A 144,179-nucleotide genomic window follows, 5' to 3' on the forward strand; every position below is an offset into this window, starting at 1 on the left:
GAACCTTTCACCCTAAAGCAGCAGAATATACATTCTTTTCAAGCGCTCATGGTACATTTTCTAGGATAGACCACATTTTAGGGTACAAAAGTGATCTTAACAAATTTAAGAATATTGAAATCATATCAAGCACTTTCTCTGAACACAATGGCATGAAACTAGAAATGAACCACAACAGAAAAGCTCAAAAATTCTCAAACACATGAAAACTAAATAGCAGGTTGTTAAATAATGAATGGATTAAGAATGAGATCAAAGAAGAAATAAAAAAATTCCTAGAAATGAATGACAATGAGCATACGACAACTTAAAATTTATGAGACACAGAAAAAGCAGTACTGAGAGGGAAGTACATGGCACTATAGGCACACTTTAAGAAGCTAGAAAAAGCTCAAATAAACAACTTAATCCTACTTCTAAAAGAACTAGAATAAGAACAGCAATTAAAGCCCAAATGTAGTAGAAGGAAAGAAATAATAAAGATCAGAGCAGAAATAAATGACATAGAGGCTAAAGAAACAATACAGAGGATCAATAAAATTAGGAGCTGGTTGCTTGAAAAGGTAAACAGATAGATGAACCTTTAACTAGACTCACCAAGAAAAAAAGAGAGAGGACTCAAATAAATAAAATTAGAAATGAGAGTGGAGAAATAATAACTGACACAACAGAAATACAAAATATTGTAAGAAAGTACTATGAAAAATTTTTTCTCTTTCTCTATCTCTCTTCTTTCCTTTTTCTCTAAAAGTACATAAATAAAAAATTTGGAAAAGATTCTCTCTGTCTTTAAACTTTTGCATTTATTTTTATTACTGAAAGGAGGGGAGGCAGAAAGACTCCTACATATGCTCTCACTGGGATCCACCTGTTAAGCCTCCTACAGAACAATGCTCTGCCCATCTGGGGCATTTCTCCATTGCTCAGCAACTGAGCTATACTGAGCACCTAAGATAGAGGCCATTGAGCCATCCACAGTGCCTGGGGGCCAACTCACTTCAATCAGGCCATGGCTGCAGGCAAAAAAGAGAAAGAAAAAGAGAAAAGTGAGAGGGGTAGGGATGGAGAAGTAGATGAACTCTTCTCTGTGCCCTGACTGGGAATCAAACCTGGAACATCCACATGCTGGATTGATGTTCTACCACTGAATCAATCAATCAGGGCTGCCATACTTTTTGTATTTTAATTATGATATATTTTGGTGCATATCATTTTGGGTTCACCTTGTTAGGATTCTCTGTGTTTTCTGGTTTGTATGTTTATGATGTTTTTCTTCTGGTTAGGAAAGCTTTCAGTTATTATTTCCTCAAATGTATTTTTAATTCCTTGCTCTCTTCTCTTTCTGGTATCTGTATAATTTTAATGTTGATATATTTGATGCTGTCCTAGAGTTCCCCTCAGCTATCATTATTTTTTAATTTTTTTTCTGTTCCAATTGGGTGTTTTCTGCTACCTTGTTTTCCAAAATGCTGATTTGATTCATTTCCACACAAATATGCAGTAGATATGTATTGTGAGCACAAAATACAGTTTTAGAAGCAATTCTTGAAATTTGTTGCAAGTGCAGAAGGGGTTTTCATATTTCAAAATCTATTTAAAATTTTTGATCTGAAACAGTATGATATAGATCTATTTTTCTCAGCATATCTCCTCTAAATCCAACTAAATGATCCTGCAAATTATAAACAGAAAATGATGAAAAAAATTCTTAAACTTGGAAAGAAGGAGGGAAGCTATCTAGAAATGTCAAGACCTGAAGAAAAGCAACGTGATTTCCTGGGTTTCTTTTTATCTGCTATAGACCTTAATCTAACAAGTCAGAGAAGGTTGCAACTCAGATCCACCAACAAACACAGACGAAAAAATAAAAAACTTTTCTAAACTTTTCTCTCTCGCAAAGAACTAGAGAAGAGAAAACTCAACAGAATCTAGATGGGTAGGCCCAACTTCTTCTTTGCAACTGGGACATTATCAGGCAAGCCAATCCATATATAAATCAGTGTGAACAGAGCCCTTCATTGTGCTCCCTTGCACCAACCGCATAAATAGACTTAAGTTCAGCATCCACTAAGTGACAGAAGATGGGTCAGCAACACAAGGCAACCCAGAGTGATTAACAACAGTGATTGAAAAGTCTTCCAAAGTTTCAAAAAGAGACAACAAAAGTAGACCCACACTGATTGGTTAAACCTAAACAAGATAACTACCTGTTATAACAGAAGATTTAAACAAACTGAAAGTATTCTAATATAATAAAGAAAATGTCCATGAAATAATAAAAAATTAGTCATCATACCAATAACCAGAAGAACTTTAAGTTCAAATAAAAAAGATAATTAACAGATACAAATACAGAGATAAATTAAAAGTTGGAATTGTTGGACAACGATCTTAAACCAGCCATCAAAAAATTCTTCAATAATATTATGAAACAAATGAAAAAATAAAAAAATCAGCAAATACATAAAGTTATAAAAAAACAAAATGAAAATTAGAGAACTAAAAAACAATATAAAAAATTTAAAACTACTAGAATTTTACCAAATATTCAAAGAATAACTAACTTCTACCTTTCTCAAGCTATTTCAAAAAATTCAAGAGGAAGAAAAATTTCCAAACTCCTTTTATGAGGTGAACATAATCCTCATTCCAAAACTAGGCAAAGATACTACAAAGAAAGATAACTATAGACGACTATTCCTAATGAACTTAGATGCTAAAATTCTCAACAAAATATTAGCAAATTGGATCCAGTCATACATGAAAAAAGTCATACATCATGATCAAGCGGGATTTATTCTGAGGAGGCAAGTCTGGTACAGTATTTGCAAATCAATTAATGTGATTCATTACATAAACAAAAGAAAGGAGAAAAACCACATGATAATATCAGTACATGCAGAAAAAGCATTGGATAAAATCCAGCACCCATTTATGATCAAAACTTTCAGCAAAGTAGGATACAGGGAACATATCTCAACATAATAAAGGCCATCTATGACAAACCCACAGCCAACATCATACTCAATGGAAAAATATTAAAAGCAATCCCCTTAAGAACAGGAGCAAGGCAGGGATGCTCCCTTTCACCACTCTTATTCAATATAGTTCTGGAAGTCTTAGCTACAGCAATCAGACAAGAAGAAAAAATAACAGGCATCCAAATTGGAAAAGAATAAGTAAAAACTATCATTATTTGTTGACGACATGATACTGTACATAGAAAACACTAACCTCTCAGTCAAAAAACTACTGGACCTGATAAATGAATTCAGCAAGGTGGCAGAGTATAAAATCAATATTCAGAAATCAGTGGCATTTATATAAATCAACAATAAAATGTCTGAAAGAGAAATTAAGGAAACAATCTCCTTCACTATTGTAACAAAAAAAAAAGTCCCTAGGAGTAAATTTAACCAAGGAGGGTAAAGACATGTACTCAGAAAATTATAGTACATTAAAAGAAAAATAAAAAAAATACAAACAATTAGAAGCATATACTGTGTTCATGAATAGGAAGAAAAACATTATTAAAATGTCTATACTACCCAAAGCAATCTATAAATTCAATGCAATTCCTATTAAAATACCAATGTCATACTTCAAAGATATAGAACAAATTTTTCAAAAATTCATATGGAACCAAAAAGAACCCAAATAACCTCAGCAATCTTAAAAAAGAAAAATAAAGTGGGGGCATCACACTTCCTGATATCAAGTTATACTACAAGGTCACTGTACTCAAAACAACTTGGTACTGGCATAAGAACAGACATACAGATCAATAGAACAGAACCAAGAACCCAGAAATAAACCCACACCTCTATGGACAATTGATATTTGACAAAAGAGGTAAGAGCATACAATGGAGTAAAGATACTCTCTTTAACAAATGGTGCTAGGAAAGTTGTACAAATACATGCAAAAAAATAAAACTAGACCACCAACTTACACCATTCACAAAAATAAGCTCAAAATGGATAAAAGACTTGAATGTAAGTCGTAAAACCATGATCATCTTGGAAGAAAACATAGGCAGTAAGCTTTCTGACATCTCTCGCAGAAATATATTTGCTGATTTATCTCCACAGGGAAGTGAAATAAAGGACAGAATGAACAAATGGGACTGTATCAAACTAAAAATCTTTTGTACAGCAAAAGACACCATGAACAAAATAAAAAGACATCCCACACAATGGGAGAACATATTCTTTAATACATCTGATAAGGAGTTAATGACCAAAATCTATAAAGAACTTGTAAAACTCAACACCAAGAAAGTAAACAATCCAATAAAAAAATTGGGCAAAAGTACTGAATAGACACTTCTCCAAAAAGGACATACAGATAGCCAATAGACAAATGAAAAAATGTTCAACATCACTAATCATTAGAGGAATACAAATTAAAACCCAAATGAGATTCCACCTAACACCTGTCAGAATGGTGCTCATTAACAAAACATAGAGTAAGTGCTAGCAAGGGTGGGGAGAAAAGGGAAGCCTTCTGCACTGCTGGTGAGAATGCAGACTTGTGCAGCCACTGTGGAGAACTGAATGGATTTTCTTCAAAAAATTAAAAATGGAACTACTTTTTGACCCAGCTATCCCACTGTTAGTAATATATCCTAAGAATACTAAATCACTGATTCAAAAAAAGATAAGCACCCCCATGTTTACTGCAGCATTGTTTACAATAGCCAAAATCTGGAAACAACCCAAGTGTCTGTCAATGGATGAGTAAATTAAAAAGCTGTGGTACATTTACACCATAGAATACTACATGGCTGTGAAAACAAAGGAAATCTTACCTTTTTTGACAGCATGGATGTACCTGGAGATTATAATGCTAAGTGAAATAAGCCAGGCAGAGAAAGAAAAATATCATATGATCTCATATGTATGTGGAATCTAATGAACAAAGTGAACTGAGGAACAGAATAGAGGCAGAGGTGGAGTCACAAGGACCAGAGGGATAGCAGTCAAAGGGAAGGGGGATGAGAGTATGGGATCAGAGAAGGTAAAGAGATTAGTGAAACTATATATCAATATATATAACACAGAGATATAGATAACAGGACAGCAAATTCTAGAGGGAAGGGGGGAGGGAGTATGGGGGAGAGGGTAAAGTGCGATAAAAAGGGATACAGGGATGAAGGTGAGGGAGTTATATTCAGTGGGACACTTGAATCCATATAAACAATAATTTAAAAATTGATAAAAAATTTTAAAAATGAGAGAAGTATCTGAACAGACACTTCTCCTATGAAGACATACAAACAACAAACATCTGTTAGCTATTAGAAAAATGTGAATCAAAACTACAATAAAATATCACCTCACACCTGTTAGATTGACTGTTATCAACAAAACAGGCAATAACAAGTACTGGAGAGACTGTGGAGATAAAAGAACCCTCATTCACTGCTGGTGGGAATGTAAACTGGTACAGCCATTATGGAAGAAAGTATGGAAAGTATGGTAGTTCCTCAAAAAATTAAGAATAGAACTACCATATGACCCAGCAAGTCCTCTACTGGGTATCTACCCAAAAAAACCTCAAAAACATTGGTACACAAACACACATGCACCTTCATGTTTATTACAGCAATATTCACAGTGGCCAAGACATTGAAACAACCAAAATTGCCCTAGATAGAGGACTGCATAAAGAAGATGTGGTTCATATATACAATGGAATACTACTCAGCCATAAGAAATGATGACATAGTGCCATTTACAACGTCATGGATGGACCTTGAGAACGTTATACTCAGTGAAATAAGTAAATTGGAAAAAAGTTAAAAACTGTATGATTTCACACATAGGTGAGATATAAAACTGACACTCATGAACATAGATAAAAGTGAAGTGGTTACCAGGAGGAGGAAATTAGGGGATAAAGAGGGACAAATATACAGTGACAGAAAATGATTTGACTTTCAGTGAAGAGCACACGTCACAATCAACAGTTCAAATGCTATAGAAATGTTTACCTGAAACTTATGTACTCATTGATAAATGTCATCTCATTAAATTTAATTTCTAAATAAAAAATGTTTGTAATATAACATTGACAGAAGAAATAAAAACAAATTGTTTTTTGTCTGTGACCTTAGCTCTGTGATGGCGAACCTATGACACGCATGTCAACACTGACATGCGTAGCCATTTTTGATGACACACAGCCGCATGCAGCCGCATACCAGAGAAGTATGGGGCTGCATGCCAAGAAGGACGTTTTATCTTTGGCTCCTGCATGGCCAGGTGCAGTAGCCAAGGATAAAACATTAGCTGTAGGGTAGACACTCTGTGTTGAAGGTCTATAGGCCAAAACAACAGAACTCCGGCACAGAGCATCTAGTTCTGGGACTTCCGGTTAGGCCGTTAGGGGATTTTTGACCTCACTTCCTGCCAGTGGAGCAGGGAGCAGGGAACAGTGGAATGCCACAGGGACACATCTCTGGGGGCCCTGTGATCGCCATTACCAGCAACCACATAATCACAGCAACCATCATCCAATCTACTATTCTGGGGTGTCATGGATTTCCAATTGACCATCATTACTGAGATAAGTGAGGGGGAGGCTGGGAGAGGCAAGGGCCTGTGCTGTGGGTGCTGTTTCCTGCCATTAGAAATAGCAGCAGCCATCTTAATTTACATAAGATACAACTTGCAAAATTTCAAGACAGCATCTGGGCTCAGGTGTTTGCCGACTTGAGATGAAAGCTTGAGAATCTGGAAAGGTGCCACTTGGAGAATCAAGAGGAGTGCCACTACAAACGGGAAATTTGGAGTGCCTGGAACCAATTACCAGACACTTTTAGCACCCTGCAAAATATAGCAATGGCTTTACTCACAATTTTTCCCTCTACATATTTTTGTGAGACCTTATTCTCAGCGCTAAATAATATCAAAACCAACAAAAGAAACAGATTGACAGATGAAGTTAGTAGTGCTTGCTTGGGCTTTAAGTGTACAAAATACCAACCTTCAATTGAAGATTTAGCCAATAAAATTCAGCAACAAAAAGTCACTAATAGGCAGGTTAGTTAAAGAATTCCCCCTCCCCCTCACTTATCTTAGTTTACAGCACACCACACAAGTTAAATAATATCAAGACCAACAAAAGAAACTGACTGACAGATTAACAAAGAAGTCACCAAGCAGGTAAGTTAAATAATTAGTTTTTGGTTTATTAAATACAGTTATATATTACAATTATACATTTTTGTTATTTAAACTATAAATATTGTGAAATTATGGGGTTTTTTTTCTCAAAGTAACACACCACCCAAGTTATGCTCAGTTTTTTGGTGAATTTTGACACACCAAGTTCAAAAGATTGCCCATCACTGCCTTAGCTGTATAAACCAATAGACACGGGATGAGAAAAATCACCAAAAGGTTCAGAGTAATTATGTGTATGGGTGATGAAATTGTCCGTGATATTTATTCTCTTATATATACTTTTGTATACTTTCTTTTATTAAAATAAATGTCTGCTAGTTTATAATGAGAATAAATGAGTATTTATAATATATAAAGTATTTTCTGCTTAAAAAATTTTTTGGAAAATACTGAAAAGTATTAGAGTAAAATAAAATATCCAAGATGAGCAATATTACCTTTGTGAACAATTAGTTTTGATTTCTTTTAAGCCAATATCTTTTTAAAACTTAAATTTTAACTAAATTTTTATAATATAAGCAAATAATAAAGCAATATAAATATATTTTTTAAAAAAACCTTATAGGTTATATGAAAGATTTTAAGATACTAATCAACATCATAGAATTTGGAGAATGGGCTATAGCAGGGGTCCCCAAACTACGGCCCGCGGGCTGCATGCGGCCCCCTGAGGCCATTTATCCGGCCCCCGCCGCACTTCTGGAAGGGGCACCTCTTTCATTGGTGGTCAGTGAGAGGAGCATAGTTCCCATTGAAATACTGGTCAGTTTGTTGATTTAAATTTACTTGTTCTTTACTTTAAATATTGTATTTGTTCCTGTTTTGTTTTTTTACTTTAAAATAAGATATGTGCAGTGTGCATAGGGATTTGTTCATAGTTTTTTTTATAGTCCGGCCCTCCAACGGTCTGAGGGACAGTGAACTGGCCCCCTGTGTAAAAAGTTTGGGGACCCCTGGGCTAGAGTGTAAAAAAAAGGCCTTGGCAGAAGGTTCAAATTATTATACCAAATATTTAAAAATTAAAACAAGTATACACAAGCTTTTCCAGGAAATAGAAGAAAAGAGAACACATCCCAACTAATTTCTAAAGCTGTTATTCTGATATGAAGACATTACAAAAAAAAAAACCATTGACCTATATCAATCATAAAAATGTGGATGCAAAAATTCTTAATCAGATGTTAGCACATAAAATTCAGATATCTATCTATATGTAAATATAGATATATAGAAATACACACAATGTCTTACTCAACTTTATTTCAGTAATGCAAAGCTGGTGCAACATTCAAAAACCAATCAATGTAATCTACCATATAAACAGTCTAAGGAAGAAGTATTACAAGGTCATATCAATTGATGCAGGAAAAAAAGCACTTGACAAAATTCTACACTTATAGTTAAAGTTAGAGTTAGGATTTATGTTTACTATTAAGATTAATTTTAGGAACAATGATAGTGTTTAGGGTTAGGATTAGAGTTAAATTTAGGGTCAGGATCAGAAAGTTTCAAATGTCAATTGCAGAAGGATATATTTTTCATGACCAATTAATATAACATTTGTAAAATAACAATTATAGAGATGGAGAATTGTGGTTACTAAGGATTAAGAATATAAATAAAGGAATAGATATGGCTACAATCAGGCAGCATGAGAGCTTTATAGTGATGATACAAGATGATAACTTAATTGTGGAGGTGGATACATAAAGTTACACATGTGATTATATTGCATAGAGTTAAACACATATCTACATATACAAGTCCATATATAAATACTGAAAGCTGAATAGCTTCATGGGTGTTACCAATATCAACATCCTGATATTGATGTTGTACTATAGTTATGAAAGATGACAATTTTAGGAAAGGTTAAATAAAAGGTGCATGGGACCTCTCTGCATATTTCCAAACAACTTCCTGTATATTTATTTCTAAATTAAAAAGTTATTTTTAAAAAGTACATATAGGGCCCTGGCCGGTTGGCTCAGTGGTAGAGCATCGGCCTGGCGTGCAGGGGTCCCGGGTTCGATTCCCGGCCAGGGCACACAGGAGAAGCGCCCATCTGCTTCTCCACCCCTCCCCCTCTCCTTCCTCTCTGTCTCTCTCTTTCCCTCCTGCAGCCGAGGCTCCATTGGAGCAAAGATGGCCCGAGCGCTGGGGTTGGTTCCTTGGCCTCTGCCCCAGGCGCTAGAGTGGCTCTGGTAGCAACAGAGCGATGCCCCAGAGGGGCAGAGCATCGCCCCCTGGTGGGCAGAGCGTCGCCCCCTGGTGGGCATACCAGGTGGATCCCGGTCGGGCGCATGCGGGAGTCTGTCTGACTGTCTCTCCCCGTTTCCAGCTTCGGAAAAATACAAAAAAAAAAAAAAAAAGTACATATAAAGTTAATAAGATTTATCCTTTATACACTCAGGTATGCATAGAAAAAGTAATTTTAATTTTATTGTTATCTTAACTAATATATTATTCCAAAGTTTAATACTGCCAGATATCAAAAGAAAAAGTAATAAATTTCTAAATAAAAATGTCTTTTATTTTCTTAAGAGTTATACAAGATGTTGATGATGTCAGAGTAATGGTGTTAGAGATACCCTTGATCTCTCCCCTTGAAATTTCAACATGTTGAACAGCTATAACTCAGCTGAGGAGCTACAACTGAGTTCACAGGCTTGCCTGAAAAGATCCATGCATCCAATTGATGATAGGTGCAAAGGGTAAAAACAGGTTAAAAAAGCACTTCTGGTGGGACTTCAGAGAGGGGAGAGGCCCAAACTGTCTTGGCTTTTGTTTTTCAGGGCCCTCTAAAAGGAAGAAATCCATAGTGTCTAGGTCTTAATCAGTGGAAGGAAGAAAGAGATTGGGGGATATCTGAACCAAAGCAGTGGCAGAGCACTGGAGTCACTGCCAGTGTTCTCATGGTCTTCCAGAAGACCACACTGGGGACAGAGACACAGAAATACAAAGTGCGGCATCCCAGCCTCCTAAATCAACACTCTGCCTTCCCTCATGTGGTATTGATAGTGGCAGAGACATACTCCACAGCTAGTTCTACAGGGCCACTCTTTCCCCTGAATAACAGAGGTGCTCTATGTCCAGTACCCTGGTCTGTTGAGATTCAGAGAAGAGCTCCCTGAAGCCTGTAATTGCCATTGCAAAATCTGTAAAGCCCTCACAGTATGCCCCCACTCCATCATGTGACAACAACATCTCAGCAGAGCTCAGTCTGGGAATTTTACAGAGCTATTGCTTGTAGTTCAGCACCATCTACTGGAAAAATAGAAAAACATTTTTTTTTATTCTAATGGGGTGACATTGATAAATCAGGGTACATATGTTCAGAGAAAACATCTCTAGGTTATTTTGACATTTGATTATGTTGCATACCCATCACCCAAAGTCAAATTGTTTACCTTCACCTTCTATCTGGCTTTTTTTGTGCCCCTTTCTTTCCCCCACAACCTCTCTCTCCTCCCCCCCTGTAACCACCACACTCTTGTTCATGTCCCTGAGTCTCATTTGTATGTCCCATCTATGTATGGAATCATATAGTTCTTAGTCTTTTCTGATTTACTTATTTCACTCAGTATAATGTTATCAAGGTCCATCCCTGTTGTTGTAAATGATCTGATGTCATCATTTCTTATGGCTGAGTAGTATTCCATAGTATATAAGTACCAAAGCTTTTGAATCCACTCATCCACTGACAAACACTTAGGCTGTTACCAGATCTTTTCTATTGTGAACAATGCTGCCACAAACATGGGGGTGCATTTCTCCTTTTGAAACAGTGCTATGGTGTTCTTGGGGTATATTCCTAAAAGTGGGATAGCTGGGTCAAAAGGCAGTCCAATTTTTAATTTCTTGAGGAATCTCCATACTGTTTTCCACAGTGGCTGCACCAGTCTGCATTCCCACCAGCATACAGGAGGGTTTCCTTTTCTCCACTTCCTCGCCAGCACTTATTCTGTGTTGTTTTGTTGATGAGCACCATTCTGACTGGTGTGAGGTGATATCTCATTGTGGTTTGAATTTGCATTTCTCTAATGATTAGTGAAGTTGAGCATTTTTCATATGCCTATTGGCCATCTGTATGTGTTCTTTGGAGAAATGTCTATTCATTTCTTTTGCCAACATTTTAATTGGATTGTTTGTCTTCCTGGTATTGAGTTTTACAAATTCTTTATAAATTTTGGTTATTAACCCCTTATCAGGTGTATTTTCAAATATGTTCTCCCATTGTGTAGTTTGTCTTTTTATTCTGTTCTTATTGTCTTTAGCTGTGCAAAAGCTTTTCAATTTGATATATTCCAATTTGTTTATTCTGTCTTTTATTTCACTTGCCCGTGATGATAAATCAGCAAATATATTGCTGCAAGAAATGTTGGAGAGCTTACTGCCTATGTTTTCTTCTAAGATGCTTATGGTTTCACAGCTTACATTTAAGTTTTATCCATTTTGAGTTTATTTTTATGAATGGTGTAAGTTGGTGGTCTAGTTTCATTTTTCTGCAGGTAGCTGTCCAATTTTGCCAACACTATTTGTTGAAGAGGCTGTCTTTACTTCATTGTATGCTCTTACCTTTGTCAAATATCAGTTGTACATAAAGGTGTGGGTTTATTTCTCGGTTCTCTGTTCTGTTTCATTGATCTATATGCCTGTTCTTATGCCAGTACCAGGCTCTTTTGAGTACAATGGCCTTGTAGTATAACTTGACATCAGAAAGTGTGATAACTCCCACTTTATTCTTCCTTTTCAAGATTGCTGAGGCTATTCGTGTTCTTTTTTGGTTCCATATAAATTTTTGAAATATGTGTTCTATATTTTTGAAGTATGTCATTGGTATTTTAATTGGAATTGTATTGAATTTATAAATTACTTTGCCTAACTAGGCAGTGGCACAGTGGATAGAGCACCAAACAGGAATGCAGAGGACCCAAGTTTGAGACCCCCAAGGTCGCCAGCTTCAGCACAGGCTAATCTGGTTTGGACAAAGCTCACCAGCTTGGACCTAAGGTCGCTGGCAAGGGGTTACTCAGTCTTCTGAAGGCCCACAGTCAAAGGCACATATGAGAAAGCAAATAATGAACAAATAAGGTGTCACAACAAAAAATTGATAATTGATGCTTCTCATCTCTCTCCATTCCTGTCTGTCTGTCCTACCTATATCTCTCTCTGATTCCCTCTCTGTCTCTGAAAAAAAAAATTATAACTTGCTTTGAGTAATATAGACATTTTAATGATGTTTACTTTTCCTAACCATGAGAATGGTATATGCTTCCACTTGCTTGTATCTTCCTTGATTTCTTTTATCAATGTTTTATAATATTCTGAGTACAAGTTTTTATTTTCCTTGGTTAAATTTACTACTGGGTACTTTATTTTTTTGGTTGCAATAGTGAAGGGCATAGTTTTATTAATTTTTTTTTTGACAGTTTATTGTTGATGTATAAAAATGCCTCTGATTTCTGAGTATTCATCTTATATTCTGCCACTTTGCTGTATTCATTTATCAGGTCCAGTAGTTTTTTGACTGAAACTTTAGGGTCTTTATATACAATATTATATCATCTGCAAGTAATGATAGTTTTACTTCTTTTCCAATTTGGATGCCATTTATTTCTTCTTCTTGTCTGATTGCTGCAGCTAGGACTTCCAGAACTATGCTGAATAAGAGTGTTGAAAGGAAGCACCCCTGCCTTGTTCCTGATCTTAAGAAAATTGCTTTTAATTTTTCTCATTGAGTATGATGTTGGCTGTGGGTTTGTCATAGATGGCCTTTATTATGTTGAGGTATGTACCCTGTATTCCCACTTTGCTGAGAGTTTTGATCATAAATGTGTGCTGGATTTTATCAAATGCTATTCTGCATCTATTAAAATTATCATGTGTTTTTTCTCCTTCCTTTTGTTTATGTGATGAGTCACACTGATTGATTTACAAATATTGTACCAGCCTTGCCTCCCCAGAATAAATCACACTTGATCATGATGTATGATTTTTTTTTCATATATTGCTGATTCTAGTTTGCTAATATTTTGTTGAGGATTTTAGCATCTAAATTCATCAGAGATATAGGCCTATAATTTTCTTTCTTTGTGTTGTCTTTGTCTAGTTTTGGAATCAGAATTATACTCGCCTCATAAAAGGAGCTTGGAAGTCTTCCTTCCTCTTGAGTCTTTTGAAATAGCTTGAGAAGGATAGAAGTTAGTTCTTCTTTGAATATTTTGTAGAATTTATTTGTGAAGCCATCAGGCCCAAGACTTTTCTTTGTTGAAAGTTTTTTGATAACTATTTTGATCTCATTTGTTGTCATTGGTCCGTTTAGGTTTTCTGATTCTTCCAGATTGATTTTTGAAAGATTATATGTTCCAAGGAATTTTTTTGTTTCACCTAGGTGGTCTAGTTTTTAGGCATACAGTTCTTCATAGTATTTTCTTACAATATTTTGTATTTCTGTTGGGTCAGTTGTTATTTCTCCACTCTCATTTCTAATTTTATTTATTTGAATCCTCTCTCTTTTTTTCGTGGTGAGTCTGGTTAAAGGTTCACCAATCTTGTTTACCTTCTCAAAGAACCAGCTCCTGGTTTTATTGATCCTCTGTATTGTTTTTTTAGCCTCTATGTCATTTATTTCTGCTCTGATCTTTATTATTTCCTTCCTTCTACTACCTCTGGGCTTTACTTGCTGTTCTTTTTCTAGTTCTTTTAGATGCAGGGTCAAGCTGTTTATTTGAGCTTTTTCTAGCTTCTTAAGATATGCCTGTAATGCTATGAACTTCCCTCTCAGTACTGCTTTTGCGTGTCCCATAAATTTTGAGTTGATATATGCTCATCTTTCATTTCTAGAATTTTTTTTATTTTTTCTTTAATATCATTTTTAACCCACTCATTATTTAATAACATGCTATTTAGTTTTCAGGTGTTTGAGTATTTTTTAGTTTTTCTGTTGTGGTTGATTTCTAGTTTCATGCCATTGTGATCAGAGAAAATGCTTGATATGATTTCAATCTTAAATTTGTTGAGACTGCTTTTGTGCCCTAACATGTGGTCTATCCTAGAGAATGTATCATGAGCACTTGAAAAGAATGTATATTCTGCTGTTTTAGGGTAAAGGTTCTGAAGATATCTATTAAATCAAGTTGATCTAGTGTGTCTTTTAAGTTTGCTGAAGTTTTTTTATTTCTTTTTTGAGGATCTATCTAGTAATGTTAGTGGAGTATTGAAATTCTCTACTATTATAGTATTGCTGTTGATCTCACCTTTTATGTCCAACAAAGTCTGCTTTATATATTTAGGTGCTTCTATAATAGGTGTGTAGATATTTAAAATGGTTATATTTTCCTGTTCGATTGCTCCCTTTATCATTATGTAAAGACCTTCTTTATCTCTTACTCTAGACTTTGTTTTAAAGTCCATTTTGTCTGATATAAGTATTGCTACCCCAGCTTTTTTTCATTTCCATTTGCATGAAATATTTTTTTTCATTCTTTTACCTTCAGTCTATGTGCATCTTTTGTTTTAAAGTGTGTCTCTAGTAGACAGCATATGTATGGGTCCTGTTTTCTTATCCATGCAGCTACCCTATGTCTTTTGATCAGATTATTTAATCCTCTTACATTTAAGGTTATTATTAATATGTAGTTGTTTATTGCCATTTTATTCTTTAAAGCTGTATTCCTATTTTGCTATATATATTTTTTTCCCTTTACACTGTTTACAACAGGCCCCTTAGCATTTCTTGCAGCATTGGTTTGGTTGTAGTGAATTCCTTGAGTTGTTTTTGTTTTGGGGGGGGGTTGTTTTTTTTGTCTGGGAAGCTTTTTATGTCTCCTTCAGTTTTAAATGATAGCCTTGCTGGATAGAGTAGTCTTGGTTGTAGGCTCTTATTCTGCATCACTTTGAATATTTCTTACCATTTTCTTCTGGCCTCAATGTTTCTGTTTAGAAGTCAGAAGTCATCGTTATGGGGGCTCCTTTGTAGGTCATAGCATTTTTTTCTCTAGCAGCTTTAAATATTTTCTCTTTATTACTTAGCTTTGGTATTTTAATTATGATGTGTCTTGGTGTAGATTTCTTTGGGTTTCTCTTTAATGGAGTTCTCTGTGCTTCTTGAACTTGTGGGACTTTTTCTTGCCTAAATTTAGGGAAGTTTTCAGCTAAGGTTTGATTGAACAAAGTCTCTATATCTTGTTCTTTCTGTTCTTCTTCAGAAACCCCTATGATGTAGATGTTATTTTTCTTCATGTTGTCACAGAGCTCTCTTAGAATTTTCTCAGACTTTTCGAGTCTCTTTTCTTTTTTCTGTTTTGCTTCTGTGCCTTTGTTTATCTTGTACTCTAACTTGCTGATTTGATCCTCAGCTTCATCCATCCAGCTTTTAATTCCTTCCATTATAGTCTTCATTTCTGATATTGTATTTGTCATTTCTATTTCTTTTTTATTATTTCAATGTTTTTTTTTTTTATATTCACTATCTCTTTATTTAGGTGATCATAATGACTGTCTATTGTTGTTCTAAGATCTTTGAACATCCTAACAATCATTGTTTTAAACTCTGAATCTGGTAATTTGGTTATATCTGACTCATTCAGGTCCTTTTCTGGGGATTTCTCTTGATTCATTTGGGTTGCATTCCTCTGCCTTTCCATTTTGTCTGTATATAAGAAGGGTTTGGCCACTAGAGTGCAATTGGTGTGGCCTTTGTGTTCCCTAGTTGTGGTCTGTCTGCAGGCTCACTACCCTCTCTGTCTCTGCATTGGGCATTCAGGTATAGGCATTGCCAGCGCCGGATCTCTGTGGCTGTCACTGCGGTTTCTGCCTCTCCTCCACAGGAGGGGCTATGTTCACGTGCCTGGGTCTACAAGCCTCAACCAGCCTTGGCCTTCACCTCGACCCCACAATTGGGGTTGCACACCATGCCTGGGTTGCAAGCCTGGGTAGCGAGGGTAGGGGTGAGCATCTTTGCTCAATTGCGGGTCTCCCCCTGTTCCTGAGCTTTCGCCCCACCCCCTGTGGGAGGAGCTGGCTTCTGCATCAGGCTGTGAGCCTTAGCTCTGCAGGCTGGGCAGGGCTGTGCACCCATGCTTAGCTGCGGATCTCCACCTTTTCCTGGGCTTTTGTTCCGCCCCTATGAGTGGAGCCAGCTTGCACTTCAGCAGCAAGCCTTGGCTTCATGGGTCATGTGAGGCTGAGCACCCAGTAGCCCTTGCTCAATGGCGGATGTCCGCCCATTCCTGGGCTTTTGTCTTTCCCCCACAGGCAGGGTTGCAGGTGGGCCACAACTGGGCCTGACTGCTTTCATGTGTCCCCTTTACCCCTGCTGGGCTACACTTAGCACACAATGGGCCTTACTAGTGGCCAGCCCCGCTTCCGCCCCACTGATGGAACCACGCTTCTGCATCCCTCTGCTGCCCACACTTCAGCAAGCCCTCAGCAGTGTGAGTGGGGCACTGCATCTCAGACCCTAATACTCAATACTGTAGTCCTGAAAGCTCCCTCCTTCTAAGCGACTCTGCTTTGAGTGCCATGGGAGAGCTTGTTTGGCTTGTGTCCTGCTTCCCTTTGCTGACATTGCTGATACCAGGGGAAATATTCACTTCAGATTTGGAGATTAACACTGCCCAGGGGTTAGGGTGGCTGTCCCTCAAAGTGTTTCTCCCTGTGCCTCCTAAATTACACTGTCTTCCTGCTACTTTTGTCCTCTTCTCTCTTCCCATCCCCCAGAGCCCTGGGTGGGTGGTTGTGAAAGAGGTTTTCTGTGTGGTCCCTTTAAGAACAATTCTGGGTCCGAAAAATCTGTCTCTTTCTCACAAACATTATCCTGACATGTTTTGCCACTAAATACTGTCCTTTCCTTTTTTTATTAATTTTAATGGGGTGACAATCAATCAGGGTACATAGATTCAGAGAAAACATCTCCAGGTTTATTTTGACATTTGATTATGTTGCATAACCATCACCCAAAGTCATATAGTCTTCCATCAACTTCTATCTGGTTTTCTTTGTGCCCCTCCTCTCCCCACACCCTACCCCTTTCCCTCCCCACCCCCTGGTAACCACTACATTCTTGTCCATATCCCTGAGTCCAATTTTTATGTCCCACCTATGTATAGAATCATATAGTTCTTAGTTTTTTTTTCTGATTTACTTATTTCACTCAGTATAATGTTATCAAGGTCCATCCATGTTGCTGTAAATGACTCGATGTCATCATTTCTATGGCTGAGTAGTATACCATATTACATATGTACTACATCTTCTTTATCCAGTCATCTATTGAATGGCTTTTTGGTTGTTTCCATGTCTTGGCCACTGTGAACAATGATGCAATGAACATGGGGCTACATGTATCTTTACGTATCAATCTTTCTGAGTTTTGGGGGTATATACCCAGTAGAGGGATTGCTGGGTCATAAGGTAGTTCTATTTTCAATTTTTTGAGGAACCACCATACTTTCTTCCATAATGGTTGTACTACTTAACATTCCCACCAACAGTGAATGAGGGTTCCTTTTTCTCCACAGCCTCTCCAACATTTGTTATTACCTGTCTTGTTGTAAATGATACGATGTCATCATTTCTTATGGCTGAGTAGTATTCCATAGTATATCTGTACCACATATTCCTTATCCAATCATCTATTAAAGGGATTTTTTGTTGTTTCCATGCCTTTGCCACTGTAAACAATGCTGCAATGAACATGGGGTGGCATATGTCTTTACATACCAATGTTTTTGAGTTATGGGAGTGTATTTCCAGTAGAGGGATTGCTGGGTCATATGGTAGATTTATTTTTAATTTTTTGAGGAACCACCATACTTTCTTCAATAGTAGTTGTAATACTTTACATTCCCACCAACAGAGGATGAGGGTTCCTTTTTCTCCACAGTCCCTCAAAACTTGTTATTACCTGTCTTGTTGATAATAGCTAATCTAACAGGTGTGAGGTGGCATCTCACTGTAGTTTTGATTTGCATTTCTCTAATAGCTAATAAAGATAAGCATCTTTATATATATGTTGGCTATTTGTATTTCTTCCGGGGAGAAGTGTCTGTATATGTCCTCTTCCCATTTTTTTATTGGATTGTTTTTTGTTATTGACTTTTATAAGTTCTTTGTATATTTTGGATATTAGGCCCTTATCTGTGCTGTTGTTTGAAAATATCTCCCATTTAGTTGGCTGTCTCTTTGTTTTGTTGTCAGTTTCTTTTGCTGTGGAAAAACTTTTTAGTCTGATGTAGTCCCATTCATTTATCTTTGCCTTCACTTTCCTTGCCTTGGAGTCAAATTCATAAAGTGCTCTTTGTAATCAAGGTCCATAAGTTTAGTACCTATGTTTTCTTTTATGTAGTTTATTGTTTCAGGTCTTATATTTAGATCTTTGATCCATTTTGAATTAATTTTAGTACAAGGGGACAAACTGTAGTCGAATTTTATTTTTTGCTTGTGGTTTTCCAGTTTTCCCAGCACCATTTGTTAAAGAGGCTTTCTTTTCTCCATTGTGTGTTGTTGGCCCTTTTATAAAAAATTATTTGAACGTATACATGTGGTTTTATTTCTGGGCTTACTATTCTGTTCCATTGGTCTGAGTGTCTATTTTTCTGCCAATACCATGCTTTTTTTATTATCGTGGCTCTATAATATAATTTGAAGTCAGGTATTGTAATGCCCCCAGCTTTGTTCTTTTTTCTTAGGATTGCTCTGGCTATTTGGGGTTTTTTATAGTTCCATATAAACCTGATGATTTTTTGTTCCATTTCTTTAAAAAATGTCATTGGAATTTTGATGGGAATTGCATTAAATTTGTATATCGCTTTGGGTAATATACTCGTTTTGACTATATTTATTCTTCCTATCCAAGAACAAGGAATATTTTTCCATTTCATTATATCTTTTTTGATTTCCCTTAACAATGCTTTGTAGTTTTCATTATGTAGGTCCTTTACATACTTTGTTATGTTTATTCCTAGGTATTTTATTTATTTTGTTGCAACTCTGAAGGGGATTGTTTTTTTTAGCTCATTTTTTGATATTTCATTGTTGGCATATGGAAAGGCAATGAACTTTTGTATATTAATTTTGTATCCTGCGACCTTACTGTATTGGTTTATTGTTTTAGTAGCCTTTTTGTGGAGTCTATGGGTTTTTTGATGTACAGGATTATGTCATCTGCAAAAAGTGAAACCTTTACTTCTTCTTTCCCAATATGCCTTTTATTTCTTTCTTTTGTCTGATTGCTCTGACTAGAACTTCCAGCACTACGTTAAATAACAGTGGAGAGAATGGACAACCTTGTCTTGTTCCTGATTTTAGGGGAAAGTTTTCAGTTTTATGCTATTTAATATGATGTTAGCTGATAGTTTATCATAGATGGCTTTTATTATGTTGATATTTTTCTTCTATACCCATTTTGTTAAGTGTTTTAAACATAAAATGATGTATTTTATGGATTGCCTTTTCTGCATCTATTGATAAGATCATATAGTTTTTGTTCTTTATTTTGTTGATATGGTGTATTATGTTAATTGTTTTACCTATGTTGAACCATCCCTGTGATTCTGGGATGAATCCCAATTGATTATGATGAATTATTTTTTTAATGTGTTGTTGTATTCGATTTGCTAATATTTTGTTTAGTATTTTAGCATCCATATTCATTAGAGATATTGGTCTGTAGTTTTTGTTTTTCGTGTTGTCCTTGCGAGGTTTTGGTATAAGGGTTATGTTGGCCTCATAAAATGTGTTTGGCAATATTGCTTCTTCTTCAATATTTTGGAAGACTTTGATTAGACTAGAAACCAAGTCTTCTTTGAATGTTTGATAGAATTCACTAGTATAGCCGTCTGGCCCTGGACTTTTATTTTCTGAAGTGTTTTAATAGTTGTTTCTATTTCCTCCCTGCTTATGGGTCTATTTAGTCTTTCTGCTTCTTGATGACTCAGTCTAGGAAGATTGTATTGTTCTAGAAATTTATTCATTTCTTTTATATTGTTAAATTTGGTGGCATATAGTTTTTCATAGTATTCTATAATAATTCTTTGTATATCTATGATATCTGTGTTGATTTCTCCTTTTTCATATTGGATTTTGTTTATATGATTCCTTTTTCTTTTTTCCTTGGTGAGTCTTGCCAAGGGTTTGTCAATTTTGTTGATCTTTACAAAAAAACAGCTTCTTGTTTTATTAATTTTTTTCTATAGTTTTTCTGTTCTCTATTTTGTTTATTTATGCTCTGATTTTTATATTCTTTCTTCTGTTGGTTTTGGGTTGTCTTTATTCTTCTTTTTCTAGTTCCTTAAGATGTGATGTTAAGTAGTTTACTTGGGCTCTCTCTTGTTTGTTCATATAGGCCTGACGTAATATGAACTTCCCTCTTATTACTGCTTTTGCTGTATCCCAGAGATTTTGATATGTTGTATTGTTATTTTCTTTTGCCTGTATGTATCTTTTGATCTCCACTTATTTCTTCTTTGAGCTACTCATTTTTTATTTTTTTTTATTTTTTTTATTTTATTTTTAATTTTTTATTTTATTTTTATTTATTTATTTATTTATTTTTTGTATTTTTCTGAAGCTGGAAATGGGGAGAGACAGTCAGACAGACTCCTGCATGCGCCCGACCGGGATCCACCCGGCACGCCCACCAGGGGCGACGCTCTGCCCACCAGGGGGCGATGCTCTGCCCCTCCGGGGCGTCGCTCTGCCATGACCAGAGCCACTCCAGCACCTGGGGCAGAGGCCAAGGAGCCATCCCCAGTGCCCGGGCCATATTTGCTCCAATGGAGCCTCGGCTGCGGGAGGAGAAGAGAGAGAGAGAGAGGAAGGAGGGGGGGTGGAGAAGCAAATGGGCGCTTCTCCCATGTGCCCTGGCCGGGGATCGAACCCAGACCCCCGCACGCCAGGCCGATGCTCTACCGCTGAGCCAACCGGCCAGGGCCAAGCTACTCATTTTTTAAAAGTATGTTGTTTAGTTTCCACATTTTTGTGGGCTAGTTTACCTCTTTTTTGCAGTTGAATTCTAGTTTCAAGGCTTTATGATCAGAAAATATGCTTGGTATAATTTCAATCTTTCTGAATTTGTTGATGTCACTTTTGTAGCCCAACATATGGTCAAGTCTTGAGAATGTTCCAGGTACACTAAAAAAAAAATGTATACTTTGGCACTTTGGGATGAAATGTCCTGTAAATATCTATCATATCTAATTGTTCTAGTGTTTCATTTAAGGCCAATATTTCTTTATTGATTCTCTGTTTGGATGAACAATTTAGAGCTGTCAGTGGTGTATTGAGGTCTCCAAGTATGATTGTATTTTTGTTGGTTTTTGTTTTTAGGTCAGACAGTAGCTGTTTTATATATTTTGGTGCTCCTTGGTTTGGTGCATATATATTAAGAAGTGTTATGTCTTCTTGATTCAATGTCCCCTTAATCATTATGAAATGACTATTTTTGTCTCTGATTACTTTTGCTGTCTTGTAGTCAGCATTGTTAGATATGAGTATTGCTACACCTGCTTTTTTTTTGGATATTATTTGCTTGGAGTATTGTTTTCCAACCTTTCACTTTGAATTTGTTTTTATCCTTGTAGCTTAGATGTTTTTCTTGTAGGCAGCATCCAGTTGGAATTTTTTTTAATCCGTTTTGCTACTCTGTCTTTTTATTGGTGAGTTCAATCCATTTACATTTAGTGTAATTATTGACTTTTGAAGGTTTCCTATTGCCATTTTATATATTACTTTCTGATAGTTTTGTATCTTGTTTGCCAGGGTTCAGCCCCGGGGAGAATCCAGGGGTCCCACAGGAAGAGACGGCGTCGGCGCGAATCGAGTGAGAGAGCCAAATTCTTTTCTTTCTCTTTATTCTCCAGTTAGCATTTACTGCCAGGCATCTCTCTCAAATGCTGGTCTAGCTTTCTTTTTATGCACACACACTAAGTTACAATCACATGATATTCAGAATACATTGATTAATTATTGTTTTTGTATCACTATGCTTACATTTGTTAGGTAACTATAAATCAGGTGGTAAGTCATTCAAAGTACAGTTATACAATAACTTGAACAGCAATAACAATGTTGGTACAAACTTCTAAAAGGTCAGTACTGAATAACAACTCTACCTTACCTATGATGCTATTGTCTAGTCAAATTTTATTTATTACTATATTCATACACTAGTTAAGTTCTAACTCTATTTTTCTCAGAGTGTTCCACCACCTGCAGGTCAGGTATGCAAGAAGAAAGGAAAGTTTCTTTACTCTACTACATGAAAAGGCTTAGGGAGGTAAAGTGATGAATTAAGTGAAGGCTGAAAAGTACTCTGTGTATAGTTACTGTTTCCTACCTATTCATAAGTCACAACCTATTGTTTCTAACATGATTAATAAGAAGAAGTTCTCCTACCAACTTAACCCTTTACGAGGGATATCATAGCCAGCCTCTTATATCTATGAGCCCAGTTCAAGGGGCTTACAGGCTTTTCTGTGGAACTCACACCCTCTGTCTCATTTCCAAAGACATTACTACGAATCTACAGGGAAAGTACGGTACTATTATCCCTGTGCCATAAATGACAGCACACACCCAGAAAAAGGGGGATATAAGGCCAGATTAATTCAAAAAGGTCAAAGGGGGAAATATCATTGTGCCTTTCCTTTGTGGTGACTTTGTCAACCCGCAGCTATTAGTCTTCACTGCGATGACTTTATTAACCAGCAGCCATTGGTCTTCTTCTGCTGTGACTTTGTCAACCAGCAGTTGTGGATCTTCTTCTGCTGTGACCTTGTTCGCCAGCACTAGTGGACTGGCTCCCGACACTTGTTTGGTTCTTCTCTTTTATTTTTCTATCATTTGTTTTTGTTTGGTTATAACCCAGTCTTCTTTTCTCTGTTACTTCTTGTTTAAGTCATGTATTTCTGTGTTGGTTTTTTAAAGGGTGGTTACCATTAAGTAATGGAAAGCATACATATTATGTTCATTGTAGTTTATTATCTCATGAGTGCTTCTGCACTTCATCCTCCTTTGCTACTGTTAATCTTTGTCCTCTCCCCTTTTTTGTTTCTTTGTCACAGATTAATCTTGTTTTTATTGAGATCTTGATGGAGCTTTTACTTGTAGTTTTGTTTTGTTTTGTTCTTTGTGTTTAAAAAAAAAACTTTACTATGTCCTGAAGTGGGGATTTTCTGGTGATAAATTTCCTCATCTTTTCTATATCTGTGAATTTTTTATTTCTCCTTTGTATTTGAAGGATAGTTTTGATGGGTATAGTATTCTTGGCTGGAAGTTTCTCTCTTTCAGAACCTTAAATATTGGGGTATACTCTCTTCTAGCTTGTAGAGTTTCTGCTGAGAAATCTGTTGATAATCTAATGGACCTTCCTTTATATGTTGTATTCTTCTTTTCCCTGGCTGCCTTGAGAATTTTTTTTTTGTCATTAGTTTGTGCTAATTTCATTATGATGTGCCTTGGAGTAGGTTTTTTAGGGTTAATATAATTCAGTATTCTGTTTCCTTTTTGAATTTGAGACTTTAGTTCTTTCCACAGGCTTGGGAAATTCTTGCCTATTGTTTGTTGGAATATGTTCTCCATTCCATTTATTCTCTCTTCTTCTCCTTTTGATAAACCCATTATTCTTATGTTGGTATTTCTGATGGAGTCAAACAATTCCTGTAGGACTTTCTCATTTTTTTAAATTCATGAGCCTCTCTTTTCTTCCCTCTGTAGTACTTCTAGTTACCTGTCTTCTGTGCCACTAATTCTCTCTTCTATCTGGCCTGTTCTATTGGCTAAGCTTGTTATCTAATTTTTTAGTTCATGAATTGAGTTTTTTCTCTCTGTTTGATTTGTTTTCATAGTTTCAATTTCCTTGGTGAAGTATTCTTTCTGTTCATTGAATTGTTTTTTGAGCTCCCTAAATTGTCTTTCTGTGCTTTCTTGTATATCCCTGAGTATTTTTAGGACTTTAATTTTAAATTCTCTGTCATTTAACTCCAAGGTTTCTAAGCTATTAAAATTTTTTTTCTATAGATTTTTCCTCATCTATCTGAATCACATCACTGTCTTTTGTATCCATGATATTTGATTTCTTTTTTTTATTGACATTTGAGAGTGGTATTGTTAATAACAATAATAAGAGTTGATTTAAAAAAATTTTTTGAGAAAATGCAGTGAAAAATGGAAAATTTTATTGTGCTAAGTGGAACAAAAATACATAGAACAGAGGGCCTGGGTTAGGAGCAAGTGAAAAAGAGGCAATAAACAAGGCAAGAACCTAAAAAATGCCACAAGAAAAAAATTTGGATCAAGAATAAAATAATGTGTTTGTAAATGATGGTCAAATAAGAGAAATAGTGTAAGAGAGAAGAAAAAAGGAGAAAAATAAAAAAATACAGTGAAAAATGAAAATTATACTGTATTAAGTGCACAAACACTATAGAATGGAGAGCCGGAGTTTGGGGAAATGTTAAAGAGATAAAGAGCGAAGTGAAAGCACGCAAAATGCCACAAAGAAAAAATTAAATCCAGAACAAAATAATTTGTTTGTGGGTGAGATTTAAATGAGATTGAAAAAAGTGAAAGAGAAAAAAAGAAACAAAAAGAGAGAGAAAAAAAAACTTAACTCATCTAACTTATGAGTTAAGTGTTTTGGAATGTAACATTCATAGAAAAAAAAAAGAATAAAAAATGTAACATCTATGGGTAAAAACGTTCAAAATAAAAAGAAAAGAATAAAATGGAAAGAGGATAAAATGACCAAGGTGGAAGTGTTGGTCAAATAAGTTTTTAAATATGATATATATGTTTGCTTGCTTATAGTTTGTATTGGGTGTGGGAAACAGGCTGTAAGCAGACTGGGTTGTTATAGCCTAAGGCTTAGTTTTAAGACTAAGCTTTTCCTCACACCCTTGACTGATTGCATGACGTGGGTTGGTGCACTCTCATGAGGAATCCCATTATGCCTCAGATAAATGCCTTTGTATCAGAGACTTCCTTATTTGAATAGTGGATAAAAGGTTTTGATTTCTATACTATAAAGTGGGGCAGACTGGGAGCTTGCTCTCTCTGGGTTCCTGAGATTAGCATTAGAGAAGAGTGATTATGTTCTAGGAGGAGCCCATGCTAGAGGAGAGCAAAGAAAGACCACATTGAGGAGGCCAGAAGCAGCAGCCAAGATGGTGAAGTGTTGAAGGAGAAGCCAGTTTGTGCAGAGAGAAGATGATGGAGAACAGAGGTGAATAAGGCTAGTGAGCTAGATACCTTTGATTCTAGGAAAACTTGAATAAGGCAGTAGCTTTGTGAGCACTGAATGAGTGGGTTTTGGAGCCCAGTGTGTGTTTTTACTTGCCTACCAGGTGCAAGCTAGCATTAAAGGTAAAGGCCCACCAGTTTTTGTCTCCATTGTTTCATTACCATCTGTCCGAATCCAATGCAAACCTGCATGGGCCAGGAAGCTGTGATGGTGGCCCTGGCTACTGGCTTTACAGAAAGAAAAAAAAAAAATTAAAAAATACAAGAAAAAATGGAAAAAGTTATAAAGACTATGGATTTTTCCTGGTTTTGAGAAGTTATCTTCTTCCTTTTTCTTTCTTCTCTCTCTTTTTGGCCAGTGGTGCTGTACCCCAGGTTCTGTTCCTGTGACACTCTTAGGCAGGAATTTCATATTGTGTTGCTATGATGATGACATAAACTAGGCCTCAGTCCCATTGGTAGGTGGGGCTTGTTAGCGTTTGCAGGCTCGGACAATGGGAGAGTCCGTTTTTCCAGAGCCTCTCCCCAAATCTCTTCTTCCTGAACCATCAGCCTGAACCACAGCCTGAACACAGCTGTGAAGTTGCCCCAGCCACTGCCTGGAGAGCAAGAGGCTCTGAGAGCTGCCAAATCCCCCTCTCTGTCCCCACTCAACACAGGGTTCTGGGTAAGGCTTTGCCAGCCAGAGCCACCAGTGTAATCAGGCAGGGCTGGGAGCTGATTGCCTTTCAGATGTCTTTCTATGAGCCTCTGGGCATGTCTAGTATGCCTCAGCACTCCACAAGTCTGCTCTCCAGGGGCTGTCTGCAAGATGCCTGTGTGCCCCTCCCCCCACAACTTCTGCAGTTTTTTTCCCCAGGAGTGTGCTTTGTTAGCTTGTATGGCTGGTGGAGGCACCACGCCCAGGCAGGTCCGGGTTTAGTGAAGCTGGCTTTCATGCACTTCCCATGCACTATTGTTTGGGAAGCTGGGATTATTCAGAAACTCTGGTCACAGCCCACATAGAGGGTCACTACTGACAGACTCCAACCCAGCTCCTCTTTTGGGCAGATAAAATATATTATGCTCACTTTGTTAAAGATGGCATTGCCCACGTGAAAGCCCATTGCCCAGGTGATTGCTTCAGATGGACATGATTATGTTAATATGTGTTGGGGGAGGGCTTTCACGCCAAAAGGTTTTAAAAGGGAGAGAGATCACATTGTTCCTGAGAAGAGTGATTATGTTCTAGGAGGAGCCCATGCTATAGGAGAGCAGAGTATGGCCACATGGAGGAGAGGAGAAGCAGCCAAGTTGGTGGAGTGCTGAAGGAGAAGCCAGTTTGTATAGAGTTTGTGCAGAGAGAAAGAGATGGGGAACAGAGGTGAATAAGGCTAGTGAGCTAGAAACATATTATCTAGGAAACTTGGATAAGTCAGTAGCTTTGTGAGCACTGAATGAGTGGGTTTTGGAGCCCAGTGTGTGTTTTTACTTGCCTGCTAGGTGCAAGCTAGGATTAAAGCTAATGGCCCACCAGTTCTTGGCTCCATTGTTTCATTACCGACCGTCCAAATCTAATGCAAGCCTGCATGGGCCAGGCTGCTGTGATAGTGGCCATGGCTACTGGCTTTACACCCTCCATCCAGGAACGTGGGCACCCATGCCCAAAGTGCCAGGTGGGTCCATTTGCACACTGCTCAGACTCACCAACCAGAATACTGGGAGTAAACAAGGCAACTGCTCACCCAACTCTGCCAGAGTCTGCCACTGGCATTAGCTCCACGTGGGCTGAGCTGCAGGCACACTATCTCTTCTGCTTGAATGTCTCTGCGCTAGCCCAGCTTTTTTCATACCCCCAGCCCTCACTTTCTCTCAGTTCCAAGTGAAAGCAACCCTTGCTCAGGTCAATGAGGAAAGCGGAATACTCCATTCTTCATCTTATTTCCTTCAGAGTGGATTATATATTCAGCCACCTTTTTGCTCAATCATACATTTGTTTGATGTATGTGTATTTCAGATGTTCCTGAGATTGTTTTTCTGTCTCTAGTTGTTGAATTTGTTGGAGTTTCAGGGAGAGGTATCAGGAGCACTCCTCAAGGCACTATTTCTCTGATGTCACTTGAAGGGTTTTATTAAATGGAGGAAATGTACTAATATGCCAGCTACATATGACTAACACAGGGCATATCTGACCCAAATCATGCAGCCTCAGGTATATCTCAGAGGCTGGTTATATACCCTTTGACTACACATAGGTTGGAGGGAGCATGACATTATGGTACAATCATTAATAAGCTTATAACATTTGTCTAGGGGATCCATTAAAAACATTAAAACTTTCAAGGTAATACAATCAAAGATATTTACAAATCTTTTAGTGTCTATCTCCCCTCCTTTGCCTAGAGGTACATGATAATTTCAAAATTCTGGGAAGGGAGGGAGAGCCAAAATCAGTGTAGGGTAGTATGTAAATTTTATCTCTTATTGAAAGGGAAAGGAAGTTCTTCAGATAACCTCAATCCTTTCAGAGAACTAAAGCTGAATGACCCAGTTGTCCTTGTAAGTCAGGAGACTTTCATATCCTTCTCCCTCCATTTTCCAAAGAAAGGACAGGACAGAAAGCCTGACTTTTCCTTTTAAAATAATGTTGTCAATACTAAGTTTTACAGTTCTTTGACACCTTACCACAATACAACCCTGTTGGTTCAAATAAGTTTGTAAATATGAAATATAGGCTTGCTCGCTTATAGTTTGCATTGGGTGTGGGGGACAGGCTATAAGCAGGCAGGGTTGTTATACCCAAAGGCTTAGTTTTAAAACTAAGCCTTTCCCACTCTAAGTGACTTTGTATCAGAGACTTTCTTGTTTGTATACTGAATTGAAGGTTTTGATTTCTACACTATAAAATGGGGCAGACCAGGAGCTTGCTTTCTCTTGGTTCCTGACCTTGCCCTCCATGGGAAAAGCAGGTTTTCTGCTTTTTGCTCGGCTTCTTTTGTGGCTTGCCTGTCTTGATGAGACACCAATAAACATAATGGCCCACTATAAAGCCAGCAGCCATGGCTACCATGACAGCAGCCTGGCCCATGCAGGTTCGCATTGGATTCGGACAGTCGGTAAAGAAACAACGGAGCCAAAAACTGATGGGCCTTCATCTTTAATCCTAGCTTGCACCCGGCGGGCAAGTAAAAACACACACTGGGCTCCAAAACCCACTCACATTCAGTGCTCACAAAGCTACTGACTTATCCGAGTTTCCTAGAATCAAAGGTTTCTAGCTCACCAGACTTATTCACCTCTGTTCCCCTTCTCCTTCCTTCTCCAGCATCAAACTGCACAAACTCTGCACAAACTGGCTTCTCACTCAATACTCTGCCATCTTGGCTGCTTCTCCTGGCCACATGGCCTCTTTCTGCTCTGTGCTCTGCTCCCTCTGCTCTCTCATGCTAATCATCCCAGGAACCAAGCTAGCAAGCTCCCGTTCTGCCCCTATTTTATAGTGTAGAAGTCCAAACCTTTAATCCAATATACATAATAGGGAAGTCTCTAATACAAAGTCACTTATCTGAGTCAAGATGAGATTGTACCACTCCACATCAAAAAGGGTGGGAAAGGCTTAATCCCAAAACCAAGCCCCAGGCTACAAGGATTCTGCCTGCCCCCAACACACATTAATATCACCTGGGCAATGGCCTCCACATGGGCAGCTCCATCTTTAACAAAGTGAGCATAATACATTTTATCCGCCCAACACCCACCATCCTCTGTCTCCACCGTTTCTTTACCGTCTTCTGAGTTCAATGAGAACCTACATGTGAATAGCCACAATGGTGGCTCCTGGCCATACAAACTCCCATACACTTCTAAAGAATGTTGCATTCTTTAGAAGTAGAGATTCTCAATCCTGGAAAGGCAAGTCAGGAGACCAATCTAAGGATATCAGACTAAATTTAGTATACACCACAATGGTCAACCATACTGGCAGCATTAAAAATGTAAACCAAAAATCTGCAATGCTCAAATTCCAGGAATCAAAATTAGATTCTTAGCCCTGGCAGGTTGGCTCAGTGGTAGAGTGCCAGCCCAGTGTGTGGATGTGGGTCAAATAAGTTTGCAAATATGATGTATATGTTTGCTCGCTTATAGTTTGTATTGGGTGTGGGGTACAGGCTGTAAGCAGGCAGGGTCCTTATAGCATAAGGCTTAGTTTTAAGACTAAGCCTTTCCCATCCTTTTAATCCTAAAATCTTCTCAACACTAAGCTTTTCCCCACACGCTTGGCTGTTATTTGATGTGCGGTGGTACACTCTTATGAGGAATCCCATTTATGCCTCAGATAAGTGACTTTGTATCAGAGACTTCCTTATTTGTATATTGGTTTAAAGGTTTTGATTTCTACACTATAAAATGGGGCATACCAGGAGCTCGCTTGCTTGGTTCCTGAAATCAGCATTGCAAGGGAGGCAGCCAAGATGGCAGAGTGCTGAAGAAGTCAGTTTGTGCAGAGTTTGAGCAGAGAGAGGGAGATGGAAAACAGAGGTGAATAAGGCTGGTGAGGTATACCTGAAGCTGCACGATTTGGGTCAGATATGCCCTGTGTTTCCTTTGATTCTAGGAAACTCAGACAAGTCAGTGGCTTTGGGAGCCCTGAATGGAAAGAGAAGTGTTTTCCCACTGTGTATTTTTTGCCCACCAGATGCAAACTAGGATTAAGGCTAATGGCCCACCAGTTCTTGGCTCTGTTGTTTCATTACCATCTATTGGTCAAATAATTTTTTAAATATGATATATATGTTTGCTTGCTTATAGTTTGTATTGGGTGTGGAGGGACAGGCTGTAAGCAGGCAGGATTCTTATAGCCTAAGGCTTGGTTTTAGGAATAAGTCTTTCCCCACCTTTTGATGTGGGGTGGTGCAATCCCATCATGCCTCAGATAAGTGACTTTATATTAGAGACTTTCCTATTTTGTATATTGGATTAAAGGTTTTGATTTCTGCAGTATAAAGTGGGGCAGACCAGGAGCTTGCTCTCTCGGTTCCTGAGATTAGCATTAGTGGAGAGAGCAGAGAGAGACCACATGGAGGAGGCCAAGAGAAGTAGCCAAGATGGTGGAGTGTTGAAGGAGAAGCCAGTTTGTGCAGTTTGTGCAAAGAGAAGAAGATGGGGAACAAAGGTGAATAAGGCTAGTGAACTCGAAACCTTTGATTCTAGGAAATTTGGATAAGTCAGTAGCTTGTGAGCACTGAATGAGTGGGTTTTGGAGCCCAGTGTGTGTTTTTACTTACCCGCCAGGTGCAAGCTAGGATTAAAGGTAATGGCCCACCAGTTCTTGGCTCCATTGTTTTATTACCGTCTGTCTGAATCTAATGTGAACCTGCATGGACCAGGCTGCTGTGATGGTGGCCATGGTTACTGGCTTTACAGTGGATATCCCAGTTTGATTCCTGGTCAGGGCACACAAGAGAAGCACACATCTTTTCCACCCTTACCCCTCTCACTTCTCTCTCTCTTTCTCTCTCTTCATCTCCTGTAGCCATGGCTCAATTGGAGTAAGTCGACCCTGGGCACTGAGGATGACTTCATGGCCTCAGTCCCAGACACTAAGAAAAGCTCAGTTGCTGAGCAATGGAGCATACCCCAGATGGGCAGGGCATCAACCCCTAGTGGGCTTGTCAGGTAGATTCTGGTCCAAATGTATGCGGGAGTCTATCTCTCTGCCTCCTCTCCTCCCACTGGAAAAAAAAAAAGATTCTTATATACATGGCTATATGCCTCCCTATAATACCCATGAAAAAAGGTTTTTTTTCTCTCATCTAACCTGTCCCTTCTGTCACTAATCTCTTGTTTATGTTTGGGCTTGTGATCAGCAGCTGCTTTAATTACCAACTCAGTATCTCAGTGAAGAGATGTTTCCGCAAAGCACATTTTTCCTGAGCTTGACAACTATGGATTCACTTATTGTACCAGATAAGAGCAATCAGGTTCAGTTCATGTATAGGTGTGAACAAGTTTATATGGGGCTTATGTGTGTTGTCTACCCTCACATATACTTGATTAGGAAAACTTGTTGAAGATGAGCAATTACAACAGAGGGTTAGAGGAAGACCATTCCCATCCTCACACCCATTCTTACCATATGTAAATTTTCCTTATTTAATTTTTTATATGATTAATTTTAGAGAAAGAGGAAAGGAGAGAGAGAGAGAAATGCCAATTTGTTTTTTCACTTATTTGTGCATTCATTGGTTAATTCTTGTATGTGTTCTGACTGAGGATTGAATCCACAATCTTGGCGTATGGGAACAACACTTGAACCAATTGAGCTACCCAGACAGGGCTAGATTTTATCTTTTAACTATTCTAAACAAAATCTCTGCTTGCCTGGATCTGACAGCCAGATCCAAAAGAAGTAGAGAATGTTTTTTGTTGTATGAAATAAAAAAAAGTAAACTCAGTACATTTGATGCACAACACACAGTTAACTACTGAAATCTAAAGTTTCACAGATCACAGGTTTTTTTGAGAAAGTGAGGCTCCTTGGTTCTTGGGAAGAGAAAGACTCTGAGTGCTTTCACATCCCATTTCCAGTCAGCACTGACACTGGAAAACATGGCTAAGTGAAGTATTTGGCAAACAGATACCTCACACTTTGTTCCTTTCCCAGGCACAAACTCTTCCCACGCCTGAATTTCTGAAGCTTGTTCCCTTTCCCTTTGCAGAGGCAGAGCTTGCTGTCTAAAGCTGGCACTGCTGGGTTTCTGGCTGCCTGGGCTCTGGCTGGGTTAGCAAGGGAGGTGTAGTTTGATGGGTTGCATTTCTGGGGAATATTTGGAGAGGGGAAGAGGGAGGAAGAAAAAAAGCTCAAACTGATTCTATTATGGCAGAGGGTATGTTCAATAACAGAAACAGGATCTTTATTCAGAGGTATTAGCTGATCCTGAAATCTGTTCTTTTAAGCTATGAAGCAAACAATACTGAACACATTAGAAGGTAGATGCCAGAGACTATTTTTACACTTTAGAGAATTGATTTAAGAATTTTGGAGAGGACAGTATGTACTACACCTACATGGCTGAGAGAATTAAGGTGTATCTTCCTACTTTTTTTCCTCTTTCAATTCTTGTGTGTCCTACTTTGATAGTTCTCACTCTTATTGTTTAAGGTGGTCACTCTCCTGTCCACACAATAGCAATCTTTGTAGGATCACTGATGTTTTAAATTACACCTCATATTCAAGTTGTCTTGTAAGGTAGTTGAATATAGCAGCATTAGTCAGAATCCTAAACATTATACATTTGTTCTCATGGGTCAAAAAAACTGTGAAGTTTTCTAATCTTCAGAATTTAACTTTTCCTACCTTACCTCATCCCCAATCATATTTCAAAATCTACTTTTTTATCATACATGACTTCTCAGTAACATATGAGTAACCCTTCTTCCCTACCTGAAGCATTCTCTCCCCTGGTGTTCTGCAATGCCACACTCTCCAGGCCAACCTTCTCAATTCCTGTTCATCTCTTTTTCTGGCTATTCCTTTACCTGAAACATGGAGCATGTCTGTTCTTGATTCAAAGCCCATGGCCCTTCTTGCCATGGACTATCTTCTACTGTCAATTACAATCATTATTCTGAGTCTAATCACCATACTGTACACCTAAAACTAATATAATATTGTATTTCAACTGTAATTAAAAAGTAATTTTTAAAAAAATAAGCTCCCAGTTTAAATCTTCAAGTCAAGACATCTTCTCTGAATCCAGATGTGTATACACAAATTACCACTGGCTAGCCCCTCCTGGGATTCAGAGGCACACTCAAGACCAAACTTATGATCCTCCTTCCACAGCCTACTCCTTGCTGGTATCCCATGCTGCATTCCAAAATCTAGCAATTGTTTTTGGCATTTTTTTCTCCCTCATCACCCAATCCACACCCAATTACTTAAAAGTTCACCTACTTCTCTCCATTTCCACTGCCACCACCCTTTTTCATGCCAACACCTTCATCTATCATCTAGCCTGTTTTGTTAGCTTCCTATACAATCCTCCACATGTATTCTTGCCCCACATGTGTATGTACACACACACAGAATGATAGTTTCAAAATTCATACCTAGCATGTGTTTCCCATGCTACTACTACTAATAATAACAAAATTAAATAAAAATAAAACTTTCATTGGCTTTCCATTGCTCTTATAATGAATACCAAAACCATTAAAAGGATCTGTGTATGGCCCTTACCTATCTCTACATCATTACATTAATTTGTTCTCCCCTTCTATCTTGGAATCTATCCTGGAGCAGGCCTAATCTGATAGGCAGAATTTAATAAATAGGAGATAATAAAAGTCAGGCAGGTAAAGCATCATGGTTAATAGAACTGAAGCACTGTTCTATATAGCTTACCATTAGCAATTCAACAGAATTTCTTTTTGAAGTCCTCTTTACCATTGACTCTACTTACCTTATACAGTAGAATTACATGTATCTCCTTTCAATATGATAGATAACACAAAATATGAGAAAGAGATATATGAGGAATAAAGTCCCTGAAACTCTTGTACAATTTCTATTGAAAACTTACCCACTACTTGGTCAATACCCCTTATATAAAGGCACACATAATATATTTTTCTTAAAGTTGAGAGAAAAACACTTAAATTAAGATTCAAACTGGTCTACTTCTATTTATAATGAAAATTATATAATTCAGTGTTTTAGGTAATTATTATCTTTACCCAGGTTATCAGTAGTTTCAAATTTGAATGAGGCTAAGAGCACTAGGTATCTATAGATTATAATTACTGTATATCTTCCTTTCTACCTTTTTAGCTTTATTCTTTAGTCTCATTTTAATGGTCTTATATGTGACTTTTGGCCTAAGCAATTTTATTTTCTTATTTTAAAATAAGCACTATGTAATAGTTAAATTATTCTGTACATTTGAAAATTACTAAACAATAGAAAGTAGCTAGCTTCAGAGAAGAACTAGAGAACAGAAGAAAAAATTATAGCCAGCACTTGCTTCATCCTTTTGTGACCCTTTACACCAAGAGAGGTTCACAGGGCCTAAGGAGCAAGGCAATGCCACAAATACTTGAGCTGCCGGCCTTCAAGAAAAGGCAAGGAGCTTTGCAAAAACTCTGACCCTGAAAAAGGCTCTATGCCAGCTGACGTACTGGCAAAAAGAAAAAGATGGCACAAGGTCCCCCATGACGTCCATGTACAGGTGATGAAGTCATTGAAAGGGCATCAAAAAATTTTATAGACTCTCTTGTATTTTCAAACTGAATTTTAAACAAGAAACATTAAAAACTAGAAAGCCAACTGAGGTCACCCTAAAACAGACCCCTTTCTAGACCTTAAAAAACTGTATAAATCACTCTGAAAATACATAACATGCTTATTTTTTAAAAGTATAATGACTTTATAAAATTCATGAACATTTCAGAACCAAAAACAAACAAGCAAAAAAAACCCTAGTTTCTCAAAGTGTGATTATGCCAATCATAGATTGTTTCCTCTTTTTAAAAATTTTTATTGAATTTATTGGGGTGACATTGATTGATAACATAAATTTCAGGTGTACAATTTTATAACACATCATTTATATATTGCACTGTGTACTCACCACCCAAAATCAAATCTCTTTCTTTACTGTATTTAACTTATTATCAGAAAAGTACCATACTCTTGACTTTATTTATGAGGGGTTTGCTTCTTTTATTTATTTATTTTTTTGTCTATTTCTTTGTTGATTTCTGCTTTATATTGTATATATGAGTGAAATTATATACTTCTTTTCTTTCTGATTTATTTTGCTTAGCACAATATTCTCAAGGTCGACCAATGTCACAAAAGGCAGTGTTTCATCATTTCTTGTGGCTGAATAGTATTCCATTGTATATATGTACACATTTTCTCTATCCAGTTATCCAGTGAAAGAAACTTGGGTTCTTTCCATGTTTTAGTAACTGTGAATAATGATACAATGAACATATATCTTCACAAATAAATGTTTTCAAACTTGCAGGTAGATACTCAGAAGAATAGCTGTTGTTTTATATGGTAATTCTATTCTTAATTTTCTGAGAAAACTCCCTACTGCAAGAGTTGGGAAACTTTTTGGCTGAGAGAGCCATGAATGCCATATATTTTAAAATGTAATTCTGTGAGAGCCACACAACAACCTGTGTACGTTACGCATTATCCAATAAAAATTTGGTGTTGTCCCAGAAGACATCTGTGATTGGCTCCAGCCACCTGCAACCAAGAACATGAGTGGTAGGAAATGAATGGATTATAATACATGAGAATGTTTTATATTTTTAACATTATTATATTTTTTATTATAGATTTGTCTGTGAGCCAGATGCAGCCATCAAAAGAGCCACATCTGGCTCACGAGTCATAGGTTCCTGACCCCTGCCCTACTGCCTTCCATGGTGGCTGTACCAGTTTACATTCCCACCAGCAGTGAATGAGGATTCTATTTTCTCCAGAACCTCTCAAACACTTGTTATTACTTATCATAATAACAGCCATTCTAACCCGTGTGAGGTGGTATCTCATTGTAGTTTTCATTTGCATTTTCCTAATAGCTAGTGCAGTTCAATATATTTTCATGTATCTGTTGGTCATTTATATGTCTTCTTGGGAAAAGGGTCTATTCAGATCCTCTGCCCTTTTTTAATCAGATATTTTTTGTTATTTTGTTGTAATTTAATTGAATGAGTTCTTTCTTAAAGGAGCTTTGGGCTGTTAGCTCCTTATTATGGGTATTATTTGCAAATATCTTCACCCATTTGGTTGGTTTTATGTGTGTGTGTGTGCACACGTGCACACGCACACACATGCACACACATGCACACGTGCAGATTTTAGTATCATATAGTTGTTTATTTATTTATGATTTTACTTCCCTTGCCTTTGTAATCAAATTCATATAATCCTCTCTTAAATCAAGGTCCATTAGTTCACAACTATATTTTTTCTATGTATTTTATTGTTTCAGTTCTTAATTTTAAGTATTTAATCCATTTTGAGTTAATTATTGCTATGGTATCAAATAGCTATCTAATCTTATTCTTTTGTATGTAGCTTTCCAATTATACCAAAACCACTTATTGAAGGGTTTTTATTTTTTCCCATTGTTATGTTTTGGGCTCCTGTGTGGAAAATAATTTGTCCATATATATGTGGGTTTATTTCTAAGCTCTCAATTCTTTTTCATTAGTCCGTGTGTGTGTCTTTTTTTCTGCCAATACTATGCTGTTTTGATTATTGTGGCTTCACAGTATGATTTGAAGTCAAGGAGTGTGAACCTTTGGCTTTGTTCTTTCTTCTCAACATTGCTTTCACTACTGGGAATCTTTTGAGGATCTTTATAGGTTTGAGGATTTTTTGTGCTATTTCTTTAAATAATGTTAATGGGATTTTGATGAGGATTGCATTTATCTGTATATTGCATTGGTTAATATAGCCATTTTAACTGTTGATTCTTTCAGTTGTTAACAATATCTTTTCATTTCTTTGTCTTCAATTTCTTTCAGCGAAGTCTTGTAGTTTTCAGCATACAGGCACTTCATATTCTTTATTAAGTTTATTCTTAATAATAATATATTAAATTATTCTTAAACATAATATATTCTTTTTTTTCCAATTGCAAATGAAAACATTTTTTATTTCCACTTACTTTCCTGAAGTTTTATTAGCAGTATATAAGAAAACAATAAATTTTTGACATTGATTTTCTATCCTGAAACAGCACTATCTTTTTTCTAATTTTTTTTTTTGGTACTTTCAGATTTTCTAAATTAAGAATCATGTCATCAGCAAAAAGTGACAATTTTACTACTTCTTTCTCAATATTGATGCCTTTTACTTCTTTTTCTTAAGTTATTGCTCTGGCTAGAACTTCCAGTACTACATTGTATAACAGTAGTGTGAGTAGACATCCTTGTCTTGTTCCTGATCTTAGAGAAAAGGCTTTCAATTTTTTACATTGAATACATATTAACTGAGAGTTTGTTATAAATGGCCCTTATTATGTTGAGGTACTTTCCTTCTATACCTTTGTTATTGAGTGTTTTTATCATAAGTGAATGTTTTATCTTTTCAGATTATTTTTCTTCATGTATTGATTTGATCATATAATTTTTATCCTTATTTTGTTAATGTGGTGTATTACATTGACTTATTTGCATATGTTGAGCCACCTTTGTGCCCTGCAATGAACTTCACTTGATCATAATATATTATTTTTAATGTATTGTATTTGCTTTGTTAGTATTTTATTTAGATATTTTTTAGATATAATTTGTATTCATCAAAGATATTGGTCTGTAATTTCCTTTATTTTTAATTTCTAGAAGCGTTTTTTATTTTATTTTTTAATTTATTTTTAATTGAATTTATTGGAATTATATTGATTCACAAAACCATGCAGGTTTTAAGTGTACAAGTCAACAAAACCTCATCTGCACACTGCATTATATGCTCATCTGCAATTTTCTATTTTTGTGTTGACCATGCCAGGTTTTGGTATCACAGTAATGTCGGACTCATAAAATGGATGTCTCTTTTTCAATTTTTTGGAACAATTTGAGAAGATATATATTAAATCTGTGAATGTTTTGTAGAATTCACTAGTGTAGCCATCTGGTCCTGAACATTTACTTTTTGATAATTTTTTCAATTTACTTACTTTTAACATTCTATATAGATTTTCCAGATCTTCATGATTTAGTCTAGGAAAGTTAATATAATTTGAAGAACTTGTCCATTTCTTCTAGATTATTGAATTTGGTGGCATATAGTCTATCATAATATTCTTGTATAGCTCTTTGTGTTTCCTGTAATTTTCTTCTATCACTTCTGATTTTGTTTATTGGAGTCTTTTCTCTTCTTTTTCTGAGTGAGGCCAGCATGAGTTTTGTCAGTTTTACTAATCTTTTCAAAGAACTAGATCTTTCTTGCATTGATTTTTCTATTGCTTTTTGTTTCTTTTTCTTTTTTACATTTTTAAGGGGATTTTTTTATTGTATTAACATAGATTCAAGCATCACACTTAATATGACACCTTCACCACCCAACCACGTGCCCCCCATTATGCCCCCTTTGTCCCTCTACCCTTAATACCCTCCCCCCTTCCCTCTGGGATTTGCTTTCCTGTGATCTGTATCTATGTGTTATGTATATATATAATTTCACTAATCCCTTCACCTTCTCTATCCTGTACCTTCATTCCCCTTCCCTCTGACAGCTGTCCCTCTTCTATCTCCCCGTGACTCTGCCTCTGCCTCTATTCTGTTCCTCAATTCATCTTGTTCATTAGATTCCACATATATGTGAGATTATACAATATTTTTCTTTCTCTGCCTGGTTTATTTCATTTAGCATAATAATCTCCAGGTCCATCCATGCCATCACAAAAGGTAAGAGTTCCTCCTTGTTTATGACCATGTGATATTCCATTGTGTAAATGTACCACAGCTTTTTTAATCTAGAGACACTTAAGCTGTTCCCAGATCTTGGCTATTGTAAACAATTCTGCAATAAACATAGGGGTGCAAATCTTCTGCTGAATCAGTGTTTTGGGATTCTTAGGATATATTCCTAAAAGTGGAATATCTAGGTCAAAAGGCAGTGCCATTTTTAATATTTTGAGGAAATGCCATACTGTTTTCCACACTGACTGCACAAGTCTTCACTCCCAACAGCAATGCAGGAAGGTTCCTTTCTCTGCACACCATCACCAGCACTTGTGTGTTGATTTGTTAATGAGCACCATTCTGACAGGTGTAAGGTGGTATCTAATTGTGGTTTTAATTTGCATTTCTCGGATGATTAATGACATTGAACATTTTTTCATATGCCTATTATTCATCTGAATATCCTCTTTGGAGAAGTGTCTATTCAGTTTCTTTGCCCATTTTTAATTGGATTGTTTACCTTCCTGATGTTGACTTTTAGAAGTTTTTTGCGTGTGTAACAGAGATAGAAAGAGACAAAGAAAGGGTCAGATAGGGACAGACAGACAGAAAGGGAGAGAGATGAGAGGCATCAATTCTTTGTTGCGGCACCTTAGTTGTTCATTGATTGCTTTCTCAGGGTTACAGCAGAGTGACCCCTTGCTCAAGCCAGAGACCTTAGGTTCAAGCTGGTGAGCTGGGTTCAAGCTGGTGAGCTGTGCTCAAACCAGATGAGCCTACACTTAAGCCAGTGACCTCAGGGTTTTGAATTTGGGTCCTCTGCATCCCAGTCTGATGCTCTATCCACTGCGCCACTGGCTGGTCAGGCTAGAAGTTTTTTATAAATTTTGGTTATTAACCCCTTATCAGCGTATTGGCTAATATGATCTCCCATTGTTGAGTGTTGTCTTTTAATTTTGTTAATGGTGTCTTTTGCTGTGCAAAAGCTTTTTATTTTGATATAGTCTCATTTGTTTATTTTGTCCTTAATTGTACTTGCCCATGGAGATATATTGGCAAAATAGTGCTATGAGAGATATCAAAGAGTTTACTGCCTATGTTTTCTGTCAAGATGTTTATGGTTTTGTGACTTACATTTAAGTCTTTCTCCATTTTGAGTTTATTTTTGTGACTGATGTAAGTCAGTGGTCTAGTTTTATTTTTTTGTATGTACCCATCCAGTTTTTCCAACACCATTTATTAAAGAAACTGTCTTTACTCTATTGTATACTCTGACCGCCTTTGTCAAATATCAATTAATCATAAAGGCATGGGTCTATTTCTGGGTTCTCAGTTCTGTTTTATTGATCTGTATGCCTGTTCTTATGCCAGTCCCAAGCTGTTTTGATTGCAATGGCCTTGTAGTATGACTTGATATCAGGAAGTGTGATACCTTGCACTTTATTCTCCATTATGAAGATTGCTGAATCTATTCTAATTATTTTTTACTATATATGAATTTTTGTAGTAATTTTTCTATATCTTTGATGTATGCCATTGGTATTTTAATAGGAATTGCATTGAATCTATAAATTACTTTGAATAGTATAGACATTTTAATGATGTTTGTTCTTCCTATCCATGAACACAGTATATGCTCCCACTTGTTTGAGTCTTCTTTGATTTTTTTTTCAATGTATTATAATTTTCCAAGTACAAGTATTTTACTTGTTTGGTTAAATTTATTCCTAGGTACTTTAATTTTTGTTTCAATAGTGCAGGACATCCTTTCCTCATTTTCTCTTTCTGACAGTTTATTGTTGGTGTATAAAAATATCACAAATTTTTGAATATTAATTTTATATTCTGCCACCTAGCTAAATTTATTTATAAAGTCTAGTAGTTTTTTAACTGCAACATTAGAATTTTCTATGTACAGTATCATGTCATCAACCAATAATGATAGTTTTACTTTTTTTTCCAATTTGGATGCCTTTTATTTCTTCCTCCTGTCTAATTACTGTGGTTAGAACTTTCAAAACTATGTTGAATAAGAGTGGTTAAAGGGGGTACCCCTGCCTTGTTTCTGATCTTAAGGGGATTGCTTTTAATTTTTGCCCCATTAGTATGATGTTGGCTGTCAATTTGTCATAGATGGTCTTTATCATATTGAGGTGTGTTCTCTGTATTCCCACTTTGCTGAGAGATATGATCATAAATGGATGCTGGATTTTATCAAATGCTTTTTCTGCATCTATAGATATCATCATGTGATTTTTATCTTTTATTTTGTTTATGTGATGAATCACATTTTTTTTTTGTATTTTTCCAAAGTGAGTAGCGGGGGTGAGGCAGACAGACAGATTCCTGCATGTGCCCTAATGGGATCCACCCAGCATGTCAACAAGAGGGTGATACTCAGCTTCTCTTGGGCATTGCTGCACTGCAATTGGTGTCCTTCTAGCACCTGAGGTAGAGGCCATGGAACCATCCTCAGTGTCTGGGCCAACTTTGCTCCAATGGAGCCTTGGCTGCGGGAGGTGAACAAAAAGACAGAAAGAAAGGAGAGGGGGAAGGGTGGAGAAGCAAATGGGCAATTCCCCGGTGTGCCCTGGCGGAGAATCAAACCCGAGACTTCCACAAGCCAGGCCGATGCTCTGAGCCAATCAGTCAGGGCCTGAATCAGATTTATTAATTTTCAAATATTGTTGCCTCCATAAAATAAATCTTACTTGATCATGATGTATAATATTTTTGATGCATTGCTGGATCTGGTTTGCTAATATTTTGTTGAAAATTTTAGCCTCCATGTTCACCAGGGATATTGGCCTATAGTTTTCTTTCTATGTAGTGTCTTTATGTGGTTTCAGAATGAGGGCAATGCTTGTGTCGTAAATGCTTGGAATACTTCCATCCTCTTAAATTTTTTGAAATAGGCTGAGAAGAGTAGATGTTAGTTCTTCTTTAAATATTTGGTAAAATTCATCTGTAAAGCCTTCTGGTCCAGGATTTTTGTTTGCTGGGAGTTTTTTGATAACTATTTCAATTTCATTTGTTGTAATCAGTCTGTTTAGGTATTCTGATTGTTCCAGATTAAGTTTTGAAAGATTGTACGTTTCTAGGAATTGATCCATTTTGCCTAGGTTATCCAATTTTTTGGCATACAGATTTTCATAGTATTTTTTTACAATCTTTTTTACTCCTTCTGTGAAAGTTGTTACTTCTTCACTTTCACTTCTAATTTTATTTAATTGGGTCCTCTCTCTTTTCTTCTTGAAGAATCCAGTTAAAGATTCATCACATTCATTTAACTTTTCAAAAAACCAGCTCTTGGTTTCACTGATCTTTTCTATTGTTTTTTTAGCCTCTTGGTCATTATTTCCACTCCAATTTTTATTATTTTTATTTTTCTACTTCCTCTGGGCTTTATTTGTTGTTATTTTTCTAGTTCCTCTAAGTGCAAGGTAAGATTGTTTATTTGAACTTTTTCTTGCTTGTTAACGTATGCCTATAATGCTATGAACTTCCCTCTGGACTGCTTTTGCTGTGTCTCATTCATTTTCATTTGTGTCAAGAAAATTTTTGATTTTTTACTTGATCTCATTGTTAAGTCATTCATTATTTAATAACATACTATTTAGCCATCAAGTGTTTGAATGTTTTACAGTTTTTCTATTGTAGGTGATATCTACTCTTATGGTAAGAGAAGATGCTTGATATGATATTAATCTTCTTAAATCTATTGAGACTTCTTTTGTGTTTTAACATGTGGTCTATCCTAGAAAATGTGCAATGAAAACTTGGAAAGAATGTATATTCTGCTGTTTTGTGGTGAAAGGTCTGAAGATATTAATTAAATCCAGTGGATCTAGTGTATCATTTAAGGCCACTGTTTCTTTGTTAATTTTTTGTCTGAAGGATCTATACATTGATGTTAGTGGGATATTAAAATCCCATAATATTATGATATTGCTATTGATCTCACACTTTGTATCCATCAAAATCTGCTTTATATATTTTAGTGTGCCTATATTAGCCACATGAGTACATACAATGGTTATATTCTACTGTTGCATTGATCCCTTTATCATTATGTAGTGACCTTCTTTATCCCTTACTGTAAGCTTTTGTTTTAAGGGCTATTTTATCAGATACAAGTTTTGCTGCCCCAGAGTTCTGTTTTTCTTTCATTTCTATTTGCATGAAATAGTTTTTTCCATCCTTTTACTTTCAGCCTATGTGTATCTTCTATTCTGAGGTGGGTCTTTTGTAGACAAAATATGTACATATCCTGTTTTCTTGTACATGCAGTTATCTTATGTCCTTATGTCTTTTTTATTAATTTATTGTGTTTACATAGATTCTAGTGTCCCCCCCGAATATCTCCTCCCCTCCCCTGTGTTCTCCAGTACATCCCCCCTGTCCCTCTCCCTGTAACACCCTTCCCACTTCCCTCTATGATTTGCTTTTCTGCTCTCATCTCATCCTATTACCCTATTATACCCTTTCCCTCTGACTGCTTTCCTTCTGGATCCTTTGATCCCGCCTCTGTCTTTATTCCACTCCTCAGTTTATATTGTTCATCATATTCTTCAAATGAATGAGGTCATATGATATTTTTCTTTCTCTGCCTGGCTTATTTCACTTAACATAATAGTTTCCAGGTCCATCCATGTTGTTGCAAAAATTAACATATACTTCTTTTTCATGGCCCCATAGTATTCCATTGTGTATATGTACCAGCGCTTTTTAATACATTTGTCCCCAGTAAGACACTTGGGCTTTTTCCAGATCTTGACTATTGTAAACAATGCTGTCATTCTCATGAGGATGCATTTCTCATTTTGAATCATGAATGTGGTGTTCTTGGGATATATTCCTAAAAGTGGTTGGCTGAGTCAAAAGGCAGTTCTATTTTTAACTTTTTGAAGAATCTTCATACTTTTTTCCACAGTGGCTGCACCAGTCTGCATTCCCACCAGCAATGCAGGAGGGTTCCCTTTCCTCCACATCCTCAAAAACACTTATTATGAGTTGTTTTATTGATGAATGCCATTCTGGCTGGTGTGAGATGATATCTCATTGTGGTTTGAATTTGCATTTCTCTAATGATTAGTGATGTGGAGCATTTTTTCATATGCCTGTTGGCCATCTGTATGTCCTTTTTGGGGAAGTGTCTGTTCATTACTTTTGCCCATATTTTGATTGAATTGTTTATTTTCCTGCTATTGAGTTTTACAAGTTCTTTATAAATTTTGGTTATTAATCCCTTATCAGACATATTATTGAATATGTTCTCTCATTGTGTGGTTTGCCTTTTTATTTTGTTCACATTGTCTTTAGCTGTGCAAAAGCTTTTCTGTTTGATATAGTCCTATTTGTTTATCCTATCCTTTATTTCCCTTGTGCATAAAGATAAATCAGCAAATATATTGCTGCAAGTGATGTCGGAGAGCTTATTGCCTATGTTTCCTCTAGGATTGTTATGGTTTCATGACTTACATTTAAGTCTTTTATGCATTTTGAGTTTATTTTTGTGAATGGTGTAAGTTCATGGTTTAGTTTCATTTTTTTGCAGGTAGCTGTCCAATTTTCCCAACACCATTTGTTAAAGAGACTGTCTTTACTCCATTGTATTTCCTTACCTCCCTTGTCAAATATCAATTGTTCATAGAGCTGTAGGTTTATTTCTGGGTTCTCTGTTCTGTTCCATTGATCAAGATGCCTGCGTCTATGCCAGTACCAAGCTGTTTTGAGTACAAAGCCTTGTAGTGTAACTTGATATCAGGAAGTGTGATACCACCCACTTTATTCTTCTTTTTCAAGATTAGTAAGGCTATTCATGTTCTTTTTTGGTTCCATATGAATTTCTGGAATATTTGCTCTATATCTTTGGGGCAAGGTGCTTTTTTGTCTTCAGTAGGGGGAGGAGTATCTCAGATCTCCATGGAGACCTGAGTTACTACTGCCCCTCCTCCCACTTTCTGTTTTCAGCCGTGTCTTTTTGTACTGATTAAAGCTAGAGAGCTTTCTGGATGTGGGTCACCCAGAAACACTTTAGGCTTGTGCTGTGTGGAAGGATCAACCCCTCCCCCAGCTATGGCTATGTCTGCACTGGATGAGTCAGCTTCTCAGGTCATCCCATGCATTCCTCTGCCAGTCGCCATCTGTCTCTCTTCCCCCCCCCCTTTCCTTTTGGAAGACAAACCAGTCCTCTCAGCCCACCTCATTCCCAGGTCCCCAGGCAAGTGGCTGTGAGAAATATTTTCTTCTCTGCTCCTTCTAATGAGAGCCCTTTTGGGCTCTCAGCCTCACCCCCTCCTTTGGTCCTGGAAGCAGGGGAGCCCCAACCATGCCTCCGCATTCCCTACCAGGCTCAGTGTTGGTCAAATAAGTTTGTAAATATAATATATATGTTTGCTCGCTTATAGTTTGCATTGGGTGTGAGGGACAGGCTGTAAGCAGGCAGGGTTGTTATAGCCAAAAGCTTAGTTTTAAGACTAAGCTTTTCAGCCCTGGCCAGTTGGCTCAGTGGTTGAGCGTCGGCCTGGCATGCAGAAGTCCCGGGTTCGATTCCCGGCCAGGGCACACAGGAGAAGCACCCATTTGCTTCTCCACTCTTCCCCCTCTCCTTCCTCTCTGTCTCTCTCTTCCCCTCTCGCAGCTGAGGCTCCATTGGAGCAAAGATGGCCCGGGCGCTGGGGATGGCTCCTTGGCCTCTGCCCCAGGCACTAGAGTGGCTCTGGTCGCAACAGAGCGATGCCCCGGAGGGGCAGAGCATCACCTCCTGATGGGCAGAGCATCGCCCCCTGGTGGGCGTGCCAGGTGGATCCCAGTCAGGCGCATGCGGGAGTCTGTCTGACTGTCTCTCCCCGTTTCCAGTTTCAGAGAAATAAATACAAAAAAAAAAAAAAAAAAGACTAAACTTTTCCCCACTCCCTTCACTGTTGCATGATAAGGAGTGGTGCACTCCTATGAGGAATCCTATCATGGCTCAGATAAGTGACTTTGTATCAGAGACTTTCTTGTTTGTATATTGGATTAAAGGTTTTGATTTCTACACTATAAGATGGGGCAGACTGGGAGCTTGCTCTCTCTTAGTTCCTGAGATTAGCATTAGAGAGGAGAGCAGAGAAAGGCCATGTGGAGGAGAGAAGAAGTAGCCAAGGTGGTGGAGTGCTAAAGGAGAAGCCAGTTTGTGCAGAGTTTGTGCAGAGAGAACAGATGGGGAACAGAGGTGAATAAGGCTGGTTAGCTAGAAACTTTTGATTCTAGGAAACTTGAATAAGTCAGTGGCTATGGGAGCCCTGAATGGAAAAGGAAGTGTTTTCCCACTGTGTGTATTTCTTGCCCACCAGGTGCAAGCTAGGATTAAAGCTAATGACCCACCAGTTCTTGGCTTTATTGTTTCATTACAGTCTGTTCGAATCAAATGCAAACCTGCATGCACCAGGTGGCTGTGATGGTGGCCATGGCTACTGGTATTACACTCAGTGTGGCTTCTTCTTTGCTTCTTGGTTTTTGAGACCTGTTCTTTTAGTCCAAAATTGGTTTTTCACACTAATTTTTTCTAAATTATTTTGTAATCCAGTTTAGTGGTGTGAGCTGGGAGTCTGTCTGTCTGCCTACTTCGCTGCCATCATTGTATCCTACCCTATGTCTTTTGATTGGAGCATTTAATCCATTCACATTTAAGATTATTACTGAAATATGCTTATGTATTGCCAATTTTTTCTTTAAATCTACAATTCTTTTTTCTCAATTTTTTTTTTCTTTGTTCTTTTTTACTCAGGCCCCTTAACATTTCTTGCAGTACTGGTTTGGTTTTAATGAATTCCTTGAGTTTGGGGGTTTTTCTTTTGTTTTGTTTTGTTTTTGGCTGGGAAGCTTTTTATTTCTCCTTTAATTTTAAATGATAACCTTGCCGGATAAAGTAGTCTTGGTTGTAGGTTGTAGATTCTTGTTTTGCATCATATTCTTTCAATCCCTTCTGGTCTCAAGTGTTTCTGTTGAGAAGTTGGATATCATCCTTATGTGAGCTCCTCTGTAAGTAACTGCTTTTCTCTTGCAGCTTTTAGTATTCTTTCTTTGTCTCTTAACTTTAGCATTTTAATTATGATGTGTCTTGGTGTAGGCCTCCTTGGGTTCCTCTTTAATGGGACTCTCTGTGCTTCTTGAACTTGTGTGACTTTTTCCTTCATCAGTTTAGAGAAATTTTCAGGCATGATTTCTTCAAACAGGTTCTCTATCCCTTCTTTGTTCTCTTCTACTTCAGGAACCTTGATGCAAATATTGTTTTTCTTTATGTTGTCACAGAGGTCTCTCAGAGTTTCCTCAGTCTTTTTGTGCTACTTTTTGTTTTGGTGCTCTGCTTCTGTGCTTATGTTTATCTTATCTTTTAAATCACTGATTCGATCCTCTTCTTCATCCAGCCTGTTGTTGATTTCTTCTAGTGCAGTCTTCATTCTAATAATGTATTTGTCATGAATGTCTGGTTCTTTATTATGATTTCTATGTCTTTTTGATACTTTCTTTCTCCTTATTTAGGTGCTCATTATGTCCAGCCATTGTTTCTCTAAGATCCTTGAGCATCCTAAAAATTATTACTTTAAACTCTGCATCTGGTAGTTTGGTTACTTCCATTTTGTTTAATTTTTTTCTAGGAATTTCTCTTGTTAATTTGCTTGGGTCACATTTCTTTTTCTGTGTATTAGGTAGTGCCGTCTGATTTTGAACTTTTTGTGGTGTCTTTATGAGGAAGATGGGCTTGGTGGTACTGATCTCAAGCCACTTATTTTTCTTGTTCTAGAAATGTTTCCTGAGGGTACTGTTTTCCCTCTTGTTGTATGTGAGTAGTGAATGCAGTTGGTTCTTTCATAGGTACAGTTATTCCTTCAGGCTGGCTGGCTCTAAGATTCAACTTTGATTATGTGTATTACATACTGTGCAATGTCTGTCCTGTTGGGAATATTTATTCTTCACAGTGTCTGATGCCCACTAGATTCCTCCTTTGGGCATGCTGCTTCTGAGTTTTATAAAATCTTGAGTTTATTCAGAACAACAATCTTAAATTCTCTGTCATTTAAATTATGTATTTCTATGTCTTTAAGTTTATTTTCTGGAGATTGTTTATTTTCTTTCTGAGCTACCTTGTTACCTTGGTTATTCATGATATTTTATGAATTCTTTCTCTGTCTAAGCATTTATGGGAATAAAATCAGTCCTGCCCTGGCCGGTTTGCTCAGTGGTAGAGCGTCAACCTGGTGTGCAGGAGTCCCGGGTTTGATTCCCAGCCAGGGCACACTGCTTCTCCACCCCTCCCCCTCTCCTCTCTGTCTCTCTCTTCCCCTCCTGCAACCAAGGCTCCATTGGAGCAAAGCTGGCCTGGGCACTGAGGATGGCTCTATGGCCTCTGCCTCAGCCACTAGAATGGCTCTGGTTGCAACAGAGCAATGCCCCAGATGGGCAGAGCATCACCCCTTGGTGGGCATGCTGAACAGGTGCATGTGGGAGTCTGTCTGACTGCCTCCCCGTTTCCAACTTCAGAAAAATACAAAAAAAAAATCAGTTCTTTTTTTTTTAAGAATGTTTTTAGTGACACCTTTCTTTAGCAGGTTGATATGAACATATTTTTTTTCTTGTTTTTCAGTAGGTGACACTGAATTAAAACTTTTCATTTTTTCTTACTTGCACTGTTAAGGGTTTTGGGGATCTCTTTGGGGTCTACCTATAAAAAATATCCTGCATTCCTGGGGAAGTAAGTATCCCCTTGGTGATGTGATCACCTTGGTCTCAAGGGACCACCCTCTGGGGGAATATGGTGAGTGATGAGGTTCTGGACTGCAAGAGCACAGTTGTCTCTTGTGTCTAGATGTTGTATTATCTGAGGTGTCACTTGGTGCCTCCACTGGGCTCCACTGTAATGGGTGAGGGTAAGGTGGGCTGGGCTGGGAGAGTCAAAATTATGCATTTGTGGCTTTGTTTTCCTCACAGTAATGGTAGCTGCCACATCTTTGTATCTCTGCTCAGTCATTAGGATTAGCTGCAGTGTGTACCTGCTGCTCAGGAAGAAATGTTTCTGTTTCTCCTTAGAGCTGTGGGTAATCTGTTCTGTAACCTGACACTTTGACTACAACAGTTTCTGATGAAAGCTACTGGGTTCAACTGCAGTATGTGATGACTACTCAGGTAGAAATGTTGATTCTACCCCTCTTCTCTTTAAGGCTTCAGAGTTGTGTCTTGTCATCTGACTTTAGGTCACTAGTTCAAAACCCTGGCTTGCCTAGTCAAGGCACATATGGGAGTTGATCCTTCCTGCTCCTTCTCCCTTTCTCTCTTGCTCTCTTTCCCCTCTCTAAAAAAAATGAATAAATAAAAAGTAACCTGACTTCCCTGCCCACACTAAGCTCTTGTTGCATCTGTGGAACTCCTCTTTATCCTTCCTCCTTTCATCCTTTTCTGTTCACTCTTCAAAGCCCACCTTCAAATGTTACAATACAAAGATCTCTCAGGCATGAATGTTTGTTGAGCAGTAATCCATCATTGAATTATAGCTGTTCAATTTGTTCTAACTTAAAGGAGAGAGACCTGAAGGACCTCTCACACCACTCACTGTTTATGTCACTCTCCAGTCATAAATTTTTTATGGAGTTCATCAGATTGAGATTCATAAAGTATGAGTTCCACTTCTGAATGTTTCACTTCTTAAAGCCAAAACTAATACATCCATTCCTCCCTTTACTTCTTTCTACTCCTGGATTCAAAATTGATCTTGAATTTTTTTAATTAAAGAAAGAATCACTTTAAAATGTTGCTAACAGGCCTGACCAGGCAGTGGCGCAGTGGATAGAGCATTGGACTGGGATGCAGAGGACCCAGGTTCGAGACCCCAAGGTCACCAGCTTGAGTGCGCAGGCTCATCTGGTTTGAGCAAAAGCCCACCAGCTTGAACCCAGGGTTGCTGGCTCCAGCAGGGGGTTACCCGGCCTGCTGAAGGCCTATGGTCAAGGCACATATGAGAGGGCAATCAATGAACAACTAAGGTGTTGCAACGCACAATGAAAAACTAATGATTGATGCTTCTCATCTCTCTCCGTTCCTGTCTGTCTGTCCCAGTCTATCCCTCTCTCTGACTCACTCTCTGTCTCTGTAAAAAATAAATAAATAAATAAATAAATAAATAAATAAATAAATAAATAAATTTAAAGTGTTGCTAACAGGATGTGGTTTACAAAAACAAACAAATAAAACATCATTAATAAAATCAATAACTTCTTAAGTAGCCCTTACATAAACTAGTCACTCTTCTAACTGCCTCATGACAACCTTATAAACTGAACTCTACCATCTTATGAATTAGGAAACTGAAACACAGAGAGGTCAATGTGCTCAAGGCCACACAGATTAAGAAGAAAACTGAAGTCTTATATCCTGTCTGGTCAATGCAGTTTATTTCTGACAGCTTTGAAGCACATTTATTGATTGTCTTTTATCCTCATTTTTCTATGCTCCTGCCCTTTATTATTACTGATTTTAGGAGAGGATTTAATATTGGCCATTTATATTTCAGTGTAATTTTTAATTAATATTTTAACTAAATCCATAATATATATATTGTTCTTCTAGTTATAAAAACAGAGAATTATAACATTTTGAAACTGAAATAGATCTAAACAATCATATGGTACAATAGCTTCCTTCTTAAAGAAGTGTGGTTTGAAGCATAGAGAGACTATGATGACTTGCTCAAAATTTCAGAACTAAACAAGTTTCTAAAATCCTTCTAATCCTTAAAATTTATGCTTGTTAAAGCAAAGATTCTTTTCATAATTTTAAGATTGACAATAAATTTTTCATTAACTCTCAAAATTCCTGACAAATTTCTCATAAATTGCCAAAAGAAGTATGAGAACTTGAAACTCTACTCTGTTTGAAGAATTCTTTCTCTGGTAAAGGAATTTCAAGCCACACTGACCAAGTAAGAAAAATTCTTAAACTTTGAAGCCCCTTTACTCAGAGCAGCAGAATCACCCATTTTTCTGTCAAACTTTATGTCCACTGGACCTGGAGCTCAGCTCTTTCTCTTCCAGATGGTCTCAAAAACATTTTCATAACTGTCCACTGGAATAAAGAAACCTAAGCATACCCTTCTGGTAGTTCCTCCAGAACAGCACACCCAGTCTAGTCACAGGGCAAGATCTCTCTTGACATGTACCAGGTAAGGTATGTCTCTATGTCATTGGGTAGGGACACAAAAGGTTGTTCTGGCCATACGACAGGTCCTACAGCCTCATCTTTCTTCTATGCAACTGGATTTCTTATATCCACATTGATTTTGGCTGTGGATAGGACAGTCTTCTGGTAGAAGAGGCCATACAAATATACATACATAACATCATAATCAATAGCTATTCAAAAACAAATGCTGATAAAGCAAGTTTGTAATTCCATTGAGAGCCTATGGAATGAACCCTCCACCCCCATCCACCTCTGTATTGTCAGAAGGCTTAGACCCTAATCTCAGATATTACACCTGAAATCAGCCTCCTGAGCCTCAGTTTAACAGTGGTTCTCAAACTTTTTGAAGTCAGGGCACATTTAAAATCCTACAAATAATTGTAAGTACACCATATACAAATTTTTGAGAAATATGTTATAATAAGTCAAATATTTAAGAAAAAAATAAAGTTCAAGCATGCTTTTATGGTAATTAAACAAAATAAATATGACAAAATTAAATTTATTCTGACATTAAAAAACATTTTTATGTTACATTTTTTGAGTATGGTTTTTAGAATTTATAGAAAAGAGGGGTTAAAAAATAAAAAAAACTACAAAAGTTATCTTCTTATATATATAGATACATTCTTAGTAAGATTTAATAAATTCAGCAGGTCTGGGCAATAATGTGTTAAGTCTTTTCATTCTTGTGTTTATGAGAAACATAAGCCTGATGTGCCTTAGCAATTTCTTCAATGTTTGGGCATATATTTGAAAAACAAATTCTCATTTCCTCATCGATACATTGAAGAATTCCTTTCTTTTTACTCTTAATTGTGTTGAGGGTAAAAAATCCTAATTCACATAAATAGGATGTTGAAAATTGTAATAAAATGTTCAAAGCTTTTTTTAGATATTGCCACATATTCTTCTTTTACAGAAATTCAAAAGGCTTCAAGAGACAATTTCTTATGTTTAATCATCAATCCAAAACCCCCACCATATATATCATCTAACTTTACACCAAACAAAGAATAGAAGAAACTTGCCTCTAGTCTTTGCAGGGAAGATGGGGGGTAGTTTAAACAATCCAGCACCACAGCTTAACAGCATTTTGCAACTTAATCAGGCAAGTGAGGTAGGGGGTCGGGCAAACTATCAGCTTGCAGCCAATTCCCCACACCTCTGTCCCCCCAAAATATAAACTCCAAATACCCTGTTGGTTTTTTGGTCCCCAACAGGCACATTTTTCTCTGGAATAACATAGGGTGCACCTGGAAATCTTCTAGGGTGCACCAGTGCACCCTGGTGCACACTTTGAGAACCACTGGTTTAAGGGATGAGTTGCTACACCTCCGCCTACCATTTCCCCATTTACTGAAAGAGTCAAGGAAACCTCACAAATAAATTATTTTTTGAAGATCCAGGCATTTTTGTCCAGTGTAAGTTTCATTTTGAAAACACCTATGTGCTTGTCAGAACTATGCATGTGTAAGGGGACAGCACCCCTCAAAACCAATGTGATACTCTAGCGTGAAAGTTCAACTTCCATATAATAAATTAAACATTCCATACATTAATTAATGGTAACTTAATTACCATAACTTGTTTTTATTCTCTATTAGATAGAAGTCTAATTGTAAGGTCTTTATATGAATGAGAAAAGAAGCATAATTTTGAAACAAAGTCAGAATTCTGAGAGATTGGAAAGTTGACACTCCCGGTAATATTCAGCATTGTTGTATTCCCATCTATTGCCCTCTCACTTCCAGGAGCTGGGCCCCAAAACAAGCCAGGAACAATGACCTGCACACCTGCTATCCACCTACACATCCTCTAAGTGGCTCCAGGTCAGTGTCTGCTCTCAGACAACCTCTGTCACACAGCCTCTCCCCTGCTCCAGCCCATGCAGTCTACATTCCAAATCTCAACACTTAACCTGGACTGTACTGGTACTATCTAATCCTAGGTCTCTTAGGGCAGGATCAGTGCCACATCCCTGCCCTCTGAGGCTGACATGAGCATCAATTTCCCTTAGCTTTATCTAGCACGTGGTTAAGAAATGAAACAATTTTCTAGGTCTGAGGATCTGTCCTTTACATTTCAAATACATAGTTAACTTGGACTGTAGAATTAAGAGTTTGAGTTATGGGAACTCCAATAACAGCAGGTCTTCAAAGTAACTAGATTAAAAATACTTATGTAAGCTCAGAAAGGTTTAGAAAAATCAGACCTATTGGTGATTTTTTTAAATAAAGGAATTCATCAGTTCTATAGTTCTATTCTAAATAAATTCTTTCCACAGATCACTAAATATCATATATAGGCACATATATATATATACACATATACATATATACCTATATAAACACATACATATGTGCATACATACATACATATGCATTTTGCTTGGAATTAATTTGTTTGGAATGACATAGATATCAAATATTTACTTAGGCTGTGACATCAGAGAAATGGCGCCATGAGGAGCACTCCCTATACCTCTCCCCAAAATTTCAACAAGTTCTACAACTAGTGACAGAAAAACCTATCCTTGGAGTGTCTGAAAGTCCTACACACTGAACACAAAGGTATGATCGAGTGAAAAATTGACTAAATATATAATCCTCCCTGTGGGAAATAAGATGGAGAACAGAACACTCCACCTTCCTCACTAACCTTAGCAAAGCTGCTTTCACTTGGAACTGAGAGACGGGGGGGGGGGCTGGGATTGTGGAGGGAACTGGGCTGGGGTACAGACGTCCAAGCTGAGGAAAGAGTGTGCCTGTGGCCACTCAGCCCATGCGAGCTAACACCTGCGCCAGACCCTGGCAAAGGCTGGTGAGCAGCGGCCGCCATTACCCCCAATATCCTGGTCGGCGAGCATGGATAGTGTGTGAGAGGTTCCTTCTAGAGTCCCGGGAGTGGGTTCCCTTGTTCCCAGGCAGAGGTGCAGGATCAGAGGCCTCTGCATGGGCTGTGACCAGAGTCTCGGTGTGGTCCCTGCTCCCCCAACAGCACGCAGAAAGTGTGAGAAAGTGAACTTCCCTATGCCCCAGACTTCTCCGGGCGGGTGGGGCGCCTCACACAGCCATTCAGGCTAACATCCCAGGGAAGAAAAAATATGGAAGTGCTAGGGGGAGGGGTACGCAGGCAGCTTGTAGTCTGTCTCTGGAGCAGATCTGCGGATCCAATGGCTGAAATTAGCTTAACCCACAGTCTGCTCACCTCCCAACTGACTTATGCAGCTCTAATTGACAAGGTCTCTCTCAGTTCAGCGATCTAAGACAAGAGACATGATATTTTTTAGTGCCTTTTGCTGTGCACGTAGGGGCAGGGGCAACTTCCTGTCAGCCGATACAGGGTGAAAAACACATTCCTACAGAACAAACCTCAGAGAACACAGCAGAAGTTAGACATAATAGGCTGTAGGCTTTTTAACAAGGAAGAAGCCTGAAGGAAACAATCCCACTGAATGTTAAGGCAAATTTAATTAGATATGCCTGAGGAACTGAACAGAAGTCAACATGCCCCCCTACCTGCTTAAGCTGGTGGTTCTGATTGGCAGAGCTTTCATACTCAGGACTGTACGTTAAGAAAAGGGACTTGGCAGCTTTTAAGACCTTCTGTTCTGCAGGCAGTGACAAGGGCATCTTCTTCCCAGTCAAAACAGGTTGCAAAGTGCAAAAAGCCTGGGGAGAGTGGTACCACAGAGTGCTGAGGCATACTGGACACACCGGGAGGCTCATAGAAAGGCACCTTGTGAGCAATTGGCTCCTAGCCCTGCCTGATTATGCTGGCAGCTCTGACTGACAGAGCCTTACACAGATCCCTGCGTGAAGTGGGAATAGAGTGAGGATTTGCCAGCTCTTTGAGACACTTAATCTCCAGGCAGCAGCAGCAGCAGCATCAACCTCATAGCTGGATCACCAGGCTGCTAGTTCAGGAAGGAGAGACTTGGAGAGAGGCTCCAGGAAAACGGACTCTCCCATTGTTGGAGTCTGCAAATGTTAACAAGCCCCAACTACCAATGAGACTAAAGCCTAGTATATGACATCGCCCTAGAGACTCATCAACTGCAAATCTCTACCTAAATGTGCCACAGGGGCAGAGCCTAAGCTATAGAGCCACCACCAGGAAGAGGGAGAGGAAAGAAAAAGGAATAAGATAACCTCTCAAAATCAAGAAAAATCCACAGACTTTATAATTTTTTTTACTTTTTTTGTTTCTTTCATCTTCTTATCTTTTTTTTCTTCCACCTTGGTCCTTTCATTCTCTGTTTGTCTTATTCTTTTCTCTTCATCTTGAACTACATTACCCATAAGTGTTACATTTCCCTTTTTTTTTTTCTTCTTTCTTTCTCTCTGTGAAGGTTACACTCCAAAACCCTTAACTCTCTCTTCTTTTTTTATTTTTCCTTTTTCTTCTTTTCTTTTTTCCCTTTTCCTTTTTTCTCCCTCTCTATTAGTTTCTTCTTTTTCCTTTACTTTTCCTTTCATTCAATCCTCATTCACTAACAAATTATTTTATTTGGGACTCAAATTTTTTCTTGGTACCATTTTGTGTCCTTTTTACTTCACATTTTTTAACTCATTAGCATTCCCCTCAACCACAACTCTCCATTCTATCTAGTTTTTGTTCCACTTAATACAATAGTATTTTTTCTTTTTCTTGTTTCCTTCTTATGCCTTTCATTATTTCTCTCAGTTGACCATCATTTAAAAGCAAATCATTTTATTCTTGATCCAAATTTTTTCCTTTTTTGCATTTTGTGGGTCCCTACCTCCTTTTTTGCCCCTTTGTAACTTCTCCCCAACTCAGGTCCTCTGTTATAGGTAGTTTTTGTTCCATTTAGTACAATATAATCCATAGTTTTTCACAGTATTTTCTCAAAGAGGAAGAGAAGAAAAGGAAAAAAATATTTTTTTTACTTTTTATTTTTTTATTATTTTTGTACTTTTTCTTTATTAATTCTCATTATTGTTATTAACAAAACCACCCTCAAATGCCATTAAGAAAAATGAAATCAAATATCATGGATGCAAAAGACAGAGATGTAGCACAGACAGATGAGAAAAAATCTATAGAAAAAAATTTCAATAGCTTACAAACCTTGGAGTTAAATGACAGAGAATTTAAAACAGAAATCCTAAAAATACTCAGAGATATACAAGAAAACACAGAAAGGCAATGGAGGGAGCTCAAAAAAAAAATGCAACAAACACAAAGAATATATTAACAAGGAAATTGAAACTATGAAAACAAATCAAACAGAGATGAAAACCTCAATTCATGAACTGAAAAATGAGGCAACAAGCTTAGCTAATAGAACAGGCCAGATAGAAAATAGGATTAGTGACATAAAAGACAAGCAACTTGAGGCAAACAGAGAGAAGAAGAGAGAGACTTCAAAAATTAAAAAAAAAAATGAGAAAGCCCTACAGGAAAGCCCTTTTGACTCCACCAAAAAGACTAACATAAGAATAATAGGTATATCAGAGGGAGAAAAGAGAGAAAATGAAATAAAGAACATATTCAAACAAACAAGAACTTCCCAAGCCTGTGGAAAGAACTAAAGCCTCAAATTCAAGAAGAAAATAGAACACCGAGTTTTCTTAACCCCAACAAACCTACTCCAAGGCACATCATAATGAAATTGGCACAAACCAACAACAACAAAAATTCTCAAGGCATCCAGGGAAAAGAAGAATACAACATATAAAGGAAGGCCTATTAGATTATCATCGGATTTCTCAGCAGAAACTCCTCAAGCTAGAAGAGAGTGGACCCAAATATTTAAAGTTCTGAAAGAGAGGAACTTCCAGCCAAAAACACTATACCCATCAAAGCTATTCTTCAAATATGAAGGAGAAATAAAAACATTCACAGATACAGAAAAGATGAGGGAATTAATCATCAGAAAACCCCTACTTCAGGAAATACTAAAGGGAGTTTTTCAACCAGACACAAAGAACTAAACAAAACAAAACCACAAATATAAGGTCTAACAAGCACACAATAAAACCAAATTTAAACTGTGGCAACAAAAACAAAATTAAAGGGGAGAGGATGGAGATTAATAGTAGCAAAAAATGATGCAGTACAGACCATACCTAAGATAGTGTACTACAATAAACATGGTAGATATCCTTTTCATCACTTAATAGCAACCACCCCTGAAAAAAGCACCACAGAAGCACATGACTTAAAAAAGGAAGTAACAGTGGGAAAAAGTATGGATTACAACCAAACAAGAACAAATGATAGAAAAACAAAAGAGAAGAATCAAACAAGATGCAAAACTAACAGAAAGCAACTTATAAAATGGCAATAGGGAACACTCAAGTGTCAATAATTACACTAAATGTAAATGGATTAAACTCACCAATAAAAAGACAGAGTAGAAGAATGGATTAAAAAAGAAAATCCAACTGTAAACTGCCTACAAGAAACACATCTAAGCAACAAGGATAAAAGCAAATTCAAATTGAAAGGCTAGAAAACAACACTGCAAGCAAATAACATTTTAAAAAAAAGCAGGTGTAGCAATACTCATATCTAATAATGCTAACTATAAGACAGCAAAAGTAATCAGACAAAAATGGTCATTTCATAATAATTAATGGGACACTGAATCAAGAAGACATAACAATTCTTAATATATATGCACCAAACCAAGGAGCACCAAAATATATAAGACAGCTACTTATTAACCTAAAAACAAAAATGACAAAAATACAATTATACTTGAAGACCTCAATACACTGCTGATGGCTCTAAATCATTCATCCAAACAGAAACTCAATAAAGAAATTTTGGCCTTAAACGAAACACTAGAGCAATTGGATATGATAGACACCTATAGGACATTTCATCCCAAAGCGACAGAGTATATATTTTTCTCTAGTGTACATGGAACATTCTCAAGTATTGACCATATGTTGGGCCACAAAAATAACACCAACAAATTGAGAAAAATTGAACCTGTACCAAGCATATTTTCTGATCATAAAGCCTTGAAACTAGAATTCAACTGCAAAAAAGAGGAAAAAAACCCCACAAAAATGTGAAAACTCAACAACATACTTTTAAAATATGAGTGGGTCAAAGAAGAAATAAGCGCAGAGATCAAAAGATATATACACACAAATGAAAATGACAATACGACATATCAGAATCTATGGGATGCAGCAAAAGCAGTAATAAGAAGGAAGTTCATATCACTTCAGCCCTATATGAACAAACAAGAGAGAGCCCGAGTAAACCACTTAACTTCACACCTTAAGGAACTAGAAAAAAAAACAAAGACAACCCAAAACCAGCTGAAGAAAGGAAATAATAAAAATCAGAACAGAAATAAATAAAATAGAGCACAGAAAGACTATAGAAAAAATTAATAAAACAAGAAGCTGGTTGGTTCTTTGAAAAGATCAATAAAATTGACAAACCTTTGGCAAGATTCACCAAGGAAAAAAAAGAAAGGACTCATAAGCAAAATCCAAAATGAAAGAGGAGAAATAACCATAGATATCATAGATATAAAAAGAATTATTGCAGAATATTATGAAAAACTATATGCCACCAAATTCAACAATGTAGAGGAAATGGATAAATTCCTTGAACAATACAACCTTCCTAGACTGAGCCGTGAAGAAGCAGAAAGCCTAAACAGACCAATTAGCAGAGAGGAAATAGAAAAAACTATTAAAAACCTCCCCAAAAATAAAAGTTCTGGCCCAGATGGCTATACTAGTGAATTATATCAAACATTCAAAGAAGACTTGGTTCCTATTCTACTCAAAGTCGTCCAAAAAATTGAAGAAGAAGCTATTTGTCAAACACATTTTATAAGGCCAACATAACCCTCATACTAAAACCTGGCAAGGACAGTACAAAACAAGAAAACTACAGACCAATATCTCTAATGAATACAAATACTAAATTACTAAAAATACTAGCAAATTGAATACAACAACATATTAAAAAACTAATACATCATGATTAAGTGGGATTCATTCCAGAATCTCAAGGATGGTTCAACCATATGTAAAACAGTTAACATAATACACCATATCAACAAAACAAAGAACAAAAAACACATGATCTTATCAATAGATGCAGAAAATGCATTCGATAAAATACAACACAACTCTATGTTTAAAACACTCAACAAAATTGGTATAAAAGGAAAATATCTCAACATGATAAAGATCATATATGATAAACCATCACCTAACATCATATTAAATAGCATAAAACTGAGGACTTTCCCCTTAAATCAGGAAAAAGACAGTGTTGTCCACTCTCTGCACTCTTATTTAACATGGTGTTAGAAGTTCTAGCCCGAGCAATCAGACAAGAGAAAGAAATAAAAGGCATTTATATTGGGAAAGAAGAAGTAAAGGTTTCACTTTTTGCAGATGATATGATCCTGTACATTGAAAACCCCAAAGACTCCACAAAAAGGCTACTAAAACAATAAACCAATACAGTAAGGTTGCAGGATACAAAATTAATATACAAAAGTTAATTGCCTTCCCATATGCCAACAATGAAACATCAGAAAACGAGCTCAAAAAAACAATCCCCTTCATAGTTGCAACAAAATAAATAAAATACCTAGGAATAAACATAACAAAGTATGTAAAGGACCTATATAACAAAAACTACAAAGCATTGTTAAGAGAAATCAAAAAAGATATAATGACATGGAAAAATATTCCTTGTTCTTAGATAGGAAGAATAAATATAGTCAAAGTGACTATATTACCCAAAGTGATATACCCAAATGCAATTCCCATCAAAATTCCAATATCATTTTTTAAAGAAATGGAACAAAAAATTATCAGATTTATATGGAACTATAAAAAACCCAAATAGCCAAAACAATCCTAAGGAAAAAAACGAAGCTGGGGCATTACAATTCCTGACTTCAAATTATATTATAGAGCCACGACAATCAAAACAGCATGGTATTGGCAGAAAAATAGACACTCAGACCAATGGAACAGAATAGAAAGCCCAGAAATAAAACCACATATATATGGTCAAATAATCTTTGATAAAGGGGCCAACAACACACAATGGAGAAAAGAAAGCCTCTTCAACAAATGGTGCTGGGAAAACTGGAAAGCCACATGCAAAAGAATGACACTCGAGCCTGACCAGGCGGTGGTGCAGTGGATAAAGCATCGGACTGGGATACTGAGGACCCAGGTTCGAGACCCCGAGGTCGCCAGCTTGAGCACGGGCTCATCTGGTTTGAGCAAGAGCCCACGAGCTTGAACCCAAGGTCACTGGCTCCAGCAAGGGGTTGCTCGGTCTGCTGGAGGTCCACGGTCAAGGCACATATGAGAAAGCAATCAATGAACAACTAAGGTGTCACAACGCGCAATGCAAAACTAATGATTGATGCTTCTCATCTCTCTCCGTTCCTGTCTGTCTGTCCCTGTCTATCCCTCTCTCTGACTCACTCTCTGTCTCTGTAAGAAAAAAAAAAAAAAAGAATGAAACTCGACTACAGTTTGTCCTCTTGTACTAAAATTAACTCAAAATGGATCAAAGATCTAAACATAAGACCTGAAACAATAAATTACATAGAAGAAGACATAGGTACTAAACCTCATGGACCTTGGTTACAAAAAAACTTTATGAATTTGACTTCAAAGGCAAGGAAAGTGAAGGCAAAGATAAATGAATGGGACTACATCAGACTAAGAAGTTTTGGGGGGTTTTTTTTGTTTGTTTGTTTGTTTTTTGTATTTTTCTAAAGCTGGAAACAGAAAGGCAGTCAGACAGACTCTCGCATGCGCCCTACCGGGATCCACCCAGCACACCCACCAGGGGGCGATGCTCTGCCCATCTGGGGCGTCACCCTGTTGCAACCAGAGCCATTCTAGTGCCTGAGGCAGAGGCCACAGAGCCATCCTCAGCACCTGGGCCTACTTTGCTCCAATGTAGCCTTGGCTGTGTGAGGGGAAGAGAGAGACAGAGAGGAAGGAGAGGGGAATGGGTGGAGAACAGATGGGCGCCCTGGTCGGGAGTCGAACCTGGGACTCCTGCATGCCAGGCCAACACTCTACCACTGAGCCAACCAGCCAGGGCCAGACTAAGAAGTTTTTGCTCAGCAAGAGAAACTGACAACAAAATAAACAGCCAACTAAATAGGAAATGATATTTTCAAACAACAGCTCAGATAAGGGCCTAATATCTAAAATATACAAAGAACTCATAAAAACTCAACAACAAAAAACAAACAATCCAATAAAAAAATGGAGGGATAACATGACCAGACACTTCTCCCAGGAAGAAATACAAATGGCCAACAGATATATAAAAAAATGCTCATTTTCATTAGTTATCAGAGAAATGCAAATCAAAACTGCAATGAGATACCACCTCATACCTGTTAGATTAGCTATTATCAACAAAATAAGTAATAGTAAGTGTTGGAAAAGCTGTGGAGAAAAAGGAACCCTCATCCACTGTTGGTGGGAATGTAAAGTAATACAACCATTATGAAAAAAAGTATGGTGGTTCCTCAAAAAACTGAAAATGGAGCTACCATATGACCCAGCAATCCCTCTACTGGGTATATACCCCCAAAACTCAGAGACATCGATATGTAAAAACACATGTAGCCCTATGTTTATTGCAGCATTGTTCTCAGTGGCCAAGACATGGAAACAACCAAATAGCCCTTCAATAGATGACTGGATAAAGAAGATGTGGCACATATACACTATGGAATACTACTCAGCCATAAGAAATGATGACATCGGATCATTTACAACAAAATGGATGGATCTTGATAACATTATACGGAGTGAAATAAGTAAATCAGAAAAAAACAAGAACTGCATTATTCCATACGTAGGTGGGACATAAAAACGAGACTAAGAGACATTGATAAGAGTGTGATGGTTGGGGGGGGGGGAGAAAAAGGGGGGAGGAGCACAAAGAAAACTAGATGGAAGGTTGAGGGAGGACAATCTGTTTTGGGTGATGGGTATGCAACATAATTGATTGACAAGATAACTTGGACATGTTTTCTTTGAACATATGTACCCTGATTTATTGATGTCACCCTAGTAAAATTAATTTTAAAAAAATAATTAATTAAAAAAATTAAAAAATTTTTAAAATTCTGAAAATGGAGCTACCATATGACCCAGCATTCCCTCTACTGGGTATATACCCCCAAAACTCAGAGACATCAATATGTAAAAACACATGTAGCCCTATGTTTATTGCAGCATTGTTCTCAGTGGCCAAGACATGGAAACAACCAAATAGCCCTTCAATAGATGACTGGATAAAGAAGATGTGGTACACATACACTATGGAGTACTACTCAGCCATAAGAAATGATGACATTGGATCATTTACAACAAAATGGATGGATCTTGATAACATTATACGGAGTGAAATAAGTAAATCAGAAAAAACTAAGAACTGCATGATTCCATACATGGGTGGGACATAAGAACAAGACTAAGAGACATGGATAAGGGTGTGGTGGTTACTGAGGGTGGGTGGGGGGAGGAAAGGGAAAGAGAGGGGGAAGGGGAGGGGGAGGGGCACAAAGAAAACCAGATAGAAGGTGGTGGAGGACAATCTGACTTTGGGTGATGGGTATGCAACATAACTGAATGACAAGATAACCTGGAGATGTTTTCTTTGAACATATGTACCCTGATTTATTGATGTCACCCCATTAAAATTAATAAAAATTTATAAAAAAATATTTACCTAAAAACACTTATTTACTATCATTTTCCATGTGAAAATACAGAAGTCTTTGACATGGAAAAGGCCCTTACTAGACCATATTTCACCTTGATTATGTTCTTTATAAGGTACATTATATGGTACTTTGTCATAGCAGTATGAACAGACTAAGACATATAAAGGGCCCTAGCCAAGTACACCTTCTCATGAAACAGACAAGAGTAAGATGAAGAAAGCAGCTCAGCCAATGCTGTCCAGTGCATGCAGAATAAAATGTGTACACAAACCTTACCTAATCTTGTGCCTGGCTTCTCTTTCTCTTTTTGGGAACAATCTGTTCCTGCCCTAGCAGAGTTCTAATTTCACTATCACATAAAGGAGGACACATGCCTATTGTAGGTGGTAGACTCACTCACCTCAGAGTCAGAGTAACTCTTCTTCTAGGCAGATTTTGGAGCCACCTATTTTCTTTTATTTTATTTATTTTATTTTTTTTTATTTTTTTGCGTTTTTCCAAAGCTGGAAACAGGGAGGCAGTCAGACAGACTCCCGCATGCACGTGACCGGGATCCACCCCGCATGCCCACCAGGGGGCGATGCTCTGCCCCTCTGGGGCATCGCTCTGTTGCATCCAGAGCCATTCTAGTGCCTGAGGCAGAGGCCACAGAGCCATCCTCAGCGCCCGGGCCATCTTTGCTCCAATGGAGCCTCGGCTGCGGGAAGGGAAGAGAGAGACAGAGAGGAAGGAGAGGGGGAGGGGTGGAGAAGCAGATGGGCACTTCTCCTGTGTGTCCTGGCCGGGAATCGAACCCAGGACTCCTGCATGCCTGGCCAACGCTCTACCACTGAGCCAACCGGCCAGGGCTAGGAGCCATCTATTTTCCATGGAACCCATGCTGCCTTGGGTTTTACCCTCTCATTCAACTCTTTCTTCATTTCTTCCCTCTGAGTCCTCCCAGACCTGAGTCCAGCAGTCTGTTCTGACCTCTAAGTCTGCTTCTCCCTCAGAGAAACTATGACCAGTTCCTGCTCTTTACGGACACAGGCTGCCTGAGCAGTACTGCCAACCTGCCTCACTTTGTACTGTTTCCTTACTCCAGTGCTACTCTGATTGTTTCTTTCTGTCTGCATTTACTATTGCTCTTACAATTTTTCTGGAATACTGTTTTATTTCATCTCGTAAATTCTGTTTCAGTGCCTTATGTTTTCTCTTTCTAACCCACAAATTTACTTGAGATAAAGTAACAATTCTTAAAAACACTGCCCTTCACACTATTCAGCTTCCCACTATCACCAATGCCTCTTTATTACAAGTATCATCAATTACTCTTCTTAAGAAGTACTAACTACATTTGTACACACTACCAGAAAATATCTATGTTAAAAACAATACTATCTCTTTCAGGGAGGACCTTTTAAATTTTTTAATTATTATTTAGTGAGAGGAGAGGAGGCAGAGACAGACTCCCACATGTGTCCTGACGAGGATCCACCCAGCAAGCCCACGAGGGGGCGATGCTCTGCCTATCTGGGGCATCGCTCCATTGCTCAGCAACTAAGCTCTTCTTAGCACCTGAAGCAAAGGCCCTGGAGTCATCCTCAGCACACTGGGCCAACTCACTCCAGTTTAGCCATGGTTGCAGGAAGGGGACAGGGAGGAGGGAGAGGGAGAGAAAGATAGGAAGAAAAAGAGAGGAAAAGAGAGAGAGAGAAGCAAGAGGAGGGTTGGAGAAGCAAATGGGCGCTTCTCCTGTGTGCCCTGACTGGGAATTGAACCTGAGACATCCATACACCAGGCCAATGCTCTACCACTGAACCAACCAGACAGGGCTATCTTTTAAATATTTAATGCCTGGAGTAATCACTTTATACTGTTTTCACCTACCTGTCCTCCCATTTGGAATCACCCCTTCAATCTGCAGTCTCTTTGGGGAGGAGTACTTTCAGGTATAATTTTTGTAATTAACTTTGCTTTTATTCAAAATTGATTCTGCATCTATACTAAGAATTCTGGATGATTCTGAATTCAAAACTTCCATTTATGTAAAAAAGTATTGAATATGATCAAGTGTTAAATATGGAAAAGAAATATTTATTCAAGGTATAAATGGATGTATGAATGGATAGATGTTTGTATATATGGATGGATGAATAAATAAATCCAATTTTAACATTTATGGAGATGCCAGTGTCTCTACACTTCCAAGAAGAGAAGTAAGAAATGAGGGGCATAGGGCTTTTCCTGACTTGGCAGGAGCTGCCTTCTCCCATGAGGTCATCAGTCATTTTTGAGGGTCTGTGCTGTAGAGCTTTGCATAACACAGCCACATTCCAAAGGGACTCAATGAACTTAAACTTATTGGAATTAAAGTAATCATCATAATAAATAATAACATTACATACACTAGCCACATGTCAAGGGCTCAATAGCCACATGTGATTAGTGACACTAAAATGTTTAATCATCACAGAAATGCTATTAGTGCTGCTGATACAGAGGTCATGATCTGTGAGGCAAGAAAATGTGAGGAAGCCTTTTAAGATCCCCAGAACTCCTTCCATGAGCAGTGACATGCTCACATCAGTACTCTGGCCTCATTCCCCCCCCCTTTTTTTAAGATTTTATTTATTCACTTTGGAGAGGGGTGAGAGAAAGAGAGAGAGAAGAGGGAGAAGAACAGGAATTATCAACTCCCATATGCACCTTGACCAGCTAAGTTCAGGGTTTCGAACCGGTGACCTCAGTGTTCTAAGTTGACTCTTTATCCATTGCACCACCACAGATCAGGCACTGGCCTCATTCCTAAGTGACGAGTACTGATCAAGTGAAACACTCTGTCATTTATATATATATAATGAGAAATATAAATTTGGTCTTTGTCCCTGGTTCCTAAAATCCTTGGAATTTTCTAAGTGATAGGAGCATAATTTGTTGTTCATAACAAGTACTTTTAGATCATATCTAAGTTTATGTTAATGAGGTGACTCATGTGAGTCCGTAGATAGCTTCAAGATGGTCTGGTCACCAGAAACCTGAGACATAATTAATGGATTGGAACTTTGAACTCCTCTGTTATTACAACCTCTACAGAGGGAAGAGGAGCTGACAATTGAGTTCATCACCAATAACCAATGCCTCTATAATTAAACCTCCAGAAAAATCCCTAAATGATAGAATCCAGAGACCTCAAAGTTGGTGAATACATGGAAATGCTGGGAAGATGCAGCTCAAGAGAGCATGGAGGCTCCATGGCTGCCTCACCCATACAGTTTCCCTAGCATCTCTTCCAATGGCTGTTCTCTAGTTGTATTCTTTACAATAAACTAGAAATAGTAAGTTAAATGCTCTTCTGAGTTCTGTGAGTAACTCTATGAATTATTGAACTTGTGAGAGGGAGTGGGTACCCCCAAGGTTTTAGCCAACCAGAAAGAACTGTGTTCAGCTTGGGCACTATGTTGGAAGCTTGTGTCTGACATGGGGGCAGTCTTGTGGAACTGAGCCCTTAACCTGTGAGATCTGTGCAACTCCAGCAGTCAGTGTCAGAATCAAATGGCTGGACACCCAGTGGGTATTAGAGAGTCAGACAATTGATTGGTATGAAGTAAAAGCCTTCTCAGTTTGAAATGGAGAAAACAGTCTTCAGTTTTCTCTTTCAACAAAAAGACTAGAAGGTGGTGTTTTGGTCACTCACATTGTGTCTGTAAGAACTCTGCCCTTAGTTGTGAGGAGAGGTGTTTCTATTTATTCACTTTGCAATCCTTTAGCATAAGATTTTATATAATAAGTTCAAGGTGTTATTGCAAGGTGTTAACAGTTCCAAATTAACTTTTTCATTTACTGTGTCAACCTCTGAATTAATCAGTCTTTTTTGTTTGTTTGTTTTTTCTAAAGTAAGATGAGACAGACTCTTGCATGTGCTCCAACCAAGATCCACCTGGAAAACCCCACCTGGGACTGATGCTCAAATTAACTGAGCTATCCTCAGTGCCTGGGCTGACACTTGAACAAATCATGCCACTGGCTGTGAGAGGGGAAGAGAGAGAGAAGTGGCAGAGGAAAGGGAAAAGAAGCAGATGGTCACTTCTCATGTGTGCCCTAACTGGGAATTGAACCTGGGACGTCTAAATGCCGGGCCGATGCTCTATGAATTAGCCATACTTAACTCACTAAATGGTGGAGTAGCTGAACTAATGAATTTTTGTTTAGAATATTTATATGTCTGATCTGAGAATTATAAAAGATATTTTCTAAGTTGATCCAGGGGAAATTTTTAAATGTTTTTTACAAAAACATAAATCATTGAACCTTATTTCCCACTTTCCTTTAAATATAGGTAGAATAAAATCCAGAAATAATAATGGCAGTAATACTAAATATTTCTCCAGTTTCTTTTTTTAAAAAACCTTGAGAAAGTACACACACATTAGCTTGCTTATCCTCACAGCATCTTTTAGCCTGTTTATCTGAAAACTCAGTGTAGATATTGAGAAAGAATTGTGAGCTGATGGCCTTGTGCACTTTAATCTCTGTGAAGGAGGCGAGAACTTCAAATCTGTGCAGTATCACAGCATCTCCAGAATCTCTCAGCATTTCCACAGAGCAATTAAAACTCTTGGTTTTAAATCATGCAATCACTTCTTTTCATAGCCCATTTCCTTATTGGAAACCTTAAAACACTTTCTGAGCCTTCTAGATTCACTGTTTCACGGAGATAGATATATATCAAGATAGATAGATAATGATGATAGATAATAGATAGATAGATGATAGATAGAGATAGATATAGATAGATAGATAGATAGATAGATAGATAGATAGATAATAGATGATAGATAGATGATAGATAGATGATAGATAGATAGATAGATAGATAGATAGATAGATAGATAGATAGATGATAGATATTGTAGATACTGATTTATTATAAGAAATTAGCTCATGTAATTATAAAGTCTGGCAAGTACAAAATCTGCATCACCAATAGCTGATGTACCAGTTCAAGTCTGAAGGCCAAAAACTGATGTAGAACCAAGAAGATCAAATGCCCCAATTTGAAAGTCATCATGCAGAAGAATTATCACTTTCGTGGGGGAAGTGAGCTTTTTGTTTTATTTGGGTCATCTCCTGATTGGAAAAGGTCTACTCTCATTAGTGAAGGCAATCTGCTTTACAAAGTCAAAAGATTAAAAATGTTCATCTTATCCAAAAACACCCTCACAGAAACTCCCACAATAATATTTGATCAAATGTCTAGGCATTGCCCTGGCTGGCTAGCTCAGCAGTAGAGCATAGGCCCATCATGTGGAAGTCCCAGGTTCGATTCCCAGTCAGGGCATATAGGTAAAGCACCCATCTGCTTCTCCACCCTTCCCCTATCCTTTCTCTCTATCTCTCTTCCCTTCCTATAGCCAAGTTTCTATTGGGGCAAACTTGGCCCGGGCTCTGAGGACAGCTCCATGGCCTCCACCTCAGGTGCTAGGATAGCACCAGCCGCAATATAGCAACGCCCCAGATGGGCAGAACATCGCCCCCTTGTGGACAAACCAAGTGTATCCCGGTCAGGTGCATGTGGGAGTCTGTCTGTCTCCCTGCTTCTAACTTCGGAAAAGTACAAAAAAAAATGTCTAGGCATCCATGTCCCAGTAATGTTGACACATAAAATAAACATCACATTTTGTGTGCATGTCAAGCAGAGCAAAGAAAAGGGCATGGCACAGGTCACAAACATCCATCTCTCCTTTGGTGGAATCCAGTTTTCTTAACCCTTCCATGAACCATGAGAGGAAACAACATCTATGACAGAGCCCAAACCAGTGAGACCCATGAGTAAATTTCCTTACAGGGCTTAAATCTCCATTCAGAGGAGCTGAGAATCTCTGCATGAGAATGCTGGGGCTACTGTGAACACCATCTAGCAACCAGTCTTCTGCTGAATAAAGACTGAGCCATCACCATTCCAATAGCTGATCCCCACCTGCAAAGCACTCTCCCCTTGTGACTCACTCAGTCATCTCCTCAGGAAGGGGTACATGCCCATCTGTCCCACTGAAAATAATTCTTGACCCTCTATCCTGTCTCCATTCAGAAATCATAAAAGGCCAACCCTCAGGATCATTTCTGTTTATCTTTTGATTTTACAGAAGAAATGGAGGCCTAGAGAGTGTACGCAACTTGATCAGATCACTCAGAGCTAATGAGACCTGATCTAAAACACTGTCCCCCACTCCCACTCAAAGGCTCTGTCCAAAAAACACCTCCGTGAGCTCTTTGTGAGGTTTCCAGGCCTTTTCCAGTCTTTATTCTTCTGTGATAGGGTTATAGCTACATTCAGTACACAGATCAAAGATTCTTTGCCTCTTGTACATTCCCACTGCAGCACTGACTAGCTGAATGCAGTAGCCGGTACTACGTTGCATCATCCCATGAGGCATACCAGCATTTTGAGCAGGACAAGTGTGCCTCTTAGGCCTACCCCTTAAAGACAGTAATATTCCCTGGGCTTCAGGAAAATCAAGAGTGTTCCCTACCTGACCAGGCGGTGCTCAGTGGATAGATCGTTGGACTGGGAAGTGGAGGATCCAGGTTTGAGACCCCGAGGTCGCCAGCTTGAGCACGGATTCATTGGGTTTGAGCAAAGCTCACCAGCTTGGTCCCAAGGTCACTGGCTTGAGCAAGGGGTTACTCCGTCTGCTATAGCCCAAGGTCAAAGCACATATGAGAAAGCAATCAGTGAACAACTAAAGTGCCGCAACGAAAAAAACTTGTGTTTCTCATCTACCTTCCTGTATGTCTGTCCCTATCTGTCCATCTCGCTGACTCTGTCTCTGTCAAAAAAAAAAAAAAAAGCGTGTTCCCTACACATTTGCAAACATTCCTCATGGGAGTAAGACAGCAGCCATGACTCTCTGCAAAGGCAGCGCATGTGCTCAGAGTAGCAGATCCCCACAAAATTTATAGAAAACCTGAGTGCATCACAGCTTTTCCCTTCCAAAAGAGTGAGTCAAGGCCAGACAGGAATTGTGTCAGGACTTCATGGCTCCACCAAGAACGCCTGGCCTGCCACAGCTCTTACTGCAGATTTGTACCTCTAAGCTCCCTTTTCCCAGCTGGAACCACTCACACTGATGGAAGTGGGCTGTCAATACCAGACCACGTAGTAGGTGAAAGTTCTGGAAACTTTACAGAAAAATCTGTTTTTGTAAAATTTCTAGGGTGTTTTTGTTAGCTCTAAAAGGAGCTATGTGCTTGGAATTGCTTTAGTTCTCCACATTCTAAAGGGTAGCAGGACTTTTCCTGGATGCTAAAGCGTACCCACCATGTATAACCTGGGTGAAGGCTAAATTCTTACTAAAATCTAATCTGAGTTGTTCCTAATAACAAAGAGGATATATTGATAAAACCAAATGTGTTCAAGTCAAAATTATAGATAATTCCAAACCTTTATTGAACTTTGAGGTGAACTGTATTGTACTTTTCAAAATGTTGGGGAATACCATGTTTAGTTCATTGATGTCCTCAGATGGTACAGATTTATATGCAAAGAGAGTGTTGCAGTAATATAAAGTTATAATAATTAAATATATATAAATATAGAAAAATATGGAAGATATATAAAAATAATTAAGATATAATATTAAAAGCAATTAAGGAAATTAAATAAAGTTATGCCATCTGGATAGGAATTAATATAGTGTGTACAGATATGATAAAAAGACTCTGCCTTTCGTGCAGGGCCCAGTTAGTGTGTGTGTGAAGTTATATATAGATAAAAAGTGACTTGATGTCATAACTTTGTAAGTTAATGTAAACAAGAAGCTTCCCTAGGAACACCTTAAAAGTGGCTTGTTGTGACATTTCAGTAGATTAACATAAAAGGGCTCCCTGAGAGGAACTCCCAAAAAGGTGTTTTGAGGTGATAATCCTTTAGATTGACACCTGTTAGAAGATGTTTGCCAGAAAATGTACTAAAGCTAAGGGCCTCCCTGCTGCAGTAGTTGCCCAGACTACAGTGTTAACGTGAATTCTCTACATGCCCCTCTGACCAAAAAGAGCTGAGAGGAGCACACCGACAGGGTCTACTTAAGTTATACCCAGGCACGCCAAAAGGATTTGTGAGTAATAAACTGCCTGTGTGATTCTTGCAACTAACTTGTGTGTTAGTCATGTCTTTCCTCCGGTGGCAGTTAGTTGGTCTTGGCACTAATAAGTAGAATCCTCATAGCTGCCTCAAGAGTAGTCTGAAGAGGCTGCCACCCACCCAGTCCTGGTGATAAGCAGGAGTATCCCACTGCACGGGGAAATCAAACCAGAGATACCCGATTGACGTAGAGCTTGGGCTCTACTGGGACAGAGGTAGTTTGAAATGTGCCAGGAGAAGAAGTTTCAAATGGACATGTTTTTATTCAAAACAGTTTATAGAAATATCCCCCAGTGGGCCATCAAGGAGCTAGAATGGTCACTGGAGGAAGAGAGCTGCAGATCCTGGAACTGGAGGCCGACTGGGTTTGAAAGTTGCAGATGCAGGCTGAGCACCGATGGCACCTGGAACTGGAATGAACTCTGGAGAAGGAGGCCACATGGGTTTGTGAGTTGCAATTTTCCCTGGAAGTTGAATGTTGGCAGCAGCAGTTGTTGGAGGAACAACTGTGGGTTCAGCTTCAGGCTGAGAGCCAGCAGCTGGAGGAGCCTAAGATGGAGCTGCGCCAGCAGAGTGGCTCTGAGTCGGCAGGAGCAGGCATTTCCAGCTCCTGTTCTGAGGATGAGGAAGCTCGGGCTGAAGCTGCTGTCCACAGACTCCAGAAGGTAAAAGCCTAGCAGCAAAGAGTACATACTAAGCCTCTGGTACATTTTCTATGATTGTGGGATATAAGGGTAGGTGGCATCATGCTCTCTGGAGCAGAAGTGGAGAGGTTGGTCACTGTTGCCATGTGCTTCTTCTTGGGGCAGTGTCCTCAGAGCTGCCATGATGTCAGGGATGAGAGGAGGAGGCCTGAGGCCCCACTTAAACCTAGTTGCCTGTAGTGGACCTTTACCTTGGTGATTTGCACAGACAGATGGGGTGTCTATTGTGGACTGACTCTTGGACTGCAACCAGAGGGGGGCACTGGCTGCCCAAATCCAATGAGAACCTGCATGGCCACGCTAGTGGCGGCCACTGGCCATATGCCAACCCTTGTTCTGTGTGAGGAGCTAGTTTCAGTTCCTGCTACAGACACTGTCATTCTGTTTCTTTTTGTTACTGGTGAAGCAAAAAAAACTCGAGTCTTGTTTTGCTTGAGAGAATGAATTCAATCAACAGACAAAGTATAGCAAGCAAAGAAAGCAAGGGTTTATTGGCCATGCAGAAATACACTAAGAAAGGCCGGGTCAGGCAACTCACTTGTGAGAATGAGTGCCCCAATTAGTTACAGAAGTTAGGTATTTATGAGCTTTACTTCCTGGACTTTCTTATGACCATTTTTTTTCTAGCATTTTCTTCTCATATATCTGTCTTCATTGTATTTCTATGTGGCTGATACAATAGCAGGGAACTAGAGACCATCAGTCTGAATGTGGTGAGGTAGATCCTGCATATGTGAAATACATGAGGGCAATTCATCCTTCCCCTTCCTTTGCCTGTCCAGGCTCATGTCTAACTACCTACCTAACCTAATACTTTTCTGCAAAATGTAAACAAGCAGAGGGTCCTCGTGAGTATTGGGTAGGCAGTCCAATGATGTGCAGCACATGTGCAGACTACAGGTTGTGCACTTACTTCCCACACCAACTATCGCTGAGTCAGCACCCTCCCACAGTTCTTCTCAGCCCTGTTTCAACCTGGCCAAGGATCACTGGGAATGTTCCTAGCCTCTGCACTCCCTTGAAGTCATCTGTACAACCCTCCACCTCAGGCTCTCTCCCAATGAATTGCCTGCTTGTTGGTTCCTGAACAACTCAGCAAGCGGCAGGATGCGGAACAGATTGAAGGTAGTGACACCTAGCAGCTCTAAGTGCTAATTCTCTCTATATAGTATATATAATATACTATATTAATGGAGAGAATGTAGGAAAAGAATTTCAGAAAACACACTACAGGTAATCTCAGCAAACTAAGAGTATTAAGAAATAGGCACTGATAGGCCATATCTGCCCTTGCTTTTGTCTTTCATCCTGGAAGGCCTAGTTTGGTTTGATATTTTTCTCCATCTACTCACTTGCCAAAATAGCTTTTTCAGAGGCAGCAAATTTTCTGTTAAAGCAGGTGGGTGTCAGCTCAGCAACAGGTCTGAAGGGTGAGCGTCAATTCACGGGAATGGGCATATCAGAGGCAACCACACAGGATGGAGTCTGCCTCTAACGGAAAATAAAACAGTTTGGGGACAGCTAAGAGATCAGTCATCAGGTCGCTGGTGGGGGAGGGGGACTACATTGTTCTTAAATGACAAGCACTGAATTTTGTAATTAAGAGAACTTCTTCCATATAGACTGGCATTTCCAAGTACAATTGCAATCGCCAACAATCGGGAAGAGGTAAAGAGGGTGTACCTTCAGCCAGGACAACCTCATGATATTGTATAAAAATGCAGGAATAAAATTGGAACCTTAAATACGATTTCATGCAGTCTAAATTTCCAAAGAGATTTATTGCTTGGGTATGCCAGAAACTTTAGATACATATGCCCAGTTAACACATAGAGAATTCTTGATATTTATCCATGTGTATAAGAATATTCATTACATAGTTTATAAGTCAAACATACAAAACTGAAGAAATGTAGAAAACTCATTTTTTCTACCAGTTCATTAATGTGATTTATGTACACTTGGCAAAATTAAAATAAGAGTGAAAATTATACAGTGAATGATAAAATTTTTATATCCATACACAACTAAAAGAAAAGCTTATATTTGTATATATAAACTGACTTATTTATATTTGAATTTAAATGGTATTCTGAAGTCTTGAATTTCCTTGATCTCAGTTTTAAGGGCTGTGATTTTAAGGAAGGAAAGAGAGTCACCACAGAAACTATGTGTAAAGCCAGTAGCCACGACCACCATCACAGCTAGCTGGCCCATGCAGGTTCGCATTGGATTCCGACAGACGGTAATGAAAAAACGGAGCCAAAAACTGGTGGGCCATTACCTTTAATACTAGCTTGCACCCAGCGGGCAAGTAAAAACACACACTGGGCTCCAAAACCCACTCATTCAGTGCTCACAAAGCTACTGACTTATCTGAGTTTCCTAGAACCAAAGGTTTCTAGCTCACTAGCCTTATTCACCTCTGTTCCCCATCTCCTTCTCTCTGCACAAACTCTACACAAACTGGCTTCTTCTTCAGCACTCCACCATCTTGGCTGCTTCTCCTCGCTCTTCACATGGCCTTTCTCTGCTCTCCTCTCTAATGCTAATCTCAGGAACTGAGAGTGAGCTCCCGGTCTGCCCCCATTTTATAGTATAGAAATCAAAACCTTTAATGCAACATACAAATTAGAAGTTTCTGATACAAAGTCACTTATCTGAGACATAATGTGATTCCTCAAGAGAGTGCACCACCCCACATCATGCAATCAGTCAAGGGTGTGGGGAAAAGCTTAATCTTAAAACTAAGCCTTAGGTTATAACAACCCGGCCTGCTTACAGCCTGTCCCCCACATCCAATACAAACTATAAGCGAGCAAACATATAATCATATTTAAAAACTTATTTGACCAACACCATGCCACATTCTTATATTTATCTTCATGATCTGTAACATCCTACATCTATTATAGTTACCTAAAATTATTTTTTTTAACCATTCTAAATATTACTGCTGGCCTGTGTGACTTAATTACAAACCTACCAGTAATAAGCACATTAAACTATTTTGTAATAAACTATCACAAATATGTTCTTCTTTAAGGGAGAAAAAAGACAAAAATAACTCAAGAAAACCAAGCTGACTAAAGACAGGACCAATAAAAATTTCCACTTTAAGTCCCTACCCTGAGATTATCAGTGAATAAAGAAAGCATATTCTACCTATTTCTTTCTTTCTTTTTTTTTTTTTTTTCAGAGACAGAGAGAAAGTCAGAGAGAGAGAGAGATAGGGACAGACAGACAGGAACGAAGAGAGATGAGAAGCATCAATCATCAGTTTTTCATTGCAACACCTTAGTTGTTCATTGATTGTTTTCTCATATGTGCCTTGACCATGGGCCTTCAGCAGACTGAGTAACCCCTTGTTCAAACCAGCAACCTTGGGTACAAGCTGGTGTGCTTTGCTAAAACCAGATGAGCCTACGCTCAAACTGGCAACCTCGGGGTCTCAAACCTGGGTCCTCGGCATCCCAGTCCAATGCTCTATCCACTGCACCACCACCAGGTCAGGCTACCTATTGCTTTCTTGATCAACTACTTTTAGCTCTCACCTACGCCCACCCAGTCACCCTATTGCTGACAACAAATTAGTAAGCAGGCTTATCACCTGAGTGGGAAGTGAGCACACACACACACCATGCCGGGCTTCCAGGAAGTGCTTGTCCAGACTGGAAATCATTGCAGTTAAGCTCAGAAGAGAAAGTAGTTTGATTAAAGGGCTCATTTGGTTTTCTTAATGCAACCATTATCATTTTTACTAAAATAATTAAGAAATGCCTTTATTTAAGAAAGAGGATGTGCTTCAACAATGTGTTTCAGATCAGATCCTGGCTTAACAGAGGCAGAAATGATACAGAAGACAAAGAGTTGCTTTAGAGCAAACAGTCACACTCCACACAGCAATTTTCAACAGGGTACTTCTCACTGCTTCCTCTCCAAGTAAGTTTCACCTTGGGGAAAGGTCCATACTCTCATGGGGATTCCGGGATCTATGGTCCAAAAACATCCTCCTATGTACAGCTGGACACCTTCACTTTGTTGTTCAGAACAGTTTTATTTGCAGAGGAGCATCCCACTGCACTTGACTTCAACACTCAGAAACATATTCGACAATAAAAAAAATACCTGCATGTCCATTTCCCCTTGATATAAAAACAGCCAATATTATCTCAGAACAAAGGAGTCCTAGAGATCATTTCAAGGTGTAAAGCCAGTAGCCACGGCCACCATCACAGCCGCCTGGCCCATGCAATTCGCATTTGATTCGGACAGATGGTAATGAAACAACAGAGCCAAGAACTGGTGGGTCATTTGCTTTAATCCTAGTTTGCACCCGGTGGGCAAGAAATACACTCAGTGGGAAAACACTTCCCTTTCCATTCAAGACTCTGTTGGGCAGATAAAATGTATTATGCTCACTTTGTTAAAGATGGCGCTGCCCACGTGGAGGCCGTTGCCCAGGTGATATTAATGTGTGTTTCTGTGTGCTGTGGGCAGGCAGAATCCTTGTAGCCTGGGGCTTGGTTTTGGGATTAAGCCTTTCCCACCCTTTTTAATGTGGGGTGGTACAATCCTATTATGCCTCAGAAAGTGACTTTGTATTAGAGACTTCCCTATTTTGTATATTGGATTAAAGGTCTGGATTTCTACACTATAAAATGGGGGCAGAATGGGAGCTTGCGCTCTTGGTTCCTGGGATGATTAGAGGAGAGAGCAGAGCAGAGAGCAGAGAAAGGCCACGTGGAGGAGGCCAGGAGAGGCAGCCAAGATGGTGGAGTGTTGAGTGAGAAGCCAGTTAGTGCAGTTTGTGTAGGGAGAAGGAAGGAGATGGGGAACAGAGGTGAATAAGTCTGGTGAGCTAGAAACCTTTGATTCTAGGAAACTCAGATAAGTCAGTAGCTTTATGAGCACTGAATGTGAGTGGGTTTTGGAGCCCAGTGTGTGTTTTTACTTGTCCGCCGGGTGCAAGCTAGAATTAAAGATGGTGGCCCACCAGTTTTTGGCTCCGTTGTTTCTTTACCGACTGTCCAAATCCAATATGAACCTGCATGGGCCAGGCTGCTGTGATAGTGGCCCTGGCCACTGGCTTTACAGGGCTCCCAAAGCCACTAACTTATCCGAATTTCCTAGAATCAAAGGTTTGTACCTCACCAGCTTTATTCACCTCTGTTCCCCATCTTCTTCTCTCTGCACAAACTCTACACAAACTGGCTTCTCCTTCAGCACTCGCCACCTTAGCTGCTTCTCCTCTCCTCCACGTGGCCTTTCTCTGCTCTCCTCTTTTTCTGTTCTCTGCTCTCTCCTCCAGCATGGGCTCCTCTGCCCCATTTTATAGTGTAGAAGTCAAAACCTTTAGTTCAATATACAAACAAGGAAGTCTCTGATACAAAGTCACTTATCTGAGGCATAAAGGGATTCCTCATGAGAGTGCACCATCCCCTATCATGCAACAGTCAAGGGTGTGGGGAAAAGCTTAGTCTTAACACTAAGCCTTAGGCTATAAGAATCCTGCCTGCTTACAGCCAGTCCCCCACACCCAATGCAAACTATAAGCGAGCAAACATATGCATCATATTTGCAAACTTATTTGACCAATACAAGAGAACCAGGCAACTGAAATGATCTTGCCAGAAGGAACCAGATAAGCAGAAGAAAAACCCCGAAGCTCAGACCTCAGGAGGGTGCTGTCTATCAAACCCTCACTGAGTATATGAGAGATTCAATTCTCTGCTTATCCAGAAGAGTGAGCTATATCTTTTTACACACACACAGTCTCATATAATGCAACAAGCATAATCACATACTCAGATGCAAACACACACACATACACACAAAGAGATAGACACACACGCACTCTGTCCTGGAATATTAATTCAGAAATGACTCAGAAAAAAGGTTTACCTTTGAATGACTCACCATCATCAATCAGTGCATTTTCCTGGGAGGTCTTCTTTATAAATCCTGGCTAGGCTTGGCCTTGTTTAACTAATGAGATCGTCTTCCAGGATATGAATCAGTATCACTACAGGAATCCATAACTCCTCCCACTCCACACCCATATGCTGTTGAATTCTTGCATCTACTATTGCTGTTCCCTCAGCCTGGAATGTCCCTTACTTCTCCTTCTCCCCACCAATGAAAACCCTATTGCTCTGAGACTCTCCTGCATAGCCCCATTTGGTATCTTACATGTAAAGCCAGGAGCCACAGCCACTATCACAGCAGCCTGGCCCATGCAGGTTCACATTGGATTCGGACAGTCGGTAAAGAAACAACGGAGCCAAAAACTGATAGGCCATTTTCTTTAATTCTAGCTTGCACCCGGCGGGCAAGTAAAAACACATGCTGGGCTCTAAAACCCACTCACATTCAGTGCTTTCAAAGCCACTGACTTATCCGAGTTTCCTAGAATCAAAGGTTTCTAGCTCACCAGCCTTATTCACCTTTGTTCCCCATCTCCTTCCTTATCCCAGATACAAACTCTGCACAAACTGGCATCTCACTCAGCACTCCGCCATCTTGGCTGCTTCTCCTGGCCACATGGCCTCTTTCTGCTCTCTGCTCTGCTCCCTCTGCTCTCTCATGCTTATCATCCCAGGAACCAAGAGAGCAAGCTCCCGTTCTGCCCCCATTTTATAGTGTAGCTTCACAACCTCCAATTCAATATACAAAATAGGGAAGTCTCCAATACAAAGTCACTCCTCTGAGGCATGATTGGACTGTACCACCCCACATCAGAAAGGGTGGGAAAGGCTCAATCCCAAAACCAAGCCCCAGGCTACAAGGATTCCCAACACACATTAATATCACCTGGGCGACGGCCCCATGTGGGCAGCGCCATCCTTAACAAAGTGAGCACAATACATTTTATCTGCCCAACATTACACATGTGGTTATACTATATCCTCTGATTGCTGACTTTGTGATCTAAAGTTTATGGGGTTCTTGAAAGCAGGGGTCCACATTGTTCTGTCTACTTCTGAGTTCATTTGGAGGAGTGAGTTTGTTGGTTAAATAAGTTTGTAAATATGATATATGTGTTTGCTCCCTTATAGTTTGCATTGGGTATGGGGGACAGGCTGTAAGCAGGCAGGGTCATTATAGCCTAAGGCTTAGTTTTAAGACTGAGCCTTTCCCATTCTTTTAATACTAAGATCTTTTCAAAACTAAGCTTTTCCCCACACCCTTGACTGTTGCATGATGTGAGGTGGTGCACTCTCATGAAGAATCCCATTATGCCTCAGATTAGTGACTTTGTATCAGAGACTTCTTTGTTTGTATATTAGATTAAAGGTTTTGATTTCTACACTATAAAATGGGGCACAGGAGCCCATGCTGGAGGAGAGCAGAGAAAATTCATGTGGAGGAGAGAAGAAGCAGCCAAGGTGGCAGAGTGCTAAAGAAGAAGCCAGTTTATGCAGAGTTTGTGCAGAGAAGGAGATGGGGAACAGAGGTGAATAAGGCTGGTGAGGTGCAAACCTTTGATTCTAGAAAACTCAGATGAGTCAGTGGCTTTGGGAGCCCTGAATGGAAAGGGAAGTGTTTTCCCATTGTGTGTATTTTTTGCCCGCCGGGTGCAAGCTAGGTTTAAAGCTAGTGGCCCGCCAGTTCTTGGCTCTGTTGTTTCATTACCATCTGTCCGAATCAAATGAAAACCTGCATGGGCCAGGCGGTTGTGATGGTGGCCGTGGCTATTGGCCTTACAGAGTTTTAAACAGGGAAGATCCAGGGAGGCAGTCAGCCAAATTCAGTTGACTCCCTACTTTCTTCCCATGGAAAATGTCAGAGATCGTGAGCTGTTTCAATTTACCCTAGCATAGCCACATCAAAACCCCTTTCTCAATGGGGCAAGAAATGAAAGATTCAATCTTGCTAGTGCCCAACATCCAAAATGCCCTAAACTAAGCAGAGGCCTCTTCTCAAGAGAAATGCAATTTAATTCAACAAAATGTCACCTTTACACAAGGCACTGGATTAGTTATCATGTGGCTACATCTGAACACACTCCCATAGCTTTCCACCTAACCCTGCAGAAGAACAATGTAAGGGTTACAATCACCTCATACATTATTTTATCCAAAGGATGTTTATGGAGCACTAATTAAGTCTCAGACCCTGCTTTAGGTACTGAGAATGCAGCAGGAAATGGAGTGAAAGCACTGACTCATATTCTAGTTGAAGAGACAGACAAAAAACAAATAAAAATAGAATATGATTTTAGATTAGTCCAAGCTATGACAAAATGGGAACAGATAAGGGCACTGGTTGTACCTAGAGGCAGAAGCTATGATAGGGGGTCAGGAAAGTCCTCCCTGTTGAGCTAACATGTGGCCAGTGACCTGGGTGAACTGAGGGAGAGTTCTGGGGCAGGAACAATTTCAGACAGAGAACAGAATGCAACAGCCTAAAATGGGCTAAACATGAGTTGAAAAAAAGAGCAAAATGGTCTTACGCCCAAAGTAAAGGAACAAGGGGAGGCAGCTTGAGGTGGGGTCTTCTGCCAGCTTCTCCTCTCTGTCCTACGTCTGTGTAGCAGCTCACAGTGGCCAGTGGGCTTGGCCGGAATGGCCAAGCTGCAACCCTTTCTTCTACTAAACATTTGTGGTTTCCTGCAGTGGGACATCAGGCATCTCATCATATCAAGCTTCCAAGCCTTATCTGCAAAATGATGTAAAACAATTTCTTCTAAGTTGCTGAACTGGAGTGCTGTCAAAGCTTAACCACAACAAAAAGGTCTATCAAGCAATTTGCTCTTCTTTACCATCTAATCTGAAGTCCTGCTGCTCCAGCTCTCACAGCTAATAAACAGAAGTCAGTTGTCCTCCTGAAAAATTTATGCGGTACTTTGGAATCCTTTTGGACTTGAAGTGTTATGTAAATTTAAAGGCATTATCATTAATCTCAGCATAGATTTATCTTTCTTTTCAGGCACCAGATTAGTTTAATGATGCAGCTGCTGCAAGACAGGGAAAGAAACTATGAATTCAGGGAAAACCACAGCCCCAGAGAAAGAGAAAGATGTCCTCAAGCAGGCAGTGACTGAGTTACAGAGCCACAGGAGTTGTGTTTCCTTGACATCAGCCCAACCAGGACCAACCTTTGCTCTGTGGGAAAAAAATATAGGTTTTTTATAAGTGCCCAAAGCCTTTGGAGTTTTTCCATATCTAAAATAGTCAATCAGGTGATCACTTTAGCCACCATCTTAAATTTTGCTTTTTGTTTAAATACATATATATTTATAATTCTTCAACCATTTTGTAGCCTGGTATAACTTCCATCTCCCACCCACTCCCATCCTGCTGTAACTACTCTATACACACATATGTACCACATACACATATATATACCATATACACATGTGTACCACATACACACACATCTACACATATGCACATATACATTCATACCTGCATGCCACAGGTACAGGCACACATGGTTATATGCACAGATTTCACTAGTTAGCACCCTGGACACTTCACTTACTCTTTCCTACCTCATTTCCTTATTGAAATTTACCAGTCCCATTCTCTCGGATACTTCTAGGGTAGTCTAATCTGATAAATTAATCTTTAGTATAATGTTAATAATTATACTTGTCATGTCTTGCAAATAAATTGTTAATACATGTTAATAGAGTCTTGAAAGCTTGAACCAAAAGTCTTAAGTAAAATGTGAATATCTGGCCCAAAGGAGGCATTTGAGGGCAGGATGTCCTGAGATGTTTCTCACCTTAAGATCACGCTGTAGAGGGAGCAGTGGGGAAGGCCTGTGTGTGAGCCTGATCCAGTTGTATACTATAAAATTAATTTACTCTAGTTTTAGGAAAAGTAATGTGTGTACATAAAAAGAAATGAGAATTATTTCAGTCTTTATTTCATCCACACCAGCATTCCTGGGGAACGTGCGTGTTTCACGCCTGCCAATAATCCAGCTTCAGATGGAAAAAGAAGACTTCCCCAAGTGGAAAAATCTACCTGTGGCCTTAGTGATTTAGTAGGTGACAGTCTAACCTGAAATAATAAATACCATTATGATGTCACTGTCTCGCTGCTCATTTTTAGAGTCTTTGGACTTTTCTTTCAAAAACATGAGCTCATGAATAGGACTCTGTGGTACCTGACATGTTGTTTCTGTGTCAGTGCAGTCGTAGTGGCTGAGCCCATACTTTGAGACTTTCCAAGACCCTCCCCAACATGTACTGTGATAACCTCCTGCCTCTAAACTAATTCAGATTTCAAAGTGCCAAAGCTGAAATTCAAATTTGCCATAGTGGGTTATATAACTGCTATAAGAGCCTGTCTTGTTGTACAGTCTAGGAAAAAATTTTTTCTTGGTCCCTGTGTCGCATCACCTCCATTTTTCTAAATGTCACAACATTTTGTGTATGTGTTTCATGGAAAGTAACTAGAGATAAAATACAAAAGCCAAATTTCTGATCCACAGTTAACATTTTCAAAGAAACATATTTTTGAGGGTCACAAAAATAAGAAGAGTGAAAAGCATCAGGAATTGTTAAGGCAAAGAGGTAGAGAGAAAAAATATATCTAATCTCAAATAATGTTAACTCATTCACCAGGAGTGCCCAAAAGGAAGTGGTTAGCTAACATTGCACATAATGGGTTCGAATGAACAGTGTACACCAAATTGAAAGTTTGGAAGAGCAGTTACACCTGCCCTTGAGGCGGAAGGGCTCTTAGTACAGCACAGTCAGCGTGGTGGTCATTATTTAATGTGTTTTCAGAATGCTTTGTTCTCCTCCTTACTGTCCCAGTCCAGAGAGTTTTAGAGAACTCTAGCTCTGGGAGAGGTGACTTCCTGCTCTGTTGCCTTCACATCTAAACTGAATTCACTTTGGGTGCTTCTTATGAAACTAATATCAGCCTCTCAGGACCTTCCAGTAATTCATTCTTCACTGTACCCATTGTTGAGCAGCCCAGGAATAAGGACACCTCATTATTCTTGTTGGTGTCTTTACTGCTCATTTCTTAACTGAGCCATCAACCTCATCCCATGGTTTCCTAAGGTTTGTAGGTTAAAACTAGTCACTCTCCCAGAAATACTCTAGCCTTACCTGCATAAATCAAATAATAAACAATATACAATCAGCTTCAGAATTGCCCTCCTTCACTGATCTGCATTTGCCTCAGAAAACTCTACAGCTTAAATTTGCAGTCGAAGCCAAAGAATATTTAAAGCATTCCTTTAAGTGAATGGATTAAGCAAAAAACAAACAAATAAAAAAACAGACACAGACAACAGTATGGTGATTGCCAGAGGGGGAAAAAAATGGTTGGGGGTATAAAAGAGGGCAAAGGAGAGAATAAATAATCAAAGACCACAGGGGTTTGTAGAAGAGTTAACCTACAACCCAGGCTGAATTTCAACCAGATGAGCACTGACAAGAGAATAATTTAAAGAGGCTGAAGTTCAAGTTCAGGACAGAGGAGTGCTGATACTGAAATAGTTAGGGAAGTCCCAGGATTCAAAATCCTTACCAGTGAGATATTGATGAGGAAAAAAATAATAGTAGCCCTGGTTCAAGGTAAAATCAGAAAGACTTTGATGGTGGAAGTGTTAACAGAAACCTAGTTTCAAGGTCATTTAAGAAAGATTTTATTTTAGATTTTAATTTAGTTTGATATTCAGAATATCTATAAAGAACTCATAACTTAACAACAAATAAAAGCCCAAAAGTCTATTTAAAAAACAAGCAAAGGTTTGAAAAGACATTTCTCCAAAAAAGATATACATGTGGCCAATAAGCTCATGAGAAGATTCTGAATATCATAAATCAGAAAAAAAGCAAATCAAAACCACAATGAGGTATCATTTCACACCTACTACAAAAACTATAATAAAAAAATTAAAAATAAAAAAATCAGCCTGACCAGGAAGGAGAGCAGTGGATAGAGCCTCACCTGAGACACTGAGGACTCAGGTTCAAAACCCTGAGGTCACCAGCTTGAGCTCAGGGTTACCAGCTTGAGCATGGTATCAGACACATGACCCCATGGTTGCTGCCTTGAGCCCACAGGTCACTGGCTTGAAGCCTAAGGTCACTGGCTTGAGCAGGGAGTCACTGGCTCAGCTGGAACTCTCTTCCCCAGTCAAGGCACATTATGAGAAAGCAATCAATGAACAACTAAAATGCCACAACTAAAAGTTGCTGCTTCTCATCTCTCTCCTTCCTGCCTGCTGTTTGTCCTTATCTGTCCACCCCTCTCCTCTTCTTCACTTAAAATAAAAGAAGGAAAGAAAAGAAAATGTCAAGTGTTTTGGATGATATGGAATGCTCCAACATGCTGGTAGTTTCTCAAAAGTTATAAATAGAAATATATGATCCATCAATTCCACTCCTAATAAAGTACTCAATAAATTTAAAAACATGTGTTCAAACAAAAATTTGTATAAAATGTTTACAATTGCCAAAAGGTAAAAACAACCTAAATGTCTATCAACCAGTGAATGTATAAACCAAATGCATATCCATACAATAAAGTAAGCCATAAAAAGAAATGAATACAGATACATATTCCCATATAGATAAATCTTAAATACATTAAACTAAGTAAAGGGAGCCAGATTATATGTTTCTATTTATATGAAATATCTGGAATAGGCAAATTCATGGAGACAAAAAGCAGATTAGTGGTAGCAGAGGTAGGGGTAAGGGGGATAGGAAGGGACTCACTCTTTAATGGGTACAGGTTTCTTTTTGGTGTGATGGAGATGGTCTGGAGCTATATACAGTGTGTCGGTAAAGTCATGGTGCACTTTTGACCAGTCACAGGAAAGCAACAAAAGACGATAGAAATGTGAAATCTGCACCAAATAAAAGGAAAACTCTCCCAGTTTCTGTAGGATGATGTGGCAGCATGTGCGCATGCTCAGATGATGACGTAACACTGTGAATACAGCGGAGCAGCCCACGGCCATGCCAGTCGAGATGTGGACGGTACAGAGGAAAGTTCAGTGTGTTCTGTGGCTCGCTAAATTTGAATCCATGACCAAAGTGCAGCATGAATATCAGTGCGTTTATAACGAAGCACCACCACATAGGAATAACATTACTCAGTGGGATGAGCAGTTGAAGGAAACCAGCAGTTTAGTGGAGAAACCCAGTTCTGATAGGCCATCAGTCAGTGACGAGTCTGTAGAGGCTATACGGGATAGCTACCTAAGGAGCCCTAAAAAATCTGTGCATGAGCCCACATCAAACTGCACTGAATAGGTATGAAACTGGGAGAGTTTTCCTTTTATTTGGTGCAGATTTCACATTTCTATCATCTTTTGTTGCTTTCCTGTGACCAGTCAAAAGTGCACCATGACTTTACGGACACACTGTAGTGGTAATGGTTGCACAGTACTGTGAATGTACTAAACGACACTGAATTGTACAGTTTGAAATGGTTAAAACAGTGAATTTCATGTTATGCATATTTTGCTATAATAATAAGGTGTTAACTTTAAAAAAAAAAGCATTCCTTTAAAATTTAGGCATAAGTCCTCATTTAGGAAAATAAGCCTTTACTCATAACTTTGTATGGGAAAATTAGATTTGATTTACATTAGTTCCTCTTATAAATATTCTGAGACTAGTCTGACTTAAAAACTGACTATATTTGAAAAACAATCATTTGTTTTTCTCACTACTCTTAGTCTTCTACCATTTAAGTTCCCTAAAGTATTTCTAAGCAAGATAGTGATAATGCTAAGTAAAAGAAAAAAATTAAGCTAATGATACAATGAAAAAAACATACAGATAAAAAGACTATTTTGCCAATCCACCAAGTCATGTAACTGTGAGATAGAAGTAAAAAGCCAGATTTGGAGGTTAAATAATATCACTATACAATACATTACTCTCAAGTTTCAGAATAAAATTCAAGTAACAACAGACACTATTTGAATATTTGTGGTTTCCTTCCATGTGGTAATTTTTAAATATAATTTTATATCATTTTTAGTATTTTCTCCTTTATTTTAATAAATTTATTTCTTTTGTGCTTCTACCCAGAGAAGCTTTACTTTATAAACAATCAGAAGATTCTGAATTGTCCAGTACTGATGCTGAAACTTGTTCAGAGATATCAATTATCCTGAGGTAAATGGTCAACTCTGGATTTGCCCATGTGTACCTGAAATTTTGATGAATAAAAGCACAAATGTGAAAATGTCAAAGAAAAATGCAAAAGTCCTACATGTACACTCAATTGTGTACTTTACTTATAAGCAGTTTTTAAGTATAGTAAATGTCAGATAATTTTCAAGTTAAGACCTCATTTCTTAATAACATACATAGTGTAAAAGAAAGTTCTATAGTTACAAAAGTAAATATTTTATTATATTACAAACCTTTTTTTATTTTTCCACAAAGTTTAGTGCTATCAACTTTATAATAACCCTTTATTGAGAAAATACTATTTTCAACTGCTTCTGGATTGGTAATGCACATTCCCTAACTTCTTCCTTCCTGAGAGATTCCCTTTGGAAATACAATATTTTTACCTTTTATGCCCTGAAGCCCAAGTAAATGGTAGTAATGTTTCATGTCCAAAACTTTTTCCTATGTATTGTCAGCAGCACGATAATTATAAGTAGATTTTATATGTGAGATGCTGTACTATGTGTACCACAAAGAAAGCAAGCCTAAGCTAATTAATTAGCATGGGTTCCCTCTATGGGTTAATGAAGATACCAGGAACCCATTAAAAATACAGTCTCATAAGAATATATCCTTAACAAATAATTTTTATGAAAATCAACCAAACACAACATTGTCAAAAGTATCAAGACCTGTGAAGAATCTGGGATCTGCTTTTACCCTCCTTATCAGCTAATATATGGTCTACCGGAAAGTTCTGTCCATTTCTATCACAACAAGTTTCGACATGTAAGCACATGTTTATTTGGCGCATGTGTGCCTCTCTATTTTTAATCATTTAATGTATACATACTGACGTAGCAAATTAACTAAAACAAAGTTGATTCACGTTAGTCTTATGTGTGAAGCGATAGTGTACCCATGGCTACTGATAAAGTTCATTTACGCCACAGTATTGCATACGAATTTCAACAAGAAAGAAATGCTACAGAAGCATGTAGAAATTTATTGAAAGTGTTTGGTGAAGGTACAGTTTCTGATAGGACATGCAGAAGATGATTCGAAAAATTCGAAACAGGTGATTTCGACCTTTCTGATAAACCACATTCTGGACGACCATCTTTGATAGATGACGATGTTGTTAAGACCATGTTGGAGCAAGATCCTTTTCTGACAACATCAGAGATTGCAGAAAGGCTTAATTCAGCTCAGTAAACCATTTCGGACCATATTCGGAAGATAGGATTGGTGTGGAAATATATTATTTAATAAAGTTTATTGACGGCAAGAAAAATTTGTATTTTGTTTTATTCAAAAAACGGACAGAACTTTCCAGTAGACCTTATATATTAGCCTGTTTCTGTTTCATGAATGCTGGCAGAAGACATGAGACCCCTGGCTCAGAGACACAAGACTTTATACTCAGGGCACAGAAAGCACAAGCCGACATGGAATGGCCCCAATGGATGTTTTACATGGAGTGTGTTTGTCTCATATCAAAGAACACTGAGTTTTGTAGTCCACCTTTGTTACAGTGAGCAGTAAACAAGCCCACTTTTTGTCTTGGAGGGGACCTTACTCCATTGTTCAAGGTTACTCGCTACAAACACAATCCTGAGAAATGACCCAACTAAAGAACATCTAGTGCCTTGCATTTCTTAAAAAATGGCCTGCAAGAATGTAGAAGTCAAAAACCAATGAAGAACTACTTTTCTCAATAAAGACCAGATATTGTTAATAATTTAAAGTTTCAATTTTATTAGTCTTTGTAAAATATTCTTTTTCTTGTTGGGTTTTGTTTTGGTTTTTTTTGTAGATGATTACATTTTTTTTTTAGAATTTTATTTACTTATTTATTTATTTTTTATTTAATTAATTGTGTTAACATATATTCTAAGGTCACCCCAAATGCATCCCCCCTCCCCCCTATTCCCCTCAACATCTCCCTTGCCCCCTCTCTACAATGCCCTCCCCCCTTCTCTATCTTCCCCTTTCCCTCTGTCCTCTTTCCCTCTGGTCCCTTTGATCCCTCTTCTGTCTCAATTTCATTCCTCAGTTCTCATTATTCCTTGGATTCCTCAAATGAGTGAGGTCATATGATATTTTTCTTTCTCTGCCTGGCTTATTTCACTCAACATAATAGTTTCCAGGTCCCTCCATATTGTTGCAAAAGGTAAGATTTCCTTTTTCATAGCCCCATAGTATTCCATTGTATATATGTACCACAGCTTTTTAATCCACTCGTCCATTAGAGAAATGCAAATTAGATGATTTCATTTTTAAAAATTTCTACCATTTTTTCAGGTGAAACTCATTGTTGCTCTCTAAAACTAGAAGTAAAAATTTCACTAGTTTTTCTCAAATAATACTTGGTCCATTTGGTTGAAGTATAAATAAGGCATATTGTCATCTCTTTTGAAGTATTCAGAACTATAGAATTTTAAATAGAACAGAGTGTAATAAAATGGCAGAAGTGTACAGATAAGCCCCTAAACTTAAAACATCAAAGAATTTAAAGCTTAGATTAGTCAGAAACTGATTATGATATTTTGACAGCTGGGTTTTATGTTCTTATTTTAGCATTAGCCAAAAATTTTGTGCCACCAGAGTATAGCATCTTTAAATCAAGAAGTAGTTGAGTTTTTACTATTGCTATAAATATTTCTGCACTGCATTGAAAGAACACTTGATTGTTTCCAAAGTGTTTGCACACACCTTCTCTTCTTTATATCTTACTTTGTGAAGTTTTGATAGAAAAGATATAATTTTTTTTCTATGTTATCCTTGAGAAAAATAAGGTCAGAATGGTCAAGTGAGAAATGGAGATCATTCAGCCCATTGCTAGAAAGCTGGATTCTTTATTCACTCTATCAGCTTAGAAGTTTAGACAACCAGCAACAGAAAACCTTACTCAGACTTACATAAGCTGCAAAGAATTTCTAGGCTATATACTGACTGAAAAGTCCAGGGGAGGGTCAGTTGTAGTAAAGTCCTCTGGGTATGTTCCTACTCTGGCTCACTCACCTTATTATGATAAAATATCCACAACAGTTCTCATCCTACACCCACAGACCAATCACTCACATTCAAAGGGAGATCCTCTTTCCATCCATCAAAGAATGTTCTTGAGCATCAACCTCATTAGATCAACTAAACCAATCATTTTAGCAAGGGGGATGTGACCAATGCTAAGCAGTAGCCCCAATGTGAACTATACTGATGTTTTGAAATGTGTCTACTATGCAATACTCATTCTGCAAGATGTTTAATAGTTTGTTAAGCTTTAACTATCTCTGAGGCCATGGAATAAATGCAATGCTTTATATGAGCTAACTTATTTTCCACAACCTTATATTTATAACATAAATGTTATTATTATATTCATTTTATAGATGAAAAAACCAGGTCTTAGAATGATTAAATAACTTGTCTAATACTACAGAGTTCATAGGTGGGAGGTCCTAGTTTTAAAAAGACAAGCTGATTCCAGATACCACATGCTTATTCATTACACTGAGCAAAAGGGAAAAATAGAGGTACCATGATTACATAGATTTGGGGCTACTGTATACCATATACCTCTCCTGGAAACTCACAATGCATATTAGGATAAGAATATTCTGAGAAATAATGAAATAAAAGAATTTATTAAACCCAACATGTTCCAAACTCGTGTTGTTACAAAGCTTTTATTTTTAATACCTCCAGAAAACAGCCTTTGAGGTTCACATATACAATACTCCACCTATTTATCTGACTTCAGAGATATACTTTGTAATACGATTCTACAATAAAATTTATAGTAAGTACATTTTCTGTGGAAACCTTTCCTTTCATCTGTTTGGAAGTTTAGCCAAGGCTTAAGATTTTATATTATTGTTGCCTCTGCTCTGTTTACACTGGCCATGACTTACAATATCAATGTAGCTGATGGGAGCTCTGTGTGCAGTGCAGGAAGGGCTGGCTTGGTCATCTGGCATCTTGTCTGTTTCTAGTACTTTTCTGGGAGTGTTTGGACATTGAAAAAAGTGAGCTAGTAAGATAAAAATAGAGTAATACAAACACTTCTGATCTCATTTTTAAAAGAATTAAACAGAAATAATTACTTAGCTTTTATTAAATTAGAAAATGGTTTGCTCTTCCAATTATTCCTTGAGAAAGGAAAGGAAAGAACATTATAATAATTAGGAAGTTCTGAGCCATTTGGCTAGGAAAGCATGCCAACCAGAGAGTCCTCTATCATTCTGAAATTATTTTATTCCTGTGGCCTGCTCATGCTTCACACATCAAAGCCTTCTTCTTCAATGATCCTGACCTAATGTCTGAGGTAAGAGTCTATCTTCATTTCTTCATGTTTTGTGAATGTGTCTTATCCACAAATTCAACTACCAAGCAGTAGTTGCCTTTCTGGGTAATTTGTTGACCTGTTGCAATTTTCAGCATGCTTGTTTTTTTTAAAACACACAACTGGGAAAAGGTTGTTTTCATTTAAGTCAAAAAAAGTATGAAAAACAAGTTCTGGCCAAGATGGTAGAATAGGTAAATACTGTCTTCACCGGCTCCCATAACCACTTCAAAATTACAACTAAATTATAGAACAATCAATCCAGAGAACAATCAGAACATTAGCTGGAAAAAAGTCCTATTACTAAGGATATAAAGAAGAGGTACTTCAAGGCTGGTTAGAGGTGTGAAAGGTTGGTAACAGGTTGACCCCATACCCACATGTGGTGATTGAGAATTGGGAAAAATATCTCAGCTGCAGAGCTCCACCCTGAGGAGTGATGGGTCCCAGGCCCATACTGGACTTTCAGCCCAGAGTTCTTAATGCTGGAAAGAGGAGTCCCCACAACAGCTGATGGTGAAAATCAGCAGGGATTCCATCTGGATTAAATGAAAGGTTGTTGAAAAGCCAGGTGTCCTCTTAAAGGACCTATGCACAAATCACTCACCCACAGACACTTACCGTAGACTCTGGCAAAGAGACAGTTACTTGGGAGATGCCAATACATACAGAGAAGAAAATGAGTTCTGTGGCTTCAGGATGAAGTCTTGAGAAACAGCTGTCATTGTCTTTGTGTTTGTGTTAAAGCCTCCTCCACACAGCCAAATCTGAATTTGCATTAGGCTGGTGAACACCACTTGCTCCACACTGACGACTCTCTGAGACCTTGCCCCACTTAACTCACATACCACCAATAGCCATTTTGAGGGTTAGCAGCTGGCCATGGACTATGATGCAGTTTTTCTTATAAAACTCACAAAGGTCCACAGATTCTGAAGGGTAGTTTCTGGACTGAACGTAAAGCCACACTCACTAAATGCCTTTCATTAAATGGACTCAAATTCAGCACTAGTGCAAAATATGACACTACATTAACCTGGTGAACATAAATTTCTTGACCCTGGGGACACCTTGAGACTCCTGCCTCACCCAACTCAAAACCTTCCCGAGGCTCTTCAGCAGCTGAGCTTTACAGGTAACTAGCAAGTGGAGGCAGGCTTTGGTGTGCCATGTGACCTTTGCTGAAATGCCCCAGCTAGGTAGGCATTGGTAGCAACCAGCCTCTTTTTGCAACATAGCTTTGCACATGCACCTAAGGTCCAGCACAGACTGCTATTAATGGTGGATTGCTTTGTAGCTCTTACAAGGTAGCTCCAGGTTTCTCACAAGTAGTGGCTGATCTTGTCCTGCACCAAAGTCCCTCCCAAAAGGTTCCAGGAACAACACACCCATTGAGTGGTTTCAACCAAAACATAGGACTACACAATTAGGTCCACAAGCAAAACATTAAAAGGGTGGTTTCAGCAGGCACCTGGTGAGGAGAATTCTACTCTGTGGGTCAACCCCATATACCAGTTTTAGTGACAGTGAGACAGACAGACAGACAGGAAGGGAGAGATATGAGAAGCATCAAATCTTCATTGTGGCACCTTAGCTGTTCATTGAGTGCTTTCTCATATGGGCCTTGACCCACGGTGGGGGGTGGGGGCCTCCAGCAGATTCAGTACCCCTTGCTCAAGCCAGCAACCTTGGGCTCAAACCAGCAACCATGGGGTCATGTTTATGATGCCATGCTCAAGCCAGCAACTTTGTGCTCAAGCTGATGAGCCCATGCTCAAGCTAGATGAGTCCACACTCAAAGCAGTTTCCTTGGGGTTTTGAACCTGTGTCCTCTGTGTCTTAGGATGATGCTCTATCCACTGAGCCACTGACTGATCAGGCCCCATACACCAGCTTTTATGCTGCGGAAATGGCAAATCCTCACAGCCTGTCAGCCTGGGGGTCAATTCCACCAAGTGATCTGCCAACAGCATTCAAGGAGCAACTACAAAAGGCACACACAATCTACACAAGTTATACTCTTCAAGCATCTAGCTCAATTTATCAAGGATACTGTGCCACCAGGCCTCACAAGACACCTACTACATAACTCCACCTTGCCAAGACTGGGATACATAGCAAATCTACCTAAAACATAGAAACAAATAAAGATACACAGACAAAATGAGGAGAAGAAGAAACACCACAACTAAAAGAATAGAATAAATCTCTACAAAAAGATATAAATGAAATGGAGGCAAGAAATATATCAAATACAAAGTTCAAAACACACTGGTTATAGAGATGCTCAAGGAATTTAGTGAGATCTTCAACAAAGAAATAGTAAGCATAAAAAAAACCCCACAGAAACCATAAAAGAAAAAAATCAGAAATGAATAATACACTAAAAATGATCAACAGCAGATTAGATAAAACAGAGGATTGAAACAGAGGGTGAAAGACAGCATAGTAGAAAACACTCAATCAGAACAGTAAAAGAAAAAATAATTTTTATAAGAACTATATTATTCCATACATAGATGGGACATAAAAATAAGACTCAGAGACATGGACAAGAGAGTGGTGGTTACTGGGAGGGGGGGGGGGGAGGAGAGGCAAGGGGGTGGGGGAGGGAAGGGGCACAAAGAAAACCAGATAGAAGATGATGGAAGACAATTTGACTTTGGGTGATGGGTATGCAACATAATCAAATGTCAATATAACCTGGAGATGTTTTTTCTGAACATATGTACCCTGATTTATCAATGTCACCCCATTAAAATTAATAATAAAAATATAATTTTTAAATATGTGGAGAGTTTAAGAGATATCTGGAACAAAATGAAACATAACAGCATTTGCATCACAAAACAACCAGAAGAAGAAGAGAAATCAAGAGATTGAGAACAAATTTGAAGAAATAATAATTGAAATGTTTCCTAACCTGGTTAAGGAAATAGACAAGTCCAGGAAGCACAAAAATAACCAAATGAAATTAATTCAGAGAGGCCCACACCAAAACATATTATAATTGAAATGCCAAACAGTAAAGACTAAGAGAGAATCTTTAAAGCAGAAAAAGAAAGAAAGTTAGTTACCTACAAGGAAGTTCCTATAAGTTCCCAGAGACTTTTAAATTCTGAAAGAATTGGTAACGATATTTAAAGTGATGGAAAGCAATGGTCTACAACCAATATTTCTTCACCCAGCAAGGCTATCATTTAGAATCAACAGAGAAATAAAGAATTTCTCTTACAAAAAAAGCAGAAGGGGTTTATCACCACTAAACCAGTATTACCAAAAAAGGTTAAAGGACCTTTTTTAAAAAAAGAAAGAAAAAAGTAAAACATAAATTATTAATTTTAAAATAGCATTAACTACATACTTATCAATAATTATTTTATTTTCTCTATTTTTGACAGACAGAGAGAGGGACAGATAAGTACAAACAGACAGGAAGAAGAGAGATGAGAAGCATTAATTCTTCATTGCAGCTCTTTAGTTTCCTTAGTTGTTCATTGACTGCTTTCTCATATGTGCCTTGACCAGGAAGCAACAGCAGAGCGAGTGACCCCTTGTTCAATCCAGTGACCTTCGGCTCAAGCCAGAGAACTTCGGCTTCAAACCAGCGACCATGAGGTCATGTCTATGATCCCACACTCAAGCTGATGAGCCCACGCTCAAGCCGGATGAGCTTGTGCTCAAGCCAGCAACCTAGTGGTTTCAAACCTGGGTCCTCTGCATCCTAGTCTGATGCTCTATCTATTGCACCACCACCTGGTCAAGCTATCAATAGTCACTTTAAATGTAAATAGAATAAATTCAATAGTCAAAAAAATGGGTAGCTAAATAGTTCAAAAAATAAGATATTGTTCAGAAAACAAAGAATTAACATCTGTTCTTCTCAAAATATTTCAAAAATTTCAAGAGAAAGAAAAGCTCTCACACTCATGTATGTATGTAGAAAGGACATGCATAAATGTATTCTATCAACAGGAGACCCACTTCAGAATAAATGACTAACAGTAAAGGGATGGGAAAAAGTATTTTATGCAAATAAAAATGAAAATAGCTGGGGTAGCAACACATATCAGACAAAATAAACTTTAAAACAAAGGTTATAATAAGAGACAAAAAAGGACATTTCATAATAATAAATCAATCCAAGTGGAAGATATAACCCTTTTAAATATTTATGCACACAACATAAGAACACCTAGCCTGACCAGGCAGTGGTGCAGTGGATGGAGCATCAAACTGGGATGCAGAGGACTCAGGTTTGAAACCCCAAGGTCACCGACTTGAGCACGAGCTCATCTGGCTTGAGCGCAGGCTCATCAGTCTTGAGTGTGGGATCATAGACATGACCCCATGGTCACTGGCTTGAGCCCAAAGGTAGCTGGCTTGAAGCCCAAAGTCACTGGTTTGAGCACAAGGTCACTGGCTTGAGCAAGGGGTCACTCACTCTGCTGTAGACCCCACCCCAAAAAGGCACATATGAGAAAGCAATCAATGAATAACTAAGATGCTGCAAAAAAGAATTGATGCTTCTCATCTCCCTCCCTTCCTGTCTATCTGTCCCTCTCTCTGTCTCTCTCTGTCTCTGTCACAAAAAAAGAAAAACATAGAAATACCTAAATCTATAAACAAATATTGATGAACATCAAGGGAGATACTGATAATAATACACTTCCAGTAGGAAAATTTAACACCCCAATAACATCAATGTATAGATCTTTCAAACCAGAAAATCAACAAGGAAACATTGACCTTAAAATCACATTAGACCAGGCCCTGGCCAGTTGGCTCAGTGGTAGAGTGTTGGCCTGGTGTGCGGAAGTCCCAGGGTTCGATTCCCGGCCAGGGCACACAGGAGAAGCGCCCATCTGCTTCTCCACCCCTCCCCCTCTCCTTCCTCTCTGTCTCTCTCTTCCCCTCCCGCAGCCAAGGCTCCATTGGAGCGGAGATGGCCCAGGCACTGGTGATGACTCTATGGCCTCTGCCTCAGGTGCTAGAGTGGCTCTGGTCGCAACAGAGCGACGCCCCGGATGGGCAGAGCATCACCCCCTGGTGGGTGTGCCGGGTGGATCCCGGTTGGGTGCATGTGGGATTCTGTCTGACTGCCTCCCAGTTTCCAGCTTCATGAAAATACAAAAAAAAAAAAAAAATCACATTAGACCAGATAGATTTAATTGATTATTTTCAGAGCATTTTACACCAAAGAAACAGAATATGTCCTTTATAAGTACATGTGGAAATTTTTCCAGGATAAACCACATGTTAGTCCACAAAACAAGTCTCAATAATTTAAGAACATTGAAATCACATCAGTGACGTCAGATTAACGGGGTTATGAGAGATACTCTTGATCTCTCCCTTTAAAATGTCAACAATTGAACAGGTACAACAAAGCAAAACAACCCCCGATATTCCAGCTTACCTGAAAGATCTGCACACTGAATAGACTAAAGGTGGAAAGGGTTGAGAAGGGGGACAAAAAATAAGATGTATTCGCATTCATCTCTGAAGAAAAAAGATGCCCACATCTTTCCTTCAGGGGCTCCAGAGAGGGGAGATGTGTGGAGTGACTGTTTTTGGTTTGTTGGTTTGTTTGTTTTCTGCCAGGGCTCCAGAGAGGAGAGAAGTGCAGACTCTGGGTTTTGGTATACAGGGGCTCCAGAGAGGAAAGAAGCCCAGATTGTCTGGAATTTTTTTTTCTGCTAGGGAGCCAAACTGGAGAGAAGACTGGAGTGACTGGATCTCCTTATGCAGGGAGGAGCAGTGAGATTGAGGGGCAGATGAGGGGATACTAAACGAAAGTGGCAGTAGAATGAGCAGACATGGCCAGTGTTCTCACTGTCTGCCTGTAGCCCACACTCGATGCAGAGACAAAGAAAACCAAAGTGCAGACTCCCAAACTCCCAGATTCCACTTTGCACCTTTGAACCATCATAGTGAAAAACCAACTTTTGACTACATAAAAAGGAGTCTATAACCAAGGATCATAGAAGAAACCACACAAAACTGTTAAGAAGAGCAGAGATGCAGAAAGGGCTGCCACTCTCCCAGGAGCAAGCAGCAACTGAGGGTCTGGAGGGACTCTCACTGTGGGGAGATTCACTCTGAGAGGAATGGGTCCTCAGCCCAGGCCCAAAGCCCCAGCCTAGAGTCCCAGAGCCTAGAAGAGGTGCTCACATTACCATTTGGAGGTAAAAAGAGTCAGGTCTCTGTCTGCAAGAAAGAGACAGAGTTCTCAGAGACCAGACTGCATCTTAAAGGGCCCACACAGAAAATCTTGTTCATAGTCACTTACCTGAGGCTCTGGTGGAGAAACAGCTGAGAGGACTAGAGTTCCATGAGGAGAGTGTAAAGTTGGAGGCCCAGGAGAAGACACTGTAAGAGATGGCCACCGGAACCCCTGTGTTAACTCATTCTCCAATACTGCAGTCGCCATTTTTCTTGAGTGGAGCAGTCTCCTCTGACCAGCATCAGCCTGGGGAAAAGCAACTGCTCCACCCTCAGGAGTGTCTCCTTTCCCATTCATAAAGACTGGGTCATTCTGAGAAACCAGGAAGCAGGGGATGTGTTAATGACTCAATTTTCTGGTTTTGAGGCGAGAGCTTTCTGCACATACTCCTGAGTCTAAAACTGGTATTCTGCCTCACAGGAGACTCAGTAGAAACTGTCTAAAGTGCAGGCAGACCACACCTCTGGGTCTCAGAGGTCACGCCCACCAAACTTCTGGGGCCTGAGGTCTGTAAAAATAATCTGGACAGACTGACACCTGGGGCTAAGGGACAGAGCCACACTCACCACTCTTCCTAATCCCTGAATTGCCACAGGCTCTAGACTCTACCAGAGGTTTCTTCAGTGGTTGAGCCCAACAAGCAGCCAGCAGACAGAAGCTGCAGGAGATGAGACTCGGGGAACCTTGGACTTCTAAGCATAACTATCCCTAAACCAGGTGTGGGTAAAAGTCAGCCTAGCTGTGCAGCTTGGTATTTCTATGAGCATCTAGACTCAGATGAGGCAGCCACAAACACTGGATTGCTTGTAGCTCCAAGAAGGTTGCTGAGGGCCAGTCACAGGAAGGGTCTTCCAAGGATCTGCACCAAATTCTTGCCAGGGAAGGCCAGGGCTGACACATCCAGTGGCCAGCTGTGGAGAGCATCAGCTCAGGACCTAACAACCCTTGCTAGAGTGGTATCCTAAGGAAGGGCTCCTCAATCTGGCCCAGCTGAGATGAGTTCCACATTCTGTGATCAGCACTGGCACAGTGACTTATGTGCATTGGATAAGGTGGACCGTTACAGTCAGCTGGCCTGGGTGTGAAATATCCTGCCCTGCTGGGCTAGATTCAACAAGGGAAAGGGACATTTAAAGTGAGGGTCCCTGTGAGCTTATTGTTGTATTTGGTCAAGGGACTTATATAATTTCTGAGGGGGCAGAGTCAACCCCAGGAGAGGAGTCTCTCAGTCTTCCTCTCTGAGACCAGGGTCTCAGCAGCTGTAAGAACTTTTGCAGAGGGGATTGTTGGCCCCACTCAATCTGAAACTGCTGCTTCCTTTTCAGGGGAGAAATAAAATTTGAGTATCCTGCAGAGGGTGAGAGATTAGTCTCTGGAGTAGGGGCCACTTTCCCCATACTGACTTCCTGATCAAGACATCCCTGAGGTAGGGGGTCTCACTAATGGTGTATTCACAATCACAGCTGTCACAACCCACCAAGCTTGCAAACTGTAGAAAGGTTGGTTGGATGAGGCCAGTCTGAGCCCAAACTACTGTCTTTCTACAGAAGACTATGCAAAGACCAGGATGCACCTTCTTGCAAGAGGAGGTAGAGCAGCTGAAAAAAAGAGGCAAATCTTATGGACTCACAGGGACCCACACTTTAAATGTCCCTTTCCCTTGTCAAATCTATCTTAGGACTTTTACAGAGCTGCTGTTATCTCTAAGCAGGAGGAAGCTGAGCCTTATACACAGGTTTTCCCCTTCCACACTACCCAGGCACAGAAAACGCAGGCACAAACAGTGTAACGAGCAGTAGCTGCAAACAAGTAGCCCACATCAGGTTACAAAAAAACAGCTGACACCAACCCAAGAAGATCTAAAACCAACACAACCAGTAGTTGGTGGCAGACAATACCAATCCTAGACTCAGCTAGCTACACAAGCAGCACACCCAAAGGAGGACTACAGCAGGCACCAGACACTGCGGAGAATAAATACACCCAACAGGATAAACATTGCACAGTGTATAATACACATGATCATGGTGGAAACTTAGAGCCAGGCAGCCTGAAAGATTAATCATACCCACAAGAGGACCAACTGCATTCAATACTCACATACAACAGGAGGGAAAATAATACCCTCAAGATGTATTTATAGAACAAGGAAAATAGGTGGCCTAGAGAGCAGTATCACAAAGTCCATTCTCTTCATAAAGGCAGTACAAAAAATTTAAAGTCAGACAGTGCTACCTAATACACAGACAAAAGGGGCAAACAAAGAAATGATGCTTAAATGAATCAACAAGAGAAATCCCCAGAGAAAGAATTAAATGAAATGAAAGTAACCAAACTACCAGATGCAGAGTTCAAAATAATTTTTAAGATATCCAAGGACCTTAGAGCAATAGAAGGACAAAATGAACACCTAAATAGATAGCAAGCATCAAAAAGGACATTGAAATCATAAAAAAGAACCAGTCAGAAATGACAAATACAATATCAAAAATGAAGACTGCACTAGAAGGAATCAACAGTAGTCTGGATGAATAAGAGGACTGAATCAGTGATTTAGAAGACAAGATACATATAAGCACAGAAGTAGAGCAGCAAAACAAGAAGAGGCAGAAAAGGACTGAGGAAACTCTAAGAGACCTATGTGACAACATGAAGAGAAGTAACATTTGCATCATAGTGGTTCTTAAAGGAGAAGAGAATGAACAAAAGATAGAGAAACTGTTGAAAAAATCATAGGTAAAAATTTTCCTAAATTGATGAAGGAAAAAATCACACAAGTTCAAGCACAGGGAGTCCCATTAAAGAGAAACACAAAGAGGCCTACACCAAGAAACATCATAATTAAAATGCCAAAGTTAAGAGACAAGGAAATAATAATAAAAGCTGCAAGAGAAAAAGTAGTTAATTACCTACAGAGGAGCTCCCATAAGAGTGACATCTGACTTCTCAACAGAAACATTTGAAGCCAGAAGGGATTGGCAAGAAATATTCAAAGTGATACAAAACAAGAACCTAAAACCAAGACCACTTTACCCAACAAGGTTATCATTTAAAATTGAAGGAGAAATAAAAAGCTCCCCAGACAAAATAAATAACTCAAAAAATTTATTACAACCAAACTAATGCTGCAAAAAATGTTAATAGGCCATCTGTAAAATAAATAAATAAAAATAAAGAGTAAAAAAATTTAAGAAAAAGACGATAGTAGAGTTAAAGAATAAAATGGCAATAAATAAGTACATATCAATAATAAGCTTAACAGTAAATGGATTAAATGCTGCAATCAAAAGACATAAGGTAGCTCCATAGATAAAAAAAAAACAGAACCCATACATATGCTGTCTACAAGAGAACCACCACAGAACAAAAGATACACATAGACTGAAAGTGAAAGAATGGAAAAAAGTATTTCATGCAAACAGAAATTTAAAACATGTGAAGTAGCAATACTTATATCTGACAAAATTCCCTTTAAAGCAAAGACTATAATAGAGGATAAAGAAGGGCATTACATAATGATAAAGAAAGCAATCCAACAGGATATAACCATTGTAAATATTTATGCACCTAATATAGGAGCACGTAAATATATAAAACATATTTTGATGGTCACAATGGAGGAAATCAACAGCAATGTTATAATAGTTGGGGATTTTAGTGCTCATGGTACATTCTCTAAGATATACCACATGTTAGGACACTAAACAACTCTCAATAAATTTAAGAAAATTGAAATCATATCAAGCATCTTCTCTGATCACAGTGGCATGAAATTAGAAATCAACTACAGTAGAAAAACTGTAAAACATTCAACCACTTGGAGGCTAAATAGCATGTTATTAAATAACAAATGGGTTAATAATGAGGTAAAAAATCAAAAATTTCCTTGAAACAAATGAAAATGGACATACAACAACTCAAAATTTATGGGACTCAGCAAAAGCAGTCTTAAGAAAAAAGTTTATAGCATTGTAAGCATACATTAAGCAGCAAAAAAAATTCTCAAATTAATAACTTAACCTTGCATCTAAAAAAACTGACAAAAAAAGTACAAACAAAGCCCTGATTAAGTAGAAGAAAGGAAATAATAAAGATCAGAGCAAAAATATCTGACATAGAGGCTAAAAAACAATACAAAATATGAATGAAACCAAGAGCTCATTCTTTGAAAAGGTAAACAAAATTGATGAACCTTTAACCAGACTCCTCAAGAAAAAAAGAGTGAGGACTCAAAAAATAAAATAAAATTAGGAATAAAAGTAGAGAAATAGCAACTGACAAAGGATTGTAAGAAAATACTATGAAGATCTATATGCCAAAAAATTGGACTACCAATGCGAAATGGATAAACATAGAATCTTTGAAAACTCAATCTGGAAGAATCAGAAAACCTAAATGAACTAATTTCAACAATAAAATTGAAACAGTTATCAAAAACTCCCAGCAAACAAAAGTTCTGGACCAGACAGCCTCACAGGTGAATTTTACCAAACATTCAAGGAAGAATTTTATCAATGTATTTCAAAAAATTTAAGATGCAGGAAGTCTTACAAGGTTTTTTTTGTTTTTGTTTTTGTTTTGTTTTGTTTTGTTTTTACAGAGACAGAGTCAGAGAGAGGGATAGACAGGGACAGACAGACAGGAACGAAGAGATGAGAAGCATCAATCATTAGTTTTTCATTGCACGTTGCAACACCTTAGTTGTTCATTGATTACTTTCTCATATGCACCTTGACCGCAGGCCTTCAGCAGACCGAGTGACCCCTCACTTGAGCCAGGTACCTTGGGTCCAAGCTGGTGAGCTTTTTGCTCAAACCAGATGAGCCTGCGCTCAAGCCGATGACCTTGGGGTCTCAAACATGGGTCCTCGGCATCCCAGTCCAATGCTCTATTCACTGTGCCACTGCCTGGTTAGGCTTACAAGGTTTTTTATGAGGCAAATATTCTTGTTCCAAAACCAGGTAAAGACACTACAAAAAAAAAAAAAAAACACAACTATAGGCCAATACCCCTGATGAACATAGATGCTAAAATTCTCAACAAAATATTGGCAAACCAGATCCAGCAACACATTAAAAAAACTAATACATTATAATCAAGTGGGATTTATTCTTTGGAGGCAAGGCTGGTACAATATTTGCAAATCAATAAATGTGTTTCATCACAAAAACAAAAGGAAGGAGAAAAATCACATGATTATATCAATAGATGCAGAAAATGTATTTGATAAAATCCAGCACCAACTTATGATCAAAACTCTCAGTAAAGTAGGAACATAGGGAACGTACCTCAACATAATAAAGACCATTTATGACAAACCCATAGCCAACATCATACTCAAAGGGCAAAAATTAAAAGCAATCCCCTTAAGATCAGGAACAAGGCAGGTGTGCCCTTTTTTACCACTCTTATTTAATGTAGTACTAGAAGTCCTAGCCATAGCAATCTGACAAGAAGAAATAAAAGGTATCCAAATTAGAGAAAATAACTATAACTATCATTATTTTCAGATGACATGACACTGTAAATAGAAAACCCTAAAGTCTAAGTCAAAAAAACTTTTAGACCTGATAAATAAATTTGGCAAGGTAGCAAGATATAAAATTAATATCAGAAATCAGTGGCATTTTTATAAACCAACAGTAAACTATCTAAAAGAGCAGTTAAGGAAATAATTCTTTCACTATTGCAACAAAAATAAATAAATAAAGTACCTAAGAGTGAATTTAATCAATGAGATAAAAGACTTGTACTCAAAAATTCATAAGACATTGAAAAAGAAATCAGGGTAGATACAAACAAGTGGAAGTATGCACCATGCTAATATTAGGAAAAATAAATATCATTAAAATGTCTCTATTACCCAAAGCAATCTGTAAATACAGTGCTATTCCTATTAAGATATCAATGGCACACTTCAAAGATATAGAACAAAATTCCAAAAATTTATATGGAACCAAAAAAAACCAAAAACACAAATAGTCTCAGCAATTTTGAAAATGAGAATAAAATGGGAAGTGTCACACTTCCTGACATAATGTTATACTACAAGGCCATTGTAATCAAAACAGCTTGGTACTGGCATGTGAACAGGCATACAGATCAATGGAATAGAACAGAAAACTCGGGAAAAAACCCACGCTTTTATGGTCAATTGGTATTTGACAAAGAAGTTAAGAACATACAGTGGAGTAGAAACAGTCTCTTTAATAAGTGGTGTTGGGAAAATTGGACAGGTTCATGCAAAATAATGAAGCTAGACCACCAAATTATACCAGTCACAAAAATAAACTCAAAATGAATAAAAGACTTAAATGTAAGTCACAAAACTATGATCATCTTGGAAGAAAACAGGCAGTAAAGTCTCTCTAATATCTCTTCTAACAATATTTTTGCCAATTTTTCTCCATGGGAAGGTGAAATAAAGAACAAGATAAACAAATGGAGCTACATCAAACTAAAAACGTTTTTGCACAGCAAAAGACAACATGAACAAAATAAAAAAACAAACCACACAATGAAAGAAGGTATTTGCCAATATATCTGATAAGGGATTAGTAACCAAAATTTATAAAGAACTTCTAAAACTCAACACCAGGGGTGGTAAACAATCCAATTAAAAAATGGGGAAAAGAACTGAATACACACTTATCCAGAAAGGACATACAGATGACCAATAGGCATATGAAAAAATGTTCAAAATCACTAATCATCAGAGAAATGCAAATAAAACCTCAATGAGATACCACCTCACACATTTCAGAATGGCACTCATTAACAAATCAACACACAATAAGTGCTGGGAGGATGTGAAGAAAAGGGAACCCTCCTGCACTGCTGGTGGGAAAACAGACTTGTGCAGTCACTGTGGAAAACAGTATTGTGTTTCCTCAAAAAATTAAAAATGAAACGGCCTTTTGACCAAGCTATACCACTTTTAGGAATATATCCTAAGAATACCAAATCACTGATTCAAAAAAAGATATGTATGCCCATGTTTATTGAAGCATTATTTACTATAGCCAAGATCTGGAAATAGCCAAATTGTTTGTCAGTGGACAAGTGGATTAAAAAGCAGTGGCACATATACATGATGGAATATTACATGGCCATGTAAAAGAAGGAAATCTTAGCCTCTGTGATGGCATGAGTGGACCTGGAGATTATTATGCTAAGTGAAATAAACCAGGCAGAGAAATATAAATATCATATGATCTCACTTATATGTGGAATCTAATGAACAAAGTGAACTGAGAAATGGAATAGAAGCAGAGGCAGGGTCACAGGGAGCAGGGGGGCAGCTGTCAGAGGAAAGGGGAATGAGGGTATGGGATCAAAGAAGGTAAAGGAATTAGTGAAATTATAAATATGTAACACATAGATACAGTTAACAGGACAGCAAATCCCAGAGGGAAAAGTGGAGTGAGTTAGGGGAAGGGGAGCAAAGTAAGTGTAATGGGGGACATAGGAGTGGAGGGAGAGGGTGTTATATTGAGTGGGACACTACAATCCATGCTAACATGATAAATTAAAATTAATAAAAAAAATTTAGAAGAGAAAACTGAGGTAGCAATATTAACCAATAGAGTAGGCCATATAGAGGAGAGAATCAGTGACTTAAAAGGCAGGCAGCTAGAGATGATACAGAGCAAAAAAAGTGAGAGACTTACAAATTTCAGAAAATAATAGAGTTCTACAGGAATTATCTGACTCCATCATAAAGAACAATGTAAGAGTAATGGGTATCATAGAAGAAGAAGACAGGAATAAGGGAATGGAAATCTTATTCAAACAAACAATTGATGAGAACTTCCCAAGCCTATGGAGTGAGTTAGATGCTCAAATACAAGATACAAACAAAATGCTGAGTAACCTCAACCCAAACAGGCCTTCTCCAAGGACATCACAATAAAATTGTTAAAAATCAATGACAAAAAAAGAACCCTCAAGGCTGCTAGGGAAAGGAACATAACATACAAAGGAAGGCCCATTACATTATCTTCAGACTTAATGGAAGAAACTAAAAGACAGAACACTGTGGACCCAAACACACAAAGTACTGATATTAGAGAAATTACCAGCCAAGAATTCTATATCTATCAAAACTATCCTTCAAATATAGAAGGAGAATTAAAAACATTTGCAGACAAACAAAAGCTGAGTAAATTTATAGCCAGAAAACCTCAATGCAGAAAATACTCAAGGGGGTTATTTAACCAGATACAAAAACAAAACAAATCAAAACTAAAAATAAAATGTCCAAAAAAGTCACAACAAAAACAAGGATAATCTGTGACAAGAATAACATAAAAAGGAAGAGGATAAAGAGCTGTAGTAGAAAAGAAGGAGAGGGTGCTGAAGCACTCATAAGACAAAGAATTCTTGTACATATGACAGTTCTTTTCTTAATAACCTAATGGTAACCAGCCATGAAAAAGCCAATATTGAAACACATAGCTTAATAAAATAAGAAACAGGGGAAAGAAGTATGGAATGCCATTAAACAAAAACAATTGACAGAAAAATTGAAGAGAAGAACTAAATGAGACACAGAGCTTCCAGGAAACAAAACATAAAATGGTGATAGAAAACCTTCAAGCATCAATAATTACCCAAAATGCAAATGGACTAAACTCACCAGTCAAGACTCACAGAGTAGCAAATTGGATCAAAAACCAAAACCCAACCATATGCTACCTTCAACATACACATCTAAGATGCAAGGACAAAAGTAGACTCAGAGTGAAAGATTGGAAAATGATTCGCCAAGCAAATAATATCCCCAAAAAAGCAGGTGAAACCATACTAATATCTGACAATGCTGATTTCAACACATTTCATAATGATAAAGAGGACATTGTATCAAAAAAATATAACACTTCTTTTTAATATATGCACTGAATCAGGAAGCACCCAAATATATGAGACTAAAATATTTAGTCTAACTGGTCTAAAAATAGAAACAGGCCAAAACACAATCACACTTCGAGATCTCAACACACCATTGATGGTTTTAGATAGCTCATCCAAATGGGAAGATCAATGAAAAAAATATCAGTCTCAAAAAACACACTAGACCAAATGGGCATAATAGATATTTACAGAATATTTTCTCTCAAAACATCAGCTTTTACATTCTTTTCCAATGTGCATAGAACATTCTCAAGGATAGACTGTATGTTGGACCACAAAACTAACATCAACAAATTCAGGAAGATTGAAATTTTACCAAGCATATACTCTCACCATAAAGCTTTAAAATTAGAATTCAACTGCAAAAAGAAAGTAAAGAAACCCACAAAAATATGACAATTAAACAACATACTTATAAAAAAAAAATGACTGGGTCAAAGAATAAATAAATCAGAGGTCAAAAGATATATACAGACAAATGAAAATGACATGACATATCAAAATTTCTGGGATGCAGGGAAAGCAGTAATAGAAGGGAAGTTTATATTATTACAGGCTTATATCAAGAAACAAAAGAGATCCCAAGTAAACAATCTAACATCATATCTTAAGAAACTAGAGAAGAACAAAAGCAACCCAACGTCAGCAGAAGAAAAATAATAGTAAAAATTAGAGCATAACTAAATAAAAGAGAACAAAAAAAGGTATTGGAAAAATTATTATAGCAAAGAACTGATTCTTTGAAAAGCTCAATAAAAGTGACAAACCTCTGGCTAGACTCACTAAGGAAAAAAGAGAAGCAACTCATATAAACAAAATCCAAAATGAAAGAAGACAGATTACAACAGACATCATAGATATACAAAAGATCATACTAGAATACTATGAAAGATTATATACCACCAAATACAACAACCAAGAGGAAATGGATAAATTCCTAGAACTATATAATCTTTTTTAACTGAGTCATGAAAAAGTGGAAAACATAAATAGACACATGAACAGGGAGGAAATAGAAACAACTATCAAAAACCTTATCAAAAATAAAATTCCAGGATCAAATGGCTACACTAGTGAATTCTACCAAACATTGAAAGAAGATTTGGTACCTATCCTTCTCAGAATCTTCCAAAAAATAAAAGCTTCATTGAGAAGCAATACTCCCTAACATATTTTATGAGACCAAACTAACCCTGATATCAAAGCCTGGCAAGGACAACACACACACACACACACACACACACACACACACACACACACACACACAAAACAACTACAGGCCAATACCTCTAATGAATACAGGTGTAAAAATTCTAAACAAAATACTAGGATTTTTGTTAAATACAACACATTAAAAAGTAATTCTATGGCCAGCAGTCATGGCCATCACTGCCAGATATGTGTAGGTTCCCATTAGATTCTGACAGATAGTAAAGAAACAGCAGAGCTGAAAACTGGTGGGCTATTCCTTTATTCTAACCTCACACCTGGCCAGCAAGTAAACACAAGTACACAGGACTCGAAAACCCATTCACACATTCTCCTGTTCCATAACCAGGAGAATCTTCTTCGAGTTTTCCTAGAATCAAAGGCCCCCACCAGCCTCAGTCCCCTCTTAGTTCTCCATCTCCTTCTCTCTGCAAAAACTGGCCTCTCCTTCAGCACTCTGCCATCTTGGCTGCCTTCTCTTAAAAAATGGCTTCCTTACTCCTCCTTCTTATTCTCTTCCTTTCTCTTAAAACTTTTTGGCAGCCCCATGTTCATTGCAGCATTGTTCACAGTGGCCAGGACATGGAAACAACCAAAAAGCCCATCAATAGATGACTGGATAAGATGTGGCACATATACACTATGGAATACTACTCAGCCATGAGAAATGATGACATCGGATCGTTTACAGCAAAATGGTGGGATCTTGATAACATTATACGAAGTGAAATAAGTAAATCAGAAAAAACCAGGAACTGCATTATTCCATACGTAGGTGGGACATAAAAGTGAGACTAAGAGACATTGATAAGAGCGTGGTGGTTACGGGGGGAGGGGGGAGAGGGAAATGGAAAGGGGGAGGGGGAGGGGCACAAAGAAAACTAGATAGAAGGTGACAGAGGACAATCTGACTTTGGGTGATGGGTATGCAACATAATTGAACGACAAGATAACCTGGACATGTTATCTTTGAATATATGTATCCTGATTTATTGATGTCACCCCATTAAAAAAATAAAATTATAATAAAAAAAATAAAAAAAGAAAAAAGAAAAGAAAACCCCTCCTCCAGCACATATTAGCATAACAATGGCCCTTCCTGGGCAGGAAAATAATTAGCAGTTTCACAGATCACATATCTGGGCAGCCATTTTTAACTATAAAAGAGAACAAACTTAGAAAATACAGATTTTACAAACTTATTTGCCCAACAGTAATACATCACTATCACGTGGGATTCATTCCAGGAGCACAAAGATGGTTCAAGAAACGTAAATCAGCCTGACCAGGTGGTGGCACAGTGGATAGAACATCAGAATGGGATGTGGAGGACCCAGGTTCAAGACCCCGAGTCACCAGCTTGAGCGCAGGCTCATCTGGTTTGAGCCGAGCTCACCAGCTTGAGCCCAAGGTCACTGGCTCGAGTAAGGGTCACTTGGTCTGCTGTAGCCCCTCGGTCAAAGCACATATGAGAAATCAATTGAACAACTAAGGAGCCGCAACAAAGAATTGATGTTTCTAATCTCTCTCCCTTCCTGTCTGTCTGTCCCTATCTGTCCCTCTCTCTGACTCTCTCTGTCTCTGCCACAAAAAAAGAAACATAAATCAATCAACATAATCAACAAAACATAAAACAAAAATTATATAATCCTATTAATAGATGCAGAATAGTTGTTTAATAAGATACAACATCCTTTTATGTTTAAAACACTCAATAAATGAAAGAATCTTTGTAGTGATGGAAATGTTCTGTACTTTGTATCAATGTCAATATGCTAGTTATGATATTGTTCTATAATTTTTCAAGATGTTACCATTGGGGAAAACCACATAAATGCTATATGACATCTCTCTGAATTATTTATTTACAACTGCCTATGAACATACAATTATCTCAAAATAAAAAGTTTAATTTTAAAAAGTTAATAACAATTTATTGGTACCCAAAGCCTAATTAGAATACAAGAAACAAGAATTTTTTTAACATTTTTACTGATTCCTATCTACTCTTTCCTGCCACAGGAAATTGTTCATTTATTGTGAGCATTCTGCAAAACAATGAACAAATTAATTGTATACCATATTTTTTTCTCTTTACAATATAATGAGCTCATGATTTTGAGCTCATATATTGAAAAAGGCAGTGTTTGAAGTGAGTTTGGAGATATCTCCAAAATCTGTGACCTTGAACAATCAGTCTCTCTAGTTTCTATTTCTCTGCCTAGAAAATGGACCTAAATATTGCCATTACATTAAATACCAAATTCTAGAGAATTAACATATTACACCATTACAAAGAAATACTATCCTGTTCCATGCCTCCTTTATATTTTTTTTAGTATTTATTTTTATTCTGAAATTTGATTTTTTTATTTAGACAAATTTAACAGGATGACATTGGTCAACCAGAGTACATAGATTTAGAGAAAACATCTCCACATCATTTAGACAGTCGATTATTCTGTATACTCATCACCCAAAGTCAAATCATCCTCCATCACCTTATATTTTGTTTCTCTTTAAGCCCCTCCCCCTCCCTCACTCCCCTCTGTCTCCTCCTTCCCCTCCCCCTGGTAACCACCTCACTCTTATCTATGTCCATGAGTCTCAATTTTGTGTCTCATTTATGTATGGAATTATACAGTTCTTAGGTTTTTCTGATTTACTTATTTCACTCAGTATAATGTTATCAAGTTCCATCCATGTCGTAAATGATACTATGTCATCATTTCTTATGGCTGAATAGCATTCCATTGTATATATGTACCACATCTTCTTTATCCAATCCTCTATTGAAGGGCATTTCATCTGTTTCCATGTCTTGGCCACCGTAAACAATGCTGCAATGAACTTGGAGGTGCATGTGTCTTTATGTATCCATGTTTTCAAGTTTTGGGGGTATATACCCAATAGAGGGATTTCCATGCCTCCTTCTTAATGAGTCGTTAGTCATAGAAGTAATTAATTCTGTTTTCTTTTCTCCTTATGTCAATAGTTCCATATCTAAATGATTGTGTCTGGCTTTAGACTGAGCCCCACTCCCTCTGTCAGCTGGAAAGAACAGACATATGCTGAAACTGATTCCAACATTCTGAATGTGCTGATCTACAAAATCACAAAAAGCTGATGTAAATGACGTTTTGTGAGAAATAAAGCTGATGAGTTAAAAACAAAAACAAATATAACAATAATAATGGTTACCATTTATAGGGGTTTTGTTATGTAATAACTTCTGTTTTAAGAGCTTTATAGATTTTAATATTTTAAAGCAACCTAATGTATGAACACTAATATTGCCTATTAAAATCTATACATAAAGACCCAAAGTGGCAGCCTACTTCCAGTGGGAAGCCATGTCTGAACATAGGATGCAAAGGCAGCAACTCCAGGGAGCAGAGGCCTTTCTTGAATTCTTGAACACCTGCCCTGAACTCATGGAAGACTGGCTGAGTTCTCACTGTGCATGCACTGAGATTCAGCTCCAGTTACAGATAGCTCTTGAACCAAAGAATCCCCAGGGATGCTGAGGTAGTCCATGAAGGACTAGAACTGCACTAGGTGGGTCTCCCACCCCCCAGTTGCATCAGCTCAGAGTCACTCTGGGCCTTATGCCATCCATAGCTAATTCCAAGGACTCTTTCTTTGAACCAAAGTGTTCTTTTAAAGGCAAAGATGCAATTATCCACTTTATTTTTTCTATGACCCATAATAATCAAAGGCCCTTTGTTAACATTTGAAGTCGATTATGTCATTCCTTACTATGGAAGTTTTTAACCCTACTGCTCACTCTAATGTGATTTTGAATGACTCAATGGCAAGATTTTGCCAATACTTTCTAGGCAATAGAAAGTATAAAGAATTGATCAAATCCTTGTCTACTTGGACTATATCATATCGCCTTGGACTATAACTCCCGATTCCCAGAATCACATTAGTGAGAGGTTCCAACTTAGTAATTTGGCCTATTGGTGCAATACTATGTCCCAATTATAAGCCCTGAGATCTCCGTCCCATGGACCAATACGGCTCAATGGAAAGGCAAAAGGCATCTTTTGCCAGAGTATGTGTCTCCAACACAGCAATGTCCAGGATTAACGCAGCAACACAGCAGCAGCTCAGCATGTCAAAAATAAACAACTAAGTAAGTGATGGAGGAGTAAGAACTGATTCAATTACAATTGCATATATAGTCTTCTTGTGCATTTATATATTGGAATCTGCAAAAGTTTGAGTTCATCTTGCTTTATAGTTCTGTAGGAGCAAAATATGACATTTTAATGATCCACTCTATTAATACTATAACATTTTGTCAATCTGGAATGCATTTTAATCAAAATCACCCATTGAAATGGTCTCCTTTGTTGCATTTCTTTATTGGGTCATTTTATCAACATCTTCAATGTTTAGAAAATAATAATTAAAACTGAGGAATGCTGTTTGTACTCAACTACTTTTGTTACGAGTGTAACATCCTAAGATTGACAGTGTTTATGTAAATCAGTGTGACTGACACAGCCATCATAAACAAATGAGGAAAACATAACAAACATATTGTTCACACAGGAAATGTTTGTTTTGAGAGTTGGCTTTGGTCTCACCAGATTGATGAAGAGTTGCTGATATTGCAAATCTGTGCTGCAGTATATACTAGGTCATCTCTACCAGCAGGCCAGGGGCGGCCTCCCCACACTGTAGCCTGCCTGCTGAACACTGACTGCCCTAAGCGTCATGGCTCACAGAGGGAGTAGCTGAGATCCACCCTCTGAAGCCTGATTGGTTAGATGAATTTGAGCATTGTGTGGTGCCACAGATCCACTTGGATGTACTCTACAGCTCCAGGACCTCTGCCAACTGCACACCATCACATAGCACTCAAAATGGAAAAGGTTTCAGCAAGGCCTTTCTGACCCTAGGTCCTAATTCTGATTCTGAAAACAAAGATGATAGAGAAATCAAACACATGTGCAAAGACACATACATACAGTGCTCTTCATAGAAGCATTGTTTATCCAAAAAAAAAAGCCAGAAACCACCTACAAGTCTATCAGTAGGGTACTGGTTAAATGATGGCAGTGCATTCAAACCATGCCTTACCACATAGCTGTAAAAAAGCATGAGGCTGTAAATACTACTGTACTGTACTTACTTTACTATACTGTGGTATACTGTGCTCTATTTATTATAGTGTACTGTACTATACTGCACTGCATTATACTTACTGTATACTATTGATATATTGTATACTATATATGTATATAGTATACACAGCATACTATATTATACCACACTATACTATGCTGTGTTACTATACTATATCTATACTGTATATACTATCCTTTGATATACTCTACCATATTCTACTATACTGAATACTAGACTGTACTGTGCTATATCATGCCACACTAGACCACAAGCATTATACTGTATGAGACTACATTGAATGTTATACTGTATTATACTGTACTTTACTATATTGTACTATACTTTACTGTACTGTACTATATACTGTATTGCATTGTATTGCTGTTACTATACTATGCTGTACCATACTGTACTATACTTTGCTGAGTACTATACTGTACTCTATTACACTGTATGCTATATTGTACTGTGATGGGCTGCACTACACAGTCCAAGTATCATATTGTATGATACTAGACCATACTGTACTGTAATATACTACACTATATCATACTCTATACTGTACTAAAATATACTGTACTATATAGTATACTATACTATACTTCATTGTATTTTGCTATACAGTACTATACTGTTCTCTACTATACTATACTATATTATATTATACTATATTATACTATCAATATATTAGAGTGTGCTGGACTATAATGGACTATAGTGTATACTCTACCACACTGTACTATACTATAGTATACAGTATTATATGATATGATATTACTGTGCCATACTATACTATATTACATCATACTATACTGTGCCATATTACATTATACTGTATTATACTGTGTTGTATGATACTGTACTGTACTGCAATATATGTGCACTAATCTATATTATCTATTCTGTATTTATGCTATACTATACTATGCTGTACTACACTGTATTTTATTATACTGTACTATGCTATGCTATAAAATACAATGTGTTACACTGTATTGTACCACATCACACTATACTACACCATAGCACAGTATACTCTACTGAAATTGTAACACATTGCATTAATGTATTTATTCAATAAACTTCTGTGCTCTGGCTGTACATCTTATGCTTTGCTGACACTGGGATGCCCCAAAGAAGTACCAGGGAACCACTTCCTCAATGAGTTCACATTTTTGCCAGCTAACAGGCCTGGATTAACCACTCTCACAAATTAGTCTGCCAATACTACCATCTATATTTAAGGCTTTAATCTGAACTTATATTGCAGCAAATGTCTCCAACTTAAAAACAGTCTTTCTCTCTTCTTACTCAAGCTCATTCCCTGTACTTCTGCCTGTTCCTACAGTTGAGCAGGGAAGAGAAATCTAGCCACTACACACAGTGTGCAGAGTGCCTTTCAGCCTCACTATGGATGACCTTTTTAACTATTCAGCAGAGCGGGATGTGGGGAAATTGAGATGAGAGGAACACCCATCAGTGCAGAAAACATAGTGCAGTTTCATCACTGAGGCCTAATCGGCTAGAAGTCAGGAACCTCAGATACCTACAAATGACCCATTATCCTTCTTGGCATATCCAATTTATCTAAGTGATAAGAGGGATAGACTAAATGAGTCTTGGAGGCTGAGTCCCACTCCTTAGTTTCCAATGTGTTTTAGGCATCTCTCTTACACAATCCCTTCAGATAGAGGAACAATTCTCCCCCAGTCACTATGTCCCATAGACTCTGAACCAATAAATATGTAAGAGGCCGTGATTTGTCCTGTAGGCTCTATAGTTTGAATTCCCATGAAGACCAGTAGAGAAAATGAGAATAGATAGCACCTGCAAATGATTTAGGCCTATTTGAACTCAAGAGCAGCAATCTGAGCTGCCAAGTAGCCTTGTGCTAGATGTTGCTATGAGAAAGTTTTTTTTTAAGCTTCTGTTTAAAGGCTGCCCTCTTTCCTTAGCCAGGGTACACCTGTTCCCTCCATTTTCTCTACCCACCCTTCATCCAAACTTCTTCCTTGAACAGCAATGTGACCTCCACATGAACTGTCAAGGTGGCTCTACTGTAAATGGATTTTTTATTTTAACCAAGAAGTGAGGCAAAAGAATGATACCTGATGAATGAATGCCTACTCTCTGATTGAAGGAGGACACAGCATAGCATTGCCCTAGAATGTCTAAAAATCCCACTAAGTAGGCAGTGAGCTGATTTTCCAATAGCATAAAACTGGAGCTCATTAAAAATGAACTTGAGACTTCAACTGTATCTCTGGGTACTTAAGTATGTAAATGACTCTTAAGTATGTAAATGCTACTCCAATACTATTCATCTAGTAGTCCAAGATTACTTCATACTAATATTCCTATGACCATTCATGTTTCACTATTTGGTAACCATTCATTCACTCCCCCCACCACCTTCCTCTGTCTCCACCTTTGCCTCTCAAGAGCCCAGTGCACTCCAGGCTCAGAGCAGACACTCCATGAGTATTTGGTCTGCAGAGGAATGGATGAATAAATGGATGTAAAAATTAATGCAAGGGAGGAAAAGTATGTAAGGACCAAAGATCAATGCTAGTTACAGCATTGGTTCTTCAGATTTCTTTGTGGAAGGCAGAGTAAAAGGAGAGAAAATACTTCTTATTGCCTCTTTATCTCTCTTCCCAGGCATCCACCCATTTGCTCTTTACTTATTCCCCTTAGGTATAAAGTTCCTGCCTCAACCTAAAATTCTGGAATCAAAACTAACAAGGGATGGCTGCTTTCCATAGATGGCAGAAAGGAGGAGGTGTTGAGTAGAGCGTAAGTTTCTTTTGAGTGTTCACCTGGCAGGAACTTCTTTTTGATGAAGCCAAGGCGCAAAACAGGCACTTTTCTAACAGGCACCTAGGTTAAGAGAGGATTGCGATAAAAGGCATTTCAATGCCACTAGTGGTGTTTCTGGGTAAGGAGTAAAATTATGCAGAGGCAAATAATGTCAGGAAAGTACCTGAGATTATGATAATGCCAGGCTATAAAATATCTACTAAGATCAATAGCAAGTAAATCCCAATCACCAATATTCCTGTGAATATCCTGTGCAGAAAAGCAGTCCCAATTTTATAAATGGGATCACTATTTACCCAATAAACTACTGTGTCAGCTTCATTTTCTTCCTACTCCACTTGGGAAGAAAGTAGGAACTTTTAGCCATTGTTTCAAAAGGATGTTGTGCTGACATTTACAGACATTCTCTACAGGAATGCAGAAAATAGGAGCAAGGAAGTAGGTGAGCAACTTATATTGGATCATGATGAATTAGATGACCCTTTGCTATTGTTCTGTTTGACAGAGGATATAATTATTTTTGGAAGATAGTCTCTGTTTTATAAGATAAATAACACCTCCTTCCCAGAGTTTGGAATTGTACTCAGCAAACTGGCCATACAATATTTCTTAGCATCCAGAAGACAATGATGGTACCACATTTCTGAAATACAGAATCTTTCTTCCAAGAAAACACTGTGCACTTGAAGCAGAAAGGAAATAAGAAGTCTCATTTTATCCAAAACTCATTTATAATAGTACTCTATAATTGATGAATCCTTTTCTGTACCGAGCCCTAAGAAAATAACAAAGTAGTATCTTGTTACTAAAGTTAAAAGTGCAATAACATCCAAGGAGCTATTTTACCTTGAAACTAAAACTCTACTCACATTTATTATTTCATATGCAGACTTTTCACCATTTCAACTGATAAAGTATTAATTAAAAATCCAGTAATCAAGGCATAGACTAGGCATTTCTCACCGCTAATAAGTTATCATAATTACTTTATTATTACCAACATAATGAAGCCTCACCAAAACCTTCCTAAATTTAGTAACCAAGTCCATTTTTAAGGTTCACAATGTTTCTTGGCCTATAATCATCTTTTTAATCATATCATGCTATAAAATCCTCCTTATCTAGAACATGATGACTATTGGACACAGAAAGTCAATAGACTATCATATTTTTATGGGGATTTCTAGAATCTATGGAAGATCTAGGACCAATGAGCTAATGGATGAGTGGATGGATGGATGGATAAATGGATTGATGGATGGAACCTCTAAAATAATTTTAAAAAAAGAAAAAGTTGGCCCTGGCCAGATAGTTCAGCTGTTTAGGTCATTGTCCTGATCCACAAAGTTATAGGTTCTATTCCCGGTCAGGGCACAAAGAGAAACAGATGGATGTTTCTGTTTCTCTTTTTCCCTTCCTCTTTCTCTAAAGCTAATAAATAAGTTTTTAAAAAGAAAAAGGTGAATAAAGGGGGGTCTATAACTATTAATGAGACCAATAGTAACAACTTAGACTCTTCAAAGCTGGCACAAAAAAGGAAGTAAATGAGCTCTCTATGTTGTTGGGCAAGGAAATTTTAAACTGTACTAAGCTGAAGGACTCAAAACAAAGCTTTTGTTGCCATACAGGAAAAAAAAAAAAAACAAGTGTAAACCATTCCCATGTTCAAAGATATCTACCTAAAAAAAATAACTGATTTTATAATTTCACCTTCAGTCTTCATTTCCCAAACTAGAAAAAAATAGATGAACATTTAAACATATTTTGTTCAAGGTCCAAATATTTGGTGAAACCATGAGAATCTATAGTCTCCATTCCTTATTAATGTACCCTTATTTTTTTAATATTTATAATTTTTTCAATTATAGTTGTATAATATAATATTATATTTTATAGTTGTATAATATAATATTATATTATACAATTGTACAACCCAGTGTTAAAAAAGACATTTATAAAATATATGAAGTGATCATTCTGATAAATCTATTACCCATCTGACATCATACATAGTTATTACAATATTATTGACTATATTACCTGTACTCTATTCTACATTTGCATTACTATCTTATAATTCCCAGTTATACTTTTTAATCACTTCACCTTTATTACTTAACTCCCCAAATCCCCTCCTTACATCTGGCAATTGTCAAAATGTTCTCTATATTTATAAGTCTGTTTCTATTCCCCTTGTTTTTGTCTTTTGTTTTTTAGATTTCATATAAAATTGAAATGATAAGGCATTTGTCTTTTTCTGTCTACATATCATAATACACTCTAGGTCCACCCATGTTGTTGCAGATGGCAAGATTTCATTCCTTTCTGTAGATAAGTCATATACCATTGTACATATGTACCACTTTTTATCCATTCATCAATTGATAGGCACCTAGGCTACTTCCATATCTTAACTTTGTAAATAATGCTACCATGAATGTACCAAATGCATCCTTATTTATAAGCTTCTTCTGAATAAAGATATGAGACTCTGAACACTTAACACAACTTAATAAAAATTTTTGAAAATTATATCTACTGAATGTGTTTTTCAGTATATATGACACATTTGAATGTTTTGGAGCTTAAAAATAAAAGACATACCTCATGTGTGTCATCATAATGCTATGAATATGTCAAAGATAGTATCTTGTAGGATTAATAACATAAACAGAGAAAAGCAAAATGCCATACAGTAGTAGTCTTACTTATCTCTATAACCTAGTACTGAGTCTTGAATAGTGCCAAAAAAATAGTGATAAAGAAAATTTAAGATAGCTGCATAGTAGGTATAAGGTATATTCAACTCCTCCCAGAACCAAACTGGAATTACAACTAAATTATAGAACACTCATTCTGAAAAACCAAGTGGACTAGCTAAAGAGAAGTCTTATAACCAAAAATTTATAGGAGCCACATCATCATATTCAAAACCACTTGCCCAAGACCAGTCATAAGCAATGTCTGACATTTACTTGCACCTGTGTCCTTCCCAAGAGACCCAGAACCAACATACACAATGACTAGTTTCAGACAACATCAAAGCAGGGTTTAATTAGCATCACAAGTGGCATATATAAAGGGAGATCTGGGTAGGCACCAAACCGTGCTGAGGAAAATTCTGTTTTGTGATGTCAACACCTTCATATCACCTTGCATGCCATGGTCAGTGTTGAACCTAATGGCCAGTTATTTGAAGGTCAACTGCAAACACAAATAGTACAATAGCAATCAAGACTCAATTACAACAAAAAGATTCACATAACCCATACAAAGGACATTCTTGGAGCACCCAGTTCAAGTGATCAAAGAGACTACACCACTGGAACCCACAGGACACCTACTATATAAGGTCACTCCATGAAAACTGAGAATCATAGCAGAGCTATGTAATATGTAGAAACAAACACAAAGAGACAACCAAAATGGTAAGACAAGGAAACAGGCCCAAAGGGAAAGACCAAGAGAAATCTCCAAAAATAGAGCTAAATAAAAAGTAGGCAAGCAAATTATCAGATATAGACTTCAAAGTAATGGATATAAGGATGCCCAACAACATGAAAAAAGGTCATAGAAACCATAAAAAAAAGACCAACCAAAAAATGAAGAACACCATTTCAGAAATGAAGAATACACTGCAAGGAAGTAAGAGTAGGTTGGATGAAGCAGTGGATTGAATCAGTAATTTTGAAGACAAAGTAAAAATTATAATAATAAGACACCCAATCAGAGTAGCAAAAACGCAAAAGAATTTTTTTTTAAATGAAGATAATTTAAGAAACCTCTGGTACAATATGAGATGTAAAACACCTTCATCATAGAAGTACCAGAAAAAGATAAGAGAGATCAAGGGATCAAGAACCTACTTGAAGAAAAGATAATTGAAAAATTCCTGAACTTAGTAAGGAAAAAGACACACAAATCCAGAAAGAACAGAAAGTTCCAAACAAAATGAACCCAAAGAGGCTCACTCACAGACACATTGTAATTAAAATGGCAAAGGTTAAAGACAAAGAGAGAATTATAAAAGTCACAAGAAAAAGAGTTAATTCCTACAAGGGAGTTCCCAAAAGACTGTTAGTTAGTTTCTCAACAAAAACATTTCAGGTCAGTAAGGATAGGAATTAAATATTCAAAATAATGAAAAGCAAAGACCTACAACCAAAACTACCAAACAAGGATATCATTTAAAATTGAAAGAGAAATCAAAAATTTCCTAGACCAAAAAAAAAAAAAAAAAAGGTGAAGGAGTTTGTTACCACCGAACCAGCATTAGAAGAAATGTTAAATGGTTTGCTTTAAAAAGTAGAAAAAGAAAACAGAAAAACATTTAAAAGAATAAAATAGCAATAATAGCATACTTATCAATAATCACTTTAAACATAAATAGCCTAAATTCTCCAATCAAAAGACATAGGATAGCCGCATGGATAAGAAAACAAGAACTCTGTCTATGCTGTCTAAAAGAGGCCCACCTCAGAACAAAATATACACACAGACTAAGGTAAAAAGATAAAGCTATTTCATGAAAATGGAAAGGGAAAAAAAGTGGGGATAACAATACTTATATTTGACAAAATAGACTTTAAAACAAAGGCTAAAGTAAGAGACTAAGAGACGAGACCTGTTAGGATAGCTCAGCTAACTGGAGCATTGTCCCAAGGCAAGGAGGTTGCTGGTTTAATCCCTGGTCAGGGCACAAACAGAAACACATCAATGTTTCTGTCTCTCTTTCTCTCTCTCTCTCTCTCTTTCTCTTCCTTTCACTCTCTAAAATCACTAAAATAAGCATTTTTTTAAAACTTTTAAAAATGAGACAAAGAAAGATACTACATAAGGATAAAAGGAGCAATTAGACTAGAGGATATAACCCTTGTAAATATTTATGCAACCAACTTAAAAGCACCTAAATATGTAAAGCATGTCTGAAGGACATAAAAGGAGAGATTGACAGTAATAAAATCATAGTAGTGGATTTTAAATTCCATTGACACCAATTTGTAGATTTCCAGACAAAAAAAATCAACAAGGAAATGGTGGCCTTAAATGACATACTAGATCAGATTTAACATGTATCTTTAAAGCATTTCACCCCAAAGCAGTAAAATGTGTATTCTTCTATAGTGCAGAAGGAATATTTTCTAGGATAGAACACAAAACAAGCTTTAATAAATTTAAGAATATTGAGGCCATGGCTGGTTGGCTCTGTGTTAGAGTATCAGCCTAGCATGTGAATGTCATGGGTCAGGGCACACAGAAGAAGTGGCCATCTGCTTCACCACCCCTTTCCCTTCTCTCTTTCTCTCTCTCTCTCTCCTTCTCTCATAGCCATGGCTCTATTGATTTGAGTGAGTTGGCCCCTGGCACTAAAGATGGCTCCTTCTGCCTCAGGTTCTAAAAATAGCTCAGTTGCTGAGCAATGGAGCAAAACTTTAGATGGGAAGAGCATTGCTCCATAGGGGGCTTGCTGGGTGGATCCTTGTTGCAGCATATATAAGAGTGTCTCTTTGCCTCCCCTGCTGTCACTTAATTTAAAAAAAATTAAGAGTATTAAAATTATATCAGGCACCTTTCCTGACCATAATGGTATGAAACTAGACACAATACAAAAACTGAAAAATTTGCAAAGACATAGAGGCTAAATAACATGTTACTAAACAACAAATAAGTTAACAATGAGATCAAAGAACATATAAAAAGATATATTAAAATAAATGAAAACAAGAACATAAAACCTAAAATCCATGAGACACAGTGAAAGAAGTCCTAAGAGGGAAACTTATAGCATTACAGGCCTATCTCAAGAAACAAGAAAAATTTCAAATAGTCAATCTAACTTTACATTTAAAGGCACTAGAAAAAGAATAGCAAACAAAACTCAAAGAGAATAACAGGAAAGAAATAATAATGACCAGAGAAAAAATAAATAAAATCAATCCTAAAAAAACAATGCAAAATATCAGTAAAAAAAAAAAAAAGTTGATTCTTAGAAAAGATAAACTAGATTGAGAAAACTTTACCCAGACTCATTAAGAAAAAGAGAAAGACAACTTAAAAATAAAATCATTAATGAAAAAGGAGAAGTAACAACTGACCCCAAGGAAATACAATACAATTGTAAGAAAATAATATAACAAATATATGCCAACAAATGGATAATTTAGAAGAAATGGATAAAATACCTAGAAATATACACTCATAAAATTGAATCAGGAGGAATCAAAGAAATTGAATAGATCGATTACAACTAATAAAATTAAAGCAGTAATAAAAAAAAAATCTCCCAACAAACAAGAGTTCTGGACCAGGTGGCTTCACAGGTGAGTTTTACCAAACCTTAAAAGAAGTACTAATACTTATCATTCTCTAACTATCCCAAAAATTAGCAAGGAAGGATAACTCCAAGTTTAATTTACAAGACTAGCATTATCTTAATTCTAAAATCACATTAAATCACTACAAAGGGAGAAAACTATAAGCCAATATCTCCAATGAACATGTATGTTAAAATTTTCAAGAAAATATTAGCAAACTATATTCAGCAATACATGTAAAAGAGCATACAGCATGATCAAGTGAGATTTATCTGGGAATGCAAGGTTGGTATAATAGCCACAGATTAATAAAAATGATAGACCACATAAAAAAATGATGGATAAAAACCACCTGATCTTACCAGTAAGTGCAGAAAATGCATGTAATAAAATCCAGCTCTCCTTTATAATAAAAACTCTCAGCCAAAATAAGTGCCAATAGAGGGAACATACCTCACTGTAACAAAGGCAGTATGTGACAAACTAACAGCCAACATCATACTCAATATGAAAAAATACAGGCATTCCCCATAAAATCAAGAACAAGACAGGGTTGCCTGACCAGGCAGTGGCACAATGCATAGAGCATTGGACTGGGATGTAGAGGACATAGGTTCAAAACCCGAGGTTGCCAGCATGAGCACAGGCTCACCAGCTTGACCACGGCGTCACCAGCTTGAGCATGGGATCATAGACATGACCCCATGGTCACTGGCTTGAGCCCCGAGGTAGCTGGCTTGAAGCTCAAGGTCTCTGGCTTGAGCTCAAGGCCACTGGCTTGAGCAAGGAGTCAATCACTCTGCTATAGCCCCTCAGTCAAGATACATATGGGAGAGCAATCATTGAGCAACTAAGGTACCACAACAAAGAGCTGATGTTTCTTATCTCTCTTCCTTTCTGTCTGTCTGTTCCTATCTGTCCCTCTCTCTGACTCTTTCTCTGTCTCTGTTAAAAATAAATAAAAAAGATCAAGACAGGGTTGCCCACTATCACCACTTTTATTCAATATAGTACTGTAAATTTTAGCTGCAGCAATAGACAAGAAGAAGAAATAAAATGCCTAACCAGGTGGTAGCGCAGTGAATGGAGCATCAGACTGGGATGCGGAGGACTCAAGATTGAAACCCAGAGGTCACCAACTTGAGTGCGGACTCATCTGGTTTGAGCAAGGCTTACCAGCTTGAGCCCAAGGTCATGGGCTTTAGCAAAGAATCACTTGGTCTGCTGTGGCCCTGTGGTCAAGGCACATATGAGAGGGAAATCAATGAACAACTAGGGTGGCACAACAAAGAATTGATGCTTCTCATCTCTCTCTTTCCTGTCTGTCTGTCCCTATCTGTCCCTCTTTAAAAAAATTGGCCCTGGCCAGTTGGCTCAGCGGTAGAGCGTCGGCCTGGCGTGCAGGAGTCCCAGGTTCGATTCCTGGCCAGGGCACACAGGAGAAGCGCCTATCCGCTTCTCTACCCCTCTCCCTCTCCTTCCTCTCTGTCTCTCTCTTCCCTTCCTGCAGCCAAGGCTCCATTGGAGCAAAGTTGGCCCGGGCGCTGAGAATGGCTCTATGGCCTCTGCCTCAGGCACTAGAATGGCTCTGATTGCAACAGAGCAATGCCCCAGATGGGCAGAGCATCGCCCCCTGATGGGCATGCTGGGTGGATCCTAGTCGGGTGCATGCGGGAGTCTGTCTGACTGCCTCCCCACTTCCAGCTTCAGAAAAATACAAAAAAAAAAAAAAAAAGACAGAAAAGGCATCAAAATTGAAAAAGAAAGAGTAAAACTTTCATTATTTGTGTGATGACATGATAGTGCATATAAAGAACCCTAAAGAGTGCACCAAAAATCTACTAGAACTGATAAATAAATTTAGTAAAGTAGCAGGATAAAACATAAATACCCAGAAATCAGTTGCATTTTTATACACCAATAATGAACTATGAGCAAGTGAAAATAAAAAATAAAAAATTCCACCTACAATTGCATCAAAAATAAAATAAAATAAGATATCTAGGAACAATTTAATCAAGTATGTAGAAGAGCTATACTTGAAAAATTATAACACACTGAAGAAAAAAATTGGAGAGGAATTAAATAAGTAGAGGAATATACCAGTTCATAGGTAGAAAGAATTAACATCATTAAAATGTTCATATTGCCTGACCAAGCGGTGGCGCAGTGGATAGAGCGTTGGACTGGGATACAGAGGACCCAGGTTCAAGACCCCGAGGTTGCCAGCTTGAGCGTGGGCTCATCTGGTTTGAGCACAGCTCATCAGCATGGATCCAAGGTCACTGGCTAAAGCAAAGGGTTACTTGGTCTGCTGAAGACCCACGGTCAAGGCACATATGAGAAAGTAATCAATGAACAACTAAGGTGTCGCAATGAAAAAACTAATGATTGATGCTTCTCATCTCTCCGTTCCTGTCTTTCTGTCCCTATCTGTCCCTCTCTCTGACTCTCTCTCTGTCTCTATAAAATAAATAAATAAATAAACAAAGAAACAAAAAAAAGTACTGATTTCTTAAAAAAAAAATGTTCATATTATCCAAAGCAATCTAACAACTCAATATAATTCCTATCAAGATACCAATAGCATCTTTCACATAACTGGAACAAATATTCCAAAATTTTAATGGAACCACAAAAGACACCTAATAGCCATAACAATCTTGAGGAAAGAAAAAAAGTTGGAGGAATCACACCACCTGATATTAAACTATACCACAAGGCCAAAGTAGTCAAAACAGGATAGTACTGGCATAAAAACAAACATCTATAACAACAGAACACAATAGAAAACACAAAAATTAAACCACACCTTTATAGTTAATTAACATTTGACAAAGAAGGAGAAAACATACAGTGGGGTAAGGAAAGTCTATTCATAAATGTTGTCAAGAAATTTGGACAGATATGTGCAAAAAAAAAAGAAAGAAAGAAACTAGACCACCTTCTTACACCATATACAAGAAAACTCAAAATGGATTAAAGACTTAAATGTTAGATTCAAAATTATAAAAATCTTAGAAGAAAACATAGGCAGTAAAATCTTAGTTGTCGTAGCAGTATTTTTTCTGATATATCTTCTGTGCAGGGGAAACAAACAAACAAAAAAAACAAATGGAACTACATCAAACTAAAAAGTTTTTGTACAGCAAAGGAAATCATCAATAAAGTATAAAGACTACCCACTGGATGGGATAATATATTTTCCAATGGTATATCTAATAAAGGCTTAATATCTAAAATTTATAAAGAACTTTAATAACTCAATACCAAAAAAATAAACAACCCAATTAAAATATGGGCAAAGGACTGGAATAGACCTTCTCCTCCAAAGAGGACATAGATGGCCAATACATATATAGAAAGATGCTCAATGTCACTAATCACCAAAAAAAAATACAAATTAAAACCACAATGAAATATCATCTCAAACCTGTCAGAATTGCTATTATCAACAAATCAACAAGCAACAAGTGTTGACAAAGATGTGAAGAAAAGGGAACCGCTCACACTGTTAGGAATGCAACCACTCTGGAAAGCAATATGGATTTACCTCAAAAACTTAAAGATGGAAATGCATTATGATCTAGCAATCCCACTTCTGGCAATATATTCTAAAAAACTTGAAACACTAATTCAAAAGAATATAGGCACCCCTATGTTCATTGAAGTGTTATTTACCATAAACAAGATTTGGAAGCAGCCCAAATGTCCACCAGTGCATGAGTACATAAAAAAGTTGTAGTACATTTACACAATGGAATACTATGTAGTTATAAAAAGAAAATAATTTTACCCTTTCAGACAGCATGGATGGACCTGGAGAACATTATTCTAAGTCAAATAAGCCAGTCAGAGAAAGTACCATGTGATTTTACTTATACGTGTAATCTAATGAGCAAAATACAGGGGGTACTCATGTTATGACGTTTCCAGTTAACAACACTCACTCCCATAAAAAGTTTAAAAAATTGAGATGTAAGTATGTTGGTTTACACCATTAATGTCGTATTTGTGGACTATGTGGGTGAACTAGTTTGGTTGCGCTCGGCAGAAGAATATGCAGTAACGCAACCTATGAATAAGGGAGTTGGTGTCCCCCAGTACGCTTACCTATGCCATTTTGGACTGTTAAAAGTGCAAGTGTTCTGTTTGTGTTAGGCTATGGTGTGTTTTGACTTAGACCAAAACTCAGGTTACATCACTGTCGTAGGAACAGAGAAGTATGTCATAACCCAAGGATCCCCTGTAAACTAAAAAACAAAATAGAAACAGACTCATAGAGAACTGACTATAGGGGGTGGGGGTGGGGGGGGTTCCAGGTCTGGATGAAAAAAGTGAAATGATTAAATAAAAACAAAATTAAAAAAATCACAAAACTCATAGACACAGACAACAGTATTGTGATTACCAGAAGGAGGGGTGGGGGAAGGTAGAAAAATGTATAGGGGGAATAAATGTTTATGGAAGGAGACTTGACTTTATGTGGTGAATACGCAATACAATATACAGATGATATATTACAGAATTGTACACTTGAAACCTATATAAAATTTTATTAACCAGTGTTAACTCAATAATTTCAATAAAAAAGAAAAAATAGTGATATCATTATTTTGGAAATGAAGTCAGAAGGCTTTTATGCCTTTACCTGCACAAAGTGAAAATGATAAAATTCATTTAACTTAATATGAATGTTCATTAAATCACTTCTTATGTGTGATTTAATATGAAGATCTGATGTGTCATAGGAAAAGAATAATAAACAGGTAAGTGTTGACTAACTGAGAAATGGGAGAATGTCTAAAGAGAGCTAGAAACAGAAAAGGGAAGATAAAGGCCCAAGAATAATATCACTTTCTTCACAATTTGCCTAGGGCCAGTTCTAAAACTTTAAATAAAGGTTTTATTTACTATGGGACCATGAAAATAGCCTGGTTTTTTGTCACCACCTACACCTATGCTCTGAACTGCCTGCTCACTGTAGGTGTTCTGACCCATTGAGGAATCATCAAGCAGTAAGAAAAGCTTTAAACTCCTGGTGATGGAAGTTGCAGAATAAACCCCTTCTAGAAATGATCATGTAAAACAGAGAAAAAGAATCAGTGAAATTGTAATTCACAAAGACATTGTGAAATTGAAATGTTAGGGACTTAGTGCAGATCTTTCTCATTTACACTTATTTGAGAAGATCAGGTCGGTTAAGAGATTCAGAGCCCTCAGCCAATTCTAGCCAGTGCCAAGACACCGATACAGGCCTCTTAATTCGCAGTCTAACACTTCACCTTGATTTCAGAAAAATTATTTAACCTGATGACAGCACCATAAGAATGTTTAACAAACTATTCCTTTTATGCAGATCACACTGAGCAAAAGGTTTCAAGAAACTCAGAGACTTGTAACTGTAAGTGAACTCCGAAGATACTTCCAGCCCCTCATTTTACAAGACAGAATATACCCAAAGTAGTCTATTCAACTCTGTTACGAAGCTATTACATGTCTGAGCAAGGACATGAGCCCAAGTCCTCTAGGAGCCTTTCACCATATGACCATGACTCCTCATCTGTGATCAAAATATACCAATTACTTAACAGCATAGACATTTATTCCTAGTGCTATGGAAACACAGAAAATGAGCCCAAGATTATTGCTTTGCACTGTCAAATACAGATGAGCAGCTTGGAAGGCTGCGGTTATCATAAGAATCTATTAGCACAAAACATTTTCCCATTCAGAGGTTGAAATTATTTTTTTAATTATTATTAAGGAGAGGTGGGGAGGCAGACAGACAGACTCTGGCATGCACCCTGATTAAGACCCACTCTGCCAGCTATGGAGTGATGCTCTGCCCACCTGGGGCCATTGCTTCATTGCTCAGCAACTGAGCTATTTTAGTGCCTGAATCAAGGCCATGGTACCATTCTCAGTGCCTGGGGTCAACTTGCTGGAATGAGCCATGGCTGGAGGGGGGGCAAGGGACAGAGAGAGAAGGGGAGGGAGAGGGGAGGAGAAGCAGATGGTCACTTCTCCTGTGTGCCCTGACCAGGAATCAAACTCAGGACAACCACACGCCAGGCTGACACTCTACAGCTGAGCCAACCGGCTAGGGCTGAGGTTGAAATTCTTGATCATTTCTCTCAATCAAGTTAGTCAGAGGATGAATTATCTAACAGATAAAAATCTTAGAAATGTTTAACAGCTTTAGTACCTCCTCTTCAGTAGGAGTTCTAGCTGTCCAAATGCCATGCCAGTGAAGCAGGAGATTGAGGGGCAGCCAGGTACCACAATCATTAGACCAACGTAGAGAGCCTACTGAACTGAAATATCTTACTTTTACCATTCCACCAAAGAGAGCCCAGATCTTCCTGCTGGGAATAAGGATTTATTTGCCCACCTAATAGTTGACCCACAGTGAAATCAAAGTTCCTAATAAGGTTACAAATGTCCCCTATCTGAATCATCCTCCCAAAACCCCAGGCTGGCAATCTAAGAGATATTGAACCATTGGGGGTGGGAAGGTTCCGGACAACATCAGCTCAGGCGTGGAACATGGCATTCCTCCCACTGCAGTCATTGTCCTGAGAGAGGGCAAGGGCTACTTAAGCACCATGCAAGAACTGTTGCTTGAAAGGCATCATCATCTTTACAGAAGACTATGCACTCTTACATAAATCAAATGTAATCCCTAGGTTGTACAGAGATCCACATGGTGCAGATCCCCTGATGGTCCAAAGCCCCGTGAGAGAGGTCCAAGGTGAGAGAGGTCTTGCTGCTTGCTGCTTGCTGCTCCGGACTGGTCTCCCACAGAGGACGGGCAGGGCGAGATGCTGAGTGCTTCTGGAGCTCCAGAAGTCTTCTCATGAAGAAAGACAGCCTGTATGCAAAAACAGGAAGACCTTTAACTACACCTAGATTTATTTCTTGGCCCCTAGTAAAAAACATTGGAAAATATTTTAAAACTTTTTAAAATAGAAAATGAACACATTTCTACAGAACACTAAAAACACCTTTGTGATCACCTTCCACTACTAATTCTTGCAAAGAAGGAGATGCCTGGATAACACTAAGTAATTATAAGACATTTATCTACAATAACTTACTTTATAATATTATACTATAATATATATTTCTGATCACAAGGTCTCCAGTCCAAATTGACCAGACCAGTCATTAAAAGCCAATGCTTCTCAAAAGTGGGTATTCATTTAATTCCTTTTCTAACAAAGTAAACAACAATAATAACCAGGCTCCTGGAAGCTGCTATAAGAGAAAGCTGGTGTTGGGGGCACAAGTTGTGGATTTGGTTGCCAGCCCTACCGCTTCAGCAAGCTTCCAGAACTTTGAGCCTCAGTTTCTTGGCCATAAAATAGGGCTGAAATCAATACATATTTAGAGGGCTTTAAGGCTAGACAGGGTAAAATTCACAGATACCTCGTCTATACCTGTGCTTTAGCAGGTCCACGTTGAACCAAACCATGGCTCAAGTGTGGTGCTCAAAGTGTGGGTACAGCAGCCACCAACAAGCCTGCCTACCTGGCACTACCCATCTAGGGGGAAAGGTTTCCCTTGTCCCCATACCTTTTTGTACAACTGTCCTGGGTATGTGTGCACTCATTTCTTCAAGGACCATTTAAATAGTACCTGTACATAGGTGGAACCACCCCTATGGGCTTCTCATTGTCGCTAAGTTCCCTCCCTCCAGACCTTATGCCACTGTCATATATGTATACTCACTCACACATACAATCATGCATACACACTCACACACATATAAACTCTCCTTCCCTCTTCCTGTCTGTCTGTCTCTCTCTCTCTCTATCTCTCTCTCTCTCTCTCTCTCTCTCTCTCTCTCACACACACACACACACACACACACACACACACACACACACACTTCAGGACTCACTGAAGCACTCAAAGGTAGTATGAAGAATAAAGCCATCCTCTAGCTATTCCTAGTTTGTAGCAAGATAAATACAGAAATCAGGAGTAAACATTTAAAAATGGTTATAGCATTTTTAACAGAGTAATTAGATATCTGTTGAATCTAAAAAGATAAGCAATTAAATTTTTACTTTGCATGTCTTTTTTATTTTGTTTTTTAATAATTTATTTTTATCATTTTTAAAAATTTAGACCTGTGATATGTTGAAAATTGGAGGGAGAATAAAGCCAGTCCTCCGTCTCAGTTTGAGAAACAGTAGAGTGTTATCTTTTGTCCACCTAAATTATAACCCCTGGATTACTCCATGTCCTCTTAATACTGAGCCAGGGTAGGTTTCCAGAATTTAGAAGCAATCTCTTTTTCTGTTTACTGCAAGGCCAGCTGGTTTTGGGCAGCCCCTCTGACCTTGTATCGATAAGAGCAGCAGCAAGAGCTCAGGTCTGCAGCTGCTGGCAGACCTCTAAGACTGCAGGGGTGACCACATCATTTTGGGAACACAAAGTGAGAGTTCAGAAGACTGCACAAGCCAGGTCACCAAGAAGAGGGCAGAGGAAGCCTGTAATCTAGTTCTCCATTCAGGAGCTTCCCATGGTCTAGGACTAGCTACAGGAATTGATCCGTCTAGTTCTGAGCTCTAGCAGTAGAGTCACTTAGGATGGATTTGAAAAGTGTGAGAAAAATCTGGCAAGTCAGAAAGGAGGGCAACACAGAGAGAGAAGCTGTTAGCCTGCAGCTGATAAAAATGCAGACTTGTAAAACTCTGTCACAGAGAGGTTCCACGTGGCGGTGGAGCTCTGACCAGCAGCCTTTGACGTTGCTTGCTTCCTTCCTGACACTTCACCAGGCACAGGGAGGCAGACTAGTGCCTCCCTGCCTTTCCTCCAGACTTAGCAGAAAGGCTACACTGTGATTTCAGAAGCTAAAATGGCTCATTTGCTCTTTCTTTACTTCTGGAGGGACAAAGCCCTTAAGTCATGGGCTTTATTGTAGAATTGCTTGGCAAGGGCAGCCCTAATATGTGGCCCACGCAGACAAGCAGTTCCAAGACGCTGGTACTTAAGATAAGGCAGCATCAGTCCACATGTATCTGCCACATGAAGTGTGGCAATCAGGAATGACGAGTATCCAACAGCTTTGTATCCAACAGCTTCTTTTTTTCCTTCAGAAAAGTGCATTAGTTTGGGAAAATAAAAGTCCACATGCTGGCAGCCTGATTAAGAGATGGAGGGGCGTGAGTCCAAAATACCAGCTTTTATTTTTGCAAACTTAAGCAAATTCACTCAATGTATGAGTCATTCTTAGAGCATGATAGAGTTCTGCAATGAATATCATTTTTGTTTTAAAGGACTAATGGATTTTTTGTCTTCTAAAAACATATTTTTTGTCCCTTAAGCATATGTTTAAAATATGTTTGGGGCACAAAATATACCTCAAGTCAAACTGGTTTTTTTTATTTTCTAAATTAGTCACTACAACATATTCCACAGCAACAGATGTGTGTGTTTGCTTAGGTCCTACTGTTTGCAGACCAAGTGCTTTAAATTAGGTGTCGAAGTGAGTTCAAAATGTGAAAACTGTCCTTCGGGCACGTTACATTTCTAGTCATGTTACAGAGGAGACAACTGCTTGAGTGGTCTCAGACATTAACCTTTGTTTGAATATTTATAGGATGACTTTTTTAAAAACCCAATGAATTGACGAGGCACTAGTACATTTTTTCTGCTCTGCTGCTGATTTTGGAAGATCCTTATGCAGCATAATGGAAGGATACGTGTAACAATGGAGTGTGGTTCATGCAGGGTATTGTTGCTCTACCTGGAACACAGTGGACTTCATTTCCAGTGAGGAAGGCACCTTTCATTTTCTTCTTCCCATTCTAATAGTGCGGGGTTGGTAATGCTCCCTAAGCGAGTCTAATGTGGTGCCAAAGTCAAGAATCATTGACCTGTCTGTGTCAGTGATCTAGTCTAAAGAAGAGATGTGGTCTGAAGCAGTGAGCCAGTCTGAGATAGGGATATAGGGGAGGGTGTAATCAGTTAATCCAGTAATCAGAGGCAGTGATCCAGAAGCAGAAATCTAGTCAAAGGCTGTATGTAATCCAGTCTAAAACAGAAATCCAGTTGGAGGCAATGATCCATAGGCAGAGATCTAGTAAGAGGCCAAGATTCAGTTGGTGGCAGCTTTAAAACTGCTGATTTCCAGGACCAACTCAAACCTATTAAAGTATACTCCCTGTGAGTAAAGCCCAGCACTCTCTTTAATACACCCCAGTGTGACCAGGCTTGAGTTTAGTCACTGTTCTTATAATACACAAGCTAAAGCCCACAAAGTGCCACAGTGTCAAGCCTGGAAGGGCCCAGATAAATGCCCTTGCATGAGTACTCCCTGCTGGGTTCTGAAAGCAACTCCAGGTGTGTGAGGATAATGCCCCATCCTTTAGAGCAGGGGTCCCCAAACTACGGCCCACAAGCCGCATGCAGCCCCCTGAGGCCATTTATCCGGTCCCTGCTGCACTTCCGGAAGGAGCACCTCTTTCATTGGTGGTCAGTGAGAGGAGCATAGTTCCCATTGAAATACTGGTCAGTTTGTTGATTTAAATTTATTTGTTCTTTATTTTAAATATTCTATTTGTTCCCGTTTTGTTTTTTTACTTTAAAGTAAGATATGTGCAGTGTGCATAGGGATTTGTTCATAGTTATTTTTATAGTCCGGCCCTCCAATGGTCTGAGGGACAGTGAACTGGCCCCCTGTGTAAAAAGTTTGGGGACCCCTGCTTTAGAGGCCCTATCCTTGGGTAAGCACTCTGCTCATCAGCACCACTGCTTGAGGCATCACGTGGCATCATCTCCAGGGTCACATCCAGGATGGCTTCTTGTTCCTCACTTACAAGTCTCAAAGTATGAAATGGTGCTTCTTCAGAGGAAACCAGCAAACTGAAGCCCTAAGGAACAGGGCTGCACACCCTGTGGAGCCATCTGGTCATGGAGCTTAATAAGCTAGTGGCGCTGGCCTGCAGGAAGGATTTCACAGAGCCACTGTCAAGCAGAGTTGCTGCTTCCCTGATAGGGTTTTCTAGCTTACTAACCCTTTGAACAGGACATAAAACAAAAGCATTCATGGTCCTTTTTCTGGGAGAGCTGTGTTGCCGGGTGGTTGGCCTCACAACAGAACCAAGCAGCAGTGTTTCTTCATCTACTGATGGCCAAAGTGGAAAAGCATGCACCACTTGAGCAGTCAGATCCCGGTCTGTTTAAAAGAATGTTGTGAGCAGCTTCCCAGGCCAAATGCTGGCAGCACTACCTCCCTGCTACAGTGGCCAGTGCCAGACATAGAGGAACGAAGGACAGGAGTTAACACTTGGATCTCTGGATGCTCAGATGGCAGAAACAAGCTAAGACCTGAAGCAGCTGTGCCCACACATGTGGCCCGTGTTACCCTTGTTCTCAGAGTACCCAATGGCCACCTAATAACACAGCACAGGAAGGTCTGCTATAACACAAACCTACACCACCTGGGGTTTCCACCGTCTGCATACCAGTTATCACATCCTCTGCATGCCAGACAAAGTTTTTAAATCCATAACAAGTGCCATGTTGCTTGCTTGTCTAATGCCATGTCTTTGAAAGAATAGGCTGTGTTGACATGCATTGCCCAACACCTGGCCCTGCTGTAGTGCCCCTCACCCTGTCAGTCTCCAGGGGCACAATTATGCTCAGGGCCAGCTCAACCTACAGGTAGATCTCTCCAGATCTTTTTTCTGACCTGTAAAATTAGAAACTGAATTAGATGCCGTCTCAGGTTCTTCAAATTCAACCAGCTCTGAGCACTTCCCTTTGCCCTATGTCAGTCTTTCCTCATTGTCAGGTACCAAAGGTTAATTCCAGATGAGAAGTCAAAGACTCGTGGTATCCTCCCATCCCACAGCCTGGGTGCTCACTGCAGTGGCTGCCCACAGCCTGAGTGCCAGGACACAGACACACTCAGCAGGCTGCACCCATGGGCACTCCACCTCTTTATCTTCAGCTTTCTTTTCCTAAGCACATGCTTCACAAGCACAGAATGCACCTTGTAAGGCTGAGGAAGAGACGTCTGGGAGTTCATCTTGTGCTGCAAATGTTGGCTGCTCTCTATAGTGTGTGGACACCCTGCTGGATAACTTGCTCTGCCAGTGTCAGGTGAGAGCAGCGTGCAGAGGAAAGGGCCGTGTGGAAGTGGCCCACCTGAATACACACATTTTAAAGATGACACTAGCCCAAAATCAAAGTGCTAAGCCCTAGGTTCTATGAAGACAGAATCTTATGCAAGTTGGGGCCGCTTTTAAGGAAAAGAATACATGATTATAAATATAAATTTATGTCAACATTTTACCAGACTAAAAAAGAAATTAAGTCAGTTTTGGATATTCACATCCTTTCTTCTGAAAGCTCTTTAATTTACCAGAAATGTTTATACAGAAATGCTTTCTGACAGCAATCTGGCTTCCTCTCTTTACCTAGAGCACCAACCCAGCAAGAGAAGGCCCTAAACTTTGATACTCTTTAGCTCTAACATTAACTTCATGCTTCACTGCTAGGGGAGGGTCAAAGCAGCACCTTCACTGTGCACTTCCACTCCACTTTTTCTAACTGTCAGATGACCGTGGACCTTTTCTCCAAAGCCTGCTTTAGCCTCTGAGATCAACCTCCAATGCACAGTGTTTACAGACTCTGCCTGACTATCCAATTCATAAGCAAAACAGAGAATCAGAACATTTAAATATCAGGGTTGCATAGCTCCATGTACAGATAACGTTTGATGTCAGTCTGAAACAAACATTGAATGGAACAAACATGAAAATGGTTCTTACAGTCTGATGCATACCTTAAATCTGACAAATACCTTAAAGCATGTGTCCCTTTCCCAGCACTGACTGTTAAACTGTTCCCATCTCCCCGTTCGGCCTGCCTGAGGCACTCCTGACTTAACGGCCACGGGGCTTCACTTTTGGACTAGAGAAAACTGCAAACTAATAAAGTGCCATGAAAATTTATATACACTCCCTGTAGCCATTGTTTTCTTCTAAAGGATGTTACTGTGTGATACAGCTTTAAGTTTTCAATGCTGTCATATTTTCTAAAGTATGATCCTCTTCCATTTACTTTAGGGAATGTGGCATGCCCCATTACTAGAGTAAAAGCTAAACAGTGTGGTTTGGATTTAGTGTTCCCATGCATCACCATGAAAATGTTTATCTCAGCAATCATGTCATTATTGTTACTAGTAGCAGCTGTTCTGCCTTCTTTCATTTGTGAGCCACGATTCACTGTCCCAGTATACAAGTTAGTAAGGTAGATCCATGCCACTGGGATAAAATATCAATCACAGGACAAATCAAAATCTGGTGGGATCCACTCCCAAGTGACCCATAATTGAGTATGAGGAAAACTAGTCGGGCTGTAATGTATAGAGGTGGTCATGCCAGCCTGTCTGTGCCTATCTACTGAGACTGTGTCTCTGTAAGAGCTACAATAAGTAATGCCACATCTTAACACGGGGAAACTCGAAAAATGTCAAGAAAGGGTTGTTAGGGCTTTGGACTTTTTCCTGCACTAGCTCTACTTCGTAGATATCACATATACTTACAAGAAAAGACAGAGAAAAATTACCCAAGAAAGCAATACATTATTCACCTGTCGACCTCTGCACATGGGGAGGAGATAACCTGCCTGATAGATCATGGAAATGACTTCAAGATATCCGGTGCACCTTTCGTACTCTCATCATGATCTTTTTTTTTTTTTTTTTTGGTTGTTGTTGTTGTGCCAGAGACAGAGAGAGGGACAGGCAGACAGGAAGGGAGAAAGATGAGAAGCATCAATTCTTCGTGGTGGCTCCTTAGTCTCCTTAGTTGTTCATCGATTGCTCTCTCATATGTGCCTTGACTGGGGGGCTACCACAGAGCGAGTGACCCCTTGTTCAAGCCAGCAACCTTGGGCTCAAGCCAGCAACCTTGGGCTTGAGCCAGCAACCCTGGGGTCACGCCTATGGCCCCAGGCCAAAGCCAGCAACCCCAGGCATAAGCTGGTGAGCCCCGGCTCAAGCCAAATGAGCCAGGACTCAAACTGGCAACCTCAGGGCTTCAAACCTAGGTCCTCCATGTCCCAGTCCGACACTCTATCCACTGTGCCACTGCCTGATCAGGCTTCTTTTTTTTTAATTTTAGAAAATTAAATTTAATGAGGAGACATGAATCAATAAGAGTACATAGGTTTCAGGTAACATCTCTATAGTATTTGAACTGATAGAGTGGTATATCCATCACCCAAAGTGAAATCACTCTCTGTCATCATATATTGTTCCTCTTTATGCCCCTCACCCCACAACCCTCTCCCTCTGGTAACAACTTCACTTTTATCTATGTCCATGAGTCTCAGTTTCATAACCCACCTATGAATAAAATCATATAGATTTTAATTTTTTCTGATTTACTTATTTCACTCAGTATAATGTTCCCGAGGTCCATCTATGTTGTCATAAATGGCTATAGGTCATCCTTTCTTAAGGCTGAGTAGTACAGTATTCTATTGTATATATAATATGTACGACATCTTCTTTATCCAATCCTCTATCAAGGGACATTTTGGTTGTTTCCATGTCTTGGCCACTGTAAATTGTGCTGTGATGAACATAGGGGTGCATCTATTTTTACATACCAATGTTTTTTAGTTTTAGGGTAGATACCCAGAGGGATTGCTGAATCATATAATATTTCTATTTTTAGTGCTTTGAGGGATCACCACACTTTTTTCCATAAAAGCTGTACCAGTTTACATTTGAACCAATAGCAGATAAGAGTTCCTTTTTCTCACAGCTTCTCCAACATGTTATTACTTGTCTTGTTGATAATGTCTAATCTAACAGGTATGAGGTGGTATCTCATTGTATTTTCAATTTGCAATTCTCTAATAGCTAGTGATGATGAGTATTTTTTTATACATTTATATGTCATTTGTATGTCTTCTTGGGAGAAGTGTCTGTTCAGGTCCTCTCTCCATTCTTTAATTGGATTGTTTGCTTATTTGTTTCTGGGCTTTGTGAGTTTTTATATATTTTGGATATTAACCCCTTATTGGAGCTGTTGTTTATAAATGTCATTTTCCATTTTATTGGCCACCTATTTGTTGTGTTATCAGTTTCTTTTGATGTGCAGAAGCTTTTTAGTTTGATATAGTCAAGTTTATTTATTTTTACCTTTATTTCCCTTGCCTTTGGGGTCAAATTCAAAATTTGTTCTCTACGGCCAAGGTCCATGAGTTTAGTACCTAAGTTTCTTTCTGTGTAATGTATTGTTTCAGATCTTATATTTAGGTCTTTAATTCATTTTGAATTAATTTTTGTGCAGGGGACAAACTGTAGTCGTTTCATTCTTTTACATGAGGCTTTCCAATTTTTTCAACGCCATTTATTAAAGAGGCTTTCTTTACTCCATTTTGTTTTTTTGACTCCTTTTTCAAAGATTATTTGTCTATATATATATGTGGTTTTATTTCTGGAATCTTGATTCTGTTCCATTCGTATGTATGTCTGTTTTTCTGCCAATACAATGCTGTTTTCATTATCATGGCTCTGCAGTATAATTTGAAGTCAGGTAGTGTGATACCTCTGGCTTCATTTTATTTCCTCAGGATGGCTGGTCTATTCAGGGCTCAAACCTGCAACCTTGGGGTCACACCTATGATCCCACACTCAAGCCAGTGACCCCATGCTCAAGCTGGTGAGCCTGCATTCAAGCCAAATGAGCCCGTGCTTAAGCTGGTGACCATAAGGTCTTGAACCTGGGTCTACCGTATCCTAGTCTGATGCTCTATCCACTGTACCACCACTTGGTCAGGCTTAATTATTTTTAAAATGATATATGTTCATCATAACATTTATATATTTTATGTATATTACATATTTTATATCTATATATCTATTATATAGATAGATAGTAACAAAAGTCTAGTTAAATAAGTTATGGTACACATATATAAAGAGATTATTCCAATCATTAAAAAATAATGATGCCAAGTTAGTTTATTAGAATGGATAGAAATCCATGACATATTATTTTTGAAAAGCTATGTGACAAGACCATATATAAAATAAATATTTATGTAAAATGATAAATATCTATCTACTTCCATTTGCATATTTCTATTGTACATATATACTGGAGGGTTCTAGAATAGTGTTAAACCAACAAATTAACAGAGTGCTTATTTCTAAACAATGAGATCTTGTCTAATTTGCAGCATTGTTTACAATAGCCAAAATCTGGAAGCAGCCAAGTGTCCATCAGTGGACAAGTGGATAAAAAAGCTGTGGTACATATATACAATGGAATAGTACACTGCCATGAAAAATAAAAAGTGTTACCTTTTGCGATGGCATGGATGGACCTGGAGATTATTGTGCTAAGTAAAATAAACCAGGCAAACAAAGACAAATATCATATGATCTCACTTATATGTGAAATCTAATGAACATAGTGAACTGAGGAACAAAATAGAAGCAGCAATGGAGTCACAGGGAGCAGAGAGACAGCTGACAGAGGGAAGGGGGAAGGGGACATGATCAGAGAAGATGAAGGGATTAGCCAAATTATATATACACAACACATAGATACAGATAACAGGACAGCCAGTCCCAAAAGGAAGGGAGGAGGGAGGTTCAGAGAGTGGGACAATGGGGATGTAATGGAGTATATGTTGAGGGGGGTTGAGTGTGTTATATTGAGTGGGACACTTGAATCCACATTAACACAGTAAATTTAAATTTTTAATTAAGAAATAAATTAATTTCTTAAAAAGAATGATTGTGACTAATTGGACAAAATAGTCACAAGAATGTGAAGTACAGTATAGGAAACATAGTCAATAATAACAATATATGGTGCTAGATGAGTATTGGAAATATTAGATAGAACATTTTGTAAAGTATATAACTGTCTAACCACTATGCTGTACACTGAAAACTAATACAAGATAACATTGAATGTAAATTGTAAATAAAAAGCTTTTTAAAGATTAAAACTTTAAGGAAACACAATCAGTTCAAAAGGCCTATGGGAGGAGCGAGGGCTTATGGAAGTTTCTTCCACAATAGCAAGAGTACACAAGAACTCTACAGGAAGAATGAAGCTTTGTGACTCTAACTTTTCTTTCCTTTAACTTTCTCTTTTTTTTTGAATAAACACCTTTCCATCTTGGCATGCCAGGCAGAGTATGCATGTATCTTTCCATGCTTGAATGCACTATGTTACAACCCTTTCTTTTTTCAGATAAATTATTTCCTGTGACAACACACCTAGTTGATATTAATGTTCAGTAGACAGAAACAATTCCTTTTAATATTGCCTCAGAAAAATACCTAGCAATAAATTTAACCAAGGAGATAAAATAAGATAAATATAGTCTATTCAGTAAATGATGTTGATAAAATTAGACAGAATCATGAAATAAATGAAACTAAACCTTTTCTTACACCATATGCAAGAATAAAATAAAAATAAATTAAAAACTTAATGTAAGATTCAAAACTATAAAACTCCTAAAAAAAATAGGTAGTAAAATCTCTGATATTTTCCTCAGCAATGTTTCTTTATCAATCTCCTTGGGGAAGGGAAAAACAATAAATGGAGCTGCATCAAATTTAAATTTTTTTCACAGCAAACCAAATCATTAATGAAGCAAAAAGACAACCTACTGAATGGGAGAAGATGTTAGTTAATGATACATTTGGTAAAGGTTTAATATCAAAAATATATAAAGAACTCATACAACTCAACATCAAATAAAAAAAACAATTAAAAATGGATATAGGACCTGAACAGAGATTACCTTAAAGAGCTCATGCAGATGACCAACAGACATATGAAAAGATACTCAATATCACCAATCATCATAGAAATTCAAATTAAAACCACAAGATAACATGTCACATCTGTCAGAATAGCTATCATCAATAAATCAACAAACATCTGTGGTGAGGATGTAAAAAAAAGAGAACCCTAGTATACTATTTTGGGAACTGCCAATTGGTGCAGTCATTATGAAAAGTCATATGAAGATTTCTCCAAAAAATTAAAAATTGAACTGCTTTATGACCCAGCAATTCCACCTCTGGATTTATATCTGATAAAACCAAAACACTAATTTAAAAGAATACATGCACTTCTGTGTTTATGAAATGTCATTTCCGTTACCCAAGTGACCATCAATAGATAAAAGAATAAAAAGTGATTGGTACAATAAAATATTACTCAGCTGTTAAAAAAAAAAAGAAACCGTACTGTAAGGCCAGTGGCCACCACCATGGCCATGCAGGTTCTCATTGGATTTGGGGACACGGTAAAGGAACAGTGGAGCCAGAAAATGGTGGATGGTTCTGTTTATTAAGATTTCATAACAGTGGACGAGCAAACAGGCAGGGAAGACTGCTTCCCGTTCTCTCTCTGGACTCTCCTGAACTCATAGGACCTCCACCATCAGCCTCAGTAGGGCTTCCAAGCCCCTCAGCACTCCCTGTCTCCCCCTACTCTCCAGCAAAACAAACTGGGGAAAAAAACCCTTTTCCAGAAAACAATAGCAAACTGGCTCTGAAGCAGGAAAGCATTCTGTAATTTGCAATCTGCCACCCTGAGGGCAAGCTCCAACAGCCTTTCACAGACCACACACACATGGTGCTGGCCAACACCAATGCAAAATACAGGTGAGCAAACCTAAACACACTTGTTTACCCAACACTTACCATTTGTAATAGCAAAAATGGGACTAGAGGGCATTATGCTAAGTAAATTAAGTCAGTCAGAGAAAGACAAGTACCATATGATTTCACTTATATGTGAAATCTAAAGAACAAAATCAACAAATGAGCAAATTTAACCCAACTCAGTTCAGAGAACAGACTGATGGTTGCCAGAGGGAAGATGGCTTGGGGTACTGAATGAAAAAGGTGAAACAATTAAGAAGTACAAATTGGAAGTTACAAAATAGTCATGGAGATTTAAGTATAATATAGAAAATATAATATATAATATTGTAGTAACTACATATGGTGCCAGGTGGGTACTGAAAATATCTGGAGAATGCTTTGTAAAATATATGATTTTCTAACCACTATACTTTACATCTGAAACTAATACAAAATCTTATTTTAAAAATCTGGTCTGGTCACTGTGTAACGAAGAATGACAAAAAGTCATTGCAGCATCTCAAATCTTCCATATCCATAACATAGAGATGTTAATACAGTATCACCTGGCGAATAGAAAGGCCATGTAAGATTACTAGTTTAAATTATATAATTTGTCTTTATAATGTGCTAACAGGAAAAAAATTCTTTATATATGTATTTTGTATTTTTCAGAGTCTCATAAGTAATTTTATACTTTTAGTTTTGGAATATTTAGATAACTACCTCCCTTTCCCTATAGACCAAGGATATTAGACCTTACATATGTCTCTGTAAATGCTAGCATTCCATGCACTGCTTGTTTATTATGGACAAGTTCAGAACAATCCCTGGACTTCCAAGGTGCATTTTCTCTCATTCCTCTCCTGGTAAAGGTCTCACAAAGATTTTTTAGTCATCAGCACTATGAAAGATTCCCACAAAAATAAAAATAAAATAAAATTATACATATATATATACATATATATAGTTGATATATTTATCTAATTATAGAACTATAACATAAATTTATATATTTATATAATTTACAGTTATATAATTAATACATTAAATTATATAGATAGCCCCCCCAAATAAACTTTCTCATTTAAACAAGAGTATGGCATGTATCCTAGCTAGAATATCTCAATATTCTTTTTCTCCTTCCTTACCAACTGAATTAAAATGTGTATCTAGGATAATCATGACCTGGTTTAGATGAAGTGGAATTCTATTCAGTGGCAAGTCTAATAAAGCCATTGTTTTGTTAATAAAAAGGAAGACACAACAGGTCGACATTTTTTTACCTTTGCTCTTGTTGTTTTGTCTTGTCTAGAATATATAAGTAATGTCTGGACATGGAGCCAGTATCCTTGGAATCAGGAAGACTAAAAACACAAATTGATAAAAGTTGAACAGGAAGCTTAAAAGAGCAAAGGAGTGTTAACATCTACACCAGCCCAGACTGCCTCTCTGGACATCTTGAGAAAAAGAAATGAATGCTATTTTAGTTGGTTAAATTTCTGTTACTTAGGTCTAATACAATTCCAAATGGTCTTGGTTATTCAGAAGTGTGTTATGTATTTAGTTTTCATCTATTCATAAATTTTACAGCTTTTGTCTTATTGATTTCTAGCTTTATACTACTGTAATCAAGGATAGTTATTATTTTAATTTTCTTAAACTTTTCTAAGACTTGTTTTGTGTCTAAATATATAATATATCAGAAAAATACTTCTTGTGCACTTGGGAAGAATGTGCACTTTGCTGCTGTTAGATTATTTGTTTTATATATGCTCTTAAATTAATTTGGTCTAAAGTATAGTTTATTTCCAATGTTCCTTTTGATAATTTTCTGTCTAGATAATCTATCCAAAATTGAAAGTGAGATACGATGACCCCTACTATTATTATATTGATGTCCATTTCTCCTTTTGAATTTGTCAGTGCTTGCTTGATATGTTTAGGTGCTCCAATGTTGAGTGTGTATGTGTTTACAATTGTTTTTGTTTTAGTTTCTTAATTATTTTTTTTTCAGAGAGAGAGAAAAAAAGGCAATGGTGGGGGGAGGAACAGGAAGCATCAACTCATAGTTGCTTCACATATATGCCTTCACTGGATAAGCCCGGGATTTTGAACCAGTCATCTCAGCATTCCAGCTCAACACTTTATCCACTGTGCCATCATAGGTCAGGCTGTACTTAAAATTGTTTTATCTTCTTGATTTATTGATATACTTGAAGTCAATTTTGCCTAAAATAAGTAAGTTATATGTCATATAATATTTCAGTCGATGATAAACTACATATACAATGGTAGTCCCTTAAGATTATTTTGGAACTAAAAATTTTCTATCACCTCGATGCCATAGCCATTGTGATAGCATAGCATAATGCATTATTCACAAGTTTGTGGTGATGCTGGTATAAATAAATCTATTGTGTCACCAGTTGTATAAAAGTACAGCACATACAGTTATTTTTAATACATGATTGATAATAATAATAAACTGTACTATATACTGGTTTATTTGCTATACATTTAATTATTGTTTTAGAGTACAATCTTTTTATTTATTAAAGAAAGGCTGCTGTAAAACAGTATGCTGTGTTACAATAGCAGCAGTCTCATACATGTTGTGTTTAATCTCTTGATTGTATCATTATTTCTTGTGCTTGGTTGAATCTTTAGTTGTTTGATTCAGCATTTTCCCTCAGCATACAACATCTACTGCTAATGTTTTCAGTAAAATCCATGTCAAATGATTGACCTGAAAATGGAATAAAAAATAATTAAGGACTACAAAGTTAGGAAATGCAAGATGGTTATTGCTTGCCAGTTAAGCATGTGTCATTCCATCACAGCTCTGATCTTGAAGAAAAAGAACGAACAATGGAAGATGTTAAAGGATCTGCTTCTTTGAAGGTAATGAGACAAACAAAAATTTGAGGGAATGTATTAAACATGAAGAAACATCTAATAACCTAAATAAAGACCAAGCATAGAAGCATACCACTCTCAGCACCATGAATATTGCAGCCAATACAAAAAAATATATTTGTAATATTAAAAGGTTAAAAACAAGTATGATGTTAAACTTGATGCTAGTTCTTAGTGGTTTAAACAATTCAAGAATCATTATTCATTATATCAATATAATGTAAAAATGATTGTTAAATCTGTGAGTGCTGATATGAAGGCAGCTGAAAAAATTTAGAAAATTTTACATAGGTTGATTGTAAAAAAAATTACTGGCCAGCACAAATATTCAATAGGTATGTAACCACTCTATTCTGGAAACAATGTCTGAAAGGACCTTTATAAGAAGGTCAAGTCAATGCCAGGTTTCAAGACTTTCAACAGAATAACAGTCTTGCTTGGGAGCAATGCTGCAGGCTTCAAACTGAAACCCTTTGTGATCTGGCACAGTGAGCAGCCCAGCACCTTTAAGTATGTCAATAAGTACACACTTTCAGTGTACTACAGAAACAATAAGAAGTCACAAATCAACTAAATCCTGTTTCAAGATGCCCTCCTGAATTGCTATGCTAACAAAATGGAGAAGTACTGTTTGGAAAATAACCTACCTTTCAAAATGTTGTTTATTGTTGATAATGTTCCAGGATATCTTTCTCTTATTGGTGATCTCTATCCTAATATCAAAGTGATTTTCTCCCTCTAACTTCACTTTTGCTCCAACTATTGCTGCAAATGAGGAAGACACTAATGCAATTCTGGAAAGATTGAAACATCTGTGTCTGCATCAAGAACCTTTCTTGAACTTTGGTGATGTCATCAAAAAGTGTACAAATGGCATCTGGAAAAAAAAAACCACTCAAGAGGTTTATCCAAGACTTCAAAGGATCTGTCAAGGATGAAGGAGGTTGCAAAAATCAACAAGGTTGTGGTTGAGATGGCAAACAAGTTTAACCTGGGTGTGGATGAGAATGACATTAGGAGCTGGTAGAGGTGGTTCCTGAGGAATTGACTAATAAGGAGTTGTTAGAACTGTAACAGGAATTCATAGCTAAAGAAGAGATAAGAGAAAAAGAAACTGCAGCAGTAGAAAAAATAAGGAGAAACCCCAACACACACACCAAGGAAATTCACAGTAAAAGGGTTAACAGAAGCTTTTGAAGACCTCAACAGCTCTTTAAAAGGTTTGAAAACATGGATTCCCACACCAAAAGGTTTTTATCACTGGAGAGCAATGTTCAGAGTGCATTATCTGTTTACAAGCAAATCTATAATTAAAAAAGAAGAAGAAGAAAACCAAGCACCAACACATACATATCTCTGGAAATAGTAATAATTTTTTAAGAGCCTCAGGCCAATCATTCAGGAGGTATTCCAGAAGAAGGCATGGTTGTCATAGGAGATGATAGCTTTCTCTGTGTTTGCCCTTGAAGACTTGCTAGTGGGACAAGGTGTAGAAGTGGAAGACAGCAGTATTGATGACCCTGACCCTACACAGAACCGTCAATATGTTTGTGTCTTAGTTCTTGACAGCAACAAAAAAACCTAAGTAAAAAATTACTTAAAATTTTGAAAATAGAAAAAAGTTTATAGGATAAGAAAATAAAGAAAGGAAATATTTTTTACAGCTAGATGTATTTGTGCTTTAAACTAAATGTTTTTACAAAAGAGCCCAAAATTTTAAAAATGTGTATAAAATAAAAAGTTACAGTAGGGTAAGGTTAATTTATTATTGAATAAAGAAAAAATATTTTAAAAATTTATTCTAGCCTATGTGTAAAATGTTTATAAAGTCTACAGAAGTGTACAGTAATGTCCTAGGCTTTTATATTCACTCACCACTTACTTACTAACTCACCCAGAGTAATTTTCAG

The sequence above is a fragment of the Saccopteryx leptura genome, chromosome 3 (assembly GCF_036850995.1).
Source record: "Saccopteryx leptura isolate mSacLep1 chromosome 3, mSacLep1_pri_phased_curated, whole genome shotgun sequence".
NCBI lineage: Eukaryota > Metazoa > Chordata > Mammalia > Chiroptera > Emballonuridae > Saccopteryx > Saccopteryx leptura.